Source organism: Falco peregrinus, chromosome 11, assembly GCF_023634155.1.
Source record: "Falco peregrinus isolate bFalPer1 chromosome 11, bFalPer1.pri, whole genome shotgun sequence".
Taxonomy (NCBI): domain Eukaryota; kingdom Metazoa; phylum Chordata; class Aves; order Falconiformes; family Falconidae; genus Falco; species Falco peregrinus.
The window spans coordinates 9,126,962-9,260,837 of record NC_073731.1 but is presented as its reverse complement, the minus strand read 5'-3'; the positions used below and the strand labels follow the sequence as shown (position 1 = coordinate 9,260,837).

The 133,876-nt window shown below is 41.6% G+C and overlaps 2 protein-coding genes across 4 annotated transcripts; one reads left to right on the top strand and one right to left on the bottom strand.

The window, feature by feature from the left end:
* The first annotated feature begins 20,991 nt into the window (after window positions 1-20,991).
* Window positions 20,992-62,694, top strand: AHCTF1 (AT-hook containing transcription factor 1). 3 transcript variants are annotated; one of them, XM_055816199.1, is made up of 36 exons: window positions 20,992-21,101; window positions 25,510-25,636; window positions 26,733-26,986; window positions 31,146-31,326; window positions 31,884-32,091; window positions 33,154-33,270; window positions 33,571-33,655; window positions 34,213-34,363; window positions 35,520-35,652; window positions 35,747-35,928; window positions 36,364-36,425; window positions 37,421-37,549; window positions 39,431-39,521; window positions 39,609-39,698; window positions 39,862-40,002; window positions 40,764-40,868; window positions 41,613-41,706; window positions 42,955-43,078; window positions 43,192-43,248; window positions 44,403-44,549; window positions 45,297-45,484; window positions 45,656-45,800; window positions 45,893-46,024; window positions 47,212-47,359; window positions 47,440-47,590; window positions 48,108-48,215; window positions 48,698-48,893; window positions 50,175-50,372; window positions 51,645-52,074; window positions 53,790-53,892; window positions 54,791-54,897; window positions 56,082-56,266; window positions 58,315-60,130; window positions 60,896-61,029; window positions 61,489-61,595; window positions 62,235-62,694. In XM_055816199.1, the coding sequence occupies exons 2-36, from the start codon at window positions 25,516-25,518 to the stop codon at window positions 62,416-62,418; spliced, it is 6,804 nt and encodes a 2,267-aa protein (XP_055672174.1). In that variant the 5' UTR covers window positions 20,992-21,101; window positions 25,510-25,515; the 3' UTR covers window positions 62,419-62,694. The 3 variants fall into 3 exon arrangements, with proteins under 3 accessions (XP_055672174.1, XP_055672173.1, XP_013155625.2); XM_055816198.1 differs by having other exon boundaries at window positions 21,097-21,241; XM_013300171.3 differs by lacking the exon at window positions 20,992-21,101 and adding an exon at window positions 22,006-22,026.
* Window positions 62,695-70,704: 8,010 nt separating this feature from the next.
* Window positions 70,705-79,335, bottom strand: LOC101919152 (prokineticin receptor 2). The gene is made up of 3 exons (XM_027788384.2): window positions 79,176-79,335; window positions 76,991-77,649; window positions 70,705-73,026 (listed from the first exon to the last, which is right to left on the bottom strand). Exons 2-3 carry the CDS (start codon window positions 77,485-77,487, stop codon window positions 72,330-72,332), a joined length of 1,194 nt encoding a protein of 397 aa, XP_027644185.2. The 5' UTR covers window positions 77,488-77,649; window positions 79,176-79,335; the 3' UTR covers window positions 70,705-72,329.
* Between the last annotated feature and the right edge of the window lie 54,541 nt (window positions 79,336-133,876).

The following is a 133,876-nucleotide window of genomic DNA, read 5'->3' as shown; positions in this document are numbered from 1 at the left end:
GGGGGATGAAATAAGGTGCAAGCAGAATCGTCACTGCACGTGCCGCTAGTTCACATCAGCACTACAAACATCTTTTCCTTTTGTTTCCTTATTTAAATCCTCCATGTGGAAACACGCTGGGAAGGGGGTTGCTGGATGTGAGGTCAGGGACAGAAAGGCTGGAGGCGGCACAGACGGCATGGACAGCGTGTGGGAGGTGATGGCCCCTTCCCTAGGGAGTGGATGCTGAGCGTGAGCAGCAGCCGTGCTCCCCAGAGCTCCCTGCCTCAGCAGCCTCTCCTTGACTATTCCTCCTTGTGCTTTTTTCTCCCCGAAGCATTCCAAGTGATGAGAGAGCATATAGCCTGTGGGTGCCAGAGTTCCCAGCTGCTGTCTCCTCCATCTATTTCCGAGCCAGGGGGAGAGCAGGGACCAAGGTCTGCCTGCCCCTTTGGACCAGAATAGGGCTTGTGCAGACTTCTCTGGCCCTTCTACCTACTCGTCCCATCAGAACGGGACTATTCCCTGCATTTATTTTATCTTGCTTAATGTTTGCACCAGCTGGACCGTTATTGCCACTGGCAGTCGCAGGCCTGGATATCCACTGCAAGAAGCCAGAGATCAGGGCAGGAGAACTGGTGCTGGCCCAAAGTGGGGTTGGCCTGCCTGCGGGCTGGGAGCCCCCAGCCTGACACCCCTGTGCTGGCTGAGCACAGGGTGTCTTGAGGTGCTGGATGCCTTGTGGGAGCAACTCCGTCCTCTCCGTCATGGGCCTCGGACATGTCACATGGAAAAGGGCGGCAGGCAGGAAAGGAACCCGTCTTCCTTCTTCCCCCTCCTGTGGCATTTTTGGAGAGCAGGAATGACACATGTCTGCTTTAAGCCCTCTATGAGCAACAACTACAGTTAATGGTGATGTAGAGGAGACACAGGCTCTCCCCATGTCAAGTTCCCCCGTGGGGCTGGTGGCTGCTGCCCTCCCTGCAGGGACACCAGCCTGCCCTGCTGTGCACAGGAATGCCCCAGGGCAGCACACCTGGGGCCACAGTGCTCTTGAGAAATTTCTTTCATCACCCCTTATTTTTATAAGGAAAAATATGTTCGCTTTGTCCTGGGAGAAAAAACACAGCAGATATTTGCATATCCCTCTGCTCAAGCCTCTGGAGGTTATGTACACATATGATTTCAGAGTGGACTGAAAAATGTTTTGAAAAGCAGCACTTTTCTGACTTTCTTTGCAACATCCTTTTGTCCTGCCAAAATCTAACAGAAGTGTCCTCTGCTGGTAATAATTTAAAATAGTAGCTTATTCCTTTTCTCCCCGTTTTGCAATACTGTTTTTCTGTTTGGTTTCCTCCCATCACTCACATTTTAGTTTTCGTTTATCTTTGAGGAACATTGATGCTTGGTGCTGTTCCCCTGGAAAGGGCGTCCTCCAGACAGCTCTCAGTGTCACTGCTCTGCTAGAAAGACCTCTCTTATATGCAGCTGATAACTCAGCCTTCATCCCCCCTGGCAGCCTGCTGGGAAAATTAATCCTTTATCCCCAGGACTCTTGTTAATTTAATTATTTTTGTATTGTTTGAGTGCTTCTTCCAAAAGCTGACTTTCCGTAAACATGGGCTATACCACTGTGGTAGTACACAAATGGCTTAATCATGCATCCAACAGTTTCTTCTGTGAAACGTGTTTTCTGCACCTAAGTGATCAGACAGACCACTTACTGATATCAGAATTCAGATATCTAATCTCTTCTGACAACCGAAAGCAGAATTAAATGCTGGGAGGCAATGGGGAGAACAATGGCACTTGCCAGCCCTCATTCCCATCTCTGTGTGCCACACACGCTCCAGCCTCTGCCTGGCTTTAGTCCATGCTTCAGATGAGATGTCACTCAAGACAGTAGAAAACCAGCTCCAGGCAATGTTGGGCATTTGTAGCTATTGTTTTAAAGTACATATTTTACATAATATATTTACACAAAAGGCAACCCCCCCCCCCCCCCCCTGAATTTTGGCCCTTGAGTGACTATCTTTAGGAAAAACACTCGTTTGGGACCTGCACTCCTGCTCCCATTGCCTACCTAGGGAGAGTTCCTTCGTGTTTGTTGTTCCAGGACACGCCGTGGTTTGGCATTTCTGGAGAAACATTCAGAGCTCCTGGCCAAGCATAAGAGGTTTTGTGTTCCAGGAGAGCAGAGTGCTCTAATGGCTTGGCCTCAAGAATATCTGTTTTGTTCTCGTGATGGTGTCACTGACTGACCAACGAACTTCAGGTTACTCACCACTTTGGTTTTTTTTTTTTTTTTTCCCTTTGTATTGCTTTTCTCTGGAAATGGTCTTGAAGGCCAGGATTTGTTTTCACAGTACTTGGCAAAGCAGCCCCAAGCTCAGCTGAGGCCTGTAGATACCACTATAACACAAATAAGGTACAGCCTGTTGCATATTCTCGGGAGGCAGGGTTGTTGTAATATTGCCAAATACTCTAAAGATGTATAAGATATCCAAAGGCACTGAAATGCACCCTAAGGAGATATTTCTGTGAGATTTCATCACAGAAAAAGGCTAATACATGTCACCCGCTGAACTTTAGGATCATTTCCTGACCACTGAGGGATTACCTGTTTGTATTTGATTCACTTGTTGAATTAACAAAATTCTTTTTAATGCAAATCAGCATAGGGTCTTATTTCAATCCAAGCATTGCCCTGGAAGCCTGATATCCTCTCTCCTGCCACCTCTGGGGTCCTCTTGAACCAACCTAATTTCTCAGACATCTCTCAAACCCCACACACTCCCTGAAGGAGTGATGTGATCTAGAAAACACAAACAACTGATACTAATTCAGGGCCAGGGCCTGCTGGTTCCCCCTACCATACTCTGTGAGTAAAGGCACTGATGGCCACTGAGCTGCTGAAGAATATGCCGTTATTCACTACAGAGGCAGCAAGTCTGGTCTCCATGGGAGCACAGTTGGTGGGCAGACACTGAGTGCGTAATGGTAACACCTAGAAAAGTGAAAGAAGACGTTCAGATCTGGTTCTCCCAGAATCACAGCACGGCCAGGGTTGGAAGGGAGCTGTGGAGACCATCTAGTCCAACCCCCTGCTAAGGCAGGGTCACCTGCAGCAGGTTGCACAGTCGTGTCCAGGTGGGTTTTGAATGTCTCCAGAGGAGACTCCACAGCCTCTCTGGGCAGCCTGCGCCAGGATTTTGTCACCCTCAAGATGGAGAAGTTTGTCCTCATATTCAGAAGGAAGTTCCTGTGCTTCCTGTGCCTGTTGCCCCTTGTCCTGTCGCTGGGCACCGCTGGGAAGAGTCTGGTCCTGTCCTCCTGGCACTCGCCCTTCAGATATTCTGGTTTATGTTACCGCATGCTACAAGTGCCTTTCCAATGAACAGTTCTTTAGTGCTGTTAAGTCTAAAAGGTAAAAGAAAAAGATACAGTTTCCAGAAGTTCATTACGTTAGTTCCTTTGCATATTCAGAAGAGAACAGACTGAGCTGAACTGATGCAAAGTGTGGAGTAATCCCATCATGCCTTTCTGCTGGGTGCCAAGGCCTCTCCCCCGCAGCAGAGTCAGTGGAGACGTTAGCTCCTCCAGGCAGTGATTCACAGCACTCAGGCTAGAAGCCTACAATCCCGCACAGGAGGCAGGGATGCTAGCAGTACACCCGTGAGCCCCCAGCCATCCATTAAGGGCCCCTGCACTGCTTATGGCCAGGCAGGAGGCAGCTGTGTTTGGGCACTCGGACCTGCAGGGTCATTCCCAGATCCTCCGTTATCCTACCCAAACACTTCTCAACGTTATCCTACTCAAACCAGCTCCAGCACCGCAGGCACCTGCCGGGTTGCTTTCCAGTCTTGTTGCCTACTTTTCCCAAGTTGTGGGATTACACGTGACATTGTCAAAGCCACACTTCCCTACCATACCAAATGCACCACGTCTGCTCGGGCTGGACGTTTTTTCAGCCTGCAGCATTGCCGCAAGGAAAGGCCTTTCACACACATTACGGGGATGTGCTGCGTTTTTACACTGTGTGGTAAAAGATGAGGAGGCTGCTGAGGTCTTAATGGGCTGACAGCAGCCTTGCTCGGGCCTGAGCTGGGTCTGGATGGAGGGGGTTTCCCCTGCCTGGCTGAGCGGTGAGCGGGAGAGCTGCTCCACGAGGCCCTGGTGCTGCCATGCTGTGCCCACCAGCCCTGGGGAGTGGGCCATGGGCTGCCCCTGCTCACAGGGTGCTGGGTATCACACCCAGAGAAGGGGAACTCAGCTCTCCTGCCACTCCAGGAGAGCTCCCCCCCCCCCCAGTCCTTTCCATCCTCATCTTCCTCATCCTCGTCTCCCCTAGCAGGGGACCGCCACAGCTCAGGATGTTACACCAAAGTCCTCCTTGCCCAGTGTGGCCAGGTACACACGCAGCCCTGAGTGGATCTGGTTTTGGTGATGGAAACTCCGGAAATGACTCCTGTCTCCCCGGCAAGAGAGCAGCTCACAGATGATTTGGAAATCTGCCTCAGCCAAAATAGTCCCTCTGCTGTTTGACCAGAAAATCTGTGTTTCAGACCTCCACAGGAGCAGAAAAGCTGCCCCTTCACCAGTGACAGCCTCAGAAGGAATGCAAGCAGAGGAAAGCAAGGAAATGTTCACAGCGGATTTCTAGAGATGTGGGAAGCTGGCTCCGGCAGGCCTGCAATTTCAAAATACCGGCAAACATCACTCTTGGGATAAAAAACTAGTTTGGAGGAATTAAAATACATTTGCATTAACTGAGCTGCCAGATCTAAATCCTCTCTTCCCACTGCTGGGAATTTAAGACTGGCACTCTGGTAGTAAATAGGAAAATGTGTATTTCAGCACTGAATGCACTAATCCTGCTTTCCACGCGGTGGGGTGAAACCTTGCCCCCGCGCGTCCTGGCAGCCTCGCACACCGAGAAACGAGAAACGCATCTGGAGGTGTTCACTGAGCTATGTCATGTCAGGCGGTCCCCTTCGTGTGACACAGCTCCAGCTTCACTGCCAGCGAGCCGGTGCCCCAGCCCCAGTGCTCATCAGCATATCTGTAGACAGTCAGACACAGCAAAGCAGTGGCTGTCCCAGAACTGAGACGGATGCCCTGAAGCATTGGGCAGAACTCAGGCTTGGCACTGGTTCTTCGCAGCACGTGAAATGGCAACATTCTCCCTGACTTCAGCGAGGCTCTGGTTTCACCCGTGTCTTCTCTGTTCAGATGTGTCAGTGGCCTGTAGCCAGTGATTTCCAGCGCTGTTCCTACTCAGCATCCAGCCACGTGTTAGCCATAGCAACTCAGGCAAGCTTCTTTTCATAAAGCACTATTTGCCATTTTCCCTCATTTCTGACAGAGATGCTGTTTCACAGGTATTTCAAAAGTTCTTCTCTCCCTAGGTCTTGGGCTTTCGATGTGTTACTACAAGGGAGAGTAGACTAGACGGAGTTTGTACCACTATGCCTTTCCCTTTTTTTGTGGTTATCAGAGTAAGACTTTCCGCCTGGTTTAGCCACGAGCTCAGGTAGACACTGTACTCCTGCAGGCCAGCTGGGTGTATCTGCCCTTCTGGCTGGCTGGAGGCCAACCCACACAGCTCTTCCTCTCATAGCATCCCGTGATGGCAAAACCTCGTGCCAGTTGGTCCCAGGAGGGTAACGAGCCTGTGATGGTTTCTGATGAGAGCACCACATTTCTACCCAAAGGCTTTTGCCTGGAGTTTTCTGCTGTGCTTAAATTCTGAGAGGAGGAACAGCCAAGGAGGGATGAGTCACGGCCATGCTGCAGACCAGGCGCTGACTCAGAGGTGGAGCTGGCTCCCAAGCCCGCTGCAGCTTGTATCACAGGGCTGGCGTGGCTGACTCAGGCAGTGGTGGGGCTGGAGAGGCTCCCAGCACACTCTCCTCACTAGCAGCCCTGACAAAAGATGCAGTGACTTCTTCTTGGCACCTCTTAGCACATTCTGTGCCAAAAAATGTCCGAAATGTTCACCTGCTTCCATCTGACTTAATCTTTCCTGAACGTGAGTGACCAGGCTTAGTCACAGGGTTGCAGGCAAGGGCTCAGCCTCTGCCTTTATGCAACAGCACCAGAGCCTAGCAAATGCCTGGCCTAATGCATCCGACAGCTACATTTAACTTGTTTCATACTGGTATGGCACTGGGGACTCATCACAGTCCTGTGGTTGATTAATGCACCATGATGACCACCCATGACACCTGCTCAAAGGATCTCTGTGGCACTTGAAAGGACCTTCTGTGGAGGCTTCATCCAGCTCGGAGAACTGCTCAGCTTTCACAGCTGATCCTTGCAAGAAGTAGCTCTTGGTACCACCCTCCAGCCAGGGCTGTCGCAGGGAAGCTGTTGTGTGAGCCAGCTGCATGCTCACTCTCCTGGGCTGGATGCAACACCCTCCCCATCCTGCTGGAGACAGTCCTTCTGCATGAAAACCAGTTGCCCAGCTGCTATCCTGGGAAATGGCAGGAAGGGCTAAGAAACATATTCAGAAGGGTTTAAAGAGTGAAGAGGACCCCTTCCCCTGGAAAAAAAAAATATGCACCCAAGGTAGGACATGGATTTATTTCCCTCCTGCCTCTTCCTTGAGTTAAGGGTAACAGAGGTAATGATGGAGTGGAAATGGCAACAGCAAAGGTGCTTTGGGGCCATTCCTCTCTGAGCAGCAAGGAGCGAGGGCGGCAGGTGGCTGGGGGAGCAGCTCATCGACAGCACATTGGTGAGCTGGCCCAGGTGCTGCGTGTTGCCTGCTCTTGATGCTGGGTTTGAAACCCTTTGGCTGCCTTTTATTTCTCTTTGCCGGAAGGATTTCTCAATTGCAGCGAAGTGTGTTTTGCTGATGTTTTTGTCCCTCAGCCTGAGGAGATGTCGACAGTCTCGCTTCCTACCAACTGCAGCGCTGCAATTGCTTAATGCAGAGTGCTGTCAGGTTCATAGTTTCTCAGACAGAGCATCACAAGTTTCTAACCTCTTGTTCAAATGATTTGATGAAAATATCATGATCGTTTTATTGCTATAGCCATGAACATCAGACGTTGCACAAGTTTCAGTCCAAACAGCTTAAAACTCCATTTACTTCAATAAAGTTACCATGGCTAATTTGTATCTTTCCATTTGAGAATGTGTTCACACATGTAGAGAATTAACTACTTTCAGATAAAATTACTTATTACCAGTAAAAGACTATTATTTTGACTTGCACTAACAGTTGCTAATAATGCAAGATGAGGAGGGAGAGGAGCACGTGTCGTACCAGCTGTTATTTCAATCTTATCCAAAAAGCATGAAGTTGTTGTTGGCAGTCGTCACAAAAAGATTTTCTTTCTTCTTCTTCAAGCACAAGTATAAACAGCTGTTGCCTCTGGCAAGTATAATTTTTGCCCTATTGATGCTCATCCCATACAGAATTTTATAACAGACCAAACAAAAAAACTGCCACCAAAATGGTAAAAGTTGTGCAATTAATTGAATTAATTTTCCATGGCTGGCACCCAAATAAGAAAGGAGAATAATGTGACCACATGCAGATGTGATGGCCCTGAAACCAGACCTGTCCCTTTCACTAACCTAGGAAGAAGGGCAGCAGCAGAAGAAATTATCACCGCTTGTCACTCGGTGGGGCACTGCCTCACATTTCCTACAAGTGCCTTTTCTGTTGCTGTATCAACAACTGCAATCCTTCTCCTTCTTGGTAGCAAGTTGCTTTCTTGATAAAAACTTGATTTATTTCTTCTACATTGAGCCATGAGAAAATGCCCACCTTGTGACAACTAAATGGCACGGCAGGGCTCCCCTGCGTGTGGCTGCTCACCTGCTCTGCTCTCTGCTGCTGGCAGGCACTTGCGAGCCCTGTCTGGTTCAGAAATATGACGCCTCCTTACCCGAGCTGATGAAGTAGATGGAAACACATCATTTTGGTGGTTCACAGCTTTTTCTTATAATTATCCATTGTTGTGGCCACAAGAACAGTTTTCTCAGGGGAAGCTCTGTCAAGGCAGCCTGGATGTACAGCAACCGGCAACCCATGCAGCCCTAGCCCTACAGTGAGCTAAACCTTTGCCAAGCAAACCCAATCCCTATTATTATGTATCATAGGAAAAAAAAAATCACCTCAGTATAGGCAACCCCTGAGTTCTGATTTTGATTCTTTGCAGCCAAGCAGTTACTGCCTTCAGCACCACTGCTGACTTCCCTCAGTTGGTTGGTTGGGGGAGGGGGGGGGTTAACATTGTATGTAACCTCCCCAGTTCAGTTCCTTGTTTCTCTCCTTTTCATTCTGAGGACCTCACCTTTGTCCCTCTGTCTGTCTCACTGGTACGTTGCACTAGATCCTAGTACTGTCCAAGTACATCTTCAGGTGGAGGTGAAACTATTTCGATCAGCTAGCTGCAAAATAGTCTTGAAAGAGATTGACCAGTATGAGGGACTTTGAATTCCCTTATTGAAAATCCAGCGGGTTAACCACAACAAAACTCTTAAGTACATAATTTTAAGCACATGCCCAGGAATCCAGCATATCAATCTCCAGGGTTATGTTTCTTGAGTTACAGCAGTACTTTTTTCCTGGCAGACCTAATGGGCAACACAATCAAAAGCAAATTCTAGACCTAATCCTACTTCACAGAGAGCTGATGTTGATTAATAAACGAGAAGGTGCAGAGCAGCTAGAATCTGTCACATATGCAAGGAGCTGGAATAATTTGTGATGCTTTGGGACAAACCACATTCACTCAGAAGGGCAGGGGGCTGGCAAGGAGGACCACTGATCCCACAGTTTAATTCCAGCTGAAGCAAGAGGTGCTCAGCTAGCAAGCATACTATAGCAGTATAATTTGTCATTTGACTAAAAATCACAATCTTGATGTGGAAATGACTAGGTAAAATCCAGTGATTTGTTTTCATGCAGAAAGAGGAATTAGAATACTGAATTAGCCTCTTGGAGCTTGAAGAGTCTATACATCTTTACTCTCCAAAGCCAGGGCAAAGTCACAGTGATTATTTTTAGGTAGAGTTCTCTGTTGAAATGAAGGGCAAATGTGGACTAGAAGTCAATGGTGCCATCTGGCCCTTCAGTGGGTCCTTGTATGCTGTTAGCTTTGCAAAATGCAAGGAAGGTGATGTTAATCATCCAGCACAAGCAGCTGCTGCTGGAGCTGTTCCTTGGCTGAAGTGCTGCTCAGCCAGGGGCCAGCAATTCCTCCAAAGCATATTTAATTTAGCAGTGTAATTTTCTGAGCATGTTTCTTAAGAGGCAGCAGCCACTGGTATGAATAAATACACAGATCCACCTGCTACCCTGTCTGGAGCAGGCCTGCTTGAACAAGTGGTGGCAGGAACTGGGATACCTGGCTAACCTTTCTGGCTCAGCATTCAACCTGGTGCATGAATTTTGGCAAGGCATCTCTCATTATAATTGTTTCCGTTCCAGTCTGTCAAGTTGCAAGCACTTTGTGAGACAGGCTGAGTATAATGTTGTCTTTATACGAAGCCTAGTGAAACAGGACTTTGATCTCTGCCAGCGCACCTAGATCAAACCTGTTGAACTTAGTTCTTTTAGCTAGGTACATTAAAAAACCCAAACCGCAAAACCAGAAGGGCTCAGCAGCCTGTTTGTCAGCAGCAGCAGAGCCAGGGCAACATTGGAGTGACTGGGAGACTGCAAAGAAATCTGGGATCTCCTCTAGGACTGTAGGACCATTCACATAGTGAAACCAAGCAAAACTTGCCTTCAGCAAGATCCTGGACTGGAGTCCTCTCCCTGACTGGTGTTGGTTTAGATGCTGCTGTAATATAAATGATTGTAAGTGAAATCATACAACTTGCTCACAATTGGTTGTGGATCACGCAGGCGGTGACACTTCTAACAGGACACCCGTACTGGCTTTGTACTTCCTTGCTCTAGAAACCCCTGCTAGCCTTTACATGTTCACTCCTCTTCTGAATCCTGTGAAACTCTGGATGGAAATCACCCTCCACGGGAGGAAGCTAAATAGTAGTTAGCTGGCAGCAGGGTGCCAGGCAGGGTGCTGGGGCACAGCCAGCCCCATGCAGATGTGCGGTGGCACCCAGGAGGAGGAGCTGGCTCTGCTGGAGGCGCTGGCGGCAAGGAGGCAGCACCCTGCCCTGAGTGCCTGTTGAGCTATTGAAATAATTCTTAGATTCATCCACTGTTTGAGGCTTAGAGTGCAAGGAGAGGGCAAAGAAACAAGAAAATAAATTACTTCTTTGCCAGCGTTTTTTTAGGGAACCCCACGTTTTTCCCACTGGCTGATGCTGAAAGCCATACAATCGGTAGCAGAAACGTTTGCTAGCAGAAAGGAGAAAACAGTAAATACACCTGTTTGTTTTTCTCACTTAAAAGAAATTCTTAGAATCAGCAAAGGAACAGCAACACAAGTTGGCAAACAAACGCATTTTCAATGCTCCTTGTAGGACATCAACATTCATTTTGCTCCTGAAAGCTGCACTGACCTGTTTAATTGGCATGGTACAAGCTGCTGGGGCAGTTTCTAGTGGAGATAATCCAGCTGATCCCTGCTTCAGGTGATGTGTTTCAGCGGAGCTGGTGCCACACACAAGCAGGGCAAAGACCCCTCCCCAGAAAGGCTCCGAGAGCCCCAGGCAAAGGAGCGAAGCCTGATGCAGGTCAGGTAGTGCCAGTGCTGGAGCTGCCCCTGCTGTGCCAGGGACATGAACACAGCACAAAGCAACCCACGCATGCGGGCCGGAGGGTGAAGCGTGGGGTACTGAGCTCCACAGCCTCCCTCGGAGCCCTGCTGGGCACTGCCCCGTGCCTGAGGCTGCTTGGGGACACCCTCAAGCCGGTGGCACTCAGTTCACTTCCATGATGCCACTTTCAGAAAAATATATTCTAGCTTTGAAATGGAGGAGTAGGAGAAGCTAAAAGGACTATTTATTCACAGGGAATCTTTGTTCCAGCAGCTAATGAGCAGATTCAGCAGACTGAGTGATGTCTCCTCCTCTAAATTGCTCACACCAGAGGTCACAGTGGCTCTTTCAAGGGCACTGGCTTTGTGTTCGCTGTCTCTGTACACAAGACGATGGATAACCTTTATTTTTCAGTGCTCCTTGGTTAAACCCAACAAGGCGCTGATCACTTTCTGCAAGGCACCAAGCACCCATTGACAAATGACACATCTTAGCACCTCTCAGGAGGTGATCAGCATCTGGCAGAATAAAAGGCTGCAGGGCTGAGCTACCCAGACAGCCCACACAGCAATAAATTAGACATCACACTTGCTGTGCTGGCAAATGTATTAGTCACTCACACTCAGCAGTGCTTCTCACACAGCTAGGCATGTTGACATTAAACCTTACCTGCACAGGGAAATGACTCTTTCTTTCAAATATTTTCAAGACCTGGTCTGTTGCAGATGGTTTGAGCAAACCTGGATACCCTGCGCTCCCCTGCACATGGCTGTGAGGAACTTCTATAATTTGCTTTGTCTGCTTAGAGAGGAACTGCCGGGTACTGCACGCTTTTTAAAAATATGTACGTGACAGTCGCTTCAACATATATGACCACATTCCCTATGAAAAGAAGCCAGTCTGGTTTATGTTCCTTTTTCACGTTGTATTTTCCAGCATTCAGGTTGCCACTACATAACTTCAGATTTGATTGCCTCCAAGTTTTCTAGTCCACACCTTTTGGTATTTCGACCCAAGTTTACACATGGAGACTACAACCACCAAAGAAAGTGCCTAATACTAACAATCTCAAATTGATCCCTTCCCAGCTCAAGCTGTGTTAAATTAGGGCATTCCAAATTTGAGCATGGTATAAAACACCTTACACATGCAGTATTTGCACAGTGGTAATGAACTGTAATCAGCAGAGTGATTTTGATGCCAGTGAAACAACCCCCATCTTATTTATTGGAGTGTTTTTATTTTAGACCTCAGAAAGCATCTGCAGGCTAATTTGCAGCACCTCAGCAAAGCAACCCACTTCTCGGTTCCACCGCACCTCCTGTTCCTATTGTACTGCATAAACTGAGCTAAAAAATCCCGCTGCACCAGAAATCACAGGGAACCTGTATTTCAATGTTAGATTTTAAGATCTTACTCTTAACAATTAATTTCTTTCTATCCAAATGTGCAAACCCATTATTCCTTTGTTTCAATACAATGGGGGGTTGTCAGAGCCCTAAGAGAGACCAAAAATGAAACCTCAGATTTGAATAGATTCTCTTTTTTTATTTTGTGCGAAAAGCTTGATTTTGGACTAATGACCATTGAGATTTATCCGCAAAACCGTAGGCATAAAAACCATCACGCTTGAACAGCACAGTTAATCCAGCCACATGGCACGTGCTGTGCAGGGATTTCTATTCCTTTCCTATGTAAAGGTGTATATCTGTTGTTTACACCTCAAGTACAAACCCCAGTTTGCTCCAGATTTGCAATGCAGACCAAGTGCTACTACTGGAATGTGAACGTTCCGCTTTGTTGAGTGGTGGGTACTTTTGTGGTCTGACCTTCGCGTTGCACAATGAGGGACATCAGTTATCAGAGAGGCTGAGCAAGGAAATGCTGCTGGAGAAATTGGGAATTTCTTGTGTGATCAGCTAACAAAAAACAGAAAAGAAAGAAACTGCCTGCTCTGAAGTAACCGGTGTGAGGTATACCCACGTTACCCCTCGTTTGTTTTGGTATGTTGGTCATTTTAGATGCATTGAAACAACCACCTACCTTTACCTTCAAGAGTCTAAAAACAAAGAAGGAAGGGTAAGAAAATGTGGGCCATGAACTTCCCTATCAAGAGCTGTGATATATAATTAGAGACTCCTGCGCCTGGGGAGTTATTTTGCCTTTCATTTCATGATCTTTGTGGATAATTGGAAAGTCTTAGAGCAGTCTAACAAGTGCAACATATGGGAGAAGCTCGCTTTAAGGAGATTTAATTGGCTACACGTTAAACAAGGTGTAGCAGCAGCAGCTTCTCAACCCTTGATGAACAGAGTGATTCCTCCCAGCCATCAGGAGCTATCTAAAAGTGGAACACCCTTCCCTGCAATCTGTCTAGGTTCCCTCTAATGTGAGAGGGAGACCCAGGCACCCCAGTGGGACATTCCTGCTGACCCACCTCGGTGCCTCTCTTGTGATGGACAAACAAGGTCTCCTGAAGTGCATACTCTTTTCCTCAGCTCCAGAAGGAGTCCAAAGGACTCTCATTTGTTGGGAGCGGTGCTGTAGGTGGGAGGGTGTAAGGCCCAGGGCACTGCAGGGCTGTAAGTGAGGGAAATCTGGCTTATGGGTCAGTCAGCATAGCTGAAGAAAAACAGCCTTTTGGGCACACGTAAACTAGATACTCATCTTTCATACAGCTGAAGTCAGATGAGATAAACCCTGTTACAATGACCAGTTTGTTTCTAGAAGCAATCATCTCCTTGAAGGTACATCTGCATTCCTTCTCAGCCTTGCTATTGACAGAACGATATTAATTTTTGGTTAACGTGAAGATTATTGCATTGTGAAGAAATGCATGTGCTTGAGGAGAAAAGACCTGCTTATGTGGGCAGTGTAAAATATTTGAAATCCCTCATTTCCTCACTTCTAAAAGACTGCTATTTGTAGATTTTAAGTAGATGAAATGGTGTCCCTAAATTATGAAACTAAAAGCCTAAATGGCATCAGTCAAGCTACTAATATTACTCAGAGCTTCCCACCTCCCTGAGGCCAGACCTTACAGCATTTGTCTTCTCTGCTGTTCATTTAGGGGCACGTGTATGCAAACAGTGTTAGAGCAAAGACAGGTCTTTTCAGCGCCACAGCTCCCACCACACCTGCTGCCCACGGTACCCCCCCTCAGCTGCCGTGCACAGCGCAGGGGTGACAGAGCATCAGACCCCAAACCCACCTTCCTGTCCCAACTCGATTTAGAGGAAGAAAAGTAACATTTTAAATCAGCAAGAGAAAGATGTCTAGGTTTCAAACAATTACCCCAATGGGAAAAAAGAAAAAAGGAAAAAATACCCCAAACTTTGTAATATATAACTTTGTAATGCATAAAATGCAGCTGGGAGTAGCTCTGACAATCAAGCTGTAACATTTTCTACAGATGAAATTGAGATGCGACCAATACAATGTGCTGCTCAAGAAAGCAGTTTCCAGGGTCTCCTAAGGTCCCTTTTTCTGCTTGAACTGAAATGTGGATACTTTTTTGCCTCTTTTTTTTTTTTGTTTGTGGGTTTTTTTTTTAATGGCTGCATGACTCTCCAGCAACTCCAGCTCCAACCACCATTTAATTTTCTCTTTCTCTGGGAAATTGTGGAGTGCCTCTCTTTATATTAAATTATTGCCGCTCTAGTGGAGAATAGAAAAGATCCTGTTATACTATTTTTGGTTCATTAAGTTTCTAATTACATTGGGTTTGATACTGAGAAGCACTAATTAAAGCTTTCAATGTGTAATATTAGTAATGCCCTACAACAGAATGAATACCATTTTAAAGGAAAAATAGGAAATATTTATTCCAAGTGAAATATATAATAGAATTAAAGGTTGATAATATTTTTAAAATACTTGAGTAAAAAATGTATAGAACTAATTGCCAGTATCTCATAACCAGGCATTATGAATCTAGAAAATTAATTAAGATCAGTCTTTTAAAAACCACAAAACAGACTCAATAAAAAATTCTCAGTTGAAAGAATTCACAATGAAACCTCTCAAACAGCCCAAACTCCTGTCTGTTGTGTTTGAGGCTTTTTAATATTTGGCTTTAAAGACATCGCATATGTCTTCCAAATAGATTCCTCCCATGTAATTACTGAAAGGCAGTATTTAATTCTTGTTTTTAAACTTGTATCCTTGTAATTATACATTTGGATAAGTATAAGCACATCTCTGAGCATCCTGTTTTTATAAACCGTCCTGTGCTTGAAAATAATTATTATACCACTACAATGTTTTCTTTTTTGCTTCACCTTTAAGTCCCTGATATATGCTTACAGTCTGAACTTCACTTTAACAGAGGGCTTTCTTCGTCTAAGGATTTGCTTAATTTTCGTACAGCTTACCAAAAATTTCAGACTGTGAGCACCAGCTAAGAAGTGCTTGTAAAGGATACTACTTTGTGCTTTTCACAATGATTTGAAAAAAATATTATCAAACATGCATCACTTTCCATTTTAGCTTTTCGAGGCAGATTTGCAGCTGGTCGAGTGCAACACAAAGGCAAAAGTGGATGCCAGCTGGATACACTGGAGCGATAGCCACACCACAGTGCCAGGGCGGCACACAGCAGCAGACAGTGCTAGTGAGTCTCATCCGTAATTAGATATCAACGTATTGACTTGGAAGCAAGGTTGTGCTCTCCAGGACACCAGCAGGGAGCCTGAGCCCCACCTCCAGCTCCCTGTAATTCAAAAACCACTTTGGGGCTCTTCCCCCAGCTCTCCCAGAGGAGAAGGTCTACCTCAGTAGGGAAGGCTTTGACTGTTTTGACTTTGGATCCCCTGCCCTTGACTGTCTCACATCCGTTTCCATCCACTAGCAATCTCTCTCCAGTTCTGTGCTGGTGCTATAGATGCAGAGCTGTCTCCCTTGGTTTTGTCCTCTCGATCTTCTGCTTGCTCCTGGTTCCACTTACTCTCATCTCCTTAACTGCCTCACTCTCATTTTATCTCTAATTGTTCACCCTTCTCTGACTCTTTATCATTGCAATGAATGCATCTGTTAATCCTCTTACTGTTTACAACCAACCAACCCCCACCCCAGCCCCTCACCCCCCAATAACTAGTTTTTATACTTCTGTCTTTCTTTTAAACAACATTGCGGTGGGCTGACCCTGGCTGGACGCAGGTGCTGCCACAGCCGCTCTGCCACTGCCCGCCCCAGCTGGGCAGGGGAGAGAAAACATGAGGAAAGGCCGGTGGGCCGAGATAGGGACAGGGAGAGATCACTCGCCAGTTACCGTCACGGGCAACACAGACTCGACTTGGGAAAGCAGTTTAATTTCTTGCCAGTCAGATCCCTGCCCCCTCCCCAGCATGGTGCAGGGGGACGGCGATGGGGCTGCGCTCGGTCCCTCACACGTTGTTTCCACCGCTTCTCCCTCCCCAGGGGAAGGACTCACAGTGCCTCACTCCTCTCTCCAGCTGCGGTTGCACAGAGACTTTTTCCCTTTCTTAAAACGCCATCCCTGAGGCGCTGCCGCCATCACTGCTGGGCTCGGCCTTGGCCAGCAGCGGGTCCCCCTTGGAGCGGCCGGCGTTGGCTCTGTCAGGCATCGGGGAGCTGCTCGCAGCCTCACACAGAAGCCACCCCTGTAGCCCCCCGCTACCAAAACCTGGCCATGCAAACCCCATACAAACATGCAACTCAGTTCTCTTTGCTTTGTAAGCTCAGTGAGAGCCTGGAGTCCTTCTCTTGCGGCTCTTTCTCCCTCGCCTAGCCTCTGTCCCCGCATTCAGTCAGCATTTCTTTTGTGGGAGCCTTGGATGACCTCCTCTTAGGCAGCTCCAGCTCTCCCCTACATCTCCATCGGCACTTGGCACAAGTCACTGAGCTTCTCTCCCTGAAAGGTTATTCCCTCTGTCTTTTGCAGCTCTGCCCTCTCTTTTCACTTTCCTCACTCAACCAGCATGGTTTTTGGAGGTTCCTCTTTATCTCACGTGCCAGACTCCAGCATGGGCAGTGTAAAGCTCTGTCGTTGTCTTTTTTTTTTTCTCTTCTAGGTTTTATCACTGGGTAATCCCAATCGCAAACACAAATTCAACTTCTGAGCAACTTAAAGATCCAGTGCTCTGTTCAGATCAGTCCCTCAAGGTGAGATCAACCTGACCAAAAATAAAAGGGTACAGTGTAGGTGTTTCCAACAGCAACACCGTCTGTACTCCCTTTACAGCTAATCCTATAGGAGGTATCTAAAGCAGGTCAGATTAACAGCACCGCACAAAAACCTGTTTCCCTCCCCTACCTAGGAAGAGAGCCCAGCTTAGTGGCTCTGATGCTGATGACTGCACTGTAAACACTTAAAACTGGGCAAGATGAATCGCAGACCTTCTTTCCAAACACAGCCCTGGCCACCTCTCTGATGCCTGCTCCAATCAGCCTCACTGCCAGTTCAAGCTCAAGCTTGGCTAAACCAGACCAGTTCATCATGCTGCTCCTCGGTTGCTGTTTAGGCCGGTGTTCATGTATGTCTACAACTGGGGGGACATCTTCAGTCCAGACCTCTCCCTGAGTCCTTATTCAGGCCATGTCTGAGCTTCGCAAGGTTTGTTCTATAAATATTCCTGACAGAAGCCTTTCTGCCTTCATCCATACAGCTAAGGTTCTCATCCAAGTTGTTGCTACTTTCATTTGTGCTTTCTGCCAAAGTGCTTGTCCTGCCCTTAATAAATGCAGCCCTGTCCTGCACATAGTCGATCTAAATGCCTCAGCAAAGTGTATGACACTAGTCGGTCCCCCGGTGCTGCCATGGCCTATCTTTGCATTTCTCCCCTAGCTTCCTGCTCTCTGTCACATCAGATGAGAGCCGCTTGTCCTCACTTTCAGGACCTTCTGTAGCCCACCCCAGCTCTGCCTGTCTCAGGGAAAGCCTTTCACGCCTAACAGAGTCAGCCCTGCCATCACCCATCAGCTGCTGGTATCACCCGCTTGGTACATTCTCACACGTAGCCCTGAGGGTGTCACGCTGCCCAGCTTGTCTGGGAAGGAGCTGCCTGCACACAGCTGCAAAACTAATGCACCTTCAAAATTCCCCTTTTCCTCAAAAGAAACACTTGACAGGGGTTAGGCTTCCTTTTGCACAGGCAAATACTGTCTCACCGATGCCTCATGACTGTGTGCACAACCTCCCCCCGTTAGGTGAGGACCTGGGCTGTCCCATGCGACTTCATTGCCTGGCACGGTGGGCTCCTTGTCCATGACAGTGCTCTTACCTGCTACAAATTAGTAGGTCTCAAATGGCAGCAGCAGCCACTGAGTCACGATCAACATTTGCATAATAACATGACGAATAGTAGACTTAACCTGAAGAGGCACAGCTGGTTAATTTAGAGATAATGTATGCTGTTAATGGTGCTGGGAGACATTGAATGTTTTTGTCACTGCTTTGATGATCCTGCCATTTCTTAGAAACATCGGATTTGTTTATTAATATCTTAAAATGTCTGTTTTAAAGACAAAGAGTGTTTTGACTGTGTTACAATAAATGCACTAAAAGGGGTAGCATTAGACCTGCATTTTTAAACTTCACACTTACTTTCTCTCCTTTAAGTGACTAATGGTGTAACCCTAATTTTATGTTAACTGTGTTGGCTTTTTATATATGCCTTTCTATAAAAAATAAGAAGAAAACTGCATCTAGATAGCATACCCCTTTAAAATCCAGAGGGACTGGAGGGGCACGAGGCAAGCAGTTATCAGACAAGTTTGGGATATGGCAGCAGTTCTCTCTCCTGGGAAAGAGGAGGTGAAGAAAGGGGTGGGTGCCTGCTAGTCATCTTTGAATCACGCACCTTAGGTGGTTTGGTTAGAGTATATTCTAGAGTGTTCAGTTAGAATGTTTTCTATTATGGGTTTTTTCTTCTGAATTTTGTTTTGAATAAATTTGTGCCCTTAAAGAAACTCTGAGTCTAGCAGGGAGTCCTTGCTGTGATGGGAAACAGATTAGTCCTTACTTACAAGAAGCTATTGTTCTAGAAGAGTATACGGGAATCTCAAGTGGGATCATTTAGTGTTATTATCTGGTTCATTTTTTTTCTCAGTAAACATGTTTGAGCACGTATTACTGTGTTGTGGGTTTAAACATTCATCTCAAAGTTTAGCTGCCTTGCTTCCAAAATCAATTAAATTCATTATGGATGTGCTGAAGAGATCTGGAATGCAAAAAACTGGCTTGTATTCTGATTTTCACTCTTACTGTTTGTAGGGTATTTTAGGACAATACAATGTGGGAGTGCGAGACAAAAGGTAGGTATTAAAATGATGGAGTGACACTTAATAGCTCTGGCATTTTCTGGACAATTTGTAAATCGTAATGAAAATTATCTTGAATGCAATGTGCAATGAATCTTTGTGAAGGATACTATGTGGGCTGGAAAAAAAAAACAGCATGAAAGTGAAAATTCTGCTACAATGTCAAAGACCAAAATTCTCTCCTTTTGTTTTTGAAGTTGAAAAGAGAAGACTTAGTTCCTTAATTTAAACTGAGGGGATGACAAGAAATTATGCTGCAAGCACTACTGTAGGTTCAGTGAGCTTTACTTAACTTGTGGCAACAGCAAAACACTCACATAAAAGAAATTAGGTGGCTGCCTCTCAAGTGTGTTAGTGGCTGCATTATGCTCTGGTGAGGTTGGGCTAATGGATTTCTTTTATTTAAGGTAAGTATAAAAGAAATGGAGCTTTTTTGGTAGCTGAAATAAAAGGAGTACCATAGTCTGAACAGGCTTATGCAGATTGATTATGCATGTTGATGGACATTTGAATACACATGGTAAAAAAGAACAAAATGCTTAGTTCTTGGCTACCTGGAGAAAGAGCTGGGGTCCTAGCAGCAACTGTCAGGTGGAAAGGGGGGTAGAAATACCTTGTGTCATCTAATTCTTGCTCTGTACAAGAAAGCGGGACTTTGCTTGTTCTCTGTATGTAAAAAGTGTTGCACAAGAGGTACATCAGTCTGTTATCACCATCTCATCCTAACTGAAACATCCAGAACATCAAAAGTAATGAACTAGGTTTCAACGAACAGTGATTCACAAGCACAGCGATACTTCTCTCTCCTAACGTTGTTGATGTTCTACCCACAAGAGGCAAAACCTGAAAGGGTAAGCACCTTGCCAAGGTGATGGTGACAGGTCCTTTGTGTTGGTCACAACTCAGTTTCGCAAATCGACACAAAGAACTATGATCATGACAGTTGTAAAGAATGTTTTTGTACAGGTAAGTGCCTTCAGCTGCCCTCTCTTCAGTGGTGAATGCGTGTGATAGTCATGGTCTCTGTTGGCAAAGAAATGCTTATTTATGCTGCCACACTGGGTATATTTTTAGTCTGAAATTTTATCTACCATCTAGAGCTAACCTATTATAAGTATTTTTAGTTGCCAGCATTATTTCATTAAAGTCTAGCTATGTTTCTGTGTCCTTGCTGTTTAGACCTTTGCAGCACATAGGAACAACTGCAATAGAGACCAGGAATCAAGCACGCCTGGAAATATGTACATTTGTAGAATGTTCAAAGACCTCTTCTCATTGGCACTTAGTGTATTTTACGATCAAATGCTGCTGGCATACACTCCATTTGGAGTGCTGAAGGACGTTAATACAGAACCACTGCCTTGACAGACACCTCACACCCAAACACGGTTGCATCTTCTGTGTTTTCACTGCCACTGCCAAATCGCTAGTTGTTCCTGAAACAGCTGCGCTGGCAAGAGTCGGTAACGAGGTGTGAAAAATGCCACAAACGAAGCCTGCAGACGACTAGTGAGGAGGGTGGCTTCCAGGCTAAGCTTGCTAGGGGTGAGGTGCCGGGGGAGGGATGTGGCTCCTGCCAGCGTGGCCTCACGCCTGGGGAAGGCCAGGCTCCTTCGAGACCCATGTGCCCCAGGGAGGGCAGGGGGCTCCGGCGATCAGCGGGACACGCGTAGGCTGCGCTGGCACAAGGAGGCCAGGCAGTTCCCGCGGTGACAGGGAACCCCGCACGGGCTGGAGCCGGCCTGAGAGGGCCGCTCCCCACTGCGCTGGTTCCCCCGGGGCAGGCCGGGTGCGGTGGGCCCAGAGCTGGTTCTGCACTCCGGGTGGTTTTGCCGTGGGTGGGAGGGCACCGTGGGCTCTGCTGCCACCCTCATCCCAGGCCGCCCGGCGCGGACGCTGGGGCCCGAGCCAGAACGGGGCCGGCCCCGCACCCCGCCGGCAAGGAACTACAGCTCCCGGCGTGCACCGCGCGAGCCCGGCCCGCACCGGAAGGCGGCGGCGCCGCGCGGCGCGCTGGGACGCGTAGTCCAGCGCCAGCCGCCGGCCGTGGCCCTGTCCCGCCATTTGAAAATTCCCCGCGGTGGCGGCGGCAGCTCTCGCGAGAACTGTGCCCCGCCCCGCCCCCCGCGCACGGCGGGTGAGCGAGCGAGGTGGGTGCCGCGGGTGGGGGGAGGGGAACGGCTCGGCTCGGCCCGGCCCGGCCGCAGGGAGCAGTGCGTGTGGCGGCAGCGCAGCCGCGGGCAGGCGGAGGCCGCTGTAGTCGCTGCGGGAGATGTCGCCGCCCTCATCGGCACGTACGGGGGAAAACGGGGCAGGGACGGGCGGGGCGGCGGGGAGGCGGCGGCGCGGGGGGCAGGCGGCGGAGACGGCGGCGGCTGATCGCGGCCCGCCCGCCCGGGCGCCCTCCGCCGCGCCGGCAGGCACCGGGCGCTCCCGAGGCGGCTAGGCCGGCACCCGCCGCCGTTGGCTGCAGCGCGGGCCCGGTGGGGGCCCTGGGCGGGCCCGGCCGCGTCGCCCGGCCCCTTATGTAAGTGACCCCCCGGGGCTGCGGCGCCGTGCCCCGCCACACGTGGCCCGGCCGCGGCGGGGCGGCCGGCCGCGCGGCCTGGGCAGCGCACATGGGGGGCGACGGCGCCGTGCGAGGCTCCGCGGCCGGGAGGCGGTCGTCAAGGGCCCGGGGGGGGCGTGGGGAGCTGCGGCGGCCGCCGCCGGGAGCGCTCCCTCCCGGCCGGCCGGCCCTGCTTGGCGGGGTTCTCTGGCCTTTTTTTCTAACAGTGCCCCCCCCCCCCCCCCCCCCCCCCTCCCCTCCCCCCCCCCCCCCCCCCCCCCCCCCCCCCTCCCCTCCCCTCCGGTGCCGTTTCTCGTTGCCCGGGCCGGCGGCGGCGGGCGGGGGGCTGGGGGCGGCCGGGGCGCGGAGCGCTGCAGCACCCCCCGCGCAGCTAGTGCGGGGTCTCTTGCCCTTTGCATGAGGCGTGCGGCAGGCAGCAAAGTTGCTGACTTACACAAAAGCGCCTGCTTCTCCCGTAATAATCTGTGATTCCAGGTCTGGAACTTCTGCCGGTAGAAAGCAGCGTGGTGAGTCATTCGGGTCTAGTAATTGCTTCCTGATCAGGTTTGGCCAAATTATGGGTAATGTAGGGGCTTGATGCCGTTGGGGGGTGCCGAAGGCCTTTGGGGGTGCCGGCTGTGTGTGGCGGTTCAGGTGATGCCTTAGGCCCGGCAGCCGGGCTGGCGGTGTGGGTCTGGGCTGTCTGCTGTCACATGCGCTTGGGCACACAGTGCCGGCCCCTGTTCGTTTTCCTGCATTGATTTGCCTGGGATTTGCTTTTCTGAGTCAGTGAAATGAACTTCATCGGACTTCTATTAATTTTGTGTTTTCTACCTAGTAAGCTGGCGGGTGTAGTTTTGGAGAAATAACAGTGATGAGCCTTAGCTGGTGTGGTATGGTTTTGCTTGCGTGGTGGAGAGAATACTTAAATGGGTAGGAGAGAGCCACCAAAACCCTGGGGCCTGGTGCATGTGTCACAAATGTTTTTGCAGCTCAGCACATCAGGCTGCTATGTGTGTGAAAGACCGTTCCAGACTTAGATATTCCAAAGCTGCCTGGATGTGTTCCTGGGCAGCCAGCTATAGGTGACCCTGCTTGATGATTTCCAGTGATTTGGATCGTCTTTGGAGTTTGTGGCCTATCGGTGTGGTATGCTGGTAATGAAGTGTTAACAACTGTAAAAGTAAGGGTTTTTTAGCTCTCCTTGCAAACTGAGTGTGTAGTTTCATGCATGTATGAGCTAACGTAACGGCTCGCTGCCACAAAATGGAGACAGACGAGTGCCCTCTCCTTCTTCCCAATGCGTTGTCCTGTCTCCTTCCTTGTGCCAGCTTTTATGCTTGCTGGTTCTCTCTGCAAGCCAGTTTAGCTCTCTAACCTGCTGGAAAACAATCTACTTTTCTGGATTAGTTTCCTGTTGGCATAGACAGTGTTCTCCCTTCAAGCCGGATTGACCAGCTGAACATTTTAAAATAGGCTGCTTTTGGGGGTGTGTGTGTGTTGATCGTTCAGTGTTTTCATTAATGATCTGGATGATGGGGCAGAGTGTACCCTCAGCAAGCTGACAGATGATGCAGGAGCAGGAAGAGTGGCTCATGCTGCCATCCAGAGAGTCTTCAACAGGCTAGAGAAATGGGCTGACAGGACCCTTGTGCAGTTCAGCAAGGGGAAGTGATGGGTCCTGCACCTGGGAAGGATCAGCCCTGTGCAGCAGTATATGCAGGGGCTGCCCAGCTTCCGGAAAGCAGCTGGACAGAAAAGACTGGGCATCCTGGTGGACACGTTGACCGCTAGCCAGCAGTGTGCCTGTGTGGTGAAGGTGGCTGATGGTATGGTGGGCTGTGTGAGGAGCCTTGCCAGCAGGTGGAGGGAGGTGATCCTTCCTTGAATGGCAGTGGTGAGGCCACACCTGGAGTGTTCTGTGCAGGTCTAGGCTCCCTGCTCTCAAAAGAGAGAGATGGAGGTACTGAAGAATGTGTAGCCAAGGGCCACAAAGGTGGTTAGAGGGGGCTGGTGTACCAGTTCTCTGAGGCAGGGCTGCGAGAGCTGGGACTGTTCAGCCTGGAGGAGAGGAGGCTCAGGGGGAATCTCATCAATGCATATAAATACCTGAAGGGAGGGGGAAGAGAAGACAAAGCCAGGCACTTCCCAGTGGTGCCCGGCAACCGGCAGGAACTGAAACATGTGAAAGGTGCTGTTCACCGACCCAATGTGTCTATATTAGAAGATGGTATGATGGGTTACTCATAAAACATATTCATGAGATCGTTGCAGTTAAACTAAGCCAGAATGCTGGTCAGTTTGTGGGGCTTATTACTCCGGAGCCTTTGGATGCAGTGCAAAACCTCATCCTGCTGTCACTTTGAAATGATGACAAGTACCAAAAAGCAAACACAACAAAACTACTGCAGATACCTTGTCCCACTTGGAACTTGATTGGTGCTGGTCATGAACACTGGCAGAGTGGTCAGCCTGGCCAGCTGCAGCAGCATTCTGCAATACTGGCTTTGCATCGGCAACATATTTTTCAAAACATTGATTTATGCTTAGTGCAGGACCCTGACTTATACTTGCTGTGTTTCACATGCTCGTTTGCATGCTGGCAGAAGCTACTGGAACGTGTTCACAAATTGAGCGCTTGTGACTTGAACTGTAGTAGTTCCAGTGCCCAGGTTTTACAGCGTAATCTGTCTCCACAGTAGTAACAATTCATATAGATTGCATTTATGTATAAACATTTCCCTTTAATAACTAGGTGTTGCTCCCATAGCCTAGTCTTCAAAACTCGCTGTAACCTCCTGTGCTGTAAGGAAAAGAGGTTATTAGCGCACGCTGGACAAAACTGGGATACAACATAACTTACAGGAGAACCTGTATGGTGCATTTAATGCAGTAGTCTGTGTGCTTTTAAGTGGCTGCTGTACTGGTTTGTAGCATAGGGTGAGGGTTCTGTTTGATGCCTGAGTTGATCAGCATGTGTAACATCCAGGAATAGTGAACTGTGTAGAGTATCTTCCTTTTGAAACCATGAGGAAAGCAGTGCTGTTTGAACGAAGTAGTTTGATCTCGTCTTCTGGAGGCTTTTTCAATAACCTATAGAGCTTGCAAAACATAGTTACTTAAAGCAGTTTGTATTTCCATGTGTGTGAACACCTTTTTTCAGCACCTCTTCAATCTTGTAAATCGCTTCGGCTCTTCAGTTTTTCCACAAAAACATCTATCTTGACATAGTGAAATATGAACTCTTTGTGGAGCACCTACAGAAGTGTGGAAGCTGTCTGAGAGGTCTAGATGTTTTTGTAAAATACTGCAGAGATGTGAAAAGAACGGGTAATAGGAAGGAAGGGACTGGAATAAGGAATGTAAGGATTTAAGTACAGAAAACCCCCCAATGTTTTGAAGTGCTGTCTAATACTTGCATCCTAAGTGTATGGAAAACTGCTTTCTCATTGATGAGCTATGAAAGTCTGTATTGCTGCTTCTGTGAAAATATCAACAGTACATTTTCTGGAAGAATTGGAGAATGAGGGTGGTTAAGAACTTAGTATTCCTTAATGCTCAAAATAAACATGCAAAAAGTGAACAAGACGTAAACTATGTGTGAAATCTACTAGAAGACAATTGACAATAAATAATAAGGGAGAGGACAAATGGAAACTTATACCTCTTACTGAGAAGCTTTTCAACATGATTTTTCTCAGGTTACATCTTACTAACTTATGTGAGTAGACTTGAACTCAGTGTATTGGTTTTTTTTTCCTGTTATTCATCTTGTCGATACCTCTGTGTCTCTTTTTGTTGGTGACCTCAGAAAAGCAAAGGATTCTCTTTTTGCTCTGCTGTGAGATCAAAAACTGTCTTGAGTGCCATTGTTTTTCAAAGGAAAAGGGCTACAGGCTATGTATAGGAGATTTTTTTTTCACTGTCTACTGCTGAAACTTCTGTCACTCTCAAAAATATGGTTGATGTGAGTTTTTTTGCCTTTTTTTTTTTCCTTTCTTTATTTACAGTGAAGAATGCGAGACCTAACGGCTCAAGTAACGAGCAGTCTACTGCAGTTTCCAGAGGTGACTGTTCAGGCTCTTGGGGAAGATGAGATAACCCTAGATTCTGCGCTGTGCGGGAAGTTTTCTGGAGGTGAGCATTTTCCTTTATATTTGGCCTTGGTATAAAGTTGTTACTCCCAGGAGCTTACCTGAAACACAGGGTCATAGTACAACAACCTGCACCAATCTTGTGCTATTAAAATAATTTCCTTAAGCTTCCTGCGTTAGTGAGCCCTCCTCAATTTTTAAAGAAAGAAAAGGCAGCTTTCAAGAAAGTAGTAGTGTTGTTTTGGGCTGTACTTCCTTGTACCAGCTCAAGCTCTGTGACCACTATAATGTTATGTGCAGAAAGAATTCTTCTACAGTGTTACAGAGGCAACCCCCCCTGCTTATTTCTTAGTCTGAATAAAAACAGAAGGAAGAGGGATAGCACTGTTAAGCACTGCAGCCATAGTTCCAAAGTATTTAATAGGCTGCCAATGAGTACCCAGTGAGAGTTGCTGAAAGTGGCTAAGCAGATTAGGTAGTTGACTCTCTGGGTGATCTGCAAGTAGAGCTGGGTGCTTTCCTGGTTGTCTGGGCTTCTCTTAAGACCAGGTAGAATTTATCTGCCTGACTGTAAGTGCAGTAATTGAGCTAATTCTTCCTTTGAACTTGAAGTAGTTCAGTGAAATAAAATGTGTTAAATTCTTTCTGTGATCAGCACATGTAAAAGTTTAAATTTGCACATGCAGTGCCTGTTTCAAGATAATTTCTTGTTCAAGTCCAAATCCCTGCCCAAAGTAGGCAATTAAAGTAAAATTAATAACTAGAAATGAATTGGTTTATACTTGAAGTGTGCTGCAAGACTTAACGTTTCCTGTATGTATTTTGATGATTTCTGTCAATACCAAGCTGAACCAGGGTATGAAGACTCTAGCTTAACATATGTAGTCTTTATCACACACAAGCGAAATTCTTCAGTGCAGGAATGACAAGTAAAATTGCAAAATAAGAAGGTTGTTACTTTTAAGAGGTATTGTTTAAGGATTTCAGTGGGTGATTTTAAATAACAGACCAGAATTAAAAGTCAGTCTTTGTCTATTAGGTACTTCTCTTGAAGGAAGGGGGTAACAACAGTGACTGTTCAGTTGTTTTCAGTCTTCTGTTGAAAACTCGCTTTGGTCAGCTTTCTTTTTCTCTCACAGGGAGAAATGGCCTGGCGTGGTTGGCATGTGGTCCTCAACTTGAGGTAGTGAACTCTGTGACAGGAGAGCGGCTCTCTGCTTATCGTTTCAATGGAGTAAATGAACAGCCTCCCACTGTTCGCACGGTAAAGGAGTTTTCCTGGCAGAAGAGAACTGGACTGCTGGTTGGGTTGGAAGAAGCAGAGGGAAGTGTTCTCTGTCTGTACGACCTTGGAACATCGAGAGTGGTTAAAGCAGTTGTTCTTCCAGGAAGGGTATGTACCTCTTAATTGGAGGAATGAAGGTTTTGTATTGTTAGGTGCCGCATAATCCTGTTTCAGGAAAAGCTTTGGAGCATCTTGTTGTAGGAGGTAGTTTTCCTGTTTTGCATTAACATCCTGTGGCTTCAGAGGGTCCACTCAGTCCAAGCCTTGTAAGCTCTTGGGCTTAACGGTACCATTACCTTTTGAGTTTACTGATAGTAAAACAAGTTGTGTTGTTTTATTGTAGAATACATAGTTACATAATTCTCCACTTCCACAAAAAGGCATTAAAAAATAATTTTTTTTGGCCAGAGTGAAAAACACCCCACTCTTTAAAATGTCTGGAACATCACACATTTCCTAAATGGCTGATTTATGTCAGTATACTGTCTTTAAAATATCTACAGCTTCTATAGTTGTGCTGTCAATGACTTGGACATATTCCCATGAATCTCAGATTAGCAAGTGGTGTGGTTTAACCCTGGCTGGTAACTAAGTACCACACAGCCGCTTGCTCACTCCCCTCTCACCCAGAGGGATGGGGAGGAGAGTTGGAAGGGAATGTAAAACTCAAGAGCTGAGATAAGAACAACTTAATAATTGAAATAGAATAAAAATGAAAGAACAATAATAATTATGACAATAACAGTTATAATGAAAAGGAGGAGGGAAAGAATAGAATCCAGAGGGAAAGGAAGAAAGATACGTGGTGCACAATGCAACTGCTCACCACCCACCGGCTGATGCCCAGCCAGCCCTGAGCAGATCTGCCCCTCCCCAGCCAACCCCCAGGTGTATATACCAGGCCTGACATCCCATGGTATGGAATACTGCTGTGGCTAGTTTGGCTCAGCTGCCCTGGCTGCGCCCTCTCCTAATTCCTTGTGCCCCTCCAGCCTTTTTGCTCACAAGTCCTGAGAAACTTAGAAGTCTCACATCAAAGCCAAAACACAGCACTGTACTAGCTTCTAAAAGATAATTAACTCCATCCCAGCTGAAACCAGGACAGCAAGCAGGTGACTTTTGAGCAGAACACATTTTCGTCATGACCTAGGGTAGGAAAAAAGTTAATCTGACAGGTGGTTGAAAGGATGGCTTTCGATCTGCAGTCCTTGAATCTCTCTGCTCATTGAATACTGTGTTTCTGTAGATGGGATACGCTGGTATGATGTCACTAATTTTTCCTGTCTTCCATAACCCATAAATTCAAATGATGTAGTGTCCCCTAGTCTCATTATCTTAATGTAAGTGAGGATCCGCATAAATTAATAGAACATCAAGATTCACTGTATTTTTATCATCTTAGAATCTGCAAAAAATAAATGCTTACTTATTAGTCAGCTTTCTGTAATGGGATTTGGTTTGACTTGGTAGAATGCAGGTGGCTTTTTGTTTTTGAAATGCTACAGAGGGATTACTGGTAGAAAGCATTTGTATTGTGGTAATTTCTGAAGAAATGATTCAGGTTAGTGCTGCACTCTTAGTTTACCTGTCATCTTGATAAATCTTACGAGTTCTAGATAGAAAGACAAGCTGTGTGCTGATATAAGTGTATAATCAATGGGTAAATTATATTTGTGAAAAATAACGTAACTTTGTTAAGTTTTATTTATTAAATCTGTGTAAGCTGGAATAGGAAAAGGAAGGTTAAGAAGAGTCATTTCACATCAAATCTGTGTTTACAGAAGTGTTTTGACATAGAATGTAGTTTTAAACATCAGTTATTAGGGTGTTTTTCTATATCACAAAAAAGAAAAGGTTCAAGAGAAAATAGGAAGCCTTGGGGGGGAGAACTTGGCTGAGTGATGAAGGTTATGAATTTTGGAATGAAGCCAAAGCTTATCTGAATTTTTACTCTTATGTCCTGAATACTCTTGCTTACAAGCATGTTTGGCCTGTTGCTTTCATTTTGCTTTCTGTCTTTCTGCTGTCAGATTAGTTAGATCAGCATAGACAGGACATGGGTATTGCTCATGAGTTGAGAGGGAGAGTAAGGGTAAGCAAAACCAAGTAGATAAAGCTTGCACTTGGCCACTCACCATATGTTCTGAATTTATTCTGTAATTCATACTTGCATATTATGTAGTGTATAACTTGGGGTTTTTTTAATCTTCCTGAATGTTTCTCTGATTTTCACACTGATTAGTTTTAAAAGTAAAATGTGAATCTGTTCTTAACATCATTTTCTGTAGTTTTTGTCGTTATTGGCTTAGGGCTTTAATAAGCACCTTAATTTATGGATTATTTTCTGTGTTAGTATATCTTTTGTGGACAACAAGTTGTACAAGTTAACACTCACTTAGAGTAATTCACATCCAAGGTGTCAAGCCGTTAGTGTGTTAATACAGGGTATTTACAGTGACTGTGCGACTGCCTTTTAGTGTAATAGATGTGTAGTCATTCAGAGAGCAGAAGAATGAGTCAAAAAAACCAAACTCAGAAGCTTAGAAAGAATTTTGGCATAATTTTTATTTTTTGTGGGAGCATCTCTCATTGTCCTCTAGGTATACATGTGAAATGCAGCAGAAAACATAAAACATTAATGGAGTATTATTTGAATTGGGTTCTAGTAAAAGCAAATCTGAGTTAAAAACATTAATTATATTAAATTGCTGTATAATGGTTGTATGTTTCAGAACTATTCAATGGTGTTTTCACAAATTTTCCTGGTTTGTATGAGGCAGAAGGGTAGCATTCAGATTCAGTGAGCTGAGAAAAGTTTTCTTTGTTCATTCCCAGAATGAGTTGGCAGTAGTCTAGGAGAATATGAAAAGTCAGTGCATAGTGCAGTGGAAAAATACACATTTTCAGGAGCTTCTACATGGAAAATTGAAGTGTTAAGAGTGGGAAACATTTTAAGAAGACCGTGCAAAAATGGAAAATACTAATTTGGAGCCAGTTGTACAATGAAAAAAAATTAAAAGAAAAGGAATTTAGCAGCAACGCTTGAACTTTGGCGTTTTCTGCTGCAAGATATGTACAGTATTTCTGCTTTCCTCATAACGGTCATCAAGACTTGGGGCAGCAAGAATTTGAATAATCAAAACACTTTTGATAGTCCTTTGAGTAGCAGAGAAGATTAGAAATTTATAGGAAATATGAATCATGATAGAGTTGTCTAAATTATCATAGGCACTTTTAAGGTTAGAATTCTTGTGACCAAGGTGAAAGGTAAATTCTATAATAGACTGCCAGTCAGTATAGTCATAGAATGGTTTGGGTTGGAAGGGACCTTAAAGATTATCTAGTTCCAACCCCTTTGCCATGGGCAGGGATACCTTCCACTAAACCAGGTTGCTCAAAGCCACATCCAACCTGGCTTGATATGGCAGAGGAGAAAACTTCCGGGCTTATGGATTTGGTTATTTTTTGGACACCTCTGGGAGTAAAAAAAGCCCAGCTAAATAACAAAATGGACTACCTTGTGATGCTCACTGGTTTATTTACGTGTAAAACTTTGTTATTGATGGAAAGCTTCCTGTTCATTGTGTTGCATTTTGTAAGAAGGCTAAATGGCAGCCTATGCTCTTTTGCATGGTTTTAATGCAGGAGTCTTCAAGTGCTTCTGTCTGTGCTGTAGCAGTCAGCATTGTCCCTGGGATGTGTGGCCGGTGCTGAAAGGTCTGTCTTCACCTTGTAATAAAGTCGCATGCAGACTGCTTCACATGTTAAAGAGCAGTATGCACTTCTTCCTTTGTTGGAGTTAGCTTTTTATCCAACGAGCTGCTGGGTTTTGCCCTTGTTTTGGGCTGGCTTTTATAATTTTTTTTAAGTTCATAAAAGTGCTGGTGTGCATTTAAAACTTTTTTTTATTGATGTAAATATTGATGTAGTTTCTTGCATATAACAGATTTTCTATGTTTTCTTAGTTAATGATTTCTAAGTAGGAAATGGAAATTGGTAAGCTGCAATAATAGAATGCACCATTTTTAAGCTGAAGTTAATTCAGCTAAATAGCTGCAGGAAATAAAGTAAATGAAAGGCAGTAACAGATTTTGTACAGGGATTTTTTTTTCCTTCTTGTTACAATTGGAAACAATGCTTTGTTCTTAAGTAAATACAGGATCATAAAACTTACTTGTTTCTGATGGGCTAATTCTGGCTTCACTTTTGCGTGATTTCTCTTTCACTCGTCAAACCACTTAAGTATTAACTTGTAGTTTTCCTGTAGGTAACTGCTATAGAACCCATAACTAATCATGGAGGAGCCAGTGTGAGCACTCAGCACCTCCATCCAAGTCTGCGATGGCTCTTTGGAGTGGCAGCAGTGGCTACAGATGTTGGTCATCTGCTTCTGGTTGACCTTTGTTTGGATGATTTATCTTGCAGTCAGAATGAGCTAGAAGCATCAGGTAAGCTTGCTGTTTTAAAACTTGAATTTAAACGTAAGAAAATTGTCTTTTCAATAAACCATATGCATCGCACTTTGAAGATACAAGTATGCAGACATTGATGACTGCTGGTTACAGGTGGCGGTTTGACATCATACAGTCCTGAACTGATTAAAAATGGGAGTGATTTAATACTCCCTAATGTTATAAATGCCCCTCTGCCACCAAGATCCCTGTGACACTAGGATTCTTGCCAGTGAGTTGTAATGATTTTACCATCTGAGTCAGTGCAACTGCCAGATTTACCCTATTTACTCCTGATTTACTGAGGCCAAGAAAATTTGTCTATGAAGGTTACACTTTTACTTGGTTTTGAAATACAAGTAGGAACACTCTACCCAATCAGAGAGTTCTTAGGTTCTTGAATATGTGTACAAAATAGAAATAGCAAAAACCAAGTTGCATTAGTATTTTTCCTAGGATGGTAGAATTAGATTGTACATGCTGTCACGTCAGTGTTTAAAATGCAACCTCAGTGGAATAACACATGGATTTATTGTGTGGTTTTGTGTGTGTAGATCTAGAAGTTGTCACTAGAATTCCAGCTGAAGTTCCACAACGAAGAGAAACTGTGACCAGAGAAGGGAGGCATCTCTGTTTTCAATTTCAAAATCCTTCAGGAACTGCAATAACAACCCTGTGCTACATAAGCAGAAGCAATCAGCTCGTTGTGGGTTTTTCTGATGGCTACCTGTCGCTATGGAATATGAAAACTTTGAAGAGGGAGTAAGTAGGCCTTAGCACTTGGCGTGTAGGGGTCTCAATTTTTGGCTTAAGGACGTATGTTAATTTAAAGAGAATTTTTTCAGGGACTGAAATACTTTTGAGTATAATCCTGGAATGTTTAGAGATCTTTTTCTGAAATAACTGTCAAGTCATACGTGGATTAAGTGGACCACCTTCTCCCAGTGGGCTGGGATTATTTTCCTTTTTTTTTTTTTTTTTTTTTTTAATTATTATATTATATTTCCTTATTATTATTTCCACAGTGCCTATGGATTGCGGAATTTTGGAGAGTATGCTTCTGTGGGTTATGTCAGATAGTTAGGGTGTGATAGAGCTGTTTTTTTTGAGACAGTTTGTTCTTTCAGAAGTACAAGTTTGCTTGGAAGACTTGGAGATGAGAATAAGGGACATGTAATTTAAAAGTAATAGAAAAATTAAGACACTTTTTAAATATGTCAAAGAACAACCTCACTTGAAATGTTTGACCAAATTGAGATAGGAATTCAGTTAAGCAAATCTGGAGTGATTGACCAGCAACTATTAGATGTTTTATAGACAGCGGAGGAATAATTAAGTGGGAAGAAGAGATTGTGAAGTTACAGATAAGGTTCAGAAGTCTGGAAGAAAAATTCTTTACGTAGTCCAAGTAAAGAAACGAGAAACTACTATTTGGTGCTGCTTTAAATTTGTTCAGATGATACGCTGCATTTTATGTTCAATGTTGAAGCAGGCTACAAGACTAGGAACAATCTTTTGCCTGGCAGCTGAGGTAAGGATTTTGTTTCCTCCTCCTCAGGCAGAGGAGGATATAAGCCTGGGTTACTGCATATGAAGGACAGTAATTTCCTCACCTCTTGACTGTTGTGTAAGTAGTCGTCACTTCCTGGACTCCCTTGCTGGAGATGGAAGTATGACCTTCTCTGCTTTGAGGATAAGTATGTCAGGTGTTCTTTTTCTCAGGAGATGCTTCTACCCGTCTGCAAAGAGTTAGGGCCAGTAATCTTACCTTTTTCCTTTTTTTTTTGTTTTTGTTTTTTGTTTGTTTTTTTTGTAAACCTGTAGGCACCACTCTCAGCTTGAAGGAGGAAGGATTCCTGTCTATGCTGTTACTTTTCAAGAGCCTGAGAATGATCCTCGCAATTGTTGCTACTTGTGGGCTGTTCAGTCTACACAACAAAGGTGAATAAAAACTTACCATAAGCCACTGTTTTTTTTTTTTTTTATACAAATATATTAGTTCACATGCAGTTGATACATATATATTTGTTTTATTTATTTAGCTGTGCAGGAGATTCTCTCAGGTATGGAAGGTGTTAAGCTTACAATGCAAATTTTACAGGCTTTAACAGACGTGAAGAGGAACCTGCTAGTTCCTACCTGGTGTTTCTTGATGGCTGCTTCAGTCTGGATCTAATAAAATGATACTGAGGACTCTAAAGCAGCTTTGTAATCAAATTTCATAATTTATACCTTTTTCAGTGAAGGTGATGTTGTGAGTTTACATCTGTTGCAGTTAGCGTTTGGTGACAGAAAACGCTTGGCATCAGGACGAGTCATGTATGAGGTAAGATATGCATGTATGTGAAAAGATGAAAATGGTTATTTTCTCTTCAGTAAGCATCAGTTAAGTTGGCAGGCCTAATATTTACCATCAAACTGCAGAGATGACCAGAAAAAAAAATGTTTTGCTGAGTCTTCTTGGGCATGGCCCTTGTCGATACTTTTTGAAAACTTGTCATGCAGTTCTGTGCTGCAGTGTTGCATGTTCCACCTACATTTATCTGCAGAGAGCCTGTATAAATTCAGTTCCTCAAGAGGAAGCAGCTTTTACAAATATGAAACAGTATGGACTGTTCATGCTTCAGAGCAAATTATAGCTAGGGAAATGCTAGTTTTTGAAAATGTGCAGAGCGTTTACAACCAAACTTGTCTGTTTACAATTTTGACACTTAATTCTCTTGCATGTCAGATGTAGTTTCTATTTGCCATCCGAAATAAGCTCATGGGAAATATACAGTATAATATGTATATTATGTTAGATACAGACATTCTTTCATATTTACATATAACATATGTTATTATCTCAGAATAACCTTTCTTATCTTCCTTTTTTTTCCTCAGGGTTTGGAATACTGTGATGAAAGGTACAGTTTAGATCTCACAGGTGGAATCTTTCCTTTGAGAGGGCAGACCAGCAATACTAAATTACTCAGCTGTCAGACTGTAGAAAAATTTCACAACCACGTTGACAGAGAGGATAGCATTAATGAAGGTTTGTTCTGATATCTCTGTTTGGTTATTCTAAAATACAGTATTGTGGGGTCATCTGTGTAATGCTGGTCAGTCGTTTTATTACTCCAGCTGCCTCCTTTGAACAGTAAGATCCTTCTCTCCATTGCTTAGGAATGTTACCTGAATTATTTTTTTCCCCTGTTCAAAGCTATGACTGTATTGGCATCCAGCTGGTGGCTGGTCACCAGTGGTGTTCCCCAGGGCCCAGTACTGGGGCCAGTTCTGTTTATCGCTGATGAGGGGATCGAGCGCACCCTCAGCCAGTTCCCAGCTGCCACCAGGCTGGGGGAGCGCTGACCTGCTGGGGGGCAGGAGGCTCTGCAGGGGGGTCTGGGCAGGCCGGGCCGATGGGGTGAGGTTCCACAGGGCTCAGTGCCGGGCCCTGCCCGAGGGTCACACCAGCCCCCCGCAGCTGCAGGCTGGGGCAGGGGCTGGGAACTGCCCGGCGGGGAAGGGCCTGGGGGCTGGTCAGAGCCGGCTGGGCATGAGCCAGCTGTGTGCCCGGGGGCCGAGGGAGCCACCAGCTCCGGGCTGGTGTCACAAACTCTGTGGCCAGCAGGACTAGGGAAGCAGAGTATAACATTGTCAATGTTTTATGTCAAAATCTTTATTCCTATTTCCTGTTGGGTTTGGGGGTTTTGAATTAATTTATTTTGTGTGATGATATGTTCTTTCATTCTGAGTATGCTGGAAAGCAGCTATTCTTAAAACTTGTAATTGAGTCGAATTTGGAAAGTAATAATGCCTACTGAGTGATACAAGTGTATATGATAAATATTTGTATGCTTTCTAAAAGTAGCAATGTATGTGTTCCTAGCATATTACTTTTTTTCCTAAGCTATTCACCTAGTTCAGTGTCTTGAACAACTCCTAATGTGTGGGAAACTTAATTAGCTAATAATTGTCTAGTTGATTTGACTTAGAACTGATAACATTTGAACAAGAAAAAGGGGCAGTGTGATTGAAACCTGTCATAGAGATGTTTGCTATTCTGTACGTTTTCTTTATTATTCTGAGTAAGTGTTGTTTTTCATTAGCAATATAACAAGGTGACGCCAAAATAGAAAGTGGTGTTTTAAAAAGATCAGACATACCATATTTTCTACAAATAAGAAACAATTTCTTGTCTCTTACAGTAATATCTCCTGACACCAGTGTATCGATCTTCAGTTGGCAAGTGAATACATACGGTCAGGGAAAGCCATCTACTTATTTGGGTGTATTTGACATTAATCGCTGGTATCATGCTCAAATGCCAGATTCACTAAGGTAGATTGATTTTTTTTTTTAAGTTCTTTTCAATATCCCTACAAATAATTCATCTGAAAGTCGGTGTTTAGCTTATGCACTTGTTTTCTTTAAGGCCAGAAGAATTCCTTCATGATTGCCCCTATTTTGCATTGTGGTCACTGGATACTGTAGTAAGCATGACTTCTCCAAACCTCATCTTGGATATTTTGGTACATGAGAGGAGTCTGAGTCGAGGAGTTCCTCCTTCTTATCCACCACCTGAGCAGTTTTTTAATCCAAGCACCTATAGCTTTGGTAGGTATTTCACTGCTTTTGATAGTGATAAGCCTAAACTGAGGTCAAATACCATTTCTTGGTTCTCTTGTTCATTGTTTGTTACTTAAAAACTAAATGAAACCCCTGCAAACCCTACTCGGGTTGTGTTGTACTAACAAGGTGTTTAATATTGTGAAACATACCTGACAGTTGCTGAGTTTTGGTGCTCTTGCAATGTAGCCTGTGAAGTGGTGATGGTTATAAAATGAAATTACTTTGAACTGGAGCCAAAGTACAGCACCTTGGTAGCGTTAGAGGTGAAATTTCTACATTCAGTAATTATTTAAAAAAAAACAACTTAAAGCGAAGAACGCGGGAACTGTTAGAAATTTCCAGATGCCACTGCTTAAACAATATAAACTGCTCATAACTGTGAGAGTGTGGACTATTGTTAAATGTTCATTGTTTCTGCAGATGGTACGTGCTTGCTGAACTCCGGAGTTGTTCACATGACTTGCACTGGCTTCCAGAAGGAGGTGATCTTTTACTGTATTTTTGTGGAGAATGTCAAGAGAGATACCTTTTTGAAGTTGCACTGCTTTCAGTGTCAGAGACCATTTTATACTCATTCTGCTCATCTACATGCATAATTGCAATTATATCCCGCCACTTCTGTGTAAATGGTAATGTTTTAGGTCCACTCTTGGGACTGTAAATCTACCATTGTCTCCTGCGTAAGGCATAATCAGTGATTGAATGTCTAGAAAGTTACACAGCAGTGGTATTGGAGCAAGAACAAAAATATACAAGTCAGGAAAAGCTGTTACTACTTTATTGCTCTCCAGTCAAACTGCCTACATAGTCTGGAGTTAGGGTTTTGATCCCTGATTAACTTGAAAAAGGAGGACAGAACGGAGAAAATGAAAAGCTATTTATCTGTTTCAGAAGAAATGGATTTTTTTTTCTCCCAAACTTGGCAAAATTGTAACTTCTAAGGCACTGTGCAGCTTGTGACAAATAATGTTGACTTAAGTTTCAGCTCTCTAAATATTTCCCATGTAAATCAGCTTCTGCACAAACAAGCAGAGAAAGGATCTTCCAGAGTGTGTCATTTCAAGTTGTGTCTTAGTGTTAGCTTATATAGGATGTGTTTTGTATTGGTATTCGGGGGAAAAGGAAGGCCTGTGTCTTGACAGAGAATTATAAACTGTAACTGTTAGTTTGGCTGCCATCTTTATGTCTTTACTATGACTTTACTCTGTCTTTACTATAAATTATACTATAGCTACTATAGTATCTATATTAATGTATATATAATATGTAGAATACTATAGACTTCACTAAAGGTTTTCTGTAGTCTTTACTGTGACTCTACATAGTAATGCTTACTCGGCTTGCTAACATAAAGCATGTTACTGATGCAAGCTTTCTGACAGTTTAAGGGAACATTTAGATTATTGCTCTTAGTGATTATCCTTTGTGATTGAATAATAATGCTGTCTTAATCTGTCATTTCTGACTGATGTTTCAGACCTTGAATTTTTTAAGGAAGTCTGGTCCTTCAATAAGCGAAGCCATTCATGACAGCTACAACAGGTGTCTTGTAGCTGGCTTGCTGTCTCCAAGACTAGTTGACGTCCAGCCATCCAGTTTGAGTCAGGTGGGTTTATATCGGGGAATGAAGGGGGAAAGACATCTGTGTTGTCTGACAGGTCCGTAGAGGCTACAAGACACAATAATCATCTGATTTTCTTATTATTTGCAAGTTGCATTAAAATGTAGGTGTTGGCTTTAGTTAGCAGAAGTAGTAGTGTTTTTAGATCTGAACTACTGAGTTTGATTGGTAACAGCCCTAACAGAGCTGTCTTTAGAGACACATTCTCTTATTTCTCTGCTACAGATACGCACAAGGAAGTGTCGGTCAGTGCTGGTCACGTGTAACGTAAAGCATCTTTCCCTCAGAACAACCTTTGTCCCTGTCAGTTTCTCAGGGCGTGAGGTTCCATGCAGTAGCTGACAATGGGTGCATCTTGCTTGGATGTGAGCTATTGCAAACACCAGCTTGCTGCACCGTACATGATCATTTGCTTCCAAGGAAGTGGGCTCTGGTAACAGTTACCATTGCTAGCTCTACCTGACAGTTTCATCACTGCTTCCCCTCATTTTCCCTTCATCAGTAGGGTCTTCTGCATCCTCTCATAGCAGATCTTCACCTCTGTAGCCTTTGTGTTGTGCTACAGTAGCCCAATTTACTGCTCTTAGTCTGCCCTCTTGTTGCTGCAAGACCTTTATCACCTTTATCTGATGAAGTCCACCACCTGCTATCTGCTTTATCCCACAATAGTGATGTCACCTGCCTGTTAGAGGTTTTCCATCTGCAGTGCACCAACCTTTCTCTCTCCGAAGGGTTTCATGAGAGATGGAGCCTTTGTGATGAGCAGCCCATCTTCACCTGGGCAGGATCTAAGCTAAATTGTCAGCTAGTCATCATACAGCAGAGCAATTAGGAGGAAGGGGAGAGCAGTCTTCCCACTGCCCTCATCTTCCCATCTACTGGATTTTTCACCAGATTTGTGGAAGCGCGTTAGGGCAAACAACAGTTCTGCACAGTGTGGTAGCTAAAATGCATTTCTTGGCAAGTTGACCTAGCTGGTAGACTGCTTATTTTGCAAGCCTGAGGTAGACTCTTGCATTCAAATTTGATGTTCTGCTGTCAACTCCAGCTTGGAAATAATTTGGGAAATCAAGAAATTTTTTAATAACCTTTGGTGAATTGTGACCATATCGTTCAGAGACTTCCTATCCATTTGAGCAGAGATTTCTTTCAAATGTTATGAAGGCAAATTTCAGTATTAGGAGCAAGAAGCTTAGTTTGGTTTTGTTTGCCACAGTAAGTAGTATTTGGTGCGTTTCCTTGTCTGAGACCCGTTCTCAGAAAAAGATGGAAATAGCACACCTGTATTCTGATATGTAAAAATGGCTTTGAATGTAATGATTTTATTTAGAAGGGAAAGATACTTTTGAATGTGTTTAAAAAGCCAACCAACAAACAAAAAAAAAAACAAAAAGAAAAAAAGTAAAATTTTACGAAGGATCAGCTCATTTGAGAGAACTATCAGAACACTGGCTGAAATAAGCTACTACTTAACTATCACCTGCCTGTGCATACCTGTTTGTTATCCTTCTCAAGGACTGCTGCTGCACTGGAAAACAGTGTTGGAACAACTTAAAATTTAAACCTGTTAGAATTTAAATGTTTCACTTCTTTTCTGCTTTTTTAGAAAGTTATAACTTCATGTTTTGGGTGTCAGAACTGCTTCATGTCTTCATAGTCCAGAAAGGTGCTTGACCTTAGCTTCACTGTTTCCACACAAACAGGGGATTAATTCGGTCCCTTTCATACATTGCTGGTGGCAGACGCCCATGCACAAAACGCAGAGAGGGTGTTAGCAGAGGGTGTTACTGCAAATAGTTACTTGCACACACTTTTCCAAGTTCCAATTATGTAAGATTCTCATTTTATTTTGTCTGTTACGTTTAGGAGGAGCAGCTAGAAGCGGTATTGTCAGCTGCTGTCCAGTCAGGTTCTTTAGAACTTCTGACTGGATGCATTAAGCATTGGACATCTGAAGGTAATCCTGCTTACATTGGTTTTGTGTTATATGTTTTTTAGTTTGAAACTGTTGATTCATTTATTTTTTGTTTCCTTTTTTTTAAAGAGCAGCCAAGTTCTGCTGCTAATTTACGGTTTGTTCTTGAGTGGACATGGAACAAAGTGATCCATACAAAAGAGGAATTTGACCAGATATGTGAGTACTGGTGTAGTCATTCAGCAAACATAAAATTGTTCTTTCTAATTGAGCTTATCCAGTAATCTGCTGGTATACAACCTTGCACGCAGTTCTTTTAAGTATACTTCGAAAATCTGAAATTTCTCTGCAGGCTGGTGATTTTGTATTTGTTCTTGAACAGGTATTCCACTGTTTGATGGCTCTTGCAACTTCATTGACCCGCAGACACTACAGTCCTTACAGCACTGCCAGTTGCTTTTGAGCAACCTTAGTACAGTCTTAACCTGTTTTCTAACAGAAGCACAAGAGCTTACTGAGAAAGGTTTGTAATAGTATTACTAAGTCTTTGGTATGTTTCATTAAGATTTGGGGTTATGCTTAGGTTTTAAGTGTGGAAACGTGAGCTTTTGTTATTTTTGATTATTAGAAGACGGTCAAATTTAGCTAGGAGAAGGGGCTTAAATCTGCAAGGTTGGGTTCAGGGAAGTAGTTTGTTGTGGAGTTCTCGCAAGTGGGCAGGGGAGGCTGCATTCTACATTCTGCAAGAAGCTATGTAGGCAACTGGGTTGAAATTACAGCAATCGAATGCGGTGATGCTGAACGCTATTCTTTTTAATTTTTATCTAGCAATTTTTAATCACATGGAAATATTGTATTGCAAATTAGTAGAAATTATAAAGGAAGCATAAATGAGTACCTTGTAAAGTTACTTGAGTTTCTATATATTTTTAAATTATAAATTGTTCTTAGCATATTGAGGAAAAAAATTACTACTTTGTTATAGTAAAAATCTCTACTACGTGAAAAACAAATATCTTACTCATTAGTGTATTTAATAGCTCAGTCTTTATTTTTTCCTTATTATTTTAACCTTTAGTGAATCTGGCTCTTTGGAGAGGTTGGTTTTAGTTCTGATGGTGACTCTGAGTTTTTTGTTCAAATAAGAAAGTGATACAGAGTGAAAAATAGAAAGTATAAAAATAACATGGTAGAAATCTTTGTCTTTACATTTAGTCTGAGGTAGGGAGTTCTGTAAAAATGAAAGGAGTTGCATTACCAAAATAATCCTGTGCCTTTTTTCAGGTTTTGCAGACTTGACAAATAAGCAGGTGGTAACTAGCCTCATTTCTTTGTATGCCCAAGTGGTCATCTGGTTCTGTCGATCCAGTCTCCTTCCAGAGGGTTTAGGTAAGCGTAAACTGTTAATACATGTGTAACAAGGAGACTGTCCGGTAAGTGATTCCTGTGTACACATGCTTAGACAGTAAGTCGTGTGGGTTCAGTGACAATATGTGCTGAAGTTCTGTTGGTGAAACTGGGATTTTACTATTTTTTCAAATGGTGTAGAATAGTGGAAGCAGTTTTTCTTGGATGTTTTTTAGAAGGAACAATAAGCCTCTTGACTTCAAGGAGTTGCTTGTGTCCCCAGCACAAGTATATTTGTGATTTTGATCAAATAACTGTTAAAAAATCAATACTGGAGTGCTTGTTTTTACAATAAAAGCATTACCTGCATGTTTTGTTGAACTTCTTGTTTATTGCTTGAGGAAGAAATACACCTTGGAAATTCTTCTTTATTTGGGTGGATTATAAATTCTGTTGTCAGCCGTAATTGTCTTACAGATGCTTACATGACATGTTGAAAAAAACATTCCCTTTGAGAATTGTTAAGGTTTTTTTTATAGTGAACTTCAGCTTACACTACATGTTCTGAATGCTACATCAACTGTAAACTTGAAAGGGTGCTCAAGGCAAGAAGATATTGAGTCTTGTGTCTTACATCTCTTAGCAAAGGCAGAAATGGGATTGGCTTCTTTCAGAGTCTGAGGCTTCTTGATGCTTAGCTTGTATGATTTCTGTCTTTTTAGTCAAGAGTTTTAGTTTAAAATGTGATATTACTTCTTTAACTTGCTTTTACTTTTTTGCCTGTAGATGATGCTATGCATTTGTCTAGACCTTTCTACAATTATCCTCTGATTCAGAGCTACTATACTGGTCATCGACAGAAACTTGAACATTTCTCAAGGTAAGCCTTACAGGAAAACTCTAGAACACTTCCACTGTAAATTTAGCAGAACTGTATGGCTTTTTTTATCAGTAATAAAGTGTTTGCTGTGCTTAATGCATTTTCTGGTAGTACTCCTGAGTGATGCATGTGTTCTCTTGAGCACAGAGGTTACTTTCCTATGTTAAAATGTATATATATACTTCTACTTAGTACCATTAGTTGATATCATTTTTTTGGTAGCGTCCTTAATTTACTGGCTAATTGGTATAATTTGTTACCACTGAAAAAGATCATGTGATTAACATTAAAGTCCCTTCCAGATGAACGCACTCTTTACAGGGCTAGCTTACCAGCATAGAGGTGATATGCCCTGGATTAAATGATAATAGTTTTTTCTTTGGAAATTATACTGAAAACTAAATAAAGACTTGAAGAAGCTTAGGCTATGGCACTGTGAGCAAGGTGAAGGTGGAAGCTGCAGTGTATTATGTATTGACTTTAAAGTTCATCTTGCATAGCTTGCCTCTCAAGTAACTTACTTAGAGGCTTGTGTGTTGCGTAGAAGCATACAACCTCTGGTGTGCTTGTTCTGCTTTTTATCATCGTATTAAAGGGTAGCGTCACAGCAGAAGACTGTGATGGACTTCTGAAGAAAGTTCAGCCAGCCGTAATTGTACTGTATGTGTACAGAAACGTGAATGCCGCTGAAGGAGGATACTGAAATTTACCTGTATGCTCATCTTTCTGAAAACAACTTTTCAGGAACAAAAGTGAGATGCTGAGAACAAAATCTGAAATTTCCATTATGTTGTCTCAGAGCTGTGTATTGAAACACTCCAATTTGAGGCTTTAGATTCATGATAAAGAATAGACCTGCTGTTTTGAGAATGTTAGGTTTCCTCTGTTAGGCAGTATGAGAGTGGTTATTTCTGACACTTAAAACATTTGTTTACGCTTCCTTGTTATTACAACAAAAAACAAAATCTGGAAACGAAAGGGTCATTGCAACTTTTCCTTTAGTAAGAGAGCTTTCAGGATTTCTGTTTTGAAGTCCTTTAATAATGTGATCTAACTAACTTCTTTCATCTGACTCAAATTTCCTTTTTGTGCATTCCAAGTCATAATCATGCCTTTGTATGCGTGTTACTTTCTTTGACTCATGGGAGCTTTTTTTTTTTTTTCGTTTTGACTGGAGGAAATCTGTTTCCCTGAGAGGCTGGAATTAGTGTTTTACTCTGTCCCAATCCTTGCTACCTTTTGTTCCAGAGGAAAATGGGATTCTGACTGCTTGATGATTGATGGAATGGTTTCCCAGTTAGGAGACCAGGTTGAGAAGTTGTGGCGGAGGGATGAAGGAGGAACAGGGAAATACCCACCTGCTAGTTTACATGTGAGTGTTATGGTCACTGAAAACAACAGCAGAATTCCACAAAACCCCGCCCAAAAGCCAGTGATTTGTGAAAGACTGGAGTTTTTAAAAAAAATCTAAATTTTTCATTTCAGGCACTGCTGGATCTCTATTTGCTAGAAAGCATTGAAGAAAGCTACAAACATGCGATTGTATCCTTTCTAGTTGTTTTTATTACACCTTCAGTGTACGAACATAAATATTCTTAAATGTTTGTCACCTGTGTGTTTAATAGCCTCCTTTAATTTATGCTTCAAACACAATGCAAGCCACAGCATTTAATTTAGAATGAAGTTGTAGGCAGAAGCATTGTTTTATTTTCGTACTGTGGATTTGTTATGATTTCTTGTTTATGTTTTGTTGCAGTCCTTTCTGATATTTGAAAACAGATTTACTAATAAATGTTAAATATAAAGAACACTCTTAATTTTTCTCAAAATCTAACACTGTTTTAAATTTTTTTAAAGCACCTATATCTGTAGGTACACTAAAATGCTCTGCTTCAGAGCAAAAGGGTTTCTAACAGTGGTTCACCAGTACCTGATCTTTGCCAAAACCATCCATTTTCCAGAACAGCTAACAGTGCTTGCTTTTGTTTTGTAAAAATGCAGGCACACAATTAATAAACACAGAAGTCATTGGGCAGAAACTTAATTTTTAAGCTGCTGAAATATACGGAAGTGCTTTGGTTGGTTGTTGCCTTACCCCAGAGGGGAGCCTGGAGAGCAAGTGGTTTTAAAACTGTTATACCCCAGAGCTGTATTCCGAGAGCATGTCCCTAAAAATGGGTGTCAAGAGAAAATGACACTACCAATGAGTGGTCTGCATACTGTTTTGAGTCTGGTCTTAGTGATTCAGAGCTAAGTTGTATTGTAAGGACACCATGATTGATGTTGTTTTGGAAATTGACATGTTCTGGAAATGAGGAAAAAAACCAAGTGTAGAATTTGGTTGCTTTAATAATTAAGCATTGGATGCTCAAATCTTTTGAGTGTCCAACTGGTAGCTCCACTGACCAAAGTGGGAACCTGAGTTTATAACTGAAGTGTTTCAATAGGTAAAATTAACCTTTTTGAGTGCCTTACAGAAATCAAGTATCTGTAATCTGGCTTTTTATTCAGAATGCAATATTGTGGTTAGGGTCCGACTGTCTTCAGGTTATAGTAGCTTAAAATGGCAAGACTAGTAAATTCATATTTCCCGCTTCCTACCATTTTTATATTCTTTCATTGTGTTTTTCTACAGATTAAGTGATAAATTTTTGGTCTTACAAATTTATTAGCCTTAATTAGATACTTGATATCAGACAATTTACCTGCTGCTAGACATCATGCATTCCTTTCCGAATAAAACAGAAACTTCAATTGACTCCTTCCCAACAGCCTTTGCCATCCCTTGGGGTCTTGTTAAGCTTATTCAAGGTTTCTGGCTTCTAGATCACAATGATTATGAAGTAAGTATGTTGCAGTTAGACTTAGATTACAGTACAAAGCTGTAATCTGTAAAATGATTTAATAAAATCAGCGCTTGTATAACGGGTGCTAAAAAATTCAAAGCTTTTTTGTAATGCTGCCGCAACATCTTCAGCAGTAAGTTATGATTTGAAATTTTGATTTAATTATTTTGAAAGGAAATTGATTAAAACAAAGGAGAAATCTGTGTTAATAATGCTTGATATTTGAGTTTTCAAAGCTATCAGTTTATGTTGTTTCAGCAGACCAGTTGAGCACTTTCTCAAAACCAGTGTTTTAGGAACTTTTAATATTAAAACTATGATCATAGCAGCAAGATTTGAGATCGAAGACTGCAAAAGGGACTTTTCAACCTAATTCATGCTCTTTTTGATGCTGAAGGTTGTTCTTTGCCTATCACGATGTTAATATAATGTAATTGGGAGAGCAACTTTTATTTAGTAATGGATTTATAAAAAGTGTTGTTTGTATACCAGCATGTGCTTCACCTAGAAAAGTGAATTACTCCTTTTCAAACGCTCACTTTAGTCTGTATGGCTAATGGATTTTTTTTCTCTGCAAACACTTAAGATTTTTTATTTATATGTCCTGTACAGAGTATTTCATTAGGTAGTCATATCAGTTTATTTAACACACATTCACCCTTACTTAAGAAACTTTGGAATATTTATTTTTTTCACATGTGTGTATGTATATGTCGTAATAAACCTGATCTCTAACTTCTACAGAACGCACTGGCCCTGCTCTTTCATCCAGCTACAATGAAAACTGCATCGTGGCAACACATGAGAATTATTCAATGCCTCATGTGCCAAGGAGAGCATAGGCGAGCCCTCACATACATACAGATGATGAAGCCATCAATGTCAAGCAGTAGTGAAGTGCGGCTTTTCCTCACGGTGTTGTTGTCCAATAGGTAAAGAAATATATTCCACCATTTTGGAATTCAAATATTGCAAAAAGTGGAGAACAAATAATACAAAACACGATCCCCTAAATTTCCTTTAAACTTTGCCTGCAATGATTTGGGGGCATCTTTTTGCATATACTGTTAATATTCCTTTACATCTCAAAAAATTGATCACAGGTGCATGGTGGAGGCTTGGGGTCTGTTGCAGCAACACACCACCAAGTTAAACATGGAAGAGCTGTTAAAACACATGTATGAAATCTGTCAGGAGATGGGGCTCATGGAAGACTTGCTGAAGCTACCTTTCACAGACACTGAACAAGTAAGTGTGGACAAGAATAACTCATACTTGTCTCTTTGAAAAGAGAAGAGGCAGAATCATAACAGCTTTTGGAAATGTGTTACTTCTCACAGGAGTGTTTGGAGAAGTTTTTAAAGACCAATGCTGGCATTCAAAATCATGAATATCTTTTGGTCCACCACCTGCAGCGTGCCAACTATATCCCAGCACTGCAGCTGAATCAGTCAATGAATGTTAATCTTCCGGTAAGTGTAAAAATTCTGTCCAGTGTGCAAGTTTCTGTTAGGTGTTACTAACTGGTTTTGATAGTGCTCAATGAAAAGCCTGCTTTGTTTTTCATACTAGTTTTTGAAATACTAGAATAAGTTTCTATACCTTAAGTTACAGCTGAACTTGAAAGTTGAACAAAATATTTCGCTACTCCAAAGCTACTCTGAGAAGTTATAAATTACGTGTTACAGACCATTGTGAACTCCGCTTCAGAGCATTTGTTTGCATCTGAGGAATAAATCTGTATCTTTTCTATCAGCCAGTATTAACATTCAGTTATTCAGATACGTATGTTATGTTTGCTTTAGACTGTTGAAAGTTGTATCACTCGTTTCCGTGGAACGAAGAGTATGTTGTATGTCCTCTCTTTATCTTGCATGCAAGTATATTTTTCTAGGTGAGAGCAGTCTGGATGCCAGTCCACAGGTAAAATTTGTGTGGTGCTTTGGTTGGTTTTTTTTCATTTATTTATTTCCTCACATTACAGCCTGAGCTCTGCAGTTCCACAACTTTTCCTTTTACCACTTCTATGACAGAAGTTCTTGTCTAACTTCCATTTCTCAAAGTAGCCAGATGAAATTTTGTGTTAGGTGAACTTCTGTTACAAATCTGCGATACATTTGTTGTTTTCCAGAGTGATAGTTTTCCAGTGAATCAAACTTAAAAGGTGGTCTTGAAAGTTTTAGGTCCTGCATATGTCTGTAGGCAGCTTTTTCTTATACATTTTAATATTCACAAATTACGTGTTTTGTGCAACGTAATTTGGAGTTGTCCTGTATATTCAGTCATCTCGGACGTTGGTGTTTTATGCAAAACAAGGGAAGGCCTGCTAATTTGTAAACCATTTGGAAGTTGCAGGTGATAACAAGTGTATTAGCTTACAGTGCTTCAGAGTGCCAGAACTGTTTTAACTTATAACTTGCGAGTTCTATTATCTAGTCTTCCTTCCACTTTGCTAAAAATATCAAGTTGAATTGGTACGTGCTGATGGGTAGAGCTGTCTGCAGTTCTGGGTAGCACTTTCTGCAGTTCTGTGCAGTGGACGTATCTTACTATACCTGTAGAGGAAATTTATTCGCTAATTAGAAATAGCACAGATTGTTCTGCACCATGAACTTCTTATAAATAGTTAACTTTTTGTTTTACGCTTTTCATTTGTCAGAATGATCGTGATCCTTGCTTGAGAGAGAGAGCAGTTGCCAGAAATTCTATATTAGATCAATATGGCAAGATCCTTCCTAGAGTTCAAAGGAAGCTGGCTGCAGAGAGAGCCAGGCCTTACCATTTGCCTTCATCGGTCTTCAGAGAAGGTAATTTTTAGAGTGCCATGGACAACTAACCATCACTTTGATTACACAAGGCTTATATTTCTTCCCCTCTTGCTTTACAGTCTCAAGACCAAAGCCATTATCAACAGTAGCAAAACAAGCTAATGCGGGAAATGTACTTACAAGAGCAACTTTCATCAGTAATGTATTGTCCAAAATTGGAGAAGTGTGGGTAGAAAATCAGCAGAAACCCAGTTTCTCACAATATGATAGGTAAGCAGCCTTTTAAACAAAGTTTAGTCTTGAGCTGCATGTTTTCAGGGAAGAGACAGAGAAATCCATTTGAATTATGTTAGTGTTTCGGAGGGAAGGTGACATAAATAAAGCTTTGGCTTTTTTGTACATATGATTCTTAAATGTTATATAAGTAATATTTGGACAGAGATTTTCTGCTGTGGTAATCTTATTTATGCAAAGACATATTTACATGAGGGTAAATGTGTTTACAGAACTTAATATTGCTGAAACTAAAACTGTGATTACCACCAAGCTGTTGGTGTACAGATTTTGATAGACTTGATTGTGTGATCAAATAGTAATCTTATTCCACTTCCTGCCCAGTTTCTTCCGCCTTTGCTTTAAAATAGGCAGAACTATAAAGAGCAGAAAAGAGGCTAGTGGTTATCAGATGATTTCTCTACAGGTGGTATGGTCACATAGACTTGAGTTCTGGTATGTTTGGCCTTCAGGAGAGTGGAAGTCAGACTTACATTTTCCTTTTTAATTCTAGTCCTAGAGTTACAGAACCACTGGTCATAACGCACCGTCTCCCTGAGGCAGAGTTGCCTGATGCATTTGTTGGGACACCAGTTATAAAATCTTCACACAAATGTTCCAGGTACAGTATATCTACAGAAGGAGTATTTCAAAAACATGCTGCTTCTTCTAGTATATGTATGTATACAGTATATATATGTATGTGAGTGCATATACTGTCTGTGTTTGCAGAGTGTTCGGTTTGCATTTAGGTTAAAGGTTGTTAGGGTGCAAAGAAGTGGAGAATTTGAAACGGTGTCAGCATTGAAATGTAGATGAAATTTCTTCTGGTATGAAAATTACATCACTTGTGCCACTTAGAATTGGATTACTCTTGCCTCAGAGGCAGTGATCTAGGAAATAGTGACATGTAAAGAAACAACTAAAAATTAAGAAACGCCTCTAACTCGTTTGTGGGCCTGATACATCGCCCCAACAGTGAGGGTACACCTATATTTCTTGTTCATTGAATCTTTTTGATATGAATCATCTCAGATTTCTTGAATGCAACATGATTTTTTAAATGTATTTATTTCTTGTATTTTAAATTGTGTATCTTAACAGATTGCTGGATTTGGTGGTTCGTCCTCTTCCTTCATGTTCTGTGGCTCAGGGGGATAGCTGGCAGTCACCATGCAGAGCTTCTACTTCATTTGTGGCATCCAGCCCGCTGCAATCAAATATACATGGTTCCACCTCACAAAAGAATTTTTTAGGAGCATCAGGGCTGAATTTACTAGAGACTCCTCTTGTGGTTAAGGTTTGTATTTTAAAAAAAACAGTACCAACCAACAAAACCAAAAGCCTGGAAACTTTGTTTAAAACAAAACCACCAAAGTATTTAGCACAAACACTGTTGCATTCAAATTGTGGAGTATTTTCAGTATGCGTGTGGTTATTGTATATGCAGTCCTTTTGGAAGCAGTATGTTGGGAACAGTCTCAGAGAGGAAAAGTTTAGTTCTAAGTTAATTGCCGTGTTCATGTTGTCCCATAGCTTTGTGAAATACACTTGTTTTTATTGCATGGAACCAAGGAAGTTAAAATTGGACTTTTCAATATCCTTAGATACCTAAAGATGCAATTTGTAGCTTAACCGTCATGTTGAGAGCTCAGTAGCTCTGTGTAGTTTGACTTGCGTACCTACCAGCAAGGTGTATATGCTTCAGTTTCTTAATCTGGTTGAGTGAATGATGACAACGACAAAAATGGTTGAGAGAAACGACACTAATTTAATGTCAGTTAAGTGATGTCAGTCTGTGTTGAATTCAGTGATGACTTTTGCAGTAGTTTATCAATTATGTTAAACTGTATTTCCATTCACGGCCATCAAATTCTTATAATGCAAGGGAATAACAGTTGACTTGCTTACCTGAACAAAATAGTTGTGATCTCTCTGAATTACAACCTTTTTCTTATTTGATATTGTCCATATCGTTAAGCTAGTTCCATTATCTTCCTTTTAAACCCTTTCAGTACTGTAAAATCTTTTCTGAGCTGAGGTAAGCAGACCTGAATACTTCTAGATGAAGATGTGCAGGTATTTTTACGGCAGTGCCACTTAATTTAGTCTAGTGTGTGGATTGATTAATTAGTGAAAAACTAAGCTATCGCTGTTGCTTTGCTGATTGCCGTTTTGCATGGCAGTGTTTTCAGTCACTGTATCTGGGGTAACATTTGAAGCTGCAGGTATTTTAAAAGAGCAGTGTCAAAATTGCAGAAATTATCTAGATAACACTGCAGACAAGAATTCTATATCCTTGTTTCTTCAGGAAGTTAATTTGAAAAATAATGTTTTCTGTTTCATCACAAAAACCCCAAACCAACAACAACAACAAAAACCCCACCAAAAGAGTCATAAAAAGCATCGTTTTTTTATCATTAAGGTTTTTGTACGTTTGGAAAAAGAGCAGAGGCTAAACTTTGTCCTCTCTGCTTGTACAAATCCAGTTCGTAATTTAAACTAATAGCTTTGACAAGTGCAGCCTTCTGTTTTGAAGGTTTAACTGGTTTTAAATGAAATTTTTTATTTCTTTTCATAGCGAGCTAAGATTTTGGCCTCAGCTCCTTCTGGTTTTCCTGGGTTTACTCCTCAGTCTATTCTCAGATCCAGCCTTCGCACCACACCTCTAGCAACTCCCTCTGCGTCACCAGGGCGATCGGTTACTCCTCCTCTACGAGCAAAGGAGCCTAGAATATCTTTCAGGGAAGAGAACTCAAATGCAAAATGGACTGCTGGGGTAAGCTGGGTTGAAGGTAGTGATTTTTACATTTAAAAGGCTTTATAGACTGTGATTTAGATTTTTTTAAAAAGTTTTCAAAAACTCCTTATATTGAGAATTTGAATTGCAAATCAGAATGGCAGACTTGAATTTGGACAAGAAAGATTATGGTAGACCTTCTGTAAAATCATATGCCTGCAGGAACATGTTCATAAATAAAAGTCAGTGACCTTGGTGGTTGTTACTCAGGTGTTGTTAGGAGCTGTGTGCTAGCTTCCTGCTATACCTTTTCAAATGGCGGTGTGGCAGGAAGGTAAAGAACATAGGTTGAGCCAGTTGTTTGGGTTTGTTAAGCTTTGTGAATTAAGTATTTTTGAAAGCAATAAAACTCATGAGCTGCATTTACTTTCGGTCTCTGTTCGCAAGGCTAGGTTTACTTAAATTGTGGTAAAAGCAAGACTTCTGATGGAGAGAGCTGTGTTCTCTAGCCATAAAGTTACGAGTTTTGCTTCTCACCTTGCGCCAGGGATAGCATTCGTATAGTTGTCAAATTAAGTTGGTCCATGTAAAAGTTGCCTCTATCTACTCCTTTTGTTCTGTCAGTTGGATTCCCTGATTCAGCTCATCGTGCAGTTGCTGAATCAATGTACCAAAATCAGAGGCAGAGCAGGGCCATGCAGTAGTATCTACATGCACTATATATGTATATACATGCACTAGTATCTACATCTCCATATATGAAACTAAGAAATCTGGATTTATGATACCTTTTATTGTCCGTTATAAAGAACTACTCAATTGTAACAAGACACTCACTCTTATATGAAGTTCTTAATAATAATGCAGTTGCGGCCAGATTAACTTACTTGTTCCATGCTACAGGCATAGTGAACACTAAATATTTTAGTAGTGCAGGCAAGTTGAAACGGCAAGCATAAAAAAAGAGTAAAATCCTGAGTTATGATTTTAGGTATGCAGAGCTCCTTCTTGAAAACACAGTAGTGAACCCAATGAAGAGCCTTGAGATGACAGTATAAGCAAGCGCTTACAAGACCCACTTCATCTGAATTCCTCAAGGTCGTTGAAACTCAGTAGGCAGTCAAAAGCGTGATTAATTTTTACACTCAACTTTAAAAGTGAAGATGTGAATTAATTTTGTAGCACCTTGCTTAAGGTGACACTCGTAAAACTTACAAAATACTGCTATGTGTTCTTTTTTTGGTGTCTTGTTTTGACAAAAAGCATATGCATGTTATTGATTGTGAACTTTTTCTTTTTTTAAAAAAAAAGGTAACAGAAGATGATAAACCGTTGCCCGGAGCTTCATCTGAGCATCATTGTGGAGTAGTGGAGGATGCCTGGTCTGAAAGTAGAGATAAAACAACTCTGTTTACTCTGAGCTATCCTGAGGATCATCATGCTGAAATGGAAGAGTCTTTAGAAAGCATATCTGGAGATGGTCTGGAGAAAATGGATGTCAGCAAAGAAAATAGTAACTTCTCTGTTGTATCAGACCATACTACTTTGGAGTATCATGATGCAAAATCACCTGGTGATTTTGAAGATGATGTCATCTTTATAGCTGCTAAACCAGCTAATTCTTCCGCTGAAGAAACTGGCGATTTTCAAGAACTGGAGAAGGAGGAAGACAGTGACATTATTGAAAATAAACCTTCCCAGATAGAACAACCAGACTCATCAGAACTAAGAAAAGAAGCTGGTGTGTTTCATCCTATGATAACCTAAGTTTCTGAATTTTTCAAATATCTTCAAAGGTTAAATAGATGAGGAGTGCAGCATTTTAATGATGAGCGTTCTTGAGTGTCCTAGGCACTTCTTTGTCCTAGGCTTTTAAAATCGCTACTGTGTTTGAGTCCTCCTTTAGATATCCTGGGTATTATGAATATATACTGGGTTTGGCTGGCTGTAATTGTAGCTGAGAGGCAGCAGTGACTTGTGGGAGTTTTGAGAGGGATGCAAGTTGAAAACTTATGCTTCTGGTTATGTTTTGCAGGTATACCTTAGGCTGCAGGGTTTTTTACAGCAAGTTTACTGTATGGCTTGGTTTGACTAGATAGATTTATTTTTCTTTGGTTTTTTAACCACCTTATTAGTGCTCAGTTAAATAGTTTTCTTCTGGAAGTGAGTCTGCTTGTCTGCCTGCCTCTCGTTACAGCTTTCCTTGCTCATTTTGCTGGCTCAACAGCTTCTGCAGCCTTGTCCAAACCTAGTTCGGTTGGTCCTTGGTTATTCAGCTCTGTTCAACTCATTCAAGCCAATCCAGCTGCCGAGGATTTGTATGAGCAGGTCTGCTGGCAGATTAGAAGAGATGTAGCTCACTAGCTGTTAAGCAGTGATGAGCTGGGAATGAAAGTAGTGCAGGCACAGCTACGGAGTCACTATTTGCCAAACAAAGCTCAGTCTGTTCAGCTCTTTTTAAAAAGAGTTTGTTATTCCTGGGACAGGTATGCACATGTCACGAGTTCTTTGTCTGAGGTCTCGAAACAGTTTGTAGCAGTGAGTGTGTACTCCAGTGTCAGTGCCTCGTATGCATCCTGACTCAATCTGAAGTCTGAGGTGATTTTTAAGGATCCTGGAGAGTGGTTGTTGTATACTGAAGTTCTTCAGGTCTTTTTTTCTTTTTAAATAATGGGAGTGTCTAAATGCCTTACCTATTTTAGCTGCCTTGTATTTGGACAAGAAATTAAAGCTGCTTTTTATTTAAAATAATAAGGTACTAATTATTAAAGAATAAGCTTATAAAGAAGCTTCCTTATTGCTGGACTACGGTACAAACAGTTCTGTACAATTTCAGTAGTTTGGAGGCATTAGAGGGCAGTCAGTATAGCTCTTATTTGGCTGGAGCTAGTGAAATTATCCCAGTCCTGCATACTGTCTGCAAAGGTGATCTCTGGAGCTGGAGGAAGCAGGTAGTAGAAACAAAGGAAAGGAGGATGTTTCTAAAATTGAAACTGTTGAGATAACAAGTTAGCAAACAGTTGGGTTTCAACACCACCAGTTGACCATTAGAGGAAAGAATAAGGAAAGACCTTAGATGCATTCTTGTAGAACAGGGGAAATGGAGTCAAGAAAAGAAAGAAGCATTGCTGGAATGTGATAAATACCCAAAGAGAAAAAAAGAGAACTTCCTACCCAATTTTAAGGAGGGATATTTTCTGAATGTTTTATGTATTAGATTGGTAATGTACCAAATCTAGTGTGTAAACAGAGTATCGATGGTCATTTTGTTTTCTTGACTGAAATTATGCGTCAGACTTCTTGTTTATTTCAGACCTTCTGTGCCTGGTAGCATTGTTTTGTTAGATCACTATCCTAGGTGAAATGTATAAAGGCTGACTTTGAAAATACATGAGTGTTTTAAAAGAAGTGATGTTAAGTGCAACAGGGAAGTCATACATCTGTCTTTTTTTGTAGGATTTCTGGAAGAATCAAATGCTGAATGTCTTATTCTTCATGAGGATCGTAAATCAGTGGTTAAAGCTGCTGAGGCTGCTACTTTTGGAACTGCAAGTGAAGGGTGAGTTTATAAAATAGATACATTTTTGGGTTCGTACAACATGTAACTTCTGGCTTTCCTGTCTTTGAAAACCATGGTTTTTGGTTCTTTCCTGTGTTCTTATGTATAATGCTTTTTCTATTCCTTTCTGTCTGTGAACAGAATTAATTTGGCATAAATGTAAATCAAATTGACTAACTGTTGGTTTGAGCCTTTTTTCTCAAATTATTGCAGACCTCAAAGTGTAATGATGATAAAGACTTCATTCAACAGATGATACAAACTTTTTTAGATTGAGGGTTACTAAGCAGATACTGTGAACATAAGCCCTTTTTTTGCCTGAAAATTGTGTAGCTAAAAACCACGCCTGAGCTTCCTGTAACTTCAGCAGGTTTATTTTGGGCTTTGAATACTTTCTGGCAGTATTTTGTACACTTAATTTCTGTTTTCTGTGTGTGTTCAATTAGCATCTATTTATTTATGGAAAGGGAAGCAGTTTTCTCACCAGGTTCTTTAAAAGCTGCAACTGCATAGTAATAAAGACAGAATGTTAGCAATGAAATAACCCTGAGTTTCAAGTGGTGACTTAACACTGGTACAAACTTTTCATCAGTTTGTTCTAAACCTCCAGTATAGCAGTTGCACTCTTCCTGCGAAAGAGAAATCAGTTATTATTCTTTAATACAACTCTGTTGTTGTGTTATTATTTACTATTAGATAGCTGGGAATGTAGTTAAGTACCTGTGACTCATTTTTTGCAATGAATTGAATGTAGATATGTCTGTAAGGGAGTTTCTCACTGTAAAATCTTCAAGTTACAGAACAGAAAAAATTAAGATAAATTAGAAAGTAATTTGTAAAGCTCTTCAACGTTTGTTTTGAAGCTTTGTGATGAATTTCTCTCTTTCTGTTCATGAAGCGAAACAAACCACCAGGAGTCCAAAACATCCTCTTCATCAGAAGAAAAAGCCATACCAGTTGCAATAAATCCACAGCTTTCTGAGTTGCCGGAGGCAGACAGAGAATGTATGTACAGTATGTTGGAGATGTTAATGTGAGTTAAGGTAGCTGAACTCTTGAAGTAAAACATGTAGCTTGCCATACCAGTGTCTCCGAATGCAGTAGTACTAGCGTGTTTCTGCTTTCATTAAACTATAGAGAGAATTCCCTCCTCAGAGTCCTTCTAGGAAATGCATGGTGAGTGGTCTTGTTCTTGGTAAAGATATTCAGAAAACTGGTAGAATTTAAAATACTAGGAGAGATCAGTATTTATTTTAATGTTGTGCACTACTACTGATTTGTGTACTGTAGGATCTGCTGTTTGAGTTACTATTTTAAAAGATGATGCATCCTCAGTATTCGGGCTGCAAAGAGCAAGTAGTATCAGTGTCTTTCCAGCCTTTCCTCTGCTGTTCTTGTTCTTTATGGACTTGCCAGCTGGTATTCCCCTTCCTCTTTTCGTATTTTACTGTGGGGCTGCCTCCTTTGCCATATAGTTGTCATGGTTTAAACCACACAGCTGCTTGCTTACTCTCCCCTTGGTGGGATGGCAGGGAAAATTGGAAGGGGAAAAGTGGGAAGACTCTTGGGTTGAGGTAAAAACAGTTTAATAGGTAAAGCAAAAGCTGCACAGGCAAACTAAGGGATTCATTTATTACTTTCCATCAGCAGGCAGGTGTTCGGCCATCCCCAGGAGAGCAGGGCTCTGTCAGTCATAATGGTTACTTGGGAAGGCAACCACCATAACTCTAAACATCCTCCTGCCTCCTCCTCCTTCCCCCAGCTTTGTGCTGAGCATGACATCATGTGATATGGAATATCCCCTTGGTCAGCTGGGGTCAGCTGTCCCAGCTGTGTCCCCTCCAGCTTCTTCTGCCCCCAGGCCACTCGCTGGTGGGGTGGGGTGAGAAGCAGAAAAGGCCTCTGCTTTGTGTAAGCCCTGCTCAGCAATAACAAAAACATTCCTGTATTATCAACACTTTTCAGCACAAATCCCAAGCATAGTCCCATACCAGCTACTCTGAAGAAAATTATCTCATTCCCAGCCAAAACCAGCACGGTAATTTTGGCTTCTGGGTTTTGGAGAAAGCTTGATATATGCGGCAGGATGGAGAACTGTATTGTTGGCTCCTGTTCCCTCTCTTACTCTGTTGCTTAAACCTGTGTCATTTATATAGCAGTTAAGTTAAAATTACATAAATCTCTTACAGCTGTGATAAGTATTCTTGACAGTGAGGATGTGGTCAGTACTCATTCAGAAAATCACCTTGAGGGGAAGTGTGTGGATTTCTCTAAAGAACATAACCTAGAAGCGGCTGAAGTTGAAGCTGAAGCTCCTTTGCTGCAGGAAGAAACAGCTGTTTCTAACAATGCTCATAAAGCTGAGGAAATGAATGTAAGTAAACTATTTTCCCATTTTCTACAAAATAGAACACACTTTGCAAATTGAGGGCAGTCCTGTTGTACTGACAGTTTACGCACACACAAAAACACAAGTTAAAACCTCAATACCTAAGGGCAGCTAGGTTTTTCTCTTAGGCATTTTTTGTATCTGTGACACAAAATAGAACCTGTCAAGACTTGGGCCTTTGAGAGCTGTAGTAGTACAAAAAAATGTCTGAAGTATTTTTTTTAAATAACTGTGCATTCATTTGGTTTACTACAACTTAATGTTTCTTACTTGAATTTAAAAATAAATAGTTTTAATGTTAAAGATAATATGAAAAGTTGGGGAACGCAGCTTTTCAGTACTGGGGGCCATTTACCAGATGATGAGATCATGTGGGAACCAAGCTCGTTTCCAGAATGATTTAGGTGCTTAGAGCCTTTACTGTTTGTTCCTAACTAACATAAACCACATTCCAGGTAAAGAGTTAATTTCAGTATCAAGGTACTTCCAGCTACTTAAAACTTATTTGTAAAACATGTGTTTTTTTAACATCTAAACGTTGTAAAATATGTATTCTAAAAGGCTGTTCACATGGACTGAAAATCAGAACTAGAGATTGTCTGGTTGTCCCAGGTTTTCCCCGTGGTGTTCTTCAACAGGGGCTGATGAGTTATTTGGATTCATTGTGGATGTCCTCTAAGTACCGTAGAGAGTATACTGTCAATTTCCTGTAGGGTTATACTCACAGGAATTAATAATGGAGTGAAATACAAACTGAAAGGTAGGCCTACCACAAACAGATGGGTCTTAAGTAATAGGCGATGCTTTTCCGTGTCCCAGATTGCAGGTGAAGTTAAATAGACAGTTACTGCTTTAGCTTGTCTCAGCTTTGGGATTTAGGGCAACACTGTAGAGAAGATGATTTTAGGCTTGGGAATACATCAGTCACTTGGGGGAGTAAATGGAAAATCTGTGACAGGAAAAAGGGAGCAGGTACATGAGACAATCACAAAGCTTCTGCAGTCATTCATGTAGCAGTACAGTGAAGGGTTTTCTGCTTTTGTTATGACTGGTTCTTACAGATTTATAGTAAACATCTGGGTTTGGCTTGTCTGCTTTCACTGAATTTAGGATAAACTACTTCCTGCTTTCTTGTTCGTAGATTTGTAAGCATAAAGGGAAAGTTTATGCAGATAGTTTTTCGTAAATTTCATTTTGAAGCGTGACATGCTGCTATAATGTGATGCTTTAGCAACTTGTTACAAGACAGGAGGCAAAAAAATAAGCAGATTCTATGGAGACTCCCGTTGAGTGGCTTCTTCCTTCTGCCATCGTTGGCACTACAACTTAGAGGGCTGGGCAGAGGTCTTTTATTCATTGGTTAAATTATCTTGACCATCTGAGTCACTTGAAATATGTAACAGATACTACTTCTGTTCTCGACATAAAAGCTTGAGTGTCTCGTGTGGATCTAGAAGGAAAGAGTGGTTGCTACAGCAAAACATGAGCTGTAGGTACTTAGAATATAGGTGTTGTCTCACACAATCCAAGTGATCCCTTAAATGTGCAGCGTTGAGTTGTTGGATGTGATACCTGGCTGGTTTGACTGTGTTGCAGTCACAGCTGTCGTGACTGAAACTTTAAACTCTGGGGACAGGATTGTGTTTTACCTTGTCAGATGCAGAGTTCGTCAGTTGGTGTGGATTTGTAGCCAGTCGGGCAAGTACTGCCATGTGATGGTTACTGCCAGTTGTGTATATGTTTTGTTTTGCAAAACGGCTCACTTTGTTCATGGGTGGTAGCAGATCCTTAGTCATGAACAGATCAGAAATGGAGCATGTGATTGCATACACAGAATACTCTGTTCTCTGTCCCTTAAATGCATAAACTTTTTATCTGTAGTACATTGAGAGAATACATTGTATGTTTCTAACTTCGCATTTAGTGGTGATCTGAAAGGAAAAGCAGCATTTCACTGTCCTCAGTTTCATCTAGCTCATTTTGAAGTTAGTTGGGTAATTAATCATGCATTAACAGACATTTTTTAACTTTAGGTTATTGACGATAGTGCGGTTAAGGCACAGATCTCCGAAGATGCACCTGAAACATCACCAGATAGTGAACTACATCCATCAGGCAATCTTCAATACAGCTACAATACTGCAGAACAACAGTTTATATGTGATTTGCCTGATAATAGAGATGGTGAATGTGATGCAGCTGAGGGAGAGCTTTTTATATCTGAGAGTAATTTTAGTTTAGTCTTGGAAGGAGAAGAAGGTGAAGCAGAGATGGGAGACCCTGTGTTAGTGGATGCTTCTAAACCAGCTGGTACCACAACAGAGGAGAAACCTGTGAACAATTTAGGAAATACTGAAAACCAAGAACATGTTACAAACTCAGTGTCCACTGTAACTAGTGATCAGGAGTCTCAAAATGTTACAGAGTCGCTCCCATATGTGCCTGAACCCATTAAAGTGGCTATTGCTGAGAACTTACTGGATGTAATCAAAGACACAAGAAGTAAAGAATTTACATCTGAAGTTGTAGAACAGTCTATTCATGAAACCATAGGTAAAAAGGTAACTAGATTCCAGAAGGCAAAATCTGCCTTAACTGTGCCAGAAGTAGTGGAAGATGAAACCAGCAAACATCCTGTAGAGTATGTCATCACTCCTAGAACACGTGCAAGGGGACAACTGAGTAGAAATCTAAGGATTCCATCGGCAGGTGATCAGCAGCTGCTGAAGACGGATGATCCAGTTCTGTTTGGATTGTCTCCTAGAAGAAGTACCAGGCGAAAGAAAGAAGCAGCTGAGACTTCTCATCTTCAAACAGAAGAAAATGCTCAAGCTGAGGAAATACCTGTGACTCCTAGGCGAGGCAGGAAGCCGAAACATACTAACGTAGAAAAAACAGAAGATGGCCATTCTGATGGACAAACATTGTCCGTCAGTACGCAGTCTATCGCTGTTACTCCAAGAAGAGGCTTAAGGAGAGCAAAGGAAGCTGCATCTGAACCCTTGGAAGAGGCTAATGAGGAAAGATCTCTTGCTGAAGGTGGTAGTGTTACCGTTTCTGCTACTTCCAAAAGGAATAGAGGACGAAAGGAAACTGGCCAGAGTGACCCAGGTCATAAGATAAAACTGGCAGCCAGTCCCAGTAGAAGTGCAAGAAAACAGAAAAGCACTCATTTAGAATTTACTGAAAATGTTGTCAAGAGTCAAGAGGTGCAGCCTAGTGACCAACTACTTTTACCTGTGCCAACTAAAAGAGGCAGAAGAAAAAAGATCAATTCATCGGAAGTTTCAGAAAATTCTGACCTTGACCTCTCTAAGTCATTGCTTTCTCAAACGGAGCTTAAACTTCCTGTCACTCCTGTCACTCCTAGAAGAAGTGCTAGGAAGGTGGCACAAAATCTCCTGGCAGCTGCAGAATCTCTCTCTACTCAGGAAGACATACATTCAGGTAGGGAAGTGGAGATCCTTGATACTCCTAGGAGAAGAGTGAGAAGAGTTCTACATGCTAAACCAGAAAAAGCAGATACTCGTGGGCAAACACCTGCACAGCCAAATGAGGAACCAAGCACACCCGGGACTCCAGGAAGGACAGGGCGTCGGGGCAGGAAGAAGCAGTCAGTATTGGAGAAGAGCACAGGGGAGGAGGCCTCCCCCAAAGGACCTGATGGCAGCCCTTTGTTGCTTGAAGACGTAAACCCATCAGAACGTGATGAAATATCAAGAACTTTAACAGATTCTGTAACAAGAACCAGGTCCCGCAAAACTCCCATGCATCAGAAACTGTCTGTTGAGGAAAATGAGTCCTTCCTTTTCTCTCCTCCTCTCACAAAACTGGCAAAGAAATTTAAAGGCAAGTGCGCTGTGTTTATATACAAAATAGGGGGTGTTCCTGTTTTGTAAACCATAGAAAACAGACTGTGAGGCTGGCTTTAAGTATTGTGAAGAATGTAACCATGCAAAATAACAAATTTGGAAAGAGGCATTTCATCTTCTTTCTGAACTCTACATGACTGGCTGACTAGTTGTGGTGGGAATAGATGAGGAGGCTGATCTGAGTGAAAAGAAATTCAAGGTGAATTTTTGTCATGAGCTTAATTTCTGTCAGTTTTGAAAACTGGAGGGTATCTGTTAATATGCAATTGCTATCTCTTCCTCCCAATGGAGAAATAAAGGAGACGTGCTTCCAAATTCTGTTCAGTTTTTAACTGCAACTGAGCTGCTCCATCTTGCAGCAAACTATACAGCTGTTTAATTATGTGGTTGTTTTTCATGGGCATATATTTTTTTATTTAAGTTACTTTTTAGTAGTGTACATGATAATTTTTTTCTTTTTTGAGATGCGTAGGGACTCTTGATGCCTCTTGAGCATAATACCTCTGATTATGTAAGTGCAGGTAAAACCACTACACTGGCTTGGTTTTGTTTCACAATTTGCTGAAAAAGAATGGATCCCAAGAGGCAGTTACTGGGGGAAAGACACCTCCACACTGAGTATTTATAAGCCTGACTGGAGCTTTTATTTCAGGAAGGTATTGTGCTCTTAATTATGAGCTGTAATTTAATGTCACTGTCCTTTGTAATGTACGTGCGTGTTAACAATGCATTGTCATTTTAGCTGGAAAAGCAGACCATCCTGTGCAGCTTAAGGATTTAGACCCAGACTTGTCTTCTCAATTTGTCTTTTCACCACCTCTTTTGAGGTCAAGAAGAAAAAATGTATCTAGCGTTTCCCAAATTATGAAAGAACCAGTAAGTAAAAACCCTGGATGTATCATGTTCTTGACTTTTGCTCTGTACTGCTTTTTCAAATCATACTTTGCAATGCCTTGCCTTTTTTCTTGAAAGTACGTCTAAAAAGAAAGCTTTAAATTAAGCAGCTAGACAATTTGTGGGTTTTTCCTTCATGAAAACTAGCTACAAAAGTCAGTTTTGAGTCTATGTAAGTCAAGAACTAGTAAGTATTGCTTTGCCTTTAACAAAAGGCACAGTGGCTTTCTTTAAACTTAATTGGTGTGTTATTTTTTAATTTTCAGAATTTGAACTGTTAAGATGGTACAGTAATTTCAGATGAAAGGTTTGTTTTGCTGAGAGAAACTGTAATGCTTTTGGAAAAAACTTTGGCATGACTGCATGAAAGAAAGACTGATTTGTATTCTGTAGAAGTGTAAGAACTTGTGTGTGAGTAATATTTTTGTTGCCTTAATATAGGAGCTTCCAACTAAAGAGGAAGAGGATACCGAATCCTTAGAGTCTCTGGGAAAGCAAAAATTGAAGAGAGGTAGAACTGCAAAATCAAAAATGAGGAAAGCAACCAAGTATGAAATTATTTTTGAACACTTATTTGCATTCCTTTATTATGTTTTCACAAGTTCAGCTGTTTGCCACCCAATTTCTTCTGCTCGCTTGGCTGAGCAGTTCTGCTCTGACCTTACGAACCTGTCCAGCTTGCTGGTCTAACAGGCACCTTTTCCCCCACTTAACGGTTTAGTTTTCTAACAGAAATGGGAGAGGGAGGGGATAGCAAAGGAATGGATACCGATCTTTGCAGTGATGGTGGGCTCCTACATTGTCGTATTCCACCTTTATGAAACCACACTCACTTTTAACAGTCTTTAGTTGCCCATACAAGGCAGGAGGGGGTCAGTGAACAGAGGGAACTTCTTGTTTCTGGACATGTTTCCTGGTTCATTCTGGAAAACTGTTTGAGGATATCTGCCTCTTAAAAGCTGGGCTAGGGTGCTCTAAAGGCTCATATGACCAGTGACTGAGAATACTTGGTACAATCTGGTAAGGAATGAAAGCAAAAGAAAGCTGATTTGTGTACCTTTTTTGCCTTGATCCTGCCTACAAAGAAGCCCATAAATAAGTTCTTCGGCATTAATTTTGTAATTTTTCCCTCCACTGAAAGCTGTTGGTAAGAAAAAATAAATTTTGGTACTTCTCTTTCTTTTCAGAACCACAAGAAGAGAAGCTTCTTGGTCACCTCCACCAGTGGAAATAAAATTCATCTCTCCTTTTGGAAGTCCAGTGGATGGAACAAAGAAAGAAACTGCAGACATGGCAGAGAAGACTCTAAGAAAGAACAAAAAAAGACTGTCTAATTTTCCAAAGCCAGTTGTGCGCCGGAAGATGCTGTAACTGTTTTTAAAGTTTATAATATACACCACTGTTTGCAAAGTCATCAAAATTGTGTGGATTAGTAAAAAGAAAAAATTATCTAATTTGGAAGAGATAATTTATATAAATTATTGTAAAATTTCATAAACAAATGGTCTTCAATAAGTAACTCCATATGGAGTGTGATTTCCTCAGTCAATGCAGTTTTCTATTTTATATTAAGACTTCATACATTTATATAATATGTAAATACAGCTTATTTTAGGAATGTTAAATAAAAATGTATACTTCACAATATGCTTACTGTCTGATAGCTTTTTGAGGGAATAGTGGGTTGAATGGCCTGTATTGCTCAGAAATGTTAATGTTGGTTTGCAGGAGTTGTTGACCCTCAAAAGTGAGGCCTAAAGCTTTTTAAGCTTTTTAAAAGTTTACTTAGAATTCCTATAACAAGTAAACGTTCGAAACATACTAGTTTGACTTTTCTAAATGACATTTGACCTTCTGGCACAAATAATTGGGCTCACAGTATAAACCAGTGATTCCTTACATTCACGGTTAACTTGTACCGTATCGAAATCAGAATGTAAACAATTGTATTTTAAGGTGTGCAATATTTTTTTTGTATTTGTCTTAAACTTTGGGAAAGCTGCTCTTTAGTTCATAAAACTAGTTCACATCTCAGATGTTTCACTATTTTTTACAGTTTGTTGTCAGCAAAAAATTGACTGTATAGAGGATGTGATACTTACAATAGCATATTGGGTTTAAAGGGATGTTACCCATATACTTGGAAATTTGAGCCAAAATTATTTTCATAAGGTTAATAGCAATGTTACTATAATTGAAGTAATTATTGTCTGTAAACATATTTTGCAGTGTTTGAAGCCTGCATATCACAGCACTGAAAACCTGATGGTAAAGCTAACATAGTAGTCTGAAAAAGGTACAAAAATGTACAGAAATCTTAGTTACAAACCATATTTTTTAATAATTGTTTCATTAATAATCTTGGGTTATGGAGTAAATGTCCCTATAAAGCTTCAATTTGTAAAAATAAATTCAACAAATATTCTTTTAAAAGCAGACATGGAAATACTATTTTGATGTGCAGTCTTTTAGACAATGGATTATTTTTATGTATGTTAATTTATATATGGATGCAACTTTGAAGACTACAGAATGGTGGAACCTGACATTAAACTTTTCAATTAGTAAAAACTAGTACAGTTACTCTAAGAAATAATTTATTGATTAACTAATACCTTGTACATAGTGGGTGAATGTATTAATAACAGACTAAGCTTGTAAAAGAAGTTTCTTCTGGGGCCATGATTTTTCTATCTTGGAACAGGTCATTCTAGAGAAGCAGTTGCATGCAGTAGGGTATTTTTCTCCTTGGGATTATTCATCACTGAATGAAAGCTTAAAAAAAATGCCAAATGTTGAAAGTGTCAGTTTGAGTGAGACCTTTCAGTCAGGTTAATAATTCATTCTGAATATTTTGTATTTGAACTACAATATAAATATCGTCAAAGAGGGGGAGGGGGGGAAGTTCTAGCAATATTTTTTTAAATTCTTGTTGTACAGAAATGCAGCAAAGAGCTCAGAATATGGGGTAAAATACAAACTTTCAAAACCGGAATAGAAAATGGATGTCAAATCTGAATATATGTTGTGTGTAGTGCACAAGAGTATTTATAAAATGTTCCGATTCCTGATCAAATAGACTTGAGTGGTGAAGTGCTAGTGAAGATTACCTCGTAGGGTTTTAACGTGTTTCTGTCATTTGTACTTACAATATATTTTCTTGGTATGAAAACCCATTAGAACAAATGATAACATGGTATTAGCTAATTTCTTAATAATTTGTAGATTTGTAGTGATTTTTAGCCTCTTTATTTTATAACCAGCTCAGCTGAATTACCGTCATTTGGAAGTGCTTTGGAGGAAAAAAGAAAGCAGTAGTAACAACAAAATTGGCATGAGATTCAATAACCTCCTAAAGGTTTGGAATAGTCTTGTGATTTTTTACTTTAAAGGAGTTTTAATCCAATTGTATGTTAAAATGTTTTCCTCTTTTTTTTTTTTTTTTTTTTTGTTTTGTTTTGTTTTGTTTTGTTCCCCCCCCAGTTAAATTCAGTGCATAGTTCTTGGGTGCTGACCAGTTTCCCCAGGGAGAAGTTTAAAAAGGAGTGTAAGCATAATGTGTAACGAGGAGTGGGTTTTCAGGAAGTTGAAGGACATAGAAGGAAACGGAGGCGCAAACAGGCACTATGAATTATTATTTAGAGCCTGAGAAAAGGAAAAGAAGCTAGCTAAGAGTGTTACGATGGCAGCTTAAGGATGGGTTTATATTGAAGTGGAGAAAATAGATTTTTACATGGGTGTTCTTTTGTGTAGCCTTGCTACAAACGTGTGAAGGATGGAGTGGAAAAGATGATTTCAGCAAGGGTGGGAAGGATCCAGTGCATGGGCATGCTGCTTAAGCGGATGAATTGGGGAAGGAGCCTGCCTTTTTAAAAGATTAAAATGGCTTCGGGGTGAGTGGCTGAGCTGGCTGGGAGTCTTAATAGGATTGCAGGTGTTTGCACATGTATCTGAGAGGAAGATGGTAATCCTGGTGCTAGAGAAGGGGACAAGGGGCCGTGAAAGAGGGGGGGATGCATTGTAGTGGATGCATGTGTAAGGCTATAGGGGCACAGAGCTGCAATTCTCTTGTGACCGAGATGTGAATTTCCCAGGAGCTACTCGGTATAGTTCATCACTAAATAGAGCAATTTTGAAGTTTTTCTATAGGAAATTTAGTTGCTTGAGGGGTGTGTGTTTTTCTCCCCCTAAAGAAAAGCTGGAATTTCTCAGGAGTGTTTTGATGCATCTGCTTTGATCTAATGTTAGACAGCTAAAAGCTGAAGCTAAATTGCGCATTTGTACCTTTCGGGGCTGTAATCCCAGAGGAGATTCCACTGGAAGGTTGACTGCCTTGGGATAGCAGACACTCACCTTTCAGAAAGAACAAAAATAGGCATAATGGCAGATTTTATTTCCCGGAAACATAGTAGGAGATATTAGTGGAGGGAGAATGAATATTAATAAGATTAAGGGCTGTTGTTAGAAGGGAATTTGTCAAGAGAATGAACGTTTTAGTAGAAATGGTTCCCTGAGTTACTCAGAGAGTTAATGCAAATATTCCTAAGGCTTTTTCTTCAAATGTTTAGAAGCCAAGGCTGATGTAAGTGTTCATTCCAGGTTATAACATGAAGGAGGATTAAAGCGAATCTATTTTACTTCTGATAGCTACTTGGTGCTTAAAGTGTTAACTGATTCATGTTGACTTGGTTTATTTGCCTTAATATTTGTACATGCCCAGTGTGCAAATAAGGCTGCAGATAACTAATTTAATCCCCCATCAGAACTTCCTCTTGTGGAAGACTACTCTCAGGGCTGTCAGCACAATAGATTCATTTGCTGCAATTTCATCAGTTCCCATGTAACTAATCATAAATAGCTTGCTTGTTGATTTCTGATGGGGAAAATCAAGATAGAGGCAGAAGCCAAATCATAGTTTCTTGTGAGTTGTTAGGCAATGCTTGTGACCTATTAGTCTAGGCCAATCCGAAACTACTACGAAATAACAGAATTCTAATCTTTTGTACTGTTTGTCTTCTGTGCAAAACTTCCAGGTTTCCATTCCAGAAATGCATTTTTTCACCAAATTAGTCAAGATAATGAGTCTCTTTGATATGCTTGGAGATAAATGTACTGTGTTTCATTTTGAATGAAAGCTGTTCCTAAAATAAAATACATTTTTCCAGTGCACTGTGCTGTGTGGATGACCAATATGTGAGGTAGAGGGGAAAAATACATGTAATGGTTACTGATGTGTCCGTTTGTTCAGGCCCCTCCTTGGCTGCGTGTCACCTAATGCGATCTGAGAGCAGGCTTATCCCACAGCAGTCATTGGTTGGCCATGCATTGCTGTTGAACTTGGTTTAAATCCAGACCAAAAATGAATTATTAGTAAATGACTGATTGCTTGTATTTTGATAGCACAATTGTAATTTTAATACACAGAGAGAAGGATGCAGGAAGTAGGGTGTGATTTCTGTGAACGCCAACAGCGCAGATATCTATGACCTTAGGAATCCAGGGCATGGGAAGACCTTTACTTTTGATCTGGCCTGTCGGTCTCACAGTGGCTTCTTAAAGGATGAGAATGGTATCCTCATCTCAGCAGGATCCAAGAGGTACACAGGCCAGGTAAGATTTTCTTCGAAGAATCAACTAAAAGCAGTTTTAGCTAATAGACAATTGTAGACTGGTCGGTTCATTTATCTCCCATTATTAACGTTTATGTAATTGTAATGCAAATGACTGGCATTTCAGTTCACTGGTTTGAAGCATGTAGACTTCATCTACATTTCTGTCATCCTGGAACTCAGTATTACTTGTAAGTGTGTTTGCAAATCTTGATCGCAAATTGAAACTATTAGTGGGGACACTCCAACTGAACAGCAGTGCTTGTGTATGCGTTTGCTTGCTTATCCATGAACAGGATGCACTTGGCTGTTTTCTGGGGAGAGGTCTCACGATCTTGGTAAAAGAGTGCTGGAGAATGCCTGGCAAGTACTTTGCTGGTGTATGGTCAGATCAGCTCAGAGAAGAGTTATTTAATGATGAGATACTGTGCAGAGGCTTGGTGATCCTTGTGTGCAAAGAATCCCTCAAAGCCGCCTGGAACAGGGAGAAGGAGAAGCCGTACCAGGTGGGATTAGTGTGAAGTGTCATTTACCTCCAAGATCTTTCCAGGTTGTATGTTAAAATACTCAATTTTAAATCAGTATATAATAGAAACCATGAGTATACGGAGCAACTTACAGTACAAGCCATAGTGGTTCCTATAAAATAGCGTTGAATAAAAAAATCTATGTAGTACAGCTTGGTTTACAGATAAACTCTTAACAAGATAATTTGTCACAAGTGTAATTAATGTCTTACATAAGAACCAAAAATGTTATGTTTTAGTAAACCTTTTTTTAACAGCTGTTCAGATGCTGATCTTCCTTTACCTACCATACAGTGAGCTGACCTTTAATCTTTGTTATGCTTCCTAACTTCACCCTTGCACATGGTATTCATGAGGAAGTCTTCAGGACCTCAGTAAAGAAAATTAATGCTTTCTTCCATACACCTTTTATAGGGTACTGAATGTTTATAGCACCATACCTGTCCTATAAAGCAGGAGCGATGTACAGCTTCTGTAGCTGCTGGATGCTCCCACTCCATCGGCACCTTTCTGTAGCCCAGTGGATTCCAGCACTGCTGTAAGCTGCTGGCATCACTCCCCGCTGTAGTGCTTTGTGTCTGCAAACACACCGCCTCGTTACTGAAGGCTTCTTGTGATTTACTCCTGTGTCACTTCCCTTAAGGAAGAGCACTTTGTTTTTCTCAACGCGTCCCTCCAGCTCCGTGCAGGCAGAACTGCCATTTGTGACCACGTTTCCGTTTCCCTTCGACATCACCCGCTGCTGCTGGCGGGAGCGCGGGGGCCGTGCCGGGCCGTGCCGGGCCGGGCCGGGCCGGGCCGTGCCGTGCCGTGCCGTGCCGGCAGCTGGAGGGTACTGCTGCCACAGGAAAGGCTGCCGGGCTCCAGGGAGGAGCGTGAAGTCTGGGCTCCTGACTGGGCAGGCGTTCCTCAGGGAAAATTCATGCCCAGGCTATCGTGACCCACCCTGGCCTGGGTCTTGTAGGCACTCCTTTCGTAGCGGGGCAATGCCCGGAGTTTCTTTTCCTGCTGTTGCTTTATTAAAATAAGTGCTTTGTTTTCTTAGTGCCCCTTGCTGAGAATGACTGCTTTTACTTCTCTTAATTCCTCTCATAGCCACGTGGGGTCACCATTTTATTTTTTATTTACGCCTGTGTTTGGTGGGTGTTTTCAGAGAGCCAGCGTGTGGGAGCAGAGACTGGATTTTACCTCCAGTTATCCCTGGAGGATATCCAGGATATCCAGGGGGAAACGAGCCTCTGGCTTTGGGAGCTGTGCTGCAGCGGACAGCTGAACAGGAATCCAGCACCAGAGCACGACATTTTTGGTTTTGGCTATAGAAATCGGAGCCAGCCACAACGGAGACACGGTGGCATCTGGCTTATTTGCTGTGTGGTTATCCAAACCCCGTTACCAGCTCTTAGAAGGGTGCTTCACCTCAGGCATCCCTCATCCTTGGCATAGCCCGTATGGCTGCCATGTCCTGGAGCCCACCGTGGGCAGCCGGGGGGCTCGCTGTGCTCTGCTGGGTAACAGCTTGTGTGGGAAGGGGCTGCCTGTCTTCCATGACAGCTGCTGCCTTCCTCCCGGCCTGTGCTCCCCTTTCTGTGTTTAAGCACGGCTCTTGCAAGCAAAGCACCAGGCAGGTGCAGTCCCCATTGGCTTCCCTCACCACACGGCTCTGTGTAGGTGAGGGTGTTCCTGCAGGGAAGGGCTGGGCAGGAGGCAGCTGGGCAGCCCCAGAGCACCTGTTGGAATGCACACTCCCTAGCCTCAGCTGTGTGGCTACAAAAAAACCTTTCTGTCTTTCTTTTTCCCCTTGCACAACTCCCTTAAGCTACAGGGAGCGTGGGGTCTGGCCCTCTCCCTTGGCTGCTCTGGTCAGACCATGGCCTGCCTGCTCCCCCGGCCTGAGGGAACTGCGGCCTGAACTGCGGCCTGCCTGCTCCCCTGGCCTGAGGGAACTGCGGCCTGAACTGCGGCCTGCCTGCTCCCCTGGCCTGAGGGAACTGCGGCCTGAACTGCGGCCTGCCTGCTCCCCTGGCCTGAGGGAACTGCGGCCTGAACTGCGGCCTGCCTGCTCCCCCGGCCTGAGGGAACTGCGGCCTGCCTGCTCCCCTGGCCTGAGGGAACTGCGGCCTGAACTGCGGCCTGCCTGCTCCCCCGGCCTGAGGGAACTGCGGCCTGCCTGCTCCCCTGGCCTGAGGGAGCCGCTTGGCCCAGGGCCTGTCATGGCCGCATGCTGCTGTGCTTCAAGGGAGCTTTGATATGACTTTATGAGTCTTAAATTCTACATTGAAGTGCAGCCAGGGGTGGGAGGCAGGCCCTGGTTGATGGAGGGGCTGTACCCTCTCGCTCCCTAGATGAAATGAGCTCTGTGGGGTCAAGAAAGCTCAGTGGGCTTCTGTCGCCAGGCCAGGCCGGTGGGCTTGCTGCCCTGGGCACTGCAGCTCGGTTAGGAGCAGACATTGGTCCCTGAAAGTGGAACCTGTGACCAGTTTTGGGGTGTTTGGAGCTGGACACAAACTAAGGGGGCTGTGACTGCTCAGCTGCTCCCATCAGGGAAGCGTTGTCCTTCCGCAGTGGGAATCCCCCTCTTTCTGGGGATGCTGTTCACAACAAATGCAGTGGGGGGCAAAGCACAGCTTTTTCTCCAGCCCTATCCAGTGGTTCAGGCTGGAACACTGCTTGGCAGCTGGAAAAACCTCAAAATGTCAAAATGCAGCAATGTTGCAGACTCCAAAACCTAAATCCACAGCAGGGGCTGTGGCAGCTGCTGCTTTGCTGCCCCTCACAGGGAGAGGGATGTGGTGGTGGCCTAGAACACTCTGCAGGCTGGGCCAGAAGAGCTCTTCTTGAAGCTCTTAAAGTGATTTCTAGAATTTGAAAGCAATTCTTTCCCCTAGTTTTTGCTTGGTACTATATCACTTGGTGGGGGTTGAGCTTTGTTTTTTCGATAACTCAGCCTGAGGTGGATTTCCAGGTGTGGAAAGTTGTTGGTTGTTTGGGTCTGTTGCACCAAGAGAAGTCTAGTAATAATAGATGGAAGGAGCATCAGGGCACTTGGATAACAAGTAGGATTGCTAGCTAATCTCCAGTAACTAGTACAGGTTTCAGGAGATAAATATGGGTGCATAGTTTCAGAAGAAACCGTGAGATTTCAGGAGAAATTACAGGATTAAGCCTCTTGATAAAATACTGCAACTCTCCAGTCCTTTAAACTTCTTTGGCAGGCTGGGAAACAAATAGATTTAGTACTTATCCCTATTAAAAAACATAATTTTGAAGAATGATTTCAGTAATTGTTTTGCCTAACAGAGCAAATTATGAGATCCTCTCCAATGTGTATTTTTTAAGAGCAGCTAATGATGAGAGCATTTAAGCACTTTAATGGATTTGAATATCCTTTTGCCATTAAATTTAATTGGTCAGCTTGGTAGTTTTTCTGTAGCAGAAATGGGATAATTCACATTAGTCACTTGTGTAGGAAAATTATGGTTAAGGGAAGAATATAAAAAATAATTCACAATGCTGGTACTGACTCCATATTTACTGTTTTATTAGCAGGATTTGCTGCTCACTTTAAATTTACAAATAGACATTATTTACAAAAGCTGTTTACTCCAAAACTGGGTGGTACTACATACTTTAAAACAGAAAGAAGCATTTGTCATCACAATAGAAAAGACTTTATTTCAATACACAAAAGAATACACAAAAGTTCATGTTATCTTATGTGTAGTTTAAATGAGTAGGTATTACTGCTACATCACCTGCTTTATCATGCGTATCAGTTACGAAAACACCTGTCCTGGAGTTGCGCAAAATCAGAACAGTAAAAACAGCACTCTTGGAGGCAATGCAGAATTCATCTTGAGTTGTTGCCTCACATTTGACCAGATAATGACCTACTCAACTCAAACAGTGACTGGCTCGCTGCAGCCATGAGTCTGTCTCTCCACTGCTTGCAGAAAGACAGATTGTCTCAAGATCCTTATGCTAATTTGGCCCTATTTGTATTTTATTTTGAAGGTGTATACAGACTTGGTAAGATGTCTAGGCCTGGTTCAGCAGAGTGGATTTTTTCCCACTAACATGCTATAATTTTACTTGGGTCCCACTGAAAAACAGGTTGAAACACATGAAATTCTGTCTGAACATAAGAAAACACTTTTTTTACTGTGAGCGCTGTTGAACACTGGAACAGGTGGTCCAGTGAGCCTGTGCAGTCTCCATCCCTGGAGTCAGTCAAAGCCCAGCTAGACACTATCCTGGGCAACATGTTCTAGTTGACCCTGCTTGATCAGAGGGGTGAACTAGATAATCTGGAAATGTTGCCCACCTCTATGATTTAGTGATTGATTCTGTGAAGAGCTCCGTGACTCAAAGCAGCAGAATATGGCCACAGGGTGCCTGGAGATAAGAGAAGGGACCAGCTCCCTTCAATATGTAGCTGTGACATTTCCAAATACAATAAACAGAGTACCATTCTACATAAAACTACAGAGTGGAATGTTGATAAAATACTCTTAAACAAGGTGTCACAGGAAGAGACTTGAGGTTTTCACTAGATTGTGAAGCAGTATTTAGCTTTGTAGAGAATGTGTCTTTCAAAAGAGCATGCTGCACATTGTACAATAGAAAGCTGGTAGTCTGTAGACTTCAAGGAGCTTCATCATGAGGAGTAAACTGAGAGGATGAAGTGTGACACGAAGGAAAATGGGCATTTTTGCCATCCTGCATCTTGTGAGCAGAAGGAAAAGGACACGGAATAGCTTAAAGGTACAAATGATAATATCAAAGAAATTCCTTTTAAGAAGAAACAAAGCATCATCATTTTTAGGATCAGCAATCAATTCTTCCATCACTGTAATATATTTTAATGCATTCACAGACTTTTTTGTTCATCTTAAATTTTAAACAACTCCAAAATGAGGGTCTACATCCCGTATTTACATATTGTGACCTGAAGCACAGCATCGGTCTGAGTTATGGGATTATACAGCAGTCCAGTGAAAAGAGTTTTGGTGGAAACATGTAGTAGGCTGCTTTTCAAGGACTCTGCCCAGTGGTGGATATTCCTATAGACAAGGGAGAAGCTTATGAGGAGGCATTATTTCCTCTTTACCCCCTTTCCAAAATATGTGAGATTAGAACTTCAGAAAATTTATTTCAGTTTTATGCAGTCTACCTCCTCTGTGACTGGCATTGCACTTGTTCTCAGGTCTAAATCTGTGCTAGATTTGCTTCCGTTATATGTTGATCTCCATCTGAGCAACATGATCTTCTTGAAATACTTCATGGTGTTGTTTTTTACAGTTACAAAACACATGGTGTTTATCATGCTGTTGCTCATAGCAATACATTCAACTATGTAAAAAGCAGTAAGATAATGCTTCTCTTTCACAAAGATGGTGGGGAAAAAGTCACGGACAATTGTGAACCCATAGAAAGGTGACCAGCAGAGAACATAGGCAGTCAGGATGCACATCAGTACCATAACAGTTTTTCTTCTGCATCGAAGCCTCTTCCTGATCTGTTCCGTTTGAAATCCTGGTACAGTTTTAAACCAAAGTTCCCGAGAGATTCTGGCATAACACAAGGCCATCGTAACAACAGGTGCAACAAATTCGATGCCAAAGATGAAGAGAAAATACGATCTGTAGTACATCTGCTGGTCAACTGGCCAAATTTGACCACAGAAAATTTTTTCCTGGTTCTTCACTATGAATAACACTGTTTCAGTAGTAAAGTAGGCAGATGGGATAGCTACAAGTATGGAGATGATCCAGACCAAGGCGATTAGGAAGGCTGCTGTTTGATAATTCATTCGTGGTTTCAGTGGATGAACAATGGCCAGGTACCTGGAACAGATAAATTCATTTAAAATGAAGTCTGAAAACACTCTTAGTCAGAACGCACTTCAAAACAGAAGTGGACAGAATTAGGCAGAAGGAAACTGCTGTCATTCTTAAGGAGAAAGCCTGACAAATTTGCCTGTGAGGAGAGTTAAGAAAATTTTCAGATGTGGCAGCCTAAAGCAAAGTTCTTATGTCTAAGAATCAGTTCCTGGTTCTAGAAACTCTGGAGCCAGTGGCTGAGTGGTTTGTTAGGACAGTGGGTACCTGACAATCTGAAAATCTCAGTGTATGTTAGGGTGTCTGAGGATGGTTTTAAGACCTGAGTCTTAAAACTCCTACCTGTTCACAAGATTAGAAAGAGCTGCAATTTTTTATCACAAACTTTCCTTTTTAACACGGATTACATATCTGGGAGTTATGGAAAAGATAGGAAGAGGAGAAAGAGAGGGAATATTCCTATTACTGACAAATATGTTTGCAGGACCTAGCACAATACACAGGTGATGTCATACTCAGGACATACCATGATATAGTACATGGGGACTCTTTGCTGGATAGTGCATGTTCAAGCAGGAGTTTGAAACATGCAATAATATATGCCTAGTCAGGTGCGGGTAAAAAGGCAAACATGCAGAAGCAGGAAAAAGGTTTCCCTGGGCATAGAACTATTTAAATACACATATTTTTACCAAGAAGGTCAAATATATGTAACAATGTTTTTATTATTTTCATATTTTTTCCATGGGATACAAAAAGTTGAAGCTGATGCTAATGAATGGTTACAGGTGAGCATGTTTTCAAGCCACCAACAAAGGGCTGTGTATCCATTTTCTGTCCATGCAAATTTTTGTGTCTTCTGCTGGAGGTGACTATTGCTAATTAATCTTAAATATGCTGTGTTAAGTAACGTGCCAAACCATAAAACCTGAGTTAGGTGTTGCACTCCTTATGACTGTAAAGCTGCAAGGTGTACTGCGGTGTTTCACAAAGAAGTGTGGAGAAATGGAAGTACATTACTTGCAAGGTTCATCAATTGCCCTCAAATCAGTTACAAAGGAGCTAGGACAATGGCATTCACTCTGGGGTATTTTTTTGGTTGGAATTTGGGGGTGTTGATTTTTTAAGAAGCTATAGATGTAAGAAGAGCTTACGTTAGAGTACACTGTCCCAGAAAGATTATGATATTTCTCTTAAAAGGAGATTTTTATCAAAGACTCTCCAGAGTTGCCAGTACAATTATATTTGACACAAAGGATTGTTACAAAAAAATGGAATTTCTCATTCATTTAAAGGCTTTTCTATCTGTATATATTCTATACATAGATGGCATCCACAGGATATATTAATTCTAAAATAAAATGGAAAATCAGCGGCACATTTCATCAGCCAGATCTTGGAAGCAGATGAATTGTTCATCGCTCTTAACAGTGCAGGCTGGATGTCAAGGGACAGCAGAATTATATCAGCCTCATTGTGGAGCTGATAAATGAATATTTTTAGATTGGGTCCTATGGAAACAAGGTTGTGGGATAATGTATGTGTATGCATTCGTAAGTATGCCTGTCTGCTCAGCAAAACATTTGGCTGCATGGTGTAAATCTCTACAAGAGAGTCAGGAGGGAGTTTTTGTGCTGGATTTCCTGATTGTCATTGCTTACCACACTTGGGCTGTGACTGCGGAGTGGTCCTGGAGCTCACGAACAGAGTTCAGATGAAGCTGCCCTGGAAGGTACGCTCCAAAAGTGTACATAGAACACACCAAGTGCTCGTGGGCGTTCAGTCCAGGGGACCCAACTAAAGCTAAAGCCCCCGGAATATTTGCAGCATGAATATTGGGCCCTTAGCATGAACTTTTGCTCTTCAGATCCTCTCCTTTCACATTGCATTATTTTCTACTGTAGATGTGGCCTTAAATGTGTGAAATCCCTAATTTCATGTGAATGGACATCAAGGAAGATGGAAGAGAACCCTACTACACAAGTGAGCCCTTTTAAATGAACTAAACATGGGAAGCTGTTGCTAGGAGCCTATTCTTTTTTAGAGACAGAAGTCAACAACCTACATGACATAACCAACATGGAATTGTTGATTGTTAAATGAATGAGATTTTTCTCTGTGTACTAAATCAAAAGCTCACAAAAAAACCCCACAAACCAACAACCAAAACTCAGTGAACCCAAAACACTGTGTTCTTACAACAAACTTCAGTGGTTAATTGTTTCCAGGATTGTTTTTAAAAACGCCTGAGGAAATATGCTAGGAATCTTCTGATTTCTTAGCAGGCATAAGAGCTCACTGACCCATGTTACTTCATCAACCTGGGACGTACTAGCAGAGCTTTCCAAGAAAGTTTTTTAGAAGTTGAAAAAGTAATAGAAAATGGTAATGCATACATGATGGTGTTATATGCTTAACCCTGAATCTTCAGTTGCTGCTTAAAGGTTATTTGTCAGATACTTGTTAAGGAGTTGTTTCATAGGAGGTGTTTGTCCTTTCCCTACACCAGGCACCATCTCTGAACTTCCCCAGAGTCTTTCCACAGACTTCTGTTGACATCAATCACAGCTGAAGCAGCTGTGCATGGAGCTGTTACCTATACAACCATCAGCAGGGTTGACTGCTCCTGAGCTGCCTTTTGGATCAGGTACCAAAAACTACGCAACATTAGACTGGAGCGTAAAATGGCACATGAAGAAACTGGGAAAAAAGGGGAAGAGGGAGTGGGAATCATACAGTGTGTATATGCAGGGGGTGTTTGTACACAAAGGACAATTTCTTGTGATGGTCTTTCTATAGTTTACTCTGCGGGTCTCTGGCTTTTTGTGAGTTAGTTGTGTCAGACTTATGTCAGCATGAAGCTGATCCTCAGTGCCTAGGTCCGTCAGAGTCTGTGGTGCACAAGGCTAAGAGACCAGGAGTCTTAAGAAAGCATATAATTAAACTATATTGTTAAAATTCCTGGGGTGAGAGGCAGCCATAGAAATATCTCAGGACTGCAGTATAAAGCAGGTAGAATAACAGGTGGGTATCATTATGTTCTGCTTACCCCATTATGAAGGCTGTAGGAAAATCTCAGCTAAACTGGGTTGGTGTAGCATTTTATCATTTTCTGGACAGTGTCATAAATATGGGTGCCATAAATGACCTGTGGCTTTTTCCTGGCTTGCAGCTGTGCCATCCTCAGAGAGGCATATAAAGAGAGAGGAAAGTATAAGAGAGCATCTTAATGAAGAGTGCTGGCCATGCTCACTGAGCATCCACTTCTGGACTGGAGCATCCAGCTACGATGTCGGTACTCTCAAATGGTTAATTTAATAATTGTTGGGTTTTCTCAGTACAGCATGACAGAGAGTAAGAACTCTCCTTTGCAGAAGTCTTATCTTTTACTCTCACACCAAAATAAAAACTGAGGAAAATACCTTAGAGGCAGAAATAAATATCCTCCTTGTTGGAAACTCACCTGTCAAATTCTATATCATTAATCAACTATTTCTGTTGCTGAAGGGTATTTCACTGTTTATAGAAAAGGTTAGATTCAGAAAAGCTGTGTAGGCTAGTAGTGAAAGTTCCTTAGAGATGTATGGTTTGGATCACAGTTATATAGTGCTGATGAACACCCTCATGTCTGGGTGTTTCTGATTTGTCTCTCTCTTTCGCCTCTTTCCCTTATTTCATAAATCCTCTCCTACACTTTTTTTTTATGAGAAAAAAAATTGTTCTAATAAATCAACATACTTTCCACCTGAAAAATCCAATCAAGACATTTCCACTGAGTTTTCTCTGGGGTAAAGTCGTGACCTCACGTGATTAAATTTTTTATGAAACAAGATACCCAGGTCTGCGTAGTACCTACCTGGACATCAGCAAATCCTGCAGAACAGCTGAGTATGTTCAAAACCTAGAGATCTGGACAGCCAGCCTCAGAAGCTCTGGCCATCTACTTGTGTAGTCATAGCACCCTACTTACCTGTCAACAGCTATAGCCAGGAGAGCATTGGTAGAAACATAGAGGGAGACGGTCCGAAGGTAGTTGACTGAGGCACAGAGGACGTGGCCGTGCTCCCAGGACAGCTGCCGCACCACATAGTAGTCCATCTCAAAGGGGCAGCACACAATGGCCACGATGAAGTCTGAGATGGCCAGGTTGGCAATCAGCAGGTTGGTGAGGTTTCGCAGCTTCTTGTAGCGGGTGAGAGCAGCAATGAAGATGAAATTGCCGATGCCACAAACCAACATGATGCCAACCAGAGCCACCCCAATCACAATCTTGGCTGCAAAGAAGGTGCGGGTTTTGGTCACGTCATCTTCACTGTCCAGTGGCAGGTCATAATCGCTGTAACTGAAATTGAAAGGGAAAGAGAAGTTTCGCAAGAAAGTTAAATCCCCATCGTGGAGATTGTAAATTGCTGCGAAGTTGAGGTTGACAGTAGCATTTGTTTTATGTTCAGCTTGCTCCATGGTCATGTCTGTCTTGTTTTGACACGTGGCTTGGCTGGCCCTTGGTTTCGTGTTAGAATTACAAGGCGTGGCAGGCGAGAGACCTCATCTAAAGCTTCCTTCTGAGCGGTGAGTCACCTTGTCTTTGTCCCCATAATATTATAGAGCAACAGCCTCATTTATCTCCTTCTGTGGGAACAAAAAGAGGAGAATATTTCTGGAGAGGAAATAACAGAAAAAATAATGTGCTTGAGGGAAAGCAATAGCCACCTTACTGCCCCACAGCTCTATAGCTGGCTGTGCACAGTGGGAAGAAATGCACTGTGAAAGGATGCTTCTGTTATCATAAAATCCCTTGAGTTGCATAATACACTGGTTGTTATACCCAGCAGTTTTATTTACCAGTGATGAAATTTTGTTTTCAGCACACAGCGAAGTGACAGTCTAGGAGGGGTGTAAAATCCAGTTTAAACCTTTGCCAGCCTTCAGGCCCACAGGCTGTCATGCTTATGCAAGGTAAAAAAACTAAAATGAGATGACACCTCAATTTGCTGAAAAGTACCTGATGTGCCTTTTGGACAAAGTTTTTGCTTTATTCTAGGTGTCTCGGTCAGAGCGATGTGATAGGTGAGAATGAAAAGACAACTGATGTCCTGGCTTCTAAGTACATTTCTTAATTAAGCAAGAGTTGCCAAGACCCAAGAAAACAGTGAAGCCAGCACTTTCCTTTTGGCAGCCATTAACTGAGTAGGGGGATGAAATCTTCAGCCAGCTTCATCTGTTATTGTTTCTCTTAAACCAGTGGAGCTCTGACAATTTGCATAGGCAAGATTTTGCCCCGTGACCCAGCTTGTAGGGCTTTGCGGTGAAGGCAGATCTGCCATTCACAAGGAGAATGCTTCAACAAACAAGCTCTTGAGGTGAAAGGGAAAATCTTCCTTAGGCAAGGCAAAGCGCCATGCATTTTTGAGAATGAGGAGAAGCAGGTTCCCCTCTTTGTACTGCCGGTTGTACCAAATGTTAAAAATTGATTTATTTTCCACACTGAGGAAAGAAAAAGATCTAATCTACTCCCTAATTTTGCCTCTACTTTGTATCAAAATGCTGGGAGGGCTAACTTCTTGGATCTTCCCATGCCACATTTGGGAATCCTCACACCAGAATCCCAGCTGTCGGGACAGTCCCACCCCATCCCAGAAGGGAATTACGGGGCGTTATGACTTTTTCTGCTTTGAGACAGTGGGTCTTCCGGGTGTCAAATGCTATTGAACAACGCCCATCATGGCTACAAAGGACAATCTGCATAGTGGAGCTATTGCATCCTTCTTTTCCTGGAGCCACCCTCAGCCCCTGATGTACCAACACTTAATACATTTCTGAGAGAAACTCTCTTGTACAACTTCTGTCTCCACATTGCTTTTCAAACTGAGAGTTGCAGAACAACAGAATAATAGAAAGCCAAAGCCTGAAACTCAGTAACAGTTCAAACAATTGACTGCCTTACAAGGCATCCCCACAGCTGCCTGGAAATGTGAACATTCATTTAAGAGAAGTACTAAATAAATACTTGGATGCAAAATCTATATGTTGGTCAAAGCAAGGTGCAGCATCTGTTTCAGACAGGTTTCCCTGCAAAATACCAAGAGAGAGCTTTAAAATAAATACAGACAACACAACCATCTACAAATTGACACAACACTATCAGCTAACTGTACCTGCAGTTGCTCTCATCTTCTTGGAGGTCTCAGGCACCCTGGGGATAGCCACCAAGTTTCTCCCCTGCAAATGTGCTGCTGTGACCAGAGCAGAGAAAGGCTCACTGAAAGCAGCCAGAGGGCTTTGCTGAATGATCATTTCTCTCCCAAGCAGGTTTGCCCTGCTGCTCAGGGGAGGATGGCTCTGCTGTCTCTGTGCATGCATCTAAAGCCTTTTCTTAGTGGGAGGCACCTTGAAGCTGTCCATGCATTTCTGATTTTAAAGAGGCAGTGCAATACGGAGACAATAGAGCACAGCCTTTTTCTCTTTTTTTCTGCTTTAAACCCCCTGAATGCATCAAACTGGCGGAGCGGCTTTGTTACCAAGTCTGAGCATGGAAGGTATAAAAACCCAAGTCTGCACTTGTTCTTTGAGTTTTGTCTGTGCTGGGCAGCAGCTACCTACACCTGATGTGACACAGAAGCAAAACACAAGCCTCCCAGAGGAGAGGAGGGGGAGGAAGGAGGTTGAACTACTTTCCCAGGAACCTTTCTCCATAGATCTCTCCCCGGCTATTGTGTTTAGGACTGCAGCTGTGGCAGCTCCTGCAGAAAGAGGGTCAAACGTTGAATAGCCATAAATCAGAGGACCCATGACAGCCTTCCTTGCCCTCTCAGGGAATTACTCAGAGCGGAAAAGCGGTAGTGAATCCTTAAGGACTTTGTGTCCTTTGCTAATGCGGCTTCCTTATTGCTCTGAAGCACTCGCACTGCAGGGAGCAGTTCTCCTGCTTCCCAGCTCTCCAGAAGGAAGGAAACACACAGCAGATCCCCTGTCCTCTTCTGCACCTCCAGTCTTATTCACATTAGCTGACATTTTCCAAGATGCATAGTTAAGACACATTATGTGGATGAGACCGTAGGAGGCTGTAGAAGGTCATGAAGAGTGTAGAAGTTTTGCAGAAAATTTTAAATACGTGCCCTACAATGCACACTCACAAGACTCAGCTTTCATGAGCTTATGAGCACTTACCTCTGGAAAAAGGAGATAATGAAAGAAATCTGTTAATGTGAAATACGTCTGGGGTAAAGAGGCCACTACTGAAAACTTGTAGAAAGCTAGAGAGTCCCCACTGTCTGGATCCAGCAGACAGCATTAAGAATTTCATGGCAAATACTTTTCTTGGCTTTATTTTTAACAGTCAGTGTAATAGGTGAAAAGCCATTAATGGATTTTTAATATCCTGAAATGGTGCAACTAAATGAACAATGAGGAAATCAGATACAGTCCATTTGTTGATTTCCGTCACAAAAAATGTAAATATAGTAAGTATAGGGAAAGACAAAGTTAACTTATGGTGTACATCAGAACCACATCTCAAAGATCCCTAAAATGAGCCACATAAACCTTAAATGTCCCTTAAGAAAAGCTAGTACACTAAAGGGAGCTTTTGCAAGCTTTACATTAGGAATGTGCATGATCTCTTTAAGACTTTGCTCAGCTGTCTCACATTAAGTTATCTAGTGAGTTAATCAAGCAACATGATATCCAAATATTTATAATCCTTTAGGCCCAAACTGCAGCTGCTGCAGAACTGTCTGTCCCTGCTGATTCAAGGCAAGTTGGCACTGGAGCCCTGATAACCAAACTACAGCCCCTCTGGATCTGCATTTCATGCTTGGGACGTAGGTTCCGAACAGCACTTGTTCACCTGCCATGCTCCAAGCAATTCTGTTATATGTGTCAAACTGTTTCTCAGAGAATACTAGTAAATACTGTGAAACGGTGTGATCTGCGTGTGCTGTGCAAGGCAGTGGTTTGTAGTTGCTGAATAGAAGCTTTTGAATAGAAGTTGTTGAATAGACAATGAAACCAATGGTGCTGAGAGCTACCTTTACAACCAAACGGGGAGAATGAAAGTTAAAAGGTGGGTCTAGAGCCTAAATAACTGTTCTGATAACCTGCCTTGCTATAACAAGAGCTGGGGCAATAGTGGAAGGGTTCTAAAGCCATGGGGTATATGCAGGAGATTTTCCCAGCTGCAGATACTGTATAAGAAGTTCCAAAGGCTGCCTTCAAAAACCGTAGTCTCTTGTGACTTCTGGTGTAAATGTGATGAAAGAGCGGCTCCCTTGGGCAGCCGGGCTGTGGTATGGCTGTCCTTCTGTGCACAACTGGGATTTTTGTGGTTCCAGATTGCCCAGTCCAGGAGCTTTGCAGCCTACAGGTCTCCTCTTCCTAGAACCAGGCACTGGGAGGCTTGCAGACACTGAGAAATCCATCCCCACAGCACATATATGACATACGTTTGTCACATGATTACACTCTATTACATTGTATTTCAAAGTCCCTGTTATTTTCTAGAGAGCACATGATTCTGATGTTGGATTTCTGCATAGGACCAGGTTTCTCCTTTACAGCATTTATTGGTGGTTCCCTGATGGTGTCACAACATTTAACAGTGTCACAATGCATTTCCTGAGACCAGTGCCACCAGTTTGACTAATTCAGGCTGAGAAAGAGAAGCTGATACTGAAAACTATCATGTAAACAATTTACTTCCTTTTTGTTAGTTTTTGTGGGTTTTTTTTCATTAGTATGCTCACAGTTTGAACAGGGAAGTTATTTGCAGGCTAAATGATGCAAAAAAGATTGCAACGTAAAGTACTTGTTTAGAGACTTTCAAATAATGAATTTCTAAAACTAGTATTTAGCTTGGGAACAGACCTAAGGACTTTGGCCTTTCATTTCAAAACAGCAAACTCACCAGCTACTGTCTAATTTTTCCTAATTGCTAAATAAATTGGACTCTGAGGGAGGTAATTAATCCCAGGGGATTTACGTAAGCTTTGCATAAAGTATAGCTGGAGTTTTACAAAGGTTGCTAATACAAATCAGTTGGTGAAATGTGACAAAAGCATCAGACATCCTGTGATTTTCTGGAAAAACAAACAAAAGGTAGCAGCACTCATGGGTTACAGCCATGTGTATTTCTGCTCACTGTTCCAACCAGACATTCAGCTCAGGGGCTTTACTAAATCTGAGAGTGTGTAACTGACATTAATGTTCAAGAGGGCACTAGACTTGCTAACATAAAGAGTTAGGTGTATTTTTCTAATACATGAAAAGAGGCCTTGTGGTACTAGAGAAAAGTGACTTTTGCATGGAGCTTGGCAAAAATGTGCACACAGGAGTAATCCCACCATACTCAGCTGTTCCAATGGTGACTTGGGCTGTGGAATAGTCCTGGGAAGGAGAGTGCAGAGAGGTGTTTGCCTTTATTCATGGATTATGTCATCCTGCTACACACCTCTTACCACCTCTTTCTGCTTCCTTCCTGAGTGATCATTTCTTGGCTTAGAAAGAGGGGCAAAGCATCTGAAGGAGCAGCAAGAGCAGGCTGTCAGCAACCACAGTAACACTCTGCAAACTTGGTGGTCAGTGCTGTTGGAAAAGCAAAGAAAAGCCTTTTTTCTTTCAGAGCTGCACAGGTTTCTGTGGACACTGGCATTCAGGCAGATGTCACAGCCAAATGACGCAAGGTTTAGCAGAACTGCACAGAGCTCACTTAATGTGCAAGGTGACCCAGGGGCATTCAGCAACTTCAAAGTAGAAGACATTTTCTTTCTCTTTACTTGTCTCTTTTTTCCCAGTTTTTATTTCTTTTCCTGTTTTGTTCATCATTTTGTGATTGTGTAAGAAAATGGTGTTTATTTTGCTCAGCTCAACTTAAAAAGGCAATCTTCTGTGAGAATCACACCCCTGCCCTCAACAACGGTCTATGAAATATGTAGAAATAGCTATAAGAAGCTTCTGTTCCTAACTAGCACTTACCACCCTTACTGGAGAAGCCCATCTTACCTAAAGCAAAAGTGGAAGTATTTGGGGCAGTGCAGGAAAGCAGGAACCAGCACTGGGAATGTGCACAAGTTTTGATGCCACAGTAGTATAACATGAATGATCACAAAGAAAACATTTCAGTCTTTAAACAGTCAACATTTTATTTAATTATTAAATATTACTTTTTTTTCCTCCTCTCATTTGAATGTGTTTGTTGTGCTTTGTGGCTTTTTTGTAACTCAGCTTTCCTTAGAGCAAATGTTTGTTACCACAAACCCTTCTCTTGAGCAGAAGGCCTCTGAAAGGCCAGTGTCAAGTGCTTTTCTTCCCAAACTGTGCCTGGGCACACTCATAGTTTGGTGGATACTAATGTGCCGGTCATGGGCAGTGGCAGTGTGCAGCAATGTATCTCCTCGCTGTGGCAGAGGCAGAAGATTGCTGAGCCCACCTTCTTTGCCCCACTCACCAGCTTTATTCTCGGCCAAGACTCTTCGCTGCCACAACAGTCCCAGTCAGCTGTTAGGGACTGCTTAATTTTAGACTAAGACTGCCAAGCCCATTACCAGAGATTCCCAAAAAGCCACGGCACTGTAAGTTCTGTCTCTCCTGTGCTAGACATGTGGAATAGCAAAGATCCGTGCTTGGAAACTTTTGCCAATTGGAGATAAAGATCAGTTTAGCCAGTTGAAATGTTCTGTCTTGGTATCAGCCTCTAATGAATCTTACTACAATTACTTTGAATTTCTAGGAATGCCTTTTCAAACTCAAAACCTGGAGGTTTTACCTGGAAATTGGAAATTTTCCTTTTCTTCTGCCTTTGTTTCATTATAGAGAAGAACACTTACAAGGTAAGGTTTACAATTGCAGAAGGTGGACAGTTTGTCTTTATTTCTGAACTTTATTCTAAGAGAATTAAGATAAAATAATGTGTAGCTCATATAGAACAACATTTTGAAAAGAGATCTCAGGATTATCATCTGATCTATACTGCTGTTCCTGCGCTGTGTTATATATACCCAAACAATTTATAACAAATGCTTTCCTGGACTGTTGGTGAAGAAATTTTGTAATGTAGAGCTCACATCTTCTGTATGAGACTGTTAAGTGTTTCTTAGCTGTACCAGATAGAACTTAAATGGTCCTAGTTTAAATTCCTCATTTTAATATCTCTGATCCAGATCTGAAGTCTGCATCTGGCCTCTTCAAGAACTGGTTTACTCACAGCCCATATTCAAACCCCTTTGAATTTAGAAAGATCTAAAAGGATCTTAATGTGTCCTGTATCTCAGCCAGGCTTGTCACTTCTTTGGATTTTAAGAGACAGTCTTGTTTATTTTGGATCTTACTCAAAGATACACTTAGTACATTTTCTCTTTCAGTGGGTGCTGTGAGCTGCAGAATGCTTTTGGAAATGAAGCAGCTTTTTAATTGAAGTGCCTCAGTAGGAGATACAGCCTTCCAAAAACCTGCCGAATTCTTTGTAAGTCTAAGTGGGAGAAGTTGTATGCTGCATTTCTTAAAAAAATTAACCATCATCCATTACAGCTACAGTCTCAAATTTAAGCTAAATTGTCAGCAATCTCCTTTGCTATTACTATTTTCTGTTGAGAAAGCCCTTTGATTTGTATCATCATTTGCCACAGACAGAATCCTGCTCCTTCATGTCTCCTCTTTTGAGTATTGTGGTGGTTTTGCCATTGCCATTTCATTGGCAATTTGGCCTTTCACCCTGTATTTATATGTCAGGCAGAACTGTTCCAAAAATTTCCCTCTGCATAAATTTCCCATTATCCCGCTTTCACTTAAAAGACACCCCCCTTTTCCTTATTTCTACCACCTCAGCATAAACATGCAGACCAGAGCATGCCACTCACTCTGAAGCCCTTGTATGTCAAGCAGTGCGAATCACGGAGGTCTGGCTTGCCTAGGCACATGCAGAGAGGCGTCTTATCTATTCCATGTCCCCAGTTTCTCCCTGTAGCAAGATGTGAGGTATTTAAAGCACATGCCCCATTCCACTGCCTGAGATATTTTTTTTTTTTTGATGATTCATTAAAAGTTAATAGTTCTCTTTTTCTCAGAAGTTATTGGAGATTTAAAAGGCTGACAGAGTTCAGTATCTACCTGAGAAAGGGATTAGTATACTGTGAAAGCCTTATTGCAGATATTATATATACTGCTTGTTATTTCTGCACACATTGGAAATGAATTCTAACCCAGCAGAGTAATGCCTAATGGTAGTTTCATTTGGAGTTACTCAAAGCATGAAACCACAATCTTGGCGTCGGGATGAGTCACAAAAAGATGCTATCACACCTTATTTCTGACTTTAAAAAAGGTTTTGTGGTTCTTCTGATGTGGTGTCAAAACTTCAGGGCCGGATCAGCCACCTTCTCATAATATTTTTGAAATCTGAGAGTAGCACTGTAGAAGTGACTGCTCTGACAGTAGTTGAAAGGTATGTCCGTGCTCCCCAAACTAGGTGGAGATGAAGAAAAGCCATCCCAGAAGGAGCACATCCATGCTTTAGGATGGTAGCTGTGCCCCTCTGGGCACCCCAGGGCTGACTGCTATGTGCATGGCTGTGAGTGTGGTGCAGCATGCATGCTGCTGCCTGTCCATGACTCTGTGGCTCCATCTTCAAAGGAGACAGATGCTGGTTTATCTGAGAGGGACAGCTCAGGGGCACGGATGTCAGAGCCCAGGGGTGCAATATATCGATGGAGTTAAATACCACGGGCCAGGAGCCACAAAATGACTGAGAAAGGCACTTCTTTGCTATTTGGTGGTGGCAGGAAGGCAGACCTGCCCTTCTCTCTGCTGGTGGTCGCAGCGGTCCTAACAGGAAGACCATTGCCCATGGAGCAGTTAGTGATCCACAACCAGTTAACCTGAGTAAGTATAGAGTGTGCTGTGCTGCCCTGCGTCCCATGTATAACTTGGCTTTCATGCCTGTGTGGTGCTGTGCATATTCCCTGCTACAAGATAATCTTGGGTGGCTGATTGTAACAAAGGAGCCTGTGGGCAGCATCCCCTCAGTACTGGCTATTATACCACCTGTCCGTCCTTATCTTTAACTAAAAGCGCAGCAACAAGTTCTCATATAAACAACCTTTTTGTATGATAGTAGGAATGATGAACAGAATTGTTTGGGTTTTTTTTTTTCCAGAAAACCCTGTTTAAGCTCAGAAGATCAAAGTGGGATCACCTTTCTATGGATGGCACCGGCATGGTGTGCGGCACCACGGTTGGAGACCCATTCAGTACTGCACAGCTTAGGGGTCCCTGTCTGAAGGGAGTGTCAGATCATCTTGTACTATCTTCTCTGTAGTGTTAGCTCTAATAAGTGGCATTTTAGGTGATAATTAACAGTCTGAGTGCCTTGCTGACTGGCATCACAACAAATTAGCACCTCCTGGTTCAAAACAGTGGTAGTCTGTTTTTCACGGAATATTTAGAAACCATGTGAACAAATTAGAGGCAGTAGAAGAATGTGGCATGGCTACAGCTGGGTGGGAAGGGGCGGCCCTCGGTTCCAGAATTACAACTCCTTGAAGAATAAAACATAAGCAAAGTCCCAACCTTTTCTAAGGTTGTTATTGCTTCTATTTGGTAGAGACCAAAATTTGCAGGGAATGGTATTGCTTTGAAATTAAACCCCATTGATCATAAGCATCTTAAAAGACCTACTGTACAGGGGGTTATGACACAGTCACACCACCACAAAACTCAGGAAGAATGGGCTGTTCAGCCAAACCTGCCATCTCTCAGCTTCATGGATTAATCAGCTAGAATGCAATCTCTAGAAGTTTTTTAGGAAGAAATTGAGGTGTTCAGAGTTCATTTGAGCCTGTTGACTACTGATACCAAGGTAAATTGGTAGAAGCTCACTGTGAAAAATACCATCCTGTGGCATATAGTGCACAAAGGCCAGCGTAGTGGATCTAATGCTGTTTGCGAATCAGAGCATAATTTAGCTTCTGTGAGATATCCTTTGGAGGAGCTTCTGTCCATGTGGCTGTAAGAGGGAGGCAGGGGAGAGAAGCCCTTGCAGGCTTGTGTGTTAGCTCCCGGGCTGGGGGATGTAGCAGGATGGCCTGCTGATGGACAGCCTGCTCTTTCCCACAGTATTCTTCTGAGCAAACTTGTATTTAAATGAACTTGAAATTTTAAGCCCAAAGTTTTCCCAGAAGAAATATTTCATATAAGCCCAGCTGGCCTTTTTCAAATGAAATTGTTTATTAACTGATTTGTTGTCATTAGCCACCAGGAAGCACCCATATAAAGATACTTTCAACTATATAAAAAATTCACAGTTTCCCAGTACCCTAATCTATGTAATTTTGCTGCAGGGAGTTCATTTTGAAGAGAAAAGGATGACAGATTAGATATTTGAGTACCATTCAGAAGGTTTTTTTAAGGGTAATTTCCCTTTCAGACTTACTAACCCTCTCTCAAATCATTGTCAGATTCTTTTCTATCCAGTACCTGAAACATTACCTTACCACTGCAGGTTTCTATCTTACTTTTGTATACCTTTTACTGTTTTTAGAGGTAGCTGCATATTCCAGCTCTCTAGCTGTCTGTTGAACCTGACACAGCCTTCAGCCAAAAAATACAATGAAAGAAGATAACTGGAAGTTGCCCCCTCCCTACTGCACAGGGACATTAAGCAATGTTCCTTCTGCTAGGGCAAATGGATTTTCCTGAGCTTTCTGTATTGGTTTCCTGGGCAGAGGAACATTTTTTGCTTGTGTTTTTATTCTGTTTGGCTGATTTAGTTAAGAGGTCATTTGCTAAAACACTCAGAAAACCAGACCATGTATAAATTTATTTCAGCCCCTTAGTGAGAAAGGCGCAGACACGATGGTGTGAAACATTGCGTGAAGGAGACCTGTGGGAGGCAAGGAGCCTACTCTATCCCCTGCTAAGGAAAAGCAATTTCAAAGTACACTTCGAAAGTCAAAGGACCAGTGCTCCCCAGAATACTTCAGCTGCCTGTTGTCTTCAGGGTATGCATTTTTCTACAGTGAGACATGGCATCCTACTAGTCTAGTTCTAACTGAAGAGATTAAGTCAGGAGGTCTAATGTCAGTCAGATGGAGATGTGTCAGTCTGCTCCTCCTCAGCAGTTTGCACCAGCCGTAGGACAGTCTGTAGTATAGCTGACAAGTCAGCTGGAAATATACGAGAAAATATTGAGAACCTTCCGCTATACCAATAACAGGTCCTAAAACCAGTGCCACTTATACCTGGGGCTATTCAGAAAAAAACCACCCAAAGATAATTTTGATAATTTTAAGGGTTGCTGCAGCAGCTTTAGAGTTCCTTCCTCTACCTGCGTTGCTCTGCACTGCCCCAGCACTGTTTTTTTTTCCTGAAACTTTACTAATATGAACAGAAATACCAGGCTGCTGAGCTCTGGTACACAGGTCCTCTTGCCTGAGGCAGCCCTTCTGCTGTTTTTTTAAAGAAAGTCTCCTGATGCTGGTGGGGTGGTCTAAGGTTTAAGCCTTAATGCTGGCAGGCAAGAGTCTTAAATTCTGCAATTAAAATGGCCAGCAACACAAATTGCCGGCTATTAAAAACAATGCTTCATAAAGGTGAACTATTGAAAAAGATCTTATTGGGACAAGATTAAAAATTAATCACATTATTTGGATTGCCTGGGATTGCTCAGAGATGATAAACCTCTCCAGAAGTCACACAGGCAGATGAACAAGTTACTGCTAAACTGGGTGGGGGTAAGGGGAGTTGGAAAGGGTTTTTTCTGTTGTGGATGTTCTGGCACCATGATAAGGCTGCTGTAGTTAACTTTATATTATGAATGTTGACTATATGAATTATGAAATGATACATTTGAAACAACGTTGAAGCCTTCTCTATCTGTCAATGCCTGCTTCACTCCCCTGCCAAAGGAAGCGACAAGATCTGTCTTTACAAAATTGATGTGATTTAAAATTTAAAGAAAAATTGTTTCTACTCTTGTCCAGCAAATGTCACACAATGGATTTCAAGAATGACTCAGATGTTCTTCAGGAGATTATGTGACCTAACACATAAAGGGAAAAAAACTCCAAACCCTTTAATTTCCTGTAAGTTTCTGCAAGTTGTCAATACCGGATCAAACATTTCTGTTTACCTCCTGAAGGTTAGATTTTACTTTTTATATGATGATGCCTCTCAGTTTCTGACAGATCATTTCCGTGAATGGGATAGAAACATGGTTAATAGAGCCTACAGGACTGTATACAAATGGCTGAAAATTTCCACCCCTCCACCCTCCAGCATACATCAAGTATGAATTTCCCACAGTACCAAAATCAGTATTCAGGTATGCATAACTTTTAAAGGTTATTTTATTTTTCTCATTTGTGTGGTGGGTAGAAATGATGAATGATGGGACGAACCTTGTATTTCTCATTACTCTCTTTGGTAGGGTAAACTACCAGGCCAAGATTTCTCAGAACAGATAGTGATGTTGATCACTTTCAGCTTCAAAGCTGGCAAAGACACACTTTGTAGGGTCCCCTCCATTGCTCTAAACATCAGTCTGCTCTCTATGGGGGGAAAAATAATTCCAATCTCATCTTTAAACCGAGCTTCTAAAAAAGACAAAAAGATAAATCCCAGTTCTTCCAAATGTTGATTCCATAAACTCAGTCTCAGGGCTCTGTAGGCACTAATAGCCCTTAATGACCCTAACCAGACTCACCTGGAGCCTCTGCCCACACCCCTGCCCAGGGACCCAGGAGCCCAGTTTGGGGTCAGCCCTGGGCACATCCCCACCCTCTGCATCAGGCACACTGTAGCTGTGCCTGTCTGCTATGTTGCCTCTAGCTGTGTCTCCTGGATGGACCGTAGATTCATATCGCAGCTTTGCTTCCGGATCTCTTTCTTCCTGTTCTGGATGGATCTTGAGTTTCTGTCTGGAAAACTGCCTTTGCTGCAACATTTGCTTTGAGAAGAGTGCTTCGGAAACATGGATTTTATTTTGAATCTGTTATCTGCAGGCTCAAGAAGGATTCAGGTACTTCTTAGTTTCAAAGCAGTTTCTTATCCTTTATGGTCTGATGTATACAATGTGTAAGCAAATATGAAGTCATGTATATGTGCTGGGTTTAGGAATGATATTAGAATAAGCAGGTAAAAAACCCTGCTTTTGTGGAAGAATTGTGATGCTTGGAAAATAATATTTTTGAGATAGATATGAGATAAACATTACTAAATTTTAAAGGAAGCTCTGTAAAGCATACTTACTTGATGTTATTGCAATCTGGCATATAATTTTGCTTTGAGGCAAAAATTCTTCCCAAATCAATTGCAAAGTCTGCACACCAAAGAGAGAAAGTTTACAAAAATATGCCACTATATGTCTTGATATATGAATCAAATAGCTTGCCAAGGGCAGGGAAAAGAGGCTTAGATGCCCATACTATTAGTATTAGAACTTAAAGGTCATGGAAATTGATGTAGGGTCTAACAAAATTGTATTTCCAATAATCTTTGGGTTCTCATATATTAAGCTTGGGATTGGAATTTAAGGAAGAAATTGTGGGGTTTTGATTTGGCTATTGACTCAGTGGGTAGCTGTGGTTAACTTGCACACTTCCTTGCTTTTTCACTGTGAAATGAAAGGGTAATACCAGTGTCTTTTGAAAAATGTTTTGATACCTGAAGATGACAAGCACCACACAAGGCAGTCATACTATCATTTAGGTCATGACGAATTACTGATTATAGCTTCACAGTTAACAGGTGCAAACACCTGAAAAATTTTCAGAATTCATCTAACTAGACATCCCTCCTACCCACGCTGCAGGAGTCAGTTTATGCTCACTCTTGTTTCACAGGTCTGTTGAAAGCAGTTCTCCAGCTGTCTAAGGATGCACAGGTATTTGCAACTGTAGAACCTACATTACCCACAAGAAGGAACAGCTGGCCTACAAAGCAGTGGTTTATGTGAAGCAGGGTCAGCTTTGGTGATGCATAGAAGTGGGTAGCGTTCAAATACAGCTTTTTGGATTGCTGGAATATCACAAAGGGAGGTATTGATTGTTGGATGATATGCTGAATCAGACCTATGTTGACCAACATATGAATCTGTTTATGAACTGTTAGCTCAGCAAATCCTGGGTTGTACTAGGAGCTAGTATTTAAATTGATTTAACATTTATTTTCTAACAGTTTGGCACCACACCAGCCAGAAATGTCTCAACACTTATTCTAAAACTATTTTGCCTGGGATAACACACTTTACTCTGTCCTTGAGATTAAATTCAGGTCGCACAATATGCAGAAGCAACTGCTTTTGCCTTTCTAAGACTGTGGAAGGAAACTTGAAGAAGCTGTTTTAAATTCCTCATGGTTCTTTAAAGCTTCAAATTGTTTTTTTTTCTGTTGAAATAGCCCTTTAAAGACATTTCTTTATGGATGTGATGACTGGCCTCTGGAACCAGTGTAAATGCATTATGAAGTAATGACAAGATAGTTGGAGATGTGACATGGTTCAACCTCTGGTAGTATGGCGAGTTGCTGAAACACTCTGGTGTAAATGCCAAGGATTTGACAACATGCTTCTTGAACAAATTTATTGAAGACAACAAATACGTGAATTAAAAGGCAGGGATGAAGATGTGGCAGAACGCACTGATCTAGCAGAATATTGTTCTAGCTGTGTTGTCCATACATAATAGAAGACAATCTTTCCCTGTGCGCACCCCCACTTCCCTAATTATTCTTCAGGAAAATTGTATTCACCTAGGCTTTTTAAAATATGGGAATGAAATGACTTGATTCTCTGCAAAAGAGCTGTAGGACTTTAGCTGAAAGAACAGGAGAACTAAAATCAGCCTCAGGAGAAAACTGAGGGAACAGGAGCTAGTGACTAGGGACAGATTCTGTTCTGAATTTTACACAATATTTTACCTGCCATCAGAAATTGTCTTACCGAAATGTCTTGCTGTTCTTTTCTGTTTTGGACCTTAATTCACTGCTGGGCTGTCTTTTCCACTGTGGAGAAGAATATTAACAGGGAATGATTTTAGTTGTGAGTGAAGTAAACTGTGCACCTTCATGTTACATCTCATGTTGAGAGACCCACTTTTACCTTGGGAAGGGCTTAAGCTAAAAACATTTTCAGTCATTAAAAAAAAAAAAAGAAAAAAGGGCAGAATGGGAAGTACTGGCAGTTTGTGCCTTCAGGGCTGCAAAACAAGCAAAATTATACATGATTGTAAAAGGTAAGCTTTAATTAGAGCCAAGCAACCGAAAAACCTGAACACATGGAAGAAAATCAGTCATCTGCTTTTGTTGGGAGCAGGTTGATAGAAAATTGTTTAAACATCATTAATATCAAAGGGTGACTTGTCAGCAGATGAACTGCATAGGAGATAACCGTGAACAATTGGGAGTTTCTGTGTAGATGGAAATGGGGACAGGTTATGGGTCAGGCTTGAGACTCAGAACCCCACCGAGGCAGGTGACCTACAACAGAAGTTTTCTTCAATTAAAGCTTTTGGTGTGCTACACAGGTGACCTTGAAAACTGCATCAGAAAAGACATTTTGCTTCTAAGGTGCCGATAGCTCTGTTGTAGGCATAGTGTTTGATGGAACCAAATGTAATATCAATCATGCTTATAGCTGGATGGCCCAATGCCAAACTGCCGATTATAGCTTTTAGTCATGTGGGTTTTATTCCCAAGCTCCAAAATGTGAGATGAACTCTTTGTTTTCCTTAATAGCATTTGTCTTTTCTCCGTGAGTTATTCCAAGACTTAGAAATACCTAGAGACCAAAATTAGAGTGTATGGACCTGCCATCCCACTTTGCAGTGGCCTCTCTAGTAGGTTTGTATGAGTGAATTGAAACAGTTGGATCCCCAGAGTCCTGGCATCCGCAGTGCATTTACTCCTGTTCCCAGTGATGGTGAATGCTAACCTGGCAGAGCAGCAGCATTCTGTCCTCAGCTGCTGCTGCTTTTCCTTAGGCATAATTAAAGAGAGTGCAGGCATAGGGAGAGTCAGCCTCTAGAGCCATATTTGCAGGTCTGAATTAATTTGCAAGATAAGTTGGGAAATTTATAGAAACGTTCCAAAGCTCTGAGGAAAGATTAAGAAAACCTGTGATGCCATAAAGTTAAAGCAAGTTGCGGTCCTTCCCAAGGGCAAAAAGATTTTTACGGTGCCTATATACGCACCCTGTAAAATAAAGATAGTGTTGATAATGATATTTAAAACATCACCAGTATTTTAGTCTATTGAATTACTTTACTAATCTCCAACCTATATTACCTTCAGTACTGCAAATGCTGGGATTAACACGCTGTGATCCTGAATATGCAGTAGTGATTAGGAATGTTGCAGGTACACTTAGTTGATTGAAAGAGTTAGTGTAGAGATACGGGAATAAGGACAGTGTATTCAGTATGCTGAAGACCTTCTCTCCCTTTACCTGCTTCAGTAAGGAAGGTTACTATTCTCTTAGTTCCTAAAAGGGGTTAGGGTGTGCATAAATGCCACCTCAAAAGGCTTCATGCAGGTTAAATAAAATGGGGATGAACAGCGATTATGATCTGGGCTCTTGATAGCATGTTTCTTTCTGTGAAGTGTTTTCCATGCTGTTCGGACATCTGGTTGGCCTGTGATGGCCATGTCCAACACAATTGGGACTGTGTTGTTCTTACTGGCATCTGGCTATGCAGCTGTGTCCCTTCCTCTTGGGTGAAAAGCTTGCTACTATCATCCCTGCCTCAGCTTCAGCAGTGTTGTACAGTTATGCTGCAGTTTACTTCATTACTAAATGCTTGGATCTATTTAAAGTTAAATTTTGGCAGAGAATATGGGTATTCTTAGCGCCTTGTCAGAAAGGCTTCTCGTGTTGACTGACTTGATGCTGAGTAGTCTCAGCTGGCTGCTTCTTGTTCCAAGTAGCAAGAAACGTATTTGTCTTTACCTGTATTTGCATTTAGACACTGCTGCCTTCCTGGCCTGGGAGCCCAGTTTGAGTAGAAGCTCCCTTCATTTACAAGAGAAATGCCATTAGAAGGGAAAGGTCCACGAACTTGTTTTCAGTTTGGTATTTTAATCCATAGCCCAGCAGCTTACTTAGCCTGATTAGTCCTCAGCAGGGCTGTGGGTTGAAGGACCAGCAATTCTTTGAGATTCAGTCAGTGCAAGAGCAGAGTAGACGTTACCATGTTACCTGTACAGATCCGATGGTCTTGGACTCAGCTGCATTGTTGCATTAGACAATGGGTGGTTCTTGTTGCATTTGTTCTTTCAGAGAAGTATGAGCAGGTTAAGACTGTGCCATGAGCACACCACTGGCAGAGAGGTTGAAGGCATGACAGTAAAATTTTGTATTGAGAAACTGTGCACATGGAAAAAGTGCCTGAGGGAGTCTTTTGAAACCAATGCCAGTCTTCTCTAGTTTGGAAACAGGAGGATTTCTTAGGAGGGAGTTATACTCTATGGGGTTCAAAAAAGCTACTACAAAAATGAAACCAGGTATATAGGTTACATGTTTTTGTATAGTTTTGGTTCTTTCACATGGGCTGAAATGTGTTGGAGTCTGGCTAAAACTGTATTCCAAATCATGTCCATTTAGTGCAGGGGTCCTCAAACTTTTTAACCAGGGGGCCGGCGCGCGGATGAAGTGGCAGGCAGTCATCTGCGGCTGCTTGGTTTCCCCCCCCCAACCCCTGGCAGGGGCGGGGGGTGGGCGGGGGTTGGTTTCTGTAAATACTGGGCACCGGATTGAGGGCCCTGGGAGACGGTATCTGCCCTGCGGGCTGTAGTTTGAGGACCCCTGATTTAGTGTCTTCTGCCAGAAGAGAGAGAAGCAGAGGCAGAGTGCCCTTGGGAGCAGAAGCCTTCCTGGAGCTCCCTGCAGTGCTGAGGCCATGCATGCTCCTGTGTGCTCTGCCCCAGGTGCAACACTCCCCTCCCTCAGCACTCCTGGGGGTCCCCACATTCACCAGACCCCCATGAGAAAACTCCAGGTCTTCTGGCTGTGTGAGATGAGGTATGATGTGGGATGTTTAAATGTGCTGCTGATATTCTATGAAGTGCCTATGCAGGTCTTCATAAAACCTCAGTCACCTTCCTTAGAGAAACTGTGTGACTTAGTGCCAGGTAATTACACCTGTTGTAATATACTGAGGTTGGCGCTGCTTTAATCTGTGAAAATGCCACTTCGGAAAGCGTATGTCAATGGATGAACTCATTGAACTTCTAATTCGCTGAAATCTTTTTTTATAGTCCGTTTTAAACCTTAGTTACTAGATTGTTTGTGAAATGTGCATTTAAATTTCTGAATGCCTGGTGCTGTGAATCCATTCCTTGTCTGTTCATCCTGCATCAGTGTGATGCTCCTAGGGAGCATTCACATAATCAGTACAGCCTTTTCATGCAGGATGGATCTTGGAGGATCTTGTGAGTTTTGTTAAATGTAAGATAAACTACTCTGCCTCCAGCTTTGGCTTTCTTTTCAGTAATGCACTGCATATGCTAAAACGTGCCACAGCTGTGAGTTTAATCTTGGGCACCAAAAATACCTCTGGTAACATTAAAGTAGGACAGTTAGTCTAAAATTTACGTTGTTCACTCCTGCTGCAAAAAAGAATGGCAGTGCCTCATCTTCGTGTTAGTCTGACCTGTGTATTTTCTTTTTTCAAAAGTTAATGAGAGGAAACATTTTGCTTGCTTTTTCCTGCTTTTTCCTTTTAAAGATAAATCTGTTCTGTGTCTCAGAGCTGCTCTTTTAGATTATGGGGTAGTTAATCAAAGCTGAGGCTTAACATTTCAAATCCAGCTGTTTTCAGCAGCAAATGCTAATGGGTCACTAAATGCACTTAGCCTAGATTAAATATGCCTTAAAGCAATTCTCTTTGATTGTGGAGGAAACTTTTCAAGTTAGCATTTATCTTCTGTTTATCATTGGTTTTCCTTAGACTTTTGAGCTAGCATAGGTTTACAGCTCTCACAAAGTGCCCAGCAAGTTTGCAGCATACTAGGCAAACAGGGTATATTCCAGTACATAGTTGTAGAGGAAGAGGGGTGAATCTTCAGGTGGTGTAAAGCCACTATTGCTCTGCACTGTTTGCAAAACTACGTAGTAGTCTGTCTACTCTTAACAAAACATGTGTTTTGTTTTTTACTTCTGCTAGGGTTTTTAATATGATTGCTGGACATGTGAATGGTAGACCTGAGTTCTGATTTTGCTCTGTGGTTCAGGATTTTTCACAGGAAAACTTGGTATCTTTAGTTAGGTATCATTGACTTAGTACAGCAAAGTCTATTACATTAAAGTTTCAGCTTGTTAACAAAAGGAATACAGGCTGGGCTTCAGCATTCACTAATTTCCAGCATTTGGGAACGCTGAGGCTTAGCTTGGTCACCTACACTTTTTGAGGAGATAGTTTAATACTTCTGTTGCTGTGCAGAAATATTCTCTATCCTCTGCTGGGTTAAAAACCCCACAATAGTCTTCCAGTCTTTCTATGTTTTTATAGCTTTGTGTTACTATGTATTGCTAACCGGTTCCTACTGATCTTATTCCAGTACAGCTAAAAACATACATGAAAGCCAGACATGACAGTATAAATCCCTTCTTGCTTTTCCATATCTGATATAAGAAGTCATGCTGCTCCCCGTTCAGCTGGTAATGCTTTAGATTATTGGAGTGAGAAGCTATAAAATAGATCCTTGATAATGCATGTGTGAATTTAATGGTTATGAGTAGGTTAACCTTGATCCAAAGGGAGTGACAACCTTGTCTTGATTTATAACAAGTAGTTATGTTACCAAAGAGATGTAATTGGCTTTGAACATTCTGTTTTATCTATAGTATTGTATTGCATTAACTGCTGTACTTTTCATAGAGGAACTGTCAGAATTTCTCTGAGTCAACATCAAATGACCTCCGAAACAGAGAGCTGGCTCTGTTTAAGTCTCAGCCCTGATCTCACACTGGAACATCCGATATAGATGTTTGATAACTGCTCACTGTTTATTTCCTTAAATAAAGTTGTACAGGTTCAGAAGGCATATATATATATTCAGAGCAATTAGGTTTTGTAAGCAGTGTTCTGACCTTTCTCTGAAGAAATCTCACTTTTCAGAAAGTCTAGCATCTTGATTACCCAAAATACAGTAGGTAGAATATGGAGCATGGTTAGAGGGATAACATTCCTTAGTAATAAACAAACCTTAATGAAAGAGAGCATTGAAACAAGGCATTACAGTATGACAGCATATCTGTTAACATTTTTTGCAAGCATCAGAAGGCACCTGACTGTACTAATATTGCATGGCAGCCTGAATGCTCAGTGACCTCCACTTTTAAGTGGATTTGCAATTTTAAAAGCCAAAATAATTTCACTAGACTAAATAGGCTATGCTTTGAAGCAAAATGTTACTGCCTATCTTGCCATATCTTCACAACTGAAAACTGCTTATGGCTTCCACATTCTCATGCCCTTTTATTTAATTCTGCGTGAAGAGTATGTTGAGGACAGGAATAGCAATAATGGGAGAATATCTCAGGCTCCTGGGATAAGAGGTGAGAAACTGTTATTAATCTCTCTTAATAGCTGTATTTTCAAAGATCTCATTTGTTGAAGTTCACTGAATGGCAAATTGCTTTAAAATGGTAAGAATGCAATCTATATTAAAATAAATAACTGGTGATAGATGATTTTATTGCTTTGTTCTTACACTCTAAAGTTATGAGAGAGATTTTATAGCCTTATTAAAATGGAAAGGACAAAGTAGCATGTTTATAGTTTAGATTTGCATACTGTTCCATGTTACCTGAAAATAAAATCAAAGATCAAGCCCACAAGGGATATATTTAATTTCATTTGAGTTACTGGCTGTATGTCAGACCAGCTTACACCACAGTTTCCATCCCTTCTGAAAAGCAGTTTACTTGGCAAATGGAATTTGAAGTCACTGATCAGGTTTTCAACTTGGCTTTCTACCACCAGGTAGGTCTAGTAGGGCTGAAAATCGGCCTACTGTCTTCTGCAAGATGCAGGGAGGAGCAGGGAAGGAATAGCTGAGAAGTCACTAGAGGATTGTAGTTTTCTGGGGAAGCTTAAGATGCCCCGACATTTCCTAAATGCTTGTGAGGATCAGCATGTCAGTGGCTTGTATTGACAAGTCTGTTGATGGAAGATCGCTGAAGACAAGTGCATCCCTCAGTTTCCTGCATAACCAGAGAAGAACCCTGGTGATACTTGCTTCTAACTCACAAGTTCTCTAAGCCAGAGTACATCTGGCTGAAAAGCAAAGGGTTTCTGGTACACCAGAGTAACTTAAACACTTTAGAAGTGTATTGAAAACACAGCTGACCTACTTTTTAACTAGCTATCTCTGAAATAAGCAGATGTTTTCATACTTCAGTTTTCCTTATCCATTTTCCAACACAGTTTTCTAAGGATGACTGGCCAGTATTTGTATTTGAGTAGTTTAATGTTTATCGTTTCAACTTTTTACTACGTTTGCTCATTTTTCCTAAGCAACTGACACATTTCTTCCTCTTTACTTCCAGCTATTGGGGTATCTATTTCTTCCTGATCTTCCTGTTATTAGTTGTAAGGTCATCTTGCATATTTTATATACCTTCAACTTTTTGGCTTGTTGTCTCGGTTGACACCATCTGTATCATACTGCACAGCAGTTTGTCTCAGAGAGATGGGTGCTGAAGAGATGCAGTGAAGAAAACCAAATTAGCTTCCCCACTGCTGTTTGTAGCCTTGTAGCAGGGGACCATCCATGCCTGAAGGGATTTTGTTCAGCACAGAGACATCAAATGCCAACATTGGGTATTGCACTTGTGCATCAGCAAGAGGGCAGTCCTGAGTTTTTCTGGGCCTTCTTGGTTCCTTTGGAAAACAGATTTATTTGCGATATAGAACAGAATATTAGACCTTAGCTAGATCTTTTGAGACAAATGGCACAAGTCTTCCTTATTCTGCAGTTATTTAAGAAGGTTTGTGGTTTGTTGGTAATGCAGGTGAGTTACAGAGCATCACTTTTGAATAGCACAGTTGTTGCCAATAACTGTCATACACCAGAACTGCAGAAAAGCAGTTCTGTGACTATGGTAATATTTCAGTTACAAGGTATAGGTGAAATAAAACTGCAGTCATTCTGTCTATAGAATGAACATCCTTGATAGTACTTCACAATCTGTTTTTCTTCTGATGTGGAAAATTTTAAAGGATGCACAGATGGGAACTTTTCACAGCTGGATATAAGTATAGCACACTCTGTTAGCATTTCTGCCCCTGTGCAGTCTGCAGAACAGCTTCTGTGTCCTAGGGCAGGGCACAGCTGCAGTCGCAGTATCTCCTGCAGGCTGCAACTGCCTGGCTGACAGGCCCCGCAGTAGGGACCCAAGGAGTCCAGCATCCTGGCTGAGGAAGGACATGGGTGCTTGTGAGGTGATGCATTTGCACAGCCTCCTATGTGGGGGTCTGTGAGCCTCCTAAACCTTTTTCACTTGGCTGACCAGAGCATGCAAACATGTCATGCTTCAAAATGCTAGTTTTGTGACAACATCCGTGAAAATAGGAAGAACTTGTTTTGTTCTCTTACCTGCTATTTAGTTGTCTGGTTGCAAGTATGTATTTTCACCATTCATTTGTTCTGCTGCTTTATAATCATGATGATCTTTGAAGCTGACTGAACTGGATTGCTTGTGCCTCGTGAGTGGCCAGCCCTACAAATTATTACCTGACTCTGAAGCTGAAGGGGTGATGCATTTATGTAAAAGAATTCTCGTGCTTTAAGAAAATTAATGTTGCAGGACATGCGATTCACTGGCATTCCTTGTTTTCTGCTAGGCTCTGAATTTAACTGAGTTTATGGGATGTGGCTGTGCAGTGAGAACAGTGGCTGTAAGAGATGGAAATCCAATCTGTAAATCACTTTCTTAAAATCACTCTTTCCACACTTGACTTCTGTCACTGTATACTCACTAGTTTGGTCACTGCTGATGGGATTACGAGATGTGAGTAGGGAAAACCTGCTATTTGAGAGGATGCCCTTAAGAGAAGGAGATAGCAGCCACATTGGCATTGTAATTTGGGATGTGTTAGTGCTGTTGGAGCAGCAGGAAACAGCCTCAGAAGCATTATATAGATGGTTTCCTGCATCTTTCCCTTCCTGTCAAAGCTCCCAGGTACTGGCCTCTACTTTGGCGTTTCTAACCTGATGTGATTTCCAGCTGCTGCCAAGTGTGTGCTTTGTGAAACTGTTGAAAAATGAATTGCTGATGTTAGTATCCTAGTAAAAGAAATGATCCTGTGGCTGTAGAAATGTGAGATTTTAATCGGAGGAAAATATGTGTAATGGTGGAAACCGTGATAGTTTAGTACTTATAACTTTCAGAAATCATTCTACCCTGACCAGATAATAGAATTTAATCTGTTCAATCATAAGTTGGAAAAAAAATAAAATAATCCATGCTGGCTGCAATGTCCAAATTGGACTTTCCGGATAATTATTCTGAAAATTGTCTAAATAGTATAGAATCTGAAGGCTTCTGAATAAATATAGTTAATTATATGAAGATGCATTATTTAGTATTCTGAGAGTTTATTTGCCACCCTTTTGTTTACAAAGAGTTGTGCAGAAGAGGCAACGTTTGCTCCTTTTTAATCCATGTAGATGTTGCATATTGGTCATGGATAATTTGTTTTCATACAGAAAACCTCCAAAATGAATGGATCATCCCACTAATTCATGTTCACAATAAAGCAGGGACTGAGACATATTCCTTCATGCTAACGCCTAAACGCTCCTCTGCTTTTACTTATCTACTCCTGCAGCTTTAAGATAACTTTCCAAGCACTTGAGCTAATCAAGAGTGTACATGGTGTAAGAGAAGATATACAGTGCTTTTACTGTCTGCCAGACCTGAACAGCTCATGCTTTGGCACATGTTTCATCAGAGCTGACAAGCCCCCTCCTAACACGCTCGGGATTAGTCCAGATAGTGAATAGATCCTGAATGATGATATGCATGTGCTCTGCTCTTGGCAGTCATTGCAGCATTGGCAAGGATGGGTTTATGACGCTCTTCCTTGCCAAAAAGGTAATGGGAAACAAGGTGGAATTTCTAGTATGTTCACATTAGTGCCGAGCCCGAGCCATGAGGACTGGTACCCTGTACATAGGCTGAGAACTGGATCCAGAGAGGGGGGCTAAGAGCACAGAGGATATAAAACTGAAAAAAGAGTCTTTAGAAATATTCCCAGCTTTTTGACAATCAAAAATGAACATTTCTTATGCACATGGTAATGTGACTTTGTTTTCCCAGGGAGGCTGAATTTCAGCACTTCATACATACCTGTTCAGCCTGCTCTTTTGTAGTGATCTGATTGCTGTTGATTACTGGTGATTGTCATGAGGGGCATGGCGATGGATAACTGTAACCTGTGCATTTCATCATTTGTAAAAGATAATCTGTTTATTTCTAAGGGCAGAAAACCAGCTTAAATTTTCACAAAATCAATATTCAGAAGCAGAGAGCCTTGAAGTGATGTCTGTGCCAGACTAATTGGGATTTGTGTTTTGAGATTTGTATGTGCTTTGCATGCAAGCATTTGGAGGAAGAGCTAGTTGTTTAATGAGGGAGACAGGGAGAAATTTTTAATTAAGCCCCATTTTAATTTAAAGAAGTGAAATCTTGAGCTTTCATACTTGTATTTAGGATTCTTCCATGGGTGTTGCAGGGGCCATATGAATAGCTTTCCATGAATAAATCCTAGAAATACACATGCTGAAGTGCTCCAAGTTACTGGGATGTCACTGTGCCCTACAGACTGTTGCCAGTACACTGGTGAACTTCTCCAGCAAAGCACAGGGCACCTTACACTGACCCTGCCTTTGTCTGACAAGTGAAACGTTTCAGCTTTTGCACATCAGAAGTTCAGATGTGAGGATTTTCCAAATGGCATGGCCTGCCATGCTGCATGCTTGGTCTTAAAAACAATTTACGTAGGTAGGGTGCAAGTATTTAAAAGAATTCTCAGCCTTGAGGATACTCTTCTTCCTGTGAGTGCCTTTCCTGTGCTAGGAAAATTCACTTGTTTTTCTCTTCGGTCACTGCCTTGTATTGTCACTAATGAGGATAGATTGGAAGGAGTGTATTCCAAGCTTTCATCTGGATTTACAGAGTGCTTGCGTGCAACACACTGAAACACCCCAGTCTGAAACTCCTACAATTTGGAATGGTTAAGGTCAGAATGATGCATGTGCTTCACTGTAGCTGTCATGCTATATGCATGATCTTGATGTCTCTTTATTACGAATGATATAATGCGATTTCCTTGACTGTGCGATTAATACCTTTTTATCATCATGACAAAGAGTTGCCCCACAATGATTCTGAAAAGGTTGATGATTATTTTAGTCAAGTTTTTGTTTTCTCTGCAATTCATGACTGTGAAACACACGAGCTGCAGGAGGAGTTGCCTCCTGCATTTAGACGAGGGCAGTTTATGCCCTCTGCTCAGCCATTACTTTTTTGGAGTCAAGCTGGATGATAGATGTGGGGCAAGGGTGGGAAGGCAGAGAGAAACTTGAAACCTGGGAAATAAAATACAGTAGTTTAATTTCTCAGTAGATGTTTTTATTAACAACACTGCAGGGTTTTTGACGACCCAGTGTATTTTACACAGGACAAGTCTGAATTATAACTCAACCAACCTGTTACAGTGGAGCCATGGAGTCCTACTCCTTTGGGAAAGTCTTTCTGTGCCATCCATGTGTGGTAAAAAGCAAACCAGATAAATTCTTCACAAAGAAGAAAAAGGCAAGACCTGTTCTTGAACTCTTCAGCTGTTGTTACAGCTACTTTGTGAGAGATCAGTCTTGATCATTTAGAAGATAGCGCTGAAGAAGGGCAAACCTTAGGTTTGGCTTTTTTTTTCTGGCGGAGGCAGGCTGTGTGGGCTTGTGGTGAGGTTTTTTTTTTTGTTTGGTGTTTTTTGTTTGGTGTGTCTTGGTTTTCATTGGACAGCTGCTACAATGAGAAAAAGCCCCTCAGGGCAGGAGCTGTTCAACTACAGAGGTAGGAAGACCGGTGGTTTCTGGGATGCAGCCTTGGTATGGGGCAGTAAGAGTGTGTGGTAGAAGGTTGGGTGTTCTGTCTTGGCAGGGCTCTCTGTTTTATAAATACAGAGCCTGAAGTGACAGCTTAGGTATTCTGGGATTTTTTTGGTGGTGTGTTCTTTCATCAGCTTTAAAAACTAGGTGATGTTTTTCCAGGGTAGTGCCGAGTGAAGGAACACATTTGTTTGCCTCTTCAGTGAGAGTTAACTGCTACCTGAGCTAACGTGCTTTTCAGAGAGACATCTAGCCTTGCTGCATGCCCAAGAGTGATGGACTGCCATATGATGGGCCCATATGATACCAGCTATATGCTTTCTCATAGCTTTGAGCACACAGGGCACACAACTGTAATGTGCACATTGTCCCTGGAGGCAGATTTGCTGCTCTCCTTGAGGTCAGAGCAAACACATTTCTGCAGGCTCAGGATCATCAAGCAGCAATGATGTAGGTGAAATAAAAGATGTCTCACTCCCTACAATACTTACTTCACAAGTCGGTGGAAGTGGGAAGAGACAAGCTTTGTCTCTTTTGGATGTACCAGTTGCTCCAGAAGAATACTATTGCTGCTTCTACAATCCCGTTAGAAGTGCAGGAGCCAATTTTCTGAAACACATAATGGTTCTTTAAACTTTTTTAAAAGGTGACAGGCTGCTAATGAATGAAACACGGCAAACTTCAGTGCAGGCCACATGTATTGCACAGTTCCAGTTATCCAGTCTAGTATGGTTTTTTTTCTTCCATAAATTATCTGTTTTTGCATTATCATTCAAGTATATTGCGTGAACGTGTAATTACATACAGTGAGATGCCAATTAGCAGTAATGTTACAACAGGCATTTACAGGCCAATTTGACATGCATTTTCCCACCGTACACACTAATTATTAGCATTGTATTTCTCAGTAACACCTCCACGAAGTGACAGCAGTACAACTCGCCAGTTCAGTATTTCTGTTGTGTCTATACAGCTAAACTGCTGGAAAAGATAACCTATTATTTTAAAATCAGCACTGGACAGTTCCTACTGTATGCATGCAAAGTTACAGCAGACACACTGGAAAGAGCAACATAGCTGGAGGCAAGTCCATAGCAAACATCAAATGCCAAGCAGTCAGTAACTCAGTTGTGGGGACACTGAAACAACAGACTTTGCAGGTAGGAATACCTATTGGCGTGTTCCTTGAAAAGAAGGTACGACTAGTGTTTTTTTCCCCCCTCATTAATTATAAGCTAATAATTTATTGTATCCTTAAATGTCTTTATTTCCAGTGAAGAATGCAAGCATGCTGTCTAATGTGTAATGATGTGTTCGGAGTGTTCTATACAAAAAAATAATTGCTCACATCTCAAGAAAAAAATGGTAATTTCCAGTTCTTTAGTCCACAACACTTGCTGCTTCTCTTTTACTGGAGGCTTCTGAAAGTGTGAATGTTCTTTATACATGATATTGGAAAGTACTGAAACAGGTGTTCTTTTTCCTCAGTTACTTTGTAATTACAGTTGCTAAAGTAGTAGTAGGTGTCAGTCCGTTTGACACTAGTCATGCCTTTTTAAGGCTGAGAATATTGAAAGGAGGAAATCTTAAGATGTTTATCAAAGATACACCATTCAGACTTTTGATCCAACATCACTTCAGCCAATGTGAATCATTGTAAGTAATGTATATAGAGGTATGAAAGCAGATATGAGAGACTACATGTTCTCAGGCTTTATTTGTACATCAAAAGGGTAAATAACTGCCTCTGGTGTGCTGGCTGCAGGGTGAATAGATTTTATGCAAGGGCTTCTAAATTTGTGCTTCTGACACAGGTTGTACCTTTTTTCTTTCTGACACTCAATGTTTTTTTATTGTGAATTATCAGATAGCTTGATTGAAGCTATTTCTACTTTTGAGTGAAAGAATGATAGTTTTAGTAAAAGGTTTGAGGATGTAATTGTGAGTAGAGTACTAATTATATTTTTCTTAAGAACATCTGTGCGAACAAAATCATTCCTTCTATAAGTGTTTCTAGTATGAACAGCAGCACATGGATTGTGTCAAAGTGAATGGTAGTCGATCCTGTTCATTCATTTTAAGTGTTTCTCTGAGGTGAGAACATATGGAACAGCTTCTGTTGGTCTTGCTGTGGCTCTTCAGTAATGTATCTAAGGCAACCCTTGCAAATTAGGTTAAAAGCAGCATGCTTTGAACAGGGGATGGGTCTGATGTTCCTTCCACCTAAATTATCCTATGATTCTTATATTTATGTGAAATCCTATTATATCTAAAACAACCCCATCACTTACTCGGGCCTTCCTAGCTGCCACTTCGCTCCATTCTACAAGTCTGCCATGACATAATTTATTAAATATTTGGGTAGGATACAAGGAAAGCAAGAAAATTCACACTGTAGTGCTCAGCTGTGTCTTCTTTGTGTCAGGTGTTCCACAAAGTAATGGTGCTTGTGTGATGTAGGGAGGCTTTTTCAGGTTATATGATTGCTTTTGTCAGATTGAGCCGTAGCACCCTGCTCACTGAAAATGCACACTTGTGGGCCTTCGCTCATGTCCCTGCAGCTCAGTTCCTCATCTTGCAAATGGAAAATGGAGAACATGGAAGCAGGCATTGGTAAGAGCTGTGCTGAAGCATGGTAACAAAACTATCCAAGTTTAGGATTAGTATCTCTTTTTCCAATACGCCTTGTAACCCAGCCAAGCAGTGTTTTCTGAGGGGAAAGTATGCTGATGGATATGGCTTTCAAACCTATGTGAGACATCCTCACTCCTGGAACAAATGCTAAATTTGGTTCAGCTGCAGCCAAGAGGTAGAGCACTGGGTGACAGAGCATTTTGACACCTTAGTTCCTGGATCTGTGTAGGTCCTCAGGGGAAGTAAGCAGATCATCTCACTCTCCTCCCTTTCTGTTTTGGATGGGATGTACATGGGGCTTATGCTCAAATATACTTAAGAGCGTCAGCACAGGGTGCAGTAGGATAAATTATATGTTGCTATTGGGATGCACTCATGTGGACCCGTTGATTCAGTTTCTCAAAAGCTGCACATTACAAAGACTAGTTCATTTTTGACATCTGCACTAGGTCCATACTTCAGCACTGTATTGACACCTACAGTATAAACAAATCTTCATTGCCCTTGGTTTTGGTGACATACCAGAGAGAGGCCCTGGCCTCAGGTGGAGCTTTTACATGTCCCTGTAAGACAAATTGGAGTTGCTGAGTAGGGACTGTGGTTTTACTTTAAAAGGAATAATAAAGGAAAAAAAACCCCAACACTCAAAAGATGATCAAAATGAACATTGCCAGTGCTTCTCCACTTGCATCTCAGGAGGGGTGGGGTGGGGAAGCTTGCTTCTTCCTCCTCTTTTAGTCACCCTCCTTAACATCAGCTAGACTCAATATTAGGATACTTGGATGACAGCTCTGTAATGACACTGAATCTATTAGCTCTCTGTGGGGTTTCCTGGTGGGCAGTATCATGCTACATTAAGAAACTTCCTGTGACTTTAATACAGAATCACCAAATTGTTTATTTATTATAACTTTCCTTTCATTACTCTGATTAGAAAATGTGGTTTATAGGAAGGTGTTCTTTATGTTCCTTCTTAGTCTTATGCATTCTTGTTTTAAAAACAAAAAACACAAACAAAAACCAACCAAAACACCCCCACAAAGCAACAAAAACCCCCAAACCAAAAACCCCAGTCAAACCCCCCCAAAACCACCACCTACAACATAAATTTAAGGAGTGTATAGTTCTGATACAGAAAAGGTGGCAGAGGGGGAATTATAGGACAGGCAACAGAGAAAAAGACAGAGAAAATTAGAAAAATATTGGTCTTTTAATGAGTCGGGTAGCACTGAAGCAGATGAGGGACTGTGCAGATAAAGCTGAATAAGTTACTTCAGAGCAGTGGATAGGATGGAACATGTAATAAAATTAATATGCCTTGAGTCCCTCTGGGTTAAGCTTTGCAGTACAAAGCAACAGAGCTGAACTGGCATAAATTAGCGTAAGACAGAGGGTGTCATTGGTTTGAAGGGCCTTCCATTCTAATTGTGTGCGCTACTCTGCTTATATCACTTGGGAGTAAACTCAGTTACATGTGGTGTTTCATAATTGCTTTTTCTGCCAGAGGAGCAATTCTGATCCCTGCAGGCTTAGGGTGGGTTTGGTGGTGTAATGGCTGGGTTATCTGTCCCAGCATTTTCCCTGTGGAACAAGGCATGGCCATTAGATGTTTCTCTCTGAACCTACTGACGTTTTTTTGCCAAGTGTTGATGGTATGTCCTTGCTCTTTTCAGTAGCGTGGCCTTGCTAAGATGCTTGCTGAATGGGGGGAAACTTCTGAAAGCTGGCTACAGCTTGGTATGAAACCATTCCATGTAATCCTTTACTCAAGTGAAAAGACTTTGTTTTGTGATTAATTCTTTAAGAAATTATAGTTGTTATCCTCCTTCAAAAAGATTCTGTAGAAACCCTGCTTCAGTTATGAGATCTAGTTCTCAAAAAGCACAGCTTGTAGAGGCATAGCATACTTTTGCCTAAAGATAGGCTTATGACCCTAAAGTCTAGCAATATTGCATTTTTCATTGCTGAACACTTACCCTTCCAAATAGCTTTGCCAAAACTCAATTTTTCTCCAATTCTGCTTTCAGTTCTCACAGATCAAATTATACTGGAGTTCTTAAAACATTCAGGTACCTCAGCTGCCTTCCTGACCAAAAAACCCCAAGCAGGAAAGACAGCTATAGGCTGACCACAGTTTTATTTTTATTCAGCCCTGCAGCTGTTATCTCTTTGTATACATAGATGATAAATACAGATGTAGGCACTTGAGGAGATTTTGCTTTTATTCGCTTGTGTGCGTGTGACATCTGATTCTCATGCCCTAGGGACTCTGCTATTGCAGTAGTATAAAGGGCCTTTAAATATTACTACCTCATTTTGATGGATTACCATAAAAAGACTTGAGTGTAAAGGAGAATCAATTTTGTTGTGATTTTAGTGGGAATTAATCACTGTGAATTCATGATAATCTTGTTATTCTCTTTAAATTTGTGTAGTCATTAAGAAGGGTTTGGGTTTTGTTCTTTTTTTGACTTCCTGAAATGGATTCTCACAGCCTCCACTGCAGGAGCCCAGCTCTGAGAGTGCTGTGCCATTCGCTTGGCCTGTGCAGTTCTTGGGGGAGAATACTTTTTGTTGCAGAAGAGGGCTGGAAAATAGTAGGATCAAGTTTTGGTAGCCCCTTGTAGCAATTGTGTTCTGTCTGTTGGCTCTCTAGGCATCCAGAGTCTGTGTTCATCACCAAATATGCCTTGTCTTGCAGAGGAGAAGACAGGAAAAGGTTTACGATGCTGTTAGGAATTACCACTTCAATCGCTTTGTGTGGCCTCACGTTGTAGAATTTCTTCCCAATCTAGTGTTCTGTTGTTTGTAGTTATGACCAGTGTTTGAGTCTCAGGATGCTATTGAGAGTAAGAGTGGTCACAGCAAAGTTTAAGGATTTAATCAGGGTAAGTCAAAGAATCCTTCAAACTGGGTTATAAAATACAGGATGAGAAAGAAACCAGCTTTATTTCTATTTGGATAAAGTTGTCATTGCCATGAGCAGGCTGAGAATTAAATGCTAGGTAAAAACAAGGCAAAGAAACATTGGTATCAGATGGCTATCAGCAGTTAGAAGAACCTTTCTGTGTCTGTAGAAAGTGCTTCTGTATGGTTAGAATCAGCCTTTATTTTCAGTGAAAATAGCTTACAAGTAGTGTAGTTATTTTCTTATTATCCCAGCCAATGCTTTTCCCCAGTTATCACTTTCCTAGTTTGTTCTGTGGCAGCTTGTCTACTGCTAAGTTAATACTGCATTCCCATACTCAAAACCTACATTTTTTTTTCATGTATACTGAAGTAAATCTAATTGCAAAAGAATGCAGAATATTATCCACGGATCACTTCCACAAACAAAAAGGACCCAAGAAACTTAAACCCCAGCAATGTTGGTTTTGTAATTTCCCGTGCACCTGCTTTGACAGAGTAAAGTACATTTTACTGAGATACTTGTGAAGGAGTTGAATTCATCTTTTGTCTTGATCTTAATGACACAAACGTTCAACACTCAATATAGCAGATACAGATAGTGAAGTAATACCAGGCTACCAAGTTCAGGCAGTAACAGTTCTTCACTTTTCCAGTAATTTTATGCATTTGATCTCTTTATTCTCTGAATGGTTTTTCATGCTGGTATTAAACATACTTCCACTTCTGATAGTCTCATCAAAATACCTCTGTTACTATTTTCTATGAATTAAAATCTCTAAACCTCTACATTTTCAAAATTTATCCAGTGTTTTGCATGGTTAAGATACAAATCAGTTTATGATTTTTTTTTTTTTTCAAATTCATATGGAATGTCATTTTTGAAGCTCTAGACAAATATTTATTCAATTCTTTTGTATGCTTTAGAAGACAATGTTTTGAGCATTGTGTATGACATCGGGGAGCTCATTATCATTTTGATCATAACAGTGAGAACTTCTTTATGTGTAAGAACAACAGCTGGCCACAATGTTTTACAAGCACACACAGTTTAGGAAAAAAGAAGTGCAGAACAATTATTTCTGTAGACTTTGCCTTGCTTTTTGTAATCTTTCAGTGAGTATTTCAGCTCACTTCTTTTACGTTTGTCAATCCTTTTATTTTGAAGAGAGGAAATCAGTGACATTCTCTGTTACGGATGTAATGAGCTGACTCCAGCCAGAAAACCAGCACATGAGAGCTGCTCCTGGGGAGTTATGCAAATCCTTCTCAGCATTATCATTGTTCAACAAAAATAAAAACAATCCTACTGATTTCAGAGACATCATTTCTATACTCCCTGATTTCACACAAACATGCTGCAGGGCTTTAACTGCTGGCTGTCCCCTCTACTTTGGAGTTTTATCAACAATTAATCCACTTTGCAATGATGCTTAGCCACTTTAGGAAGAAAACATTATTGTTTGGACTGAATGCATGTTTATTTAAACAACCTGTCAACTAGATTTTTCAGAGTGAAGCCAGTACAATTCCTCCAGAATCCATAGTGTCCTAAAGCATGCAAGAGATCTGCTCCTGCATGATTACCGGTCCAATCTTCTTCAAACCAATACCTAGTTTGATATGTTACTCTGGCTTCAGGCACTTGGAAATCACTTTGTTTTACAAGCCACTTTAGTGTTGCAGCATCAGCACCTCAAAATCTTATTAATCACCTTTACTCCCATTCTTTATTCTGTTTGTTCATATATCCATGTTGCTGTTTGAACAATTTCCTTTCACAAGTCTCTGCATGAACCAAATGTAGCTCAGTTCTGGGAAGCTGCTCTAGTCACATTGTCCTTGTGATGAATGCTGTGTTGTCCTCTGTCAGTACCATGTTGGAAGATACCTGTGGAAGTTTAGGACAAGAACATAAATACTCTCTGGAAAAAAACCCCAAACCCAGAAGTATAGATGTTTTGATCCTGACAATCATAATCCTGATTATCCTCATTTCTATCATGGTCATGTTTAGAAGTTTTCTTCTGAAAAAGTCTTCAGATCATGAACTTGTTGTAGTGGGGTTTTCTTGGTTTGTGTTTTTTTGTGGTGTGTGGTTTTTTTTGGTTTTTTTTTTTTTTTTTTTTTTTTTAGTAGAACAGAACTTTCTTTGAGGCACTGGTTTAGTGCCTTGAAGACAATCTCAGAATACCTCTGGGTTTGGAGCATAGAACACTGTTCCCTCATTTTATGGAAGACTACAGGTGCCTTGTGCTGAATTTCTGTAGTACCTTCTGACAGGGCGGTGACTGGCATCAAATTGCTAGTCTGTCTATTCACCAATGATATGAACTTCCCTTCATGTAATGATCTTGATACTAAGAGTAGTAATGAGTGACTAGGGGAGGAAAAAAAGGAGTAGCAGAATAGTGGAAGAGAAAAAACGGGGGGGGGGAAGCGCCTCTGACAACTTTTTATACAGAAAAAAGTTTTAAAAAAGACTGATAACCTTTCTTTGGAGAAATGAGCAGGCAACACAATAGCATGACAAAGCGTCGTTTTAAGTTCATGGTCAATAAATTCAAGAGATAATAGTTTGGGAGAAATAATTTCAGCTACTTGGGCACCTTGCTGGGTGTTACATTAATGGCAGTATAATGATATTTGCAGTATTAGTGGCTCCCTAGCTGAAAGGGCTTGCCACATAGGCAGCAGCCATTGAAGAGCAACGAAATAAGAGGGTGCGTGAAGAGCGGGAGGAAGATACCAGAGATTTAATGACCTGAAAGTAAAACATTTGAAATATAATTACATGAAGAACATTTGTTTTTCCTCTTGTGATTATGCTTGAATAACAAGAACTGCAGTGTGTGCAAAGGAGTTGGGAAGTAAATAATAGCTAGGGACTTAAAATCATGTCCTTTCTTCAAACTAAAGACAATAAGTGTAGGATTTGATTTAAATGATCTCTTTCTGCTAAGTAAGGGAAATGGAAAGTTGTTTAAGTCACAAGGGACCAGATCCCTTGTTACTGTGTACACAGATATACTCCAAGTAATTTCAAGGCGGTGGTTCTGATTTGTTCCAACGGCGATGTGCAACAGCCCCACAGAAGTACTGGGCTACCTCACTGGCATGCAGTTTCCATTTGCGCCTGGAATGAATGAACCGTGCTCATGCGTCTCAAATGAGGGAATGAGATTAGCCGTGTAGCCTTTGGACCTGAGGCTGTGTAGCTGGGAGGGGAGAGAGGCCAAGCATTCAGAAGAGGATGTATTTCACCATTTTCTCACTCTTCTCTGAGTTGAAGTGTTCCTCCTACTATCGCCAAGTGTGGTCTAACTGAAGAGCAGATATTGAGTAAGGTGTGGACTGCCCAGGGACTGCTGTGCTGTGCAACCAAGCTGGAAACTGCTGCAAGATTGGTTTAATTGTATAAAGTATGCTGCTCTGATATACTAGGGCTGTTAAAAAAAACCACCCAATATTCCCAGAAAAGAGGTTGGTCTTTAAAATCAAATGGCTGAAAACAGCAATTCAATTCAAGCTTTAGTACTTCTGGGAAGGGTTTTATGATGTAGCCAGAAGGATTGAGTTTACTTAATTTTGATAGTTTTCTCCCAAACATTGGCTTGCTGGGACCAATGCATGCCAAGTGCCACCATATAACTCTTAAAGGTTCCTTCAGGTGTCCTGCTCATGTCCCAGCTATTTGCTGGAGGCCTCTCAGCAGGGCACCCATCCTGCCAGTCCCTTGGGTGCTGCTGGTCAGCCTTGCTTGCTCTCCTTTTCTCACATGTGTATCATGGGTGAAAGTGGTTTCTCCTAAACTTACACTTCTGTCAATTAGACAGCCAACCTTAAGCAGCCTGTCCTAGGTTGAACATTTTATCCCAAACTTCATGCCATCCCATAGTAGTTCTCATCAGACAGTAAAGATGAAGCAGCCTTCAGAGGTGCCTTTTGAGCTGATTGACTGTAAAGAAGGCAGGTTGCTTGCTTAGTGCAAAAATCCATTCTCAGCTGCTGCCTTTCTGCTGCAGAGCAGCTAATGTTGAGATACTTCCCTGGCAAATGCTTTCAGCTCTTCTCTGTAGAGCTCTAAGTGGCTGTAAACTGACAGTAAGGTGTGTACGAAGTCGGCCTGCTGGAGGCTTAAATGCTATATTTGATGTTCACCCAGTACAAAGTAAATTTTTTCCCTCAGAAGTAAATATATGGTATTCATCCCTTTCATTTCTAAGGGAAATGATGCTTCCCCTAGGGACCCATAAGGGCTGAAACAGGTTATTTGAAAAGGAAAGTATTTTCATCTTCAATCTGCTCCTAGGTGCAGCTCAATACAAAAAGCAGAAAGTGTGACAGGCAGGCTGTCAAAATCATGCTGCCTTTAAAACCTCTTGATCTGTTTAATACCCAAAGGCTCTTCTGTCATTTGGTTGTAACACACAGTGCTGCTTTAAGACTGAACATTACAATGAATTTATTTTATTTTTTAAATTACAGTGTCTTTTCCAGTAGAGTAGGAAAGCTTTTAACCACTGTCACTGAGGCTGGAGGCAAAATCGATAACTACAATTTTCTGGCAACATGCACTTTCCTTAACTTTACTTTCTAGTAAATCAGATAGTTTCACTCTTTTTTTTTTTTTTTTTTTTGCCTAATTCTCTCTCATGCAAGAAAATGCACTTGATCATATAGTGGATTAGTACAAAATAATAAGCTTTACTAGTCTTACCCAGCCTTGCCACAGGTTTTTGTGCTTGCAGTTGTGTCAGACTGGAGTGAGAGGGTCTTCTGCCTGAATGCACTGGGCATTAAAGCAGTCTTTATCTACTGAATAGATATAGTATCCTCTGCTCAGTGCAAGCTGACCATGATTTCTAAAATTGTTCTAAAGAGACATATTTGTCTGTTGTTGGCATCAGTGCGTTGAGTACTTCTTTGTAATGGTAGTACTGGGGAGATGGTACTCTTGGTTTCCATCAATGAACAGTTCACAACTCGGTACATATAGGAAGTGGTAAATGGACTCTGAAGAAGCCACTTATGTCCTTTAATTCTCTGATTATGCATTAAACTCTGTGTGTATGGAGCGGGCCCTAATGTCCCAGAAGGCAGGAGTACCATGACATTAGTCAGAATAGGCTGTGTGACACTAAAATAAACAGGTACGCAGCAATGGAAAGGTCAGAAAATGTCTTGCATTTGTGACTGTTGGCTGCTAAAATACCTCTTAAATTTCAGCCTCTGTCTAGGTGAAATAGATCTTTTTCCATCAGCAGAACTGAAATCCGTTTGCCAGAATGGGAAGTGCCAGAGCTGTGCCAAAATTCTTAACTCCAGTGCTGTTTCTCCCACAGGGCAGAGTTTCGCAGTTCCTACGGGGATCAGGGCACTGGAGTCAGGTGCCAAAGCTCTGCGGAAGGAGGGGTGTTTTCTGGCTCACCCCTACAGTTAGCATTTTTTATGGACCACTACTAGTCCTCACACTTTCCATAAACTGCAGACAGAGACTCCAAGTTCCTGGAGCTACATCAAAGCTATATGGCTCAGGAATGCTGCTCTCTTTGATTCTCTGCCCTGGTTTGTGAATATGTGAATTTAGACAGTGTTTTAAGGGATGAATGCTGGCAAACAAAAAGGGTTTGCAAAAGTAACCTATCTATTGCACTAAGCAATTCTTCCTTCCTGATCGTGCCTGGCATGGAGCAGGTAACAAGCAGGTTGTGCCTCAGTGGGAACATGTGGGTAGTCAAATATTTGCTCAGTCCAGGCTCTGATCTTACCTTGATATGGACCGGTGCAGTTCGGAAGCTAAATAATGGGATTAGTGTGGCGGTGTGCCCAAGCAAACGTGTTTTACCTCTGAGCAGCACAGCGATACTGCAGTTGCGCGGCTTGCCAGCCAGACCTGCTTGCACCTACCTGTTTTACAAGTGTGAGCAGAGCAAATGCACATCTGTCTGCCCTCCTTGGAGTGCACATGTTCTTTCTGCTAATATGGCTGCATGGTCACTGGTAGGCTTAGAAACAAAAAGAAGTGTACTTGCCTGTCCATCCTTGAGGATGTTAAAACAATGGGGACTGCAAGACAGTCCTTCAGAATTGCTTGGCTTCATTTCCAGTTATCTGTGAAATGCCTTTGCCAACGCCAGGGCATTGTGTATGGCTCTAGTGTAAATCCTTTGTATTTATCTGTTTTTCTCCAAAGCATGGAGGTTCCTCAAGCACTTAATGCCATTGGTTTAAAACACAACAAAGCCGTTTAAAAGCACCAGAGCATATTGAGGATCATTGGGAATTCAGGGTGTGCTGCTGTTTTTGGCAAGGAGATCTAAGCTCCATAATCTTCAAGGGTATATCCAAAGAGGTTCCCTCCAAAGGGTGCCCTGAATATCCTGGTAGGGCGGGACTGAGATACTCTGAACAGTGGACTCTTGCCTAATATGAAACATACCTCAGTCTTTCAAAAAAAATCAAGAACATAAGTAAGCCCAGCATTAAACCAGCCAAAAAAATTGCGGAGTGTTGTACCTTTACCCCCTTGCTCTTGACAATATGTTCCCTGCTGGGTAAAGCACCAGATGAATCCATCATTAACCACTGAAGTAGTCAGTCTGCAAAGAATCTCTGTCAGAACTGCCTGAAAACTTTCTGTGCCCCAAGTCCTGCCTCTAGCCCTTATACCTGGCACCGGTCTTCAGCAGACACCAGCACCTTGAGGCTAGAGGGGATGCTAATGTTGCAATGTGATTATTTTTGCATGGATAGCAAAGTCACAGCCTGCATGTATACGCAACCTAGGAATGTCCTCAGGTCCAACGGTGTGATGCTGCGTAGAGGAGTTAACCACAGTTAGGTTATTTCAATTTTAAACAGTTAATACTTTTTGGGGGTTTTGGGGGGTTGTTTTCTTTTGTGGGTTTTTTTGGTGGGTTTTTTTTGGTGTTTTTTTTTTTAAATTTATTTATTTTTTTTTAGCTGAGCTGCTTTGTTTCACATAGCCGTGCTATATAAGTGTGCAAGTGATAGGGGGTCTCGCTGGGTGGTGGCAAGGCTTGTCACATTCAAAAGCCACTGAATAAAGTGCAGAAAAATAGTGAGATTTCCTCTTCTACTGATGTGTGCAGTATCAATTCATGACTTGTGGCCCCAGAAAATCAGACGGGTGGCTGGTGTCAGAAATCAGAGGTGTCCAGGATCAAGGGTTTCTTGGGCAAATCTTGCACCAAGTAACATTGGAATAAATCAAAGTCATGAGCCTGGGCTTCCCTCTGCAGAGGGGAATTTCCCTGTACTTGGCTGCTGTATAGAGAAAGTGCTTGTGTCCCATCCTGAGCTGGGGAAGAGAGAAATATAAGTAGCCTTTGCATCCAGAGTAGCAGAAAAAGTCTGTGTTATGCTTGCAAATCATGTTTCTCTGAGGATCACTGAAAGGTAATAAATCATTCACAGGCTTATTAGGGCAGCTGTCTGTGGCATGCCGTCTCTGTGGATGTAGCTGAGCTGATCTTTATAAAATCAGCTTTTCAAAAAGTAGGAATTATTCCCAGCTAACATGATACTTGGTTTTGAAACCGTCACTTCATAGCTGATATTGGGGGTTTTTAGCCAGTCTTTTAAATAAGTCCTATCTTTTCCATTTCAAATGAATGTTCTTCATTAAATGCTTTCATCGCTAATTTTTTTTTTTTTTTTTACACAGACCAAAAGATAGATATCCGTTTCCTTGGACGCCACATATTCTTCAATTTATATTCAACAAAGTAATGTTGCACATTTTTAATAGTGTACACAGAAACATTTCTCTTGGTTTTTATGATGTTTTAATTGAGGTGAAAAGTCAGTGCTGAGAATTTTCATAAAATGAAAATTAAAAACATCTGACTAGATTTGAAACATTTTGCCTTAATTCTGCCCTCTCATTTCTAACATTTACTTTCCTTTTAAACCAAAAGTGATTTCAAAGCAGAAAGGAAGCAGAGTTTATCAGAAATATGAAGAGGAACTTTTTCTAAATCTTCATAGCTTAAAGTTCGGATGAGAAATTCCTCAAAACTGACTTTTGCTCTGTTTAATTTTGTTAAAAATAAATCAGTATATTCCATTAAGAACTGTCTATTAAAAAGATTCTGACCAGCAAACGTACCACAGCTTGTGCTTGTGCATAGTCTCCCAAGGGGCCTCTGCAAAACTTTCTGCTTTGTTTTCCAAGGGGACTCATTCCATGCATGTTTCAGTTGCAGTTTTCCATGGGTAAAAGAAAGCTGGGACACACCCTAAATGATGAAACACAGGAACTGTTCATTGCCATCTGATCTGAAAAAAGGTTATTCAGCCCTGATACACTGGTAGGTTTCTTTGTGGGGTGTAGTGTCTGTCCACGTAGCAGTGTATCCATGTGGCATGCTGGAAGGGCCAGTGTAGCCCTGAGTGTGGTATGAAGAGGCACATAACAGCATTAGATTAGCTAAAGGGAAAAAAATCTTTATCTTTACCTAGATGTCATTTGAAATTTCTAACATGTTGCACAAACATGAATTACTCTTTGCATTTACCGAAAAGATAAAAAGTATTGATATTATAAAGCCGGCATGGGGTAAGGGCCATGGTACAGTTATTACTGCTGCTTTCAGATGTAGGACTTATTAAGCGGCAGCAATTCCAATTTAATGTGAAACTTCATCTTGCATCAGAAAAATGGTTTTGTTTTTTTTTTCCAAAACATTCACCATCTGCCTAAACAGTTTCTGTTGAAGTTCTGCCAGTGCCATGTGCTTCAGAAAATTAACTTGAGTGTTTTATACTTTGGGCATCTTGGCTGAGTATGTAATGAGAAAAGAAAACAAGAAGCAATGACCTGCATTGCCAACCCAAATGACTTCAGCAGAGAACTTCTGTATATTTGTCAGAGCATTGTCTCTTAGAAACCTGTGACAGACACTCATATTTTATTTAAGCAGGACAGAAGAAACTTTAAGCTCCCAAACCTTATGGCTCTGGGGAAAATGTAATTATTATTTCTTGGGTAGCTTGTTATACAATTTTAAAAATCAGTTATTCTTATGGCTTCTCTGAGGACTTGCCCTCTTGACTCCTCAGAGCTGGCAATTACAGTGTCTGGAGAAAGGGGATGGAGAACTCGAGTAAGATTCTCTCTGAAATGATCTGCAGTGCTGCAGGGTGGAGGCTGAGATGCAAAATTAGGAAAACTGAAAATGGATGATGAAATTTAGTTAAGTGGAGACAGACACTTGCATGCTGAAGACTCTTGACTAAGGCTGGCTTTTTGATGGTCTAGACTTCAGAAGATTTGGTGTCTGTCTTCAGACAAGTCCAAACAGCAGTTGCCTCCCCTGCCACACGCACAAGGAAATTCTGGCCTCACTGGGTAAGGGAGAGTGCAAGAGCTATGAATCCATGACTTGGAAGTCCTTCTCTGTATTATCTGTCTAATTCATTTTCACTGTTATAGAAGATAAGTAAATCTATCTGTGTGGAAAGTAAACCAGGTTACAAACTTTTTTTTTTTTTTTTTGAGGCTGCTTAGATACAGCTCATGATGGTGACTGCCCTATTCCAAGTAAAAAAGTATGAAAGGATCAACACTCACCTAAACACAAGGTTAATGTGCAACCCTAATACTGGTTGCATTTCTTGTCTCCAGAAGGTAGTGTTCTTCTGGGTGGTTTCACCTCTAAAAGTTCTATGTATAGGTGGACATAAAAGTTTGTGTTTGTACAAGTGGAGATTTATTCAAGAATAGATTAAATATATGGCTCTTCCCTGTGTTCCAGCTATCTGTGGGACCAGGAGGACTAGCTTTGTTTGTGTAACAAGGAGATGAATCTCATTCCCATTTGAGTGTATGTGCTAGACAAGTAGTGAATTCACAAGTAGTGAATGCTGACCTGTGCAGGCAGCTTACAGACAGCTAACCGCATAGATGTTCTCTAGACCCATCCCTCTGCTGACAGCTTATATTCAACATTTAAGAGAGACTGAATCATGGAGCTGTATTTACCGAGAAAAAACCCAGCTTCATCTTCCAAAGCTATTTCATTGGGTAACGCTTTACTTGTCTCCCTTCAGAAGTTTCTCACAGATGCTGTATTTCTGGTTTTGTGCTTTGACATCTTGAGAGTTAATACACGTCTCAAAGCCACCCTGTTTTTCTCTCTCTGTTTCTCTCTTTCTCTTTCTGGCAGTCACAGATAACAAACACAGAGTATATCATTCTGCGCTGTATCACCATGCTTCTATCACTGTGAGCTCGTTTTTTGTTTGACTTCTGGTTTCTGTGGTTACCATCTAGTGGAGAAAAATACAACAGGAACATGAATAACATACAATGATGTTAGAAAAGCTATTAATAGCAATTATACAATTCTTTTTGTGCCTTGAAAGTACCCAAAGCATTAGTTTCCTCAAATGCCCAAACCAAATGTAGATTTATTTTTTAAAATCTTTTTTCCCCCTGTAATTTTCTGTCGTATCTTAATGTTTGTCACCCTTTCCTCCTATACTCTGGGAGAGGTCCACAGGTGCCTACACTTTTCTTTATCTTCACCGTAAGTACCACATCCTGCTGCAGTGTCCCCATCTATGAAATGCAGAGAATGACCCCATGATATAAAGTCATAGGAAAAAGACCAACATGTGTGGGCTAGGAGTTGCGTTAAGGTGATGACAGATGATGCTCCGAAATGGAGAAAAAGTAAGAGCAGGGGGGGAAAAGGAAATAATTGGAGGGTGCCTTGTGGTAGATTTTTTTTGAGTGCCATGAAATGAGTGGAGGACTTCTATGTGGTCTGCCTTGGTTAATCTTGTGGGCTGGGTGGTGCTGAGGAAAAGTGACTGCCAGATAGATATTTGCTATGACATCAGTGGGGTAAGGTTAAGAGCAATTGGGCTCTTTTAAGAAGACATATATGAGAAATAAAGCAATAAAACTTAATAGAAATTGAGCCCTTTTATTCCAAATAAGGAGAACCTGTGCAATGATTAATCTGTTCTACCTAAACTGGGCAAAGTGATAGAAATGCAATTTAATAGGCTTAAGTCCCATACATGTTGTACTTTCATCTAGTGATTTCATTGTGTATAAACCTCTTTCATGTCCGGTAGGAATAAAAAATGAAGCTACATTTGGCATCTTTGAAGATGAGCCTGCTGTAATTTACTGAAATTTATTTTTCAGTGCCTCAGAGATATCATTTGACATGGAGGTGCTTCAGCTTTACCTGCCTGGCTGTTTATCAGAAGTGGGAATAAGCTTCCCACCCCCCCCATAAAGAAGTCTATATTGATTTCCTGTTCAGCTTCTAATTATTAGCAATAAGTTGCTCTAATAAATACTTGAGGCTTATTCATAACAACAGGCAAAGATAAACAGCAGGCTGTGGCACTGAAATATCATAAGACTTTGGAAATAGCAATCACTCTATTCTTTGTGCATACCCCTTTCTTACATTGCTTTTTCCCCATGTGGGGATGTGTCCGGCATCCCAACTTTGACCACTCGGAGACAAATCAGAGGTTTTATCCAAGTTCTGCTGCAAACAATGCAAATGTCAGTTTACTGACTAGATATTTACTGTATTTGCTATAGTAAGTCCCATTTATCTGTGTATTCATGAACAAGTCCAAATTGATATCCTGAATTTGAGTAAAGCAGTTGGAACTTCACAGCTATCTTCAGAGCATTCAGGGTTCTAGACTGCAGCAGTGTGGGGACCTTAAGAAGTCTGACTGCCTTGAAATATGATTGAAGTTGGCACCTACACTACGCATTGCTGTAGCTTAGAGTACATCTGAGTTGCAGAATAGCATGTATCTGTCTTTCTTTGGAAAACAGACATGAGAAAGGCACAGGAAACAGAACAAAGGCTGTCAATTGTTTTTTCCCCAAAACACTTAGATAATTCATGGTCACCATCTACAGCAGACAGAGCAGACCCACAAAAAAACAATGAAACTGAGCTTGGGGTCTTTTTAGGGAAATAGTGAATGTCATACTTTGTCCTGGCATCATATAAGGGATGAGGCTTTTGGAGTTTGGGTGTGTCAGGTCACAAGGCAAGAGTATATTGGTAGTTTTTGAGTGAGTTCAGGGAGAGGGTCTGCAGACGTGGGATCCCACTGAGCCCCTGGCCTGTGCAAGTTATCTGTGCCTCTTAGCAGGAAACGCTCTCATACCTGAGTAGAGCTAATAATATTTCAGGAAACACCTGAACGTTTCTTAGGTCTATCTGTGAATGAGGACATGTCTTCATCTGTTCAGGGTCCCAAGACCGCTGCTGTGACCTGGTGATCAGTGTCTTGTAGAGTCTGGCCATCTTCTCCTTGAGGCATACCTATGCTAGAATGTTTGCCTCTGCTTGCTCCAGCTTTAACAGATAATGCAGCCCATGGGATGATTAGTGTATAAACCACTGTTTATAATTCAGGGGCTTGCACGCGGTCACATAAACCATCTCAGCCATGGGAGCCAACAGGGTGTGTGCCCACAGCCAGCAGTTCTGCTGGTGGAGGCTGGGAGAGCACTTGGGAGATGGTAATCCATGTTTGCTTGCCCTGACCTCCTCCTCCCAAGGTACCTGATTTGGCCACAGTCAGAGGTAGGGAAGTGAGCCAGATGGCCAGCCTTTCGTTCCCGAGGCAGTAGAGTGCTTGCAAGTATGTTCAGCTTTTCATTCCTGGAAGGCATGACTCACATGACATTTGCTGAGGCTGAAGAGCACACACAAGGGTAGACTCCACAGCTCAGGGGATGTGTGAGTGTGTAACTCCACTGTGTGTCAGCCCCTGGAGGTGTTGGCCGTGGAGCTTGAATTTTCTGAATTACTTCAGTCTGCCCAGCTCTGAGCAGCTGGGGTTACATTTTACCTGGTGTAATCCTGTGTAAACAGTTTGATAGGTGCTCCTGTGAGTGAGATCCTCGTCTGTGTAAAACCACACAGAGCTACTTTTATTATTCGCAGCTATGCTCTTTTATATAAGGGCAGGACGTGCCCAGCTATGGAGGAAGTCTCCAGTGTCTTACAGCAGCACTTGCATGTTTGCGTCACTACTCGCTGGTGATGTGCTGCGCTCAGGCTGTCCGCTGTGTCCGAGATGGCAGGAGACAGCCGGGGGGAGCGTGTAACCCTGGCACCCTGCTGCTTTGGCAGGGGTTCTCGGCTGGTGCCAGCTAATGCTTTTGCAGTGACCACGGCACGACTTTCATTGCAGCTCGCCTCAGCTGTGTGTGCTCTCTTGGTACTTACTCTACACTGGTCATTTAATTATCCACTAATTGTGGAAAAGCAGCTGACCCAGACTGTCTCAGCTAACGGAAGGCTAGCTAAAGACTTCATTTAAAAAAAAAATATCACAAAAAACCAAACAACAACAAAAACAAACAAACAAACCCAAAACACACAACACAAAACCCAGCCCAAACCCCAAAATCTAGAAAAGCGGTTGGTATAGTAACTCATTTAAGAACCTAAACATTCATTTAGCCATCTAAAAACTAATTTAAAAGCCTAAACCCTTATGAGCCTGCAAGATATGGTTAGATTTTTTTTTTTAATTATTATTTTGTTTAGAAACAGCCTGTTTAGCATTTCTCTGCAGTATTTTGAGAGAGGTATCCTTGGTGCATTCTGGTCTTCTGGAAACCAAAACAAATTAAAAATTCCTCCAAAAGAAATACCATAGAATGCCTGACCTCCGATGTAATGCAGTAGTAAACAAATGCATTTCAGAAAGTTTTGAATGCCAGATTCTTGTTCTGCTACCTCAGCCTGAGCTGTGTTGCTCTGTAGTTACCTTAAGGAGGGAAGGAAAGGGCAAACCTCTGATGTTCAAGGAGTCTCACAGTTGTGCTTAGCTGAAACTTTGCAGCTCTTCCTGTTGGGAAATCTCAATGGCACAATCAAGAAGAGGCAAACACAATAATTCAATTTGATTTTTTTGTTTATTTGTGGTTTTTCTGTTTTGTTAAGCAAGGATATGTAATCTGAAAATTTAGGAAGTAGATGGTGAGCTTGTATTGCTGCAGAGGAAGCTTGGAGGGTAAGAGGAACTGTGGAGGAAAGGCAAGAAAATGAGCTGCTGTCCATTTTTCTTGTAATGTCTCGCAGCACAGCACTCTGCTTGATGGGTTGGGTTTCTACTGTCATTACTCAATTTCATGCAGTGCAAGGAAGTGCACAGTTTTTACCCTCTTTACCCAGCACGAAAAGGATTCGTTACGTATCAATCATTACATTATTTGCTTACAACTGTTTCCAGGTTTACTACATGAGGTCAAGGGAACCAAGAGTAACAGTGCTAATCACCAAGCTCCCAGTCCTGCTATAACAACTTTACTGCTGTCATTTGCATGTAATTAACATTTATCATGGTATTTTAAAAGCTCATATTAATTAGCCAGGAAGATTCATGGTGTTTTTCAGTATCGTTACTATCAACAAGTACAAAGAATTATTTTTTATATTTGATGTAGGTTGTTGTTTTTTTTTTTTTCCCTTGGCAGATCAATAAGGCCAAAGGCAGCACTTCATTGATTAATAGTTTTTCTCCCTCTCTCTGCTTCCTTACTGGATTAGAAACCTACAGAACCGATTTGATACAGATTGTATTTACTGTGCTTCGTTTTTTTTAGCTTCATAATTTGATCAGAAAATTGAGCTGAAAAATAGCAGTCACTTGATATGCAATACTACAGCCAGGTTCCTAACCCAGACAGAAATCTGCACATACAAAAGGAAATAATTCCTTGTAAATTAAAGCACAGTCAGAGATAAAGTAATTTGGTGAAGTAACAGTAATAGCAGATGTCTAAGTTCAGAAAATTATTATCCATCCATGTATTTTGATTCTTTGATGTATAATTCTGTCTCACTTTTACTAGTTGCTCCCTTCTCAGTCATTATTTAATATCTTCAGATGTTAAAGAGAGGAGAAAGGGAGCACCTGGCCCCACCAGTTTGTCTCACAGGGAACAATGTTTTGGGGGTTCTTTTGGTCATTGAATCTTTCCATACTTAAATCACAGTTTTATCTGGGGGATCTCTCCTACAGTTTTGTTGCGTTGTAGGCTGCTTGTTCGGTTGAAATCATCTAAACAAGTAGCATCTTTGTGATGTAAAGAAACGCTATTTGTAATCACGTTTTACAAAGGGGGAAATAAAGTACCGGCCCGGCAGAAACGGCAACAGATGCAAGCGAAGCTCTTAGCAGTAATAAACCAGAAGCTGTTAAATGCCTTCAAGTATTGAAAACTTTGTAGGAAATACATCTGCCTTTGTTTGGAGGCTCAGCCTTGCCAATACAAATGCTGGATACTTAAGGGAAAAGATCTTCACAATTCTGCTGATGAGAAATTGTGCGGGGTTTACAGAGAGGTAAGAGTTTGCTAATAAGCAGTAGCAAACTCTATACTGAGAGGCAGTGATTTATTACATTCAAATCGTGCTAGAGCTGGTAAGCCTGAAGAGGTATATCTGTATGTGGTCCCAGGTGTCTGAGCCATTTTCTTCATCCTCTCACAGGTTTTTAGTACTGGCTGTACTGTCGATGTGTAAGTGTTGATCTGTGGTTTCACAAATATATTTCAGTGGTGCAGTTCCTGCCCTTGGGTCTGCTTCTGCAAGGCCTTTTTTAGGGCTGGATTTGAAATTTTGTTTTTAGTGCAGCGTGGAAGGACACTTTTATACATTTATCAAAAGGAGAATCTCTCCAAATTAGACATGAAAGTCAAGAGGAAAAGCTGCTTTCCAGCACAGCAAATAGCTTCAAAGTTCACAAGAAGAAAGAGTTCTCCACCCTTTCAGCTTAACAAAAACAGGGCTCAGCACTGTCTGCAAAATTTGCTAAAAGCTGTGTTAACTCTGAGTTAATTAACATGCCAAATGACATGTTACTGTGGCTATACAGCTACAGTGGTGCCATGATAAGCTGGGCATGTTTACTTTCACAATAGCACTGTGGACACATCCAATAAGTTTACCATAGTTGTAACTCTCTCTTTTAGATGCTAAATTGACTCAGTTTCCTCTGGTTTGCATTCTAAAGCATGTTCTCTAGAATCTGGAGACCTTTTCTTAACTTCTGAAACCTTCCCATAGTTGCAGCAGCATGAACACTAGAGCTATTGCCTACACACAGGTAATAACTCCCTATTGCAATATGACAGTCATCGACATATACAAGGGGATTAATGATAGGAAGAGGTTAATGAGAATAAAAAGTAGAAAGGATTTTCATAACTGTTTTGTACATTGTTGCAGAAGTTTAAAAAAGGGGGAAAAAGTTTTAATTCTTCTGACCTAAAAAAATGCTGTAGTTTAAGGAAGACTATATTACCATGACATTTTTCATTTCTTACAAAAGTTTAATTATTTTTGAATGCCTTGATGGTAAGTCTTCAGTCAGCTCTGACTATTGATCAAATGGCTGAAGGCCAAGTGTTATTTACTACCCAAGTGTTACTTAGACCATAGCACACAATCAAAGGCATTAGCCCAATTATACAATGATTATTTTGGAAGAAGAATAGGCCATTTGAATCCATAAATAATGCACTTCACCATCTTAACATTGTGAAGGGGGTACTGGCACTGAGTAACTGCAGGCTTCTGAGAAATTTCTTTGGGGAGATTTTCAAAGATGCCATCAGGGAGGCAGGCGTCTGGCTCCTGGAAGTCAGATGACAAATGGGTATCATTTGAGCTGAAGCATACCTGATGCCCATTTACTTCTGGACTGCTGCTTTTTGCCAAGGACCACTGTTGCCACATGGTCTTTCATGTGTTCTGGAGTAAAATGGGGACTCAGAGTAACAACTGCTGCTTGAACCTTCCCTATATTCTTGGTGAAGGACGTTAACAGCTCATCTCTTGGCAGACTCGTGTCTGTTTGCATATCCATGCAGACTGACAGTGTGCAGGAAAGGAGGTTTTCCTGGGGCTGCTGTCCTCCTTGCTCAGAGCAGCTCAGTCTAATGCTGGAAATGCCAGTTTTCCCCATGGATACTCACTCACGTCATGTTCTCGCAGACAGACCTAAGGGTTTCATGTTGCACCTTCCACTTGTGAAGGTGGTTACTTCCTCCTGCCCATACCCCTGGCTTTGTCCTCCAGCTGATTCACCTGTATCAGCTCTTGTGTTTGGGTAGGTGCAAAATGGGTGAAATCAGTCCACCAGGCCAGTGGACAATTCAGCTGGCAGTGCTGAAGGAGAAATTCTCAGATGAATGTTGATTTGACTCACTGTCCTGCAGCTGCAACATCAGTAGACTTAATATAAGCAAAGAGGAGGGAGGTGCAGGACGGCTTTGATCCATTACATTGGATCAAGTGCAGATCTTGAGCATGCATAATGGGTGTCTAATAAAAGACACCTAGGGTAAAAAAATTTGCAGTAATTCTGAGTAATCTTGGTTGTGGTTTGGGCTAGTACATTGAATGTATAAAATACTGTAAAAATACTACCTAATCTGAAAAGCTCAAACCTTGCCAGTCAGATGCAGAGCAATGCTGTAGTAATGCATGGGGTGCCCACAGGGAAATTCTTAGTGTTGTATCCAATTGAGGATCCACACTGGTGCAAAGTAATTTAGGCTCTGGAGTCTATAGGTGTTCAGTGAGAAGAGTGAAGTATCTATCGTGATGGGTGAGGGATCTTTTAGTAAAATAGTGTAAGATCTTGGTTTAAAAGGCTATGCCTTAATGCACAGGAATATGAATTACATTGACATTTCCTGATTTTTTTTTGCTGAGCTTTAGTACTTGCTGTGTATTACTTTGATTCTATTTAACACTGAGTTCTCTGCTGGAGCATTTGGTTGCCTATATCCTCGGTGTCTTTTCACTTTTCATGAACATAAAAGTGGAGGTAACGTCCAAGTTGAACACTTGGAATATGGACTTCGTGATGCAGATTTTTAATTTATTTACATGAGTAAATGCCTCATCTTTACATTGTCTGTTCTTGTCATGGAACTAAACTGACTTCCCTACAGTTGGGATTTCTGGAAAGAAAAAAAAATCCTATCTATTTACCTGTGTTAACATGTACACAGTTGGTGTTTGACCAGTAGCATTGTTTGGCCATGATATTTTTGGAATAGACAAAAGGCATCCCTGTAATCACCACCTCACTTCTTTGTCTTGGCTTTTTCAAGTTGGGAAGTCAACGGCAAGGTCACATAGGAGAAATGGGAGAATGCTTCTTAGCAGGAATCTCTGAACAAGATTTCAGCTAGGAAGGTCAGATTTGGGTCTTGGCCATCTTTCCTGACTGCTCTGGGTCAAATGACAGGAGCATATTGCCATTACCTAGATCCTAACTGGGATCACCCTGTTATATTCAGTGAAGTTACTCTAGATTCTGTATTTGTGTAACTGAGTAAGGGAGATAATGCAAATTTTGACAAGACAAATGAAAGCCAACAGAAATTACATGTGGAATATATAGACGGGAAGGTTGTTCGTAAGGCTAGAAGAGCCATATAAAAAATATTTTCTCTAAGACGTTGACAACATAAAGAAAAGAGATCAGCCCAAATCCATGAAGACAGGAAATAAATAAAAGTCAGACTTTCAACCCAATAATTTTTTAGTGATTATTCTGTATTGGGGACGTGACTTATTCCTTATATTCCTAGTTTAAGAGGCTGTATTTAGGAACTTCTTTTGGTCATAAGCACCTTAGGTTTTCTTCACTGGCATGTCCAAAGTAGCATACACAGTATTTCTTAAATGCAAATAGAGAATGCACATTCTTCTTTGTTTTCCAGACACTAGTTTATAGTGAAGTACTGAAAACTCAGTGAAATTTTGTTACTTATATTTTTCAGTAACGGAAGTCGTAAGACTAGCAAAAACCTCTACCAGTGACACTGTATCGGAAATAAATGTTGTGCCTGTTGTAACTTTCAGCAACAATGTACATAGTTTGGAAATTTCTATCTGGTTTTGCTTTATATTGATCAAACAAACCTTGCTTTTGATGATTTCCAGACAAAAGCAAAAGAAAGTGTGATTTGTGTAGATTAAAATAAAGCTTTTCTGATTATGGACACAGAAAATTTTTTAAATATAAGACTCCATGCAAGACCTGATTTTCATATGTCCAAAACATCCCCTAACCCCTAACCATGTATTCATGGAAATGAATGTTTAGGCATTCTTTGGAAAAATGGAGATTTACTATGCTACACCTGTTCATTGCTCATGTAATAGGCAACTCTATATATATTTCATTTGTAGGCCGAGTTATTACCTATTTCTGTCTAAAATATTCACAAAGTGTCTCTGAACAGTTTCAGAAATCATCCATTGTAGGTTCAGTTGTGGTGTGCAGTCAGTATTCACACGTGGCTTAATGCACAGTGGCAAAACCTCTGCTTTGCAGCTCGAGAGAGCATAAACATGGATGCTGCTAACAGAGGGGAAAGGTGAGGCTGAGGCTCTGTCCCCTGTGGAAAAGTCTGACTATTCTCTTTGCTCTGTTCCTGGGCTCTTCCCTCTGGCCCCCACTGGATCCTCCTTGTATGGGCAGGCATGAACCTAATGAAACAATGCAGTCATCTGGGGCAGGAAAGTGCAAAAAGAGAAAAGTGAAAAAACAAGGAGAAAAACAATTGATATCAGGGGACAACAAATAACAGTAATAAAGAGATTATGGAACAGCCTACCTCTGTATTCACAATTAGAGAGAGAAAGCTGACTTGTGCAGACCTTTGGTTTTTGACACGTTTTACTTGCTTTCAAGTTATTACCCTTGAGTCTGGAGGTGGGCAGAATGCAACTGTACATTTATGGAAAAATTTGCCCTTTAAGGCAAGTCTTTTACTAACTTCTGGAGACAAGAGTTTGCTTATGCCTCAGAGTGAGAGAATTCACATTTTGTTCTAGACAAAATGTATAATTTCACTGGTAATTTCCTCTTTTTTGATTATTAACAGAAAGAATGTGTATTTTAAGAGGAAATGGAGTAAAAGGTACAGGAGGTTAATGAAAGCTGTCCCTATGTTCTCCAACATGAAAGGATTGGACAGGAGGAGGACGTACAGCCACCCTTTACTGCAGATAGCCATTTCTGCTTCTCCTTCCTGTAGTTACTTGCTTAACCCATCCCCGAATATTTTTTTTTTTAATGAAGAAATATCAAAAGCTAACTGCTGCGTGCTGTGGAGCAATTGTTATTTATGTCCAGTTCTCTGTCTTAGGCCACCTGTCATGGAATTTGACATCAACTGGTTTCAATTGTACTTTTAAATGGGTTTATCATCTGGGGGGACGGGAACTTGTTTCATGATGGTTTATTACTACCAAAATACACTCCTGGCTGCCAGTGTGCAGAGGCTTGTAGCGCAAAACTGTGCCAAGTCTGAGATTCCTGTTTTGAGAGCCGTGAGTGATGCAGCAGGGCAGAAGTACCAGATTTCTACCTGCACTGGTCACCCTGTATATATTCAGTCTTCTCACCACCTTGTCTTCCTGAAATTAAGATGCATCACACAAACACACCCCTTTTCATTCATAACTTTTTCTCCACTGCTGATACTGTTCTCCTCAACTCCCCCAAAGCCAGAATACCTCTGCTCTCTGGATTATTATGATGAGCTTTGTGTTTACTGTGTCCCTCTGTTGGAAAAATCAAGTTTGTGCTCACAAGCCTAGTGGAGAAGAAAAACAGCCTGTGGAAAGAAACTTGAGCCCATAATACATCGTTTGTATCTATTGTCCAGTGTCAAAGTAATTTTTTCTCATACTAAAATAGCTCTTAGCATGTTCTCACCCTAAATAAACTAATATCATAAACACAACATGAAAACATAATATACTCTGCAAGAGAAGTTTGCTGCCAGCTGCCCATTTGCAGACTTAATAGGTGTGCAAAGCCTCTACCCAAATTTGGCCAATACTAGGAATTGAGTTTCAGCGGGAGAAAGAAATAGGCACTGGGACTGGCAGCCTGGCAGTCACACAGAAATGTGGTCATACAAGTTTCATTGCTGCAGGAAATCATGCCATAATCTGACCCCTCAAAGTCTTTGTCAGAATTCTGTTTCATGAGATGAACAGCTTCTCTTTTTTTCAAAATTGAATATTTAAGTGTTTTTATTTTTTCTTTAGATTTTAATAGCATGTGATAAAAACAGTAAGTACAATGAAACACTATGGTAACTCACCATTTGCGATGTCAACATGTTGCCTCGAGATGAATGTCAAAGTTGATGTCCTATGTTCTGATTTAAGCTAAAATCAAACAGCAATATTTCAAAAGAGTTCACACAGGAAACTCCCATCTCCATGTAGCAGCAGATCTCCAACTTTATTGAAATATTTAATAAGCTAAATGCTTCCCTTTGCTTGACATGGCTAATAAAGTTCCAGTAAATTTACAAGTGGTAGCTGTTTTGAATAAAATCATCAGGGGGCTATTGGCAAATGCAGCCAGGCAGGTTTTGCCATACGGCTGAGTAGAACTGAGGTTTGCCTCCCCAGGGAGCACTTTACAGACCGAAGGGTATTCCTGAGGGTACCTCTGTATTTTTTTTGGGAGGGGATGCTAATGAGGGGACAAGACCTCCCATCTGGTCCCAGCACTGCTGCTTCAGATTCTGCTTGTTGGTTACCCAGACTCTGGGGCTTATTCCTTGCTTGTGGTTTGAGAAATGAAAGACTCAATGAGCCTTGAGGTTAATGTTTTCTGAAGGTGATGGGAGTGGGGGAGCTGCTGGGAAATAGGTAACATGAGGTTTTTTCAAGTTTCTTCTTTTCCAGTATGTGTTTTGTGCATCTCATGCCTCAGGGCTGATAAACCTGTACTGTTTGTGAGCCCTGAATTCATGGAAAGACTTTTAAAAGTGTATTTTGCAAGAGGCTTATTGGGTAGAAATCGTTAAAGAGAAATGAAGGATTCTTTTTGTGGTCCTGCACCGAATTCATTTGTAGAATCAAGTGCGCTACCTATTTGTACCCACAAATGCTGGCATCAGGGATCTTTTAAATTGCTTAATGTATTGGTTAGGTCAGAGAGAACAAGTGAAGGGTGTTTTCTGTCTGACTTTCTGTCTGACTGAATACTGACAGAAGTATTTTGTAGGAGTTCTCTATAAACCAATTCCCCATGTTTGCCTGGTACTATGTTCTAATTTTCCATGACTTGAGCAAACCAAAAAACTGTGCCTTTCTGTAAGGTTCTGCAAAGTGTAGCCAACAAGAAAAGCTTGGGTTAAAATGAATTTTAGACATCTATTCTTCCAAAGGAAAATGAATTAGTTTTGATTGCTTCTCTTTGGGCATGGGTCATTTCAACTCATATATAAACAAGAAACATACACTTTAGCTGAGACATCTGAAACACTTATCTTGTAGACAGGTGATCATTCCTGAGACCACAAAGCATCTATATTGTGGTTATCTGTTATCATTTGCCATATAGTAGCAGCTAAAAGCCTCAACTGAGATTAAAAGCAAAGTTTTGTGCTAACACGCTGTGAGAGGCAGCTCCTGCCCCAAAAGATTTATTACTTAAACAGAGATGGGTAAATAACACAGCAAATGTGCAAGGAACCTGTGGGGAGTGTGGAAATATTTCATATGTAGAAATGTGACACTTTACAGAGCTGAGAGCTCCTTGGGAAGAGCTTTGCTCCCTTTAGTTTACAGCAAGAGTCAAGAGCAACCATCTTCTGTCATGGTGCTGCTAAGGAGTCACGTGGCCCTGATATTATTCTGGAGAAAACAGGAGTTTGAGTGTTGACTCCATAAATATCTCCCTCTTCTGAAAGCAAAAGCTGCAGCCTGCAGTTTACTATTTTTTTTGCTTGTAGTCCCACTGATTTAAAAACTATGTAAAGTGGTTTTCTGCTCAGGGACTCTAATTAGCCTTTAAGTGCTAACACTGGAAAGATGACTATAATGTTTTTCAGGTTCACGTGGGATATCAGCTGGGTTCTCTGTCACACAGCTTCTGGGAACATGTTACAGTTTAGGAGCAGGAGATACTCGTTTTGATTTTTATCATACCAGAAAAATCCAAAATTTAGCTAACTGGGAGTGAGTGAGAGAAGCATCAATGATTAACAGTGACTGAGAAAGGTCCAGCATTTGAATCTCATTTGCAGGCTCTAAATGCTCATTTACCTTTACCCTGTGCTTGTGGGCCACTTAATGCCTGGAAAAAATGATTCTCCCTGTGCTGGGAATGCAATACAGAAAGCTGTGAGAAAAGAGGTGGACTTACAGTGCATGTGAAGAAACATCTTTGAGTAAAAGGTCACTTATTTCACAAAAGGTGCAATTCAAAGGGTATGAGAGTGTTTTCAACAGAACTTCTGATACTGTGAGTCACCTGTTGTAGTTCTAGATGGGTCTTGAAAGTACCTGCGCTGTGATAAGCTCAGAGATGAGAGCAGCTTCTCACATTATAGCTGGAGGGACAGATGTACAAACTGCGTGGTTTGTACACACCTCCCTCATCCATCACCACCATGCAGCTTGCACAGTGTAAATGAGCATTTGTAGCCCTTTTCAGTGCAATCCAGAACAGAACAGCACAATTTATCACTACTTAGCCCCAAAGTAGCTTATGAGCCCTCACACTGTTTGCTTTACTGGAGCTCAATAGCTTCCTAACTGTATAAAGATCTGGTTGTATAGAAAGGCTTACCCTGCCTGTAAATCCCCTACTAACCTGTCCGGATGTGCCTGTAGCATCATAGATAAGATTTTCAAGAGGTTCTAAAAAGAACGCATTTGGGAAAAACTGGGAGTCAGGGCATGCAGTATCCATGTTGGAGCGAGTAGTGCTGGAGTCAGATGTAGCCAGCTAGGGACTGTTTTTTCCACTCCTGGCTTTCAACAGTGACTTGTGACTCTGTGTTGGTGTGTTGAGTTGCTGGGTAGTGGAGACGTTACACAAGCTGATGGTTTGATACCATTGCAGCTCTGTGGTCATTGATATCCCACTGGAAGCTGAGGACCTTGTGAGGGTATATGCACTATATGCCTTTACTGTGAAATTCCTATTGTAACTGGTCTTGGTGTTTGCAGTTTCTTTAAAGTCAGTGTTGTGGGCTTTAGCAAAAGCTGAAGAAGGTATTTTTCTCTTCCAGCATGAATGATACTTTTCAAATGGTAATCACCAACATAAATAAACTTTTATTTACCTGCTGTTGGATGGCAAAGTCAACATGAAGAAGTGATAAGGCAGCTGGGAACAGATGAGAAAATAATTAAGCTGTAATGAAAGACATAAATCTAAAATGTGTATGAGGATAATGATTTTTCTCAAAAGAAATATGTGGAAACTGAAGAAGAAAAAGATAGAAATGTCTAAAGCTTTCATATTGAGTAAGAATTAAATGAACCACTGACCAGACTTGAAATGACTGTCTTTTACCAGGTTTTATAAATGCTGTGTTGTTTTTTTCTATTATTGCTTTGACTGTTGTTAGCTACAAGTGAAGCTACAGTGAACTACAAGTCATTTAACTGAAATCTGTTCCCATGAGATAACAAGTTTACTTCTTTGGTTTAAAATTATTATAGTGTGGAAAAATATTTGTGCTTACCTTGTCATATTTAGTTGATATGTATTTCTGAACTATCTTTTTCTGCGTACCATTCTGGAGTTTGGACCCTGCTCACCAACTTGTCCTGTTTTAAAAAAGTTTCTGACTACTCATGGTAAACTTCTGAACCTTGAGGGCCACTTCATGACTAGCAGGAACAAAACCTCCACTTATGTTTTCAAATTCACATTTGCAAATATCTCGAGGTGCAAACAGTATAATCCTTTATATTAATGACTCTACTTGATGGAGAGAACGTGTTCACCTTCTTAGCATAATGATAGCATGGTGATTTTTCTGATCTGGCTTTTTGTATAGTTCCAGGAAGCCTTGCTGCATCTGTAATAGTATAAACTGTCACCAGGGTTTAGGTTCACATCTCTTGAGTTTGTCTCAAACTCACTTTGATCCCTTTCCTGCAGCAGAATCCAAATAAGTTAATTGATCATCTGGCTTGTTTCTTACATGAAAAACTGCTTGCCTGTGTGATCTGTCACGTTTTGAGTGTTTTTACCCCGTGGTGATCTGACAGGAAGATTAGAGCCAGACATTTCTCATCTATTTATATTTAATCAGAAATAGCCGTTAGCAAGTTTGGGACTTTCAATAACTATTTCCTGCTTGTGTTTATTCTTCCTTATCATTGCCTTCCTG

Excerpts from the sequence above, each read along its gene's own strand:
- AHCTF1 (XM_055816199.1), top strand. The coding sequence starts at position 25,516 with ATGCGAGACCTAACGGCTCAAGTAACGAGCAGTCTACTGCAGTTTCCA. Across the intron at positions 39,522-39,608 it reads TAAGCATTGGACATCTGAAG|AGCAGCCAAGTTCTGCTGCT; the intron begins GTAATCCTGCTT and ends TTTTTTTTAAAG. Across the intron at positions 56,267-58,314 it reads ATAAAGCTGAGGAAATGAAT|GTTATTGACGATAGTGCGGT; the intron begins GTAAGTAAACTA and ends TTTTAACTTTAG.
- LOC101919152 (XM_027788384.2), bottom strand. The coding sequence starts at position 77,487 with ATGACCATGGAGCAAGCTGAACATAAAACAAATGCTACTGTCAACCTC. Across the intron at positions 73,027-76,990 it reads CTGGCTATAGCTGTTGACAG|GTACCTGGCCATTGTTCATC; the intron begins GTAAGTAGGGTG and ends TATCTGTTCCAG.